Source organism: Paroedura picta, chromosome 6, assembly GCF_049243985.1.
Source record: "Paroedura picta isolate Pp20150507F chromosome 6, Ppicta_v3.0, whole genome shotgun sequence".
NCBI classification, from domain to species: domain Eukaryota; kingdom Metazoa; phylum Chordata; class Lepidosauria; order Squamata; family Gekkonidae; genus Paroedura; species Paroedura picta.
In genome coordinates, this window is record NC_135374.1 from 95677770 (window position 1) to 95821948 (window position 144179).

Consider the following 144179-nt stretch of genomic DNA (forward strand, 5'->3'; position numbering starts at 1 on the left):
TCTCACATGAAGAAATTTGATGGCTACCAAAGCCCCAATGAACTACTCTTTTTAAAGTCTACATTCTAGATCAGTGGTAGTCAAACTGCAGCTCTCCAGATGCCCATGAACTACAATTCCCATGAGTCCCTGCCAACATCCACTGGCAGGGTCTCATGGGAATTGTAGTCCATGGACATCTGGAGGGCCGCGGTTTGTCTACCCCTGTTCTAGATCTTATGAGGGAAGGAGGGAAGCATCACAAATGCCAGCACTATGACATAACCGCATTCACAACATTTTAGGAATTCTCTCAATATCTACCTTAAAGGTTACAGAGATTGGTGTAATTCCTAGAACTTCATGATAACTTGGAAATGACATCATGGCATTTGCAACATTCCCTTCCCCATTTTCTCCCACTGCTTGATAGATTGAGCATGGGAGCGGAAGGGTTGTTTTCTGCAGGCAGAAGACTGGCATGCATATTTCACCTATCCAACCACCCCTATTCAGACTCAGGCTATATAACAGAATGGATCCAAGGTGGGTTTTTACACACAGCCTTTTCATTGAGGACATTTAGCCCTCTCCTTTCAAACCCAGCAGGAGACAATCATTTTCTCTTCCTAAGAGGAGACAGTCTGGAGGAAAAGCTTCACACAGGTATGTGGCTCACAATGAAATTTTGATGCAGCAGTTTCTCTTAGTGCGAGAGAAGAAACAGTGTCCTTCAAGCTTTTCACTAGGTCTGAGAAAATGAAGAAGGATAGTGATTCTATCATTAACTCAGCGGTTGAAGAGTAAGTTGGAACTCCCCTACTCAAAATAAAGATCTTTGTTCAAAGAAAACCAACCCTTCTTCTGTCACCTTCCGAGGATTGAATTCTATTGAATGCAGGACTTAATTCTAATTAAACATACATAGGATCATACTATTAAGAGGCTCAACACATACTCTCATTTTGTCACTGGAACTTCTGGAAAATGTTAATTTTTGAAAGCTTATCAGGAAGCCTTACTCAGATTTGGGTTGGCTACATGTAGGAAACATTTCTTTGTTTGCTTGTTTATTTGTGTATTATTAAAGGCAAAGGTATCCCCTGTGCAAGCACCGGGTCATGTCTGACCCTTGGGATGACACCCTCTAGTGTTTTCTTGGCAGACTCAATACGGGGTGGTTTGCCAGTGCCTTCCCCAGTCATTATTATTTGGATTTATTATCTGCCACCATTGAAAACCTTCTTGCGCCGGGTTACGACAATAAAACCTCACATAAAAAATAAAAACAATATTAATACCCAAAATAACCTGGTGGCAACCCCACCCCACAGCCTTGTTCCAAACCATCCACCCAGTGCCTCAGAGGTCTGGGGTGTCTGCTGTTCTAGTTGAGAATAAAATAGACATGACTAAATGTGAGAGGCCCCTAGATCTTCCTTGCTCTGCCATCATGTAGCCAAAAGCCTCTTTGATAGGTATTGCTTCACAACATAGAAAAGGAGTTATTCCGCTGGGGTTTGGTAAGTTCTAGGTCAACTGGAGACATGACAGTGTCATAGCCTTCTTCATCGGAAGCATCTCGCTCTTCTTCTAATTGGTGCACTTAGTAGGAGGTCTTCGGAAAGGGAGTCCACGTGGCAGCACTTATCTCCTGCATTGGGTATTCCTGCTTTTGTTGCAAACCTAGTAGCCCAAGGACAATATGCATTAGGTGTGGGAGAGTGATCCAATCAGTGTTAAGAAACTGTCTCCAAGTGCTTAAATGTTTTCTAGTATCATTGGACATAGCTAGAACTAGATGCTTCTGCCTACCGTTGACCATCCTGCTTTCTACCCCACCAGCCTCAATGAGTACAAGCTCGCAGTAAAGCAGTGGTTCTCAACCTGGGGGTCGGGACCCCTTGGGGGTCAAACAACTCTTTCACAGGGGTTGCAGCACGGCAAGCACCTTGGCATTTTGGGGGGGGGGTACCATCCACACAACAGCCTTGCGGGGTAGATCGAGATAGAGCATTTGTCTGTCTGGAGTAGCGGAAAAGAGTGAGATCGGCATGGTGGGACAAGAGGCAGAACTGAACTGAGAACCCCCAGAAAAAAAAAAACAATTCATATACAATCATGATCTTCACGCCATTGGTCAGTTTCAATTTCATTTCTGTGAAAGAACCATTGCATAATTTTATTGTTGGGAGTCACCACAACATGAGGTGTTGTGACAGCATTAGGAAGGTTGAGAACCACTGCAGTAGAGAATATCACAGGGCCATTCTACTGAAGATAAGGTAGAGTTCTCTGTGTTTGTCACTGTTGTTGTCCAGCATAGTGATGGAAGCTGCTCTACAAGTCATAGTGCCATCCTATTATATCCTTGTAATCCCATGGAAGTCCATGGGCTAGGACCTTTTAAACTCTGCTTAGGATGGCAATGCAAGTAACTTTGGTTGTGATGTTTCCCGAGCATGTACTTATTTAAAACATTTCTAACCCACTAGGAAAATAGCATTTGGATGTCTGCTATTTAGTTCTGGCTGTGTGTCCCAAGCCTGACCTGTTGGGACTCTGCTTTAAAGGTCACAAGGTAATTCATTTTCCTCGCCTATTCCATACTTTGAGGTCAACGCTGAGATTGACAGTTGGTAGCTTGACATGGCCAACTACACCAAGAGGGCTTCAGTGGAGACCTCTTATTCATTTCACATGGTGACTCTGTTGACATAAAATAGCAAAATAATTAGTTTATGCTAGTAATAGTAATATGTTTTGGTTACAACTGACCTTGGCCAAATCTGACATGGTGACCTAGAGCTGCGCAGCTCCTGTATCCCATTACTAGTGCCGTGAGCCATTCAGGACCCCACGACAATAATATCATTGATAAGCCTCAAAATTTGCCGGAGCGTGAGCTTCCTTTCCGCAGCCTTTATTTATTCCCTCTAATCAAATTAGGTCTTCATGGTGTAAATTCGAAAAACATTTTCAAATCCCCGCAACGTCTTTCTCGTTGTTTGCTCCCTGCACCTGATGCTGAACCAAAAGGTAATTCGTTGCTCGGCTGTTTTTGCTTAACTTTATAGTTTTCTTTTCTTTCTTTACTGATGCTGAGGTTGCAATTTGTCCTAGGAATCATCTACCAAACATTTTTCCTGATTTCTTTCAATGGTTGTGGGCGTAAGATTTTAATATTTTGTTTTTGTTTGTTATTGTTTTGTATGTTCGATAGACGCTGAGTTTGGAATGGCGCCATTTTTGCACTTTGGTTAATTTAACAGTAATTTTATCTTTTTTCTGAGGAAAATAATGTCTTGCTCTTTCTCCAAGGAGGCCAAAAGAGTGCAGATAATTTTTCCTTCCTTCATTTTATTCTTACCACAACACTGTGAGGTAGGTTACATTGAGAGAGAGTCTTATCTCTTATCCAGTATCCAGAGTCTTATCCAGTAAGTTCCATGGCTGAGTGTAACCCAGTTGTGTTCTGACTTGCTAACGCCACTCTTAAGCCAAAAGTAAATGAAATAAAAGTTCCTTCCATGTGATTTATTAGATAATGTCTCATTGGTGCCCATTTTATTGGAGGACGTTCTCGGCAAATCTTCAAGATAAAACAAACAAAAGTCTTTATAATATGGCCTCAAAGATTATGAAATAATCTGCAAAACCAGAGACCATGATAGGACACACAGATGAACTGTGGCTGGCAATGGAATGACTTCATTTTATCACCTTTAAATTTTTACACTGTTGTATATTCATGCCATATAAATGTTAGCTATATACTTTCCCCTTATGACAGATGGAATGAAACCACATTTTACAGTTCTGAGCACCACTGGATGTGTATTTATTTATTTCTCCAGTGAGCATTTGGACCAAGCATTTGGACCAAGGAGATGCTGCAAGGAACCTGCAGCCAAGAGCATCCTCGTGGCTCGGTCCTTGTGGACATTTGGGCTATCTTGAGTTGGAGCAATCAGAAAACATTTTAACAGCCCATCATTACCACTATATTAATTTAATGATCTTCCAAATTAAAAAAAATGGCTATCCACTGAGAGCTGGCATATATTTGAACACATTTCCTGGCATAAATACCTTGAAAATGTGTTGATTGTGACTTTGCTTTTCACTGCTCTCCCACACACTTCTAAAACAACAGAAGGAACATACTTGTGTTATCTTTGCCACGGAACTTCAGCAGATGTACGTGTCCTCAGTGGAATGTAGGTGTGCTTGCTTGCTTGGATGGTTCCCAACTGAGAAATGGCCTTTTCTGGGGGGGGGGGGAGGTTTGCCTGGTAGTTGCCAAACTCAGATTAGAATGAGCATCCGTAATCCTGATTTCTTAAAAAAAACAAACCAACATTTATGCACAAACACTTTGCCAAAACTTTGAAAGCTTTTTGTTGTTTCTCTTGTTTCTTCTTCCCCCAATTCCAGCTGTGCAATCGACTACCTTTGCCAATAACTATGGGAATTACTTGAATTCTCCCCCCCCCAGGGAAAAACTTTGGGCTGCATCCATATTCATCTAGCTGGCTTGATATTTATGAACCAATACGAGCAACACTGTAGTACTATCCAACGACCTCAATTTCTTTTTTTACTGTATCAGCCTCTGGAAACATTCTTCTTCGTGAAGAAGAAAAAAAAGAAAAAGAGTTGATTCTTATATGCTTTTCTCTACCCAAAGGAGGCTCAAAGTGGCTTATATTTGCCTTCCCTTTCCTCTCCCCACAACAGACACCCTGTGAGGTGGGTGATGCTGAGAGAGCCCTGATATTCCTGCTCGATCAGAACAGTTTTATCAGTGCTGTGGTGAGCCCAAGGTCACCCAGCTGGCTGCATGTGGGGGAGCATGGGATCGAACCTGGTGTGCCAAATTAGAAGTCCACACTCCTAACCGCTACACCAAGCTGGCTCTTTAGCAGATTGCTGGACCTGCTTCATGTACCTATTAATGTCTATTTCCTTTACTGAGACTATTTGGATTGGTTGTCCAGAATTTTCTGACCCTAGGCATGTAGCTGTCCATTACAGCAGGGGTCATCAACCCCCGGCCCGTGGCCCGATAGGAGGCCGCGAAAGCCTTGGCACCAGGCCGCCAGTGGTTGCGCATGCACAGCGCCAGGGCCGCCCTCTCCCTCCACCCCCGCAGGCAGTCCCCAGCCTTAAAAAGGTTGGGGGCTGCTGAATTACAGTATCTAGGAGTGCTTGTGAAGGCCGGAAGAGAAGGAAGAAGGTTCCTAGTGATGGCCAGGCCCCCCCCAAAATCCCATTGACTATGAGCCAAATTTAAATCTATTGAAGTCTGGAACAAACTCTTAATGAGCTTTCCCTCCAGCAGGCCACAACCCTTTATACACAATCAAAAATAACAATTAACAAATTACTAACACCCAGTATTGTTTTGCAAACAAGACCAAGCTATATGAAACTCAAAACACTGGAAAGAATTGTATCCATATAGCTACTTGTACATACTTCCTCTGTTTATTGTTCAGCAGGCTTTCTAAAATTCTCCAGTAGAGCTTCTGTTTATTTACACATGACAAAACCTTTGTATTGTTGAACCACCACACAAAGACTTAGAAGCAAATCTTTGTTTGGAGTTTCGTGCTTCCTGGACTGTGCCTTTTTCTCTTTGAGACCCAAGAAACTGCATGGCTTAAGGTGGCATAAACATTGCAGAGGGGAAGGATGCAGCCGCTTTTGCCCACATGTCTCAGTTGTGAGTAGAAAAGAGCACATTTGTGTCTGGCAGTCACAAAATTTCCAATGAAGTCTGCTTCATGGTACTTGTGAGGTCGCTATGCAAACACAATGGCAACAAATGCAAGGACTTAACAAAGTGAGAAGTGTGAGAAGGCCCAGGTATGTTTCTCCATTGATTTTTATATGAGCCGCCAGATGTATGGTTGAGGCCGCAGTGAGCAATAAAATCAGTGGGTCTCCCCATTCCCCCCAGAACATACCCACCCCCCGGACACACCAGCTCAACTCCCCAATGACATTGGTTGGATAAAAGGTTTAATGAGGAGATATCAAAGCATGAGAAGGACAGTGTTAAATGTTCAAAACTTTTACTGTATTTGATTTTACTGCATTGATTTATGTCTATTTTAACATGTTGTTCACTGCCCTGAGCCTTGCTGGGAGGGGCAGTTTATAAATCACATATATTATATTATATTATATTATATTATATTATATTATATTATATTATATTATATTATATTATATTATATTATATTATATATGTGGAATCAGGGCATTGATGGAACTCACCAAGTTCCACAGGACCCGCAAGACAGAGCTCTTCCACCAAACTGATGGCTAGGGTCAGCAGAAAACATCGTAGACCACTCTCAGGCAGGCATCCGTCATACTGCCCTCACCCCCTTTTCGTTCTTTCTCTGTTGAAACCATCTGAAATAATTGGGACTATTCTCTAACAGAGCAGTCTCAAAGAATCTGGTTGCTGATTAGAGCTGTTGTATAAATGATTTTAATATATATCTCTTAGACAGATTATGCATGGTGGCAGCCACACCGGGCTGTTACTGTTTTTTTGCGGCATGGAAGCCTGCCCCGCCACTTCCCTTCTATGCATGGGAAATTAAATCCCCCAGTGCACACAGTCTGCCCCGGAGCTGTGCTTGCACACGCACAATTCCCGAGCTGGAAGCTTCTGCCATGCCTTGCGGAGGCAGGGGGAATGAGGGGTGGGAGGGTACCACTGCAGGATGGTGGGATAGTGACATGCTATTATCCCACCATCATGATGAGGGGTGTAGAAATACCCTGTTTGGCTCTGCAGTAGTGCAAAGCCAAATGGAATGTACTGTGTCCCTGCGTAAGCATGGGCATGGCCCAACCAGGCTTCCGATGGCTCCCTTGGCAAGAAAGGAAACGCGGAAAATCAGCATTCTCTTTACACAGGCCATCAGAGGCCCTAAAGTGGGCCAGGGCTGGGAGGGAGCCTGGATGGCACCAGTGTCATGAATAAACAGGGATTAGCCTTGCTGCCATGCAAGTGCCGGTCCAGCCTTCCCTGCCTATGCATAATTGGTCTAACTAATTATATTGCTACGATGTGTTTTAGGTTTAGGACTGGTTCAAGAGGGGTGGTATAGAAATTTAAATAAATCATCATCATCATTATCATCATTATTATTATATCCATTTCTAGCTGTACCTTAGCCTCACTTCATTACTCCTCATCTCATTCACTGTTACCTTTCATATGGCCTTAAGAATAAGTGGCAGTAGGATTTCTGTACTTTGGACATTGGCAAGACTTGACAGTTAGCAACTGAGTGATATATGCCAATAGAAGACCAGAGAAATACGACCAAAGAGTCTCTCTTGTCATCCCTTTTTCAATATGACACTCATCAGATCATTACCAGATGGATAGTTTTGTTGCCTGAAGCGTAAAATCGAAATGTTGCCCCTCCTTTTGATTAAACAGTAATGAATTAAATAGCTCTAAATTGGCTTTCTGAAATATTAAATACAGTCTAAGTATGGTAGATTTTGCAGGTTATTTGATTTAGTCAAGAATGTTGTTTAATTTTCATTCTTACATTCATACTCACCGGCTCTTATACTACTATTCATATTACTGCTGTTAGGGGATTTGGAGGATATCTAAATGAAATATAATCCCATAAAATCTTTGGAAAATGTGATATAATCAAATGGATTTCACATTATAATATGTGTTAATCTCAGAGCACCTTGTTAGCAGAATTACTTTACTCCTGCATTGATGTTCCTGTGTTCATTTGGCAATAAAGATATTAACAGCTATGACAGCTTAATTATTCCTAAGGAACCTTTTTTTATACCTTCTTCAAATCTTATTTTATCATTCCAGAACATAGTGCTCAATTACTGGAAAGACTTTTTGAAGTCGTCTTGCAACTTTTTAAAAATTAGCGCAAAGCGTTACATCTCTCAATGCCCGGTTGAACCACCCCTCATAACAAAATCACTTGATGACAATCATCTTGCATATGGAATGTTTTAATTGGGAAAGTGCTCTTTGAAAACAACAAAATTAATGTATTAGTTGAAATGTAGCATATGTATTTTCATTTTATCCCCATGTGTTTCCCCCACAGTCATTCAAGACTGTCCATTGAAAGTTGCAATACTGTATTATTTCTGGTAGGGTTCTCTTAATAACAGGCATTGTTGTTGTTTTTAGTTTGGAGTAATTATAAAATAACATACATGTATTTTTAAAGTAAGACCCTCCTCCCTCAGAAATTAAATAAATGTAATCCTACTGGTGGTTCTATTTCAATAAAGTCTGTGTAAACATTCCAATAATTAACTAGAGTATACTCCCTAATCTTATATAGACTGTGTTAGTAAATTTGTCCATTTCTTCAGTGTTTGGTGTTTCACAAAGCCATTCTTGGATTGTAAAAGCTGCCAAATGCTTCCAGTTTCTGACCTATACTACTCTAATTGTTTCTAAATGATTTCTGGTCAAGTATTTTTTAAAGATGATTGACAGTCACTATGAAAGTAATTCAATAAGATTAGTAATGAGTTTAACGATGTTTTAGAATGTATCAATAATACCTTTTCTTTTAGCCACTTGAACTAGCTTTTCCATTCAATGTTATATTGATATCAAATTAATAATAAGGTAGGAAGACTACTATTTTTTTAAACCATTCAATAATTATTTTCAAATAGTTATTGGCAGTCTGATTCAAAAATCGTAGTCCAAGAAACTCCATCTCAAGTCCAGCCTGACAAAATAATCAGTGAGTTATTGGACCTTCAAATGAACTGTTTGGCAACCATGAGAAGCAGGATGATGGACTATCAAGGGTAGTCAAACTGCGGCCCTCCAGATGTCCATGGACTACAATTCCCATGAGCCCCTGCCAGCATTTGCTGACAGGGGCTCATGGGAATTGTAGTCCATGGACATCTGGAGGGCCGCAGTTTGACTTCCCCTGGATTAGATGGACCACTGGTCTGATCTAGCAGGGCTGTTCTCATGAGTTCTGCTCCACCCATATGAAACCTTTCTATTGATGGAGCCAGAGCCACCATGAGGCACTACAGATTTCTACACAAATATTTTCTCTGAATCCTCCAACATACACCCTAGACCAGCCTTCCTTGACTTTTCTTACCATTGAGAAACCCCTGAAAACATTCTTAAGGCTACAAGAAACCCCAGAAGTAGTGTGATTATACAGAATATGCTTGGGAAGTACAGCTGTGTTCAAGCTCACTCAGGGCCCCTCCCCCTTTCACCCCTTCCCGGCCCATCATTGGCCATTTTGGAAGGGGTGAGTAGGTCAACAAGATCATATATGGTCATATCACCTGTTAAATGTTTAACACATTTTTAAAAATTAATTTCCACCTATTTGGAAAACCCTTCCAGGCTGTCAAGAAATCCCAAGGTTTCATGAAACCCTGGTAAGAAAGCATGACCTAGATCAATCAAATATCATTTGAAAACAAATTGTCCTTTGGGCCCAGAATCTTGTCCTCACAAGTGGCCTTCTCTTGGCAGCTCTGGTTGGGACAGGAACGGAAAATGTCGTTTTGCTCCAGATCCATTTTGAGTCATTCCGAAATCTCTCTGGAGGAGAGCTTCCCCCCCCACACACACACACACTATTTAACTTTATCTGGTCACATGTAGAGATACAGAAATTTGCCCTTTTTCATTTCTTTTATGGGATACTGTCAGAATTTTTGAATTGCATTTCTGTTGTTTGTCTTGATTTGCAGGAGGGCAAATCCCCTTGCCTACCGGAGTCTAGCACCAAGAGAAGTGACTTGTGTGGGGAAGCCAATTGGGTCCAAACCTCAGTTGGTTGTCCTTCAGGCCACCTGGTAATGAGCCCCTGGCTGCCCACCGGGTCAGCCATGCTCATTTACATGCCCCCTCATACGGAGGCCCCAAACCCCAGAGAGTCCAATCGCACACCAGACTCCCTGCCGACTCCATCCCATGCAACACTATGGCTGTGATGAATCATTAACCAGGAAAACATCCACCTCAGACACTGTAACAAGGATGTTTGTCCATTAACACAGGGTGGGTGGGATGCTGCTCTCCATGGCATCTGGGCAAGAGGCTGAGATCTCCGCCCACGGTGCCAGATGACACATGCGCACTGCCTTAGAAGAAGAAGAGTTGGTTCTTACATGCCGCTTTTGGCTACCCGAAGGAGGCTCAAAGCGGCTTACAGTTGCCTTCCCATTCCTCTCCCCACAACAGACACCCTGTGGGGTGGGTGAGGCTGAGAGAGCCCTGATATCACTGCTCGGTCAGAACAGTTTTATCAGTGCCGTGGCGAGCCCAAAGTCACCTAGCTGGATGCATGTGGGGGAGTGCAGAATCGAACCTGGCATCCCAGATTAGAAGTCCGCGCTCCTAACCACTACACCAAACTGGCTCTCTTAATGCAGCATGTGCCACAGACAGGCCACTGGGTGGTCGCGTCTGCTTCTAGCTGCCCTCTGTTGCATCAACAGTTGGCCATGGTGAGTCTCAGCTGTATTTTAATAATAAGTTGTTTTCTTCTGTACTACATGCCTCCCTTTTAATACCTTTTGTATTCAATTGATAGAAAAACAGACAATAATTGGACAGACTGCAATGGTTTCATCCAATGTGGAAAGAACCAATGTCAAAAACAAAACAAAAATCCCACCAAAATTGTGGTTTCGTTAATGTTTATGACATCCCTAGTCACACAAGGAGCAGTATACGCTTTCGAAAAGCTAATGTGACCTATTGCTCAGTACTGTATTTGGTGTAAAACATTTATTTCTTAATCGCAATCTGGCTAGTCATGTATGTATGAATGTAAAAAAAAATTCTCATGTAATATATTGAATAATCAGTAGTATCACAAAAGGTTCATTGTACTCCGATGTTTTTGTACCCCATTATAGCCTTCCTTATTTAAGAAGCTTTATATAAATAACTTGGATATGATCGCTACCACGTATAAAAGCATGCCTTGAAAAGGATCTTAAAGTAGGCTGCCCTGTCAGGTTAACTGGAAATTTGAAATAATGGTCCTATATTGTAAGCAGAAAATGCCCCCATTAACACATATCATAGCTCTTTAAAAGGATTAGACAATCAATGCTCCTCAGATAAATCTTCTGTAGCTGGCTCAATTGAATATGTCAGAAATCTGTGAGTCAGCCTGTAAGGATTACTCGTGAAATGTGCAAAGAATACGAACATATTCCAGTAACTACTGCTCATCTCAAACATGAGGGCCGGATTTAGCAGCTGAGTGCCAATCATTATCTAGGAATGGCTATGGGGAAACCTTAACAACATCTGGAGTTGTTATGAAATTCATAGCGAAAGCTGCCATTTGATTGCTTTCCCCCCAAACACAGATTAGACGCCCCTGCAGAAGACACCTGCAGCGTGAGATACGGAGCATTTCAGGCCATCCTCCTTTTTAAATGTTGGATTACTGAATATTAAAAAGGGAGAAAGCTAAATTCAAAACTTTTCAGAACGAGTTCTCTGATAAAAATGAAGCACAACTGTGGTAACAAACATGGAGCTTCAATGGAAACAACCATATGCACAATTTAGATAATGTTTGGACTCTATATTAACTTTGTGAAATGTTATGGATTGCTAAGAGCTTTCTTGTGAACATACACGGGTTCAGACAGAGTCAATCCCAGCTCCTTTTTGAGAAGTCCTAATTTCAACTGGATGTAGAAGCATCTCATTTTGCTGGATTGTGCCTAGGCAGGCCAAAATATGGAACAAATTGCCATCATCAATGCAGAGCCCCTGCTGCCATTATGTATCTTCCTTGTGCTTAATAAAGCATTCCTTTTAAGTTAAGGTACGCATGGGTTCTGTTTCCTTTGAACACATTTAAAATTATTTAAATAATCATTGCGCCCTTTGAGGTGCATTCTTTGTTTGGTGTTGTGGAGTTCCTTTGCCAGGGAAGGTTACACATCAAAAGAACCAGATGTGGTGACACAGCCATTTCTTTTAAATCCAGCCATAGCTTTTCAGGATAAAAAGGTAAAGGTATCCCCTGTGCAAGCACCGAGTCATGTCTGACCCTTGGGGTGACGCCCTCCAGCGTTTTCATGGCAGACTCAATACGGGGTGGTTTGCCAGTGCCTTCCCCAGTCATGACCGTTTACCCCCCAGCAAGCTGGGTACTCATTTTACCGACCTCGGAAGGATGGAAGGCTGAGTCAACCTTGAGCCGGCTGCTGGGATTGAACTCCCAGCCTTATGGGCAAAGTTTTCAGACAGCTGCCTTACCACTCTGCGCCACAAGAGGCTCAGCTTTTCAGGATGCACACAGTCAAAAGCTTTGCTGTTATCAATGAAACAAGATGATGTTCTTCTGAAATTCTCTCAAATGCTTCAGTAACCATCATAAACTTGCAACATTATAGTTGCTGCAGTCTTTGACGACTCCTTTTTCAGAACTGGAATGTCAAATGAGTGTTTCCAGTCTATGGGCTATTGTTCTGTTTTACATCATTGTTTTCGCATTCTTGCTAAGATTGTGATGGACTCCATTTCTGTAGCTTGTAATAGTTCTATTGATACCCCATCTACTTCTGGTGATTTGTTCTCCCAGTTGTTCTCAGTGCTGCTTTCACTTCAGTTTCCAAAACTGTAGAGTTTCCCCCCCTAAAAAGTTTCTTCTTGGAAGGAATTTGTCATCCTTTCATTTCTTTTGTATAGTTTTTCGGTCTATTGTTCACATCTTTTCTTTATTTTTGTCCTGTTCGGTTAGTGTACTTCCATGTTGATCTTTAACAGGATATTTTTATACCCTGTAGTTCTCTTGACAGAGTCAGTACTGAAGACGGGTAACAGCAACAAATGTAAGATAAAAATAATCATGCATTACAATATTTAAAAACACAGTACGAACCAGAATTGACTTCTGTAATTCGCTCTACATGGGCCTGCCCTTGTCCCTGACCTGGAAATTGCAACTGGTGCAGAATGCAACTCAAAGGGCCCTCACTGGAACATTTTTGAGGGCCTATATTCAGCCAGTGCTGAGACAGCTGCATTGACTGCCTGTTGTGGCCCAGATCCAGTTCAAGGTTTTGGTTTTAATATTTAAGGCACTTCACGGTCTGGGACTCACATATCTCAGGGACCACCTATCGCCCCATGCCCCCGCAGGGCTTTGCGCTCTGCAGGTTAGTGATTCCAGGCCCCAGGGAAGTTTGATTGGCCTTGATTAGGGCCAGGACTTTTTCGGTTCAGCCCCTGACCTGGTGGAATGAGCTCCCGGACGAGTGAGGGCCTTGCAGGAGCTTTCCGTGTTCCACAGGGCCTGTAAGATCGAGCACTTCCGCCGGGTCTATGGTTTAGTTTAGTTTATTTGATTTTTAGCTCGCCACTCCCAAGAAGGCTTGTGGTGGGTTACAACAGATAAAAACTCCAGATAAAAATACCCCTAAAAACATACAATTCAATTGAAATATTCTATTCAATATCCAAGATACCATGCAGCGACATAAAAACAACTACACCCCCCCCCCAAAAAAAAATTTCACCTCTGGGGGTGGACATGGGAGAGCAGATCTCAAGCCACCAGCAATATAGTCCTAGTTGAGGCTAGCCCAGGAAGATCTGATAACACCCTGGCAGGGAAGAAGAAGGAAGATCTGAATTGGATGTCCCCACTAGCCAACCATCCCTGTGGGTGATGGGGCAGCACCTGGGATTGCCCTGCAACCGGATTTTAGCTAGCTCTATGGGATTTGAATTGTCACTGCAATATGTTTTTTTTTAATGGGTGTTTTAATGGGGACAAATGAATATTTTATTGGGGGTTTTAGTGTGACCCGTCATGAGCCAGCTTGCTGAGAGTGGCAGGCTATAAATTGAAACAAATAAATAAATAATTTGGGGTTCACATATATATCCTTCAAGCTGCCCCATAAGCTTTCTTAAAGAGTTCAAATGTGACACTGTGGTGGTAGACTGTGGTGCTAGGAGGAGGTAGAATATCAATATGATATTTATTATATTGTTTTCTGAGCAAAAATAGTCCCTCAGATTTAAGCTGAGTCATGGGGGGAGGGGAAATGAGAAAGGTCCCCATGTTGGGTCTTTTCCCAATCTGGTGGGCCATTTCTGTTTAGGAAAACAGCACAAGACTGAATTAAATTCAGCATGTCCCTGGTTTCAATCCATATTAAGACTCCCATACGTGCTATTTAGGATCAAACTACATATCTGGAGTAAGTAAAATTCCAGTTTCACACTTACACTGTCATTTTGAAGCCATTTTAAATGTTATGAAACAAAGATAGTTTTCTTCAAAATTATGTTAAATTCCTTCCAAAACCTCAGACTGTAGGTGACTATTAAGAAGAGAGAATTCTTTTTTCTTCCCTGCCTTGAATAGCCCAGGCTAGCCAGATGAAGCTAGGGATTCCTTAGACCACCAAGGAAGTACAAGGTTGTGATGCTAGTCAGGCAATAGCAAATAATCTCTGAACATCTCTTGACTTGAAAGCCCCATGGGGTTGCCATAAGTTGGCTGCAACATGATAGAACTTTTCACAACCATATTCCTTTTCAAATATGTCAGATTTTTGCCTGCAAGAAATTTTGCGGTATGGATCCTCTACCTGAAAGGGATTGAGGAATATGTTTTGCTGAGTATGTAGCCACACCCTAAATGTCTGGAAGAGGCAATGTAATAATTATCACTGAGTTTTCCAAAAGTAAAATGCAAATGGTTATGCTAATCTACTAGGAGAATTCCAATATCTCTGAACATTATTTTGGTGAAATGAATATTTTTCAAAATCTGTATATTTCTAGGGCACAACAACAACTCGACCATTTCCACATGAGGAATTTGCCCCTGCCTATCCTCTCATTGTTCATGGGTTTTAATGCTGCCTCCTCATGATGTCAGCAACAACCCGTGGTTGTGCAGGGGTTGGCGTGATTTTTCACCCATTTTGTTGCACAATGAGGGAAAGTGGTAGAATCTACTTCCCCTTTCTTGTCGTGGCGTACAATGAGGTGCAAACTAGGGCAAGCCTGTCTGAAAGAAGAAATGTGCAACAGTCTCATTAGCGTTTACACCTGCCCTCGCTTCTCCATTTTTGGATCGCAATAAAAAATGGCATGGTCTGTTTTGTAATGGGAACACAAATCAACGTACCTGTGTATCTGTGGAAATAAAATGTACTGTCATGATCTCTTCAAAGTGCAGTTTTATATTGGGAGCAGCCAGCAACCCTATCTAAAACACATTCATATTTTTGTTTTCTGGTGGGAGATCATGAACGGGGAAAGAAGGCATGCCATGAAGCAGACCTCTCCCCATTAGCATGGTGTCTGTTAATTTTGGGATCCAGAGGGCGGGGGGATGTTTGAGTTCCCAAAACCACCGCTGAGAGGGAATTGGTGGCTTGTGTTGATTGACAGCCTGAGGCTCAGGAAGGGTCTCCAGTCAGGAAGTGGCCAAACGAGCGGTTTACTATCGCGCCTTTACCAGCAGGAGGCAGTGTGCATTCTCTGCCTCCATGCTGAAACAGTCCTTATCAGCTAGGGAAGAATGTTTCCTATTGCATGTGTAAAGTTTGTTTACGAAAAGGTGTCAGATTTTTTGTTACTTTAATGCAACCTTTCTCAACTTTTTTACCATTGAGAAACCCTTGAAATATTCTTCCGGCTTCAAAAAACACCAGAAGAGGTGCAGATATGCAGGATATTATTGGGAAACATCACTGTGTACACATTCACTTGGGGCATCTCCCCTTACCACTCCCTCCTGGCCCGTTATCGACCATTTTGAGAGGGGGCAGGTTGACGACCATATTAACCGGAAAATGTTTAACAAATTTTTTAAAAAATAAAAATTAATTAATTCCCATCTATTTGAGTAACCCTTCCAGGACTGTGAAGAAACCCCAGGATTTCACAAAAGCCCAATATAGAAAGCCATTTTAGTAGCTTCATTTGTAACATGTACATATTTCATATCCACAATTCCAATAGTAGTTGGACCATACATATAATATATACATATCATCCTTTATAAATCTATTTTTTCCGAATGGCCCCCATCTGCAGATACTGAAATCTATGGATCAGGGCAACACTGACATTAAACAGATTTTCTTGCAAAGAAAACACTTTGAATCTGGAGAGCTGATTGTGCCAGATGTGAGGAGTCACTCCACGATGGCAAACACTGAAGCATCATACCGCAAACTATTATGGGCCTAGCCCCAGTGGCTGTGAACACCAGGAACCACTCTGAGCCAGGAATCACTGCAGATGCCAAGAGACCCTCCAGGAGGAAAATAGGATTCTTCTCCCCATGAGTCTCACAAGGTGCCATTTGTATATTCTAAAAGCAAAGTTGGCCATTTCCAAGGATTCTTAAGAGGAGACATGTCATGAAAGTGAGTGGTTAGAAGATTGTGGTGCGTAGTTGTGGTGGTGGTAGCAGGGTGCAGAGAGAGAGGGGAGGCTGTGGTAGTCTGACAGCAACTGCTGTAGTATATTGATGGGGGGAGTGGCTGCAAGGTGCAGTATACTCCAACATGCTGACATCAGCACATCAAAGGATACCATAACTTGCACCCACTCTTGGCAGCTGCTCCTTTAAGTGGTCACCAATATGGTGGAGGATATGTAATCTCTAATTACTGAAACAGAAAAACTGAAAAATGCACATATATTATGGGAAACATCCAATGCAAGGAAGCAGAAAATGTCTTGGAAATAAAGGGAAATGTGAAATGGATATTCTGAAGTTGAAATAGCAAGGATGAATAATTTGAAATCATCTCAAACATCAACACTGTAGATAGTGAGATTGGCTTTAAGGACCGGCAGTATTACTCTGGAACTGCAGACAAGGCTATTAGGGGAAAAGTTAAGGGAGAGAAGATTTCACTGTTCTTTCAAAATTCAGTCATTACTATCTGTTTGTAGATGTTAGCAGCAAGATCCATTTGCTGTATTCTCTCTTTAATCATCAGGTTATTAGAGCTTTAAGGCTGAGAGCTCCTTTCAAAATTCACAGAGAAAATGGTTTCCTTTGAATAAAGTGGATTAGATTTTTAGTAGCTAGATATGGCTATTATCTATGAAGAAGATTTTTATTTGCTAGATATGGCTACGTCCTGTGAAGAACAGATTTCATAGTCCTTTGCAATGTCCTTCGGACACAGTCTATTTGTGAAAGCGAACAAATTCCCAGTTATTTAAGACAGGTGGCCCTTTCAGAAACCCAAGCCTGGATTCCCTGGGTGATTCTCCTGCATGGAACCCCAAAACATCTTTCCAGACTATGAGTCTTTGAGGCTCGATGCATGTTTGTTTGTTTATTATTAGACTTATTGGCTGCTGTTCTCAGGCCAGCTGGCTTGTGATCGGTCACAACAAGATAATAATAAAACCAGAAACAAATCAGTAAAAAACCTGAACTCCCCAGTAAACCTCCCCCCCCCAGTAATCCCATTGGGCTCCACCAATTAACCTGGCTCCAAGCCTCAAGGCAGGTGTAGATGTTTAAATTTTTTAATGTTTAAACCATTTGGAGGAGGGGTCATGTAGATCTTCCTTGCCCTGGCCTCAACCCAATGGCTGGTCAAAGAGCTCCATCTTGCAGACCCTGTGGAACTGTGGTAGCTCTGGTATGTACTGTGTATGATAAACAAGAAAACAAAGACACTAACTTTTCTATCTAATACATTATCCATTATATGACAAACCTTCTTGCAGCACAAAATCCAAGCAGCAGCATAAAACTGTTTTATATATTGCAGTCCATGAAATATACCTTATCAAAGCATACTAGCATAGTGTTAGCATGACCCTCTCTGGCCTATAACCTTGTTAAAATGTTCTACCTGGTAGCATCAGGTGGTCTCTCTGATCCAATCAGGGATCTTCCGAGGAACCTCCCAGCAGATGTTGGCAACTGCTTCTAATTCCCCTCTCCCATCTGGTTATACCACTGAGCATATGTTCTCATGATTAACCAGTTGCCACAGTCTTGAGTTGGCCTTGAAAGAGATAAAGATGGAAACTGCAGGGCCTTCTCATATTCATGTTAACCCGTGAGGGGAAATCGAGGTGCTTCACCTCAAATGACCTATGATACATATGAATTTCTACCTGTGATACCGTATGCAGCTTTGTCAGGTTCTGAATGATGAATACATCCAGATATTCATTTTTAATTGAGGAATCTTTGCATGTTACTCAATCATATCATATTGGTTGCTTTTTTAAAGGTATGACCATGGCAGCATGATATTCCACATGGCAAACTTGGACATTAAAGAGCTCTAAATTCTTTTTTGTTATCTAATCCTTTTATGAAGCATACAACTCATTGCAGGATGAGAGTCAAAATAGTGAAAGGCTTAACTCCACAGCTCATAAAATTGAGCCTTGGGAGCCCAGAAGTGGCTATAATGCCAGACCTGATGCCTTCATGCCTGGACTGAATTCTGAACTGTTGGTCCTCACAGTCGGTAACTGTCTCTCTTCATGACCAAAGCAAGAGCAGCAAAGAGTTTGTAAATTAGTCAGCCACTGATGTGTAACTAATATATTTTAAAGGTTGGCAGATGGCACAGGTTTTCAAAAACCAGACATCAAGCAGATCCTTCGGATGGCCAGGCTGTTCCCTTGTGGACCAAAAAGTTAAAAATTCATAAGTACAAGTCCATCCATTAACATGCATAGCAGGGGGATCTATTTTTAAACAAAACCGGCGCATGCAGGCAAGGGAAACTAACCTTGTTCCCTTCTCCAGCTCATCATACTTAGCTATACTTCTCTGAAGCATATTTTCTCTTGGCCAGGCACCAGTACAGGAAGTCAACTTGTGTGAGAGAAGAAGGCTGGAAACACTTGATGGCAGTGAGGCAAGATGTGAAAGACAGGAGACTGGGAAGGACAGGGGAAACCGTCACTCAGCTGAGTTTATGGGAATGCTGCTCCAGCAACCAAACACCTTTCAGGAGGAAGATAGGATGTTGAAGAAGATGAAGACGACGATGCCGAAAACGAAGAAGAAGAGTTGGTTCTTATATGCCGCTTTTCTCTACTTGAAGGAGGCTCAAAGCGGCTTACAGTCGCCTTCTCTTTCCTCTTTCCACAACAGACACCCTGTGGGGTGGGTGAGGCTGAGAGAGCCCTGATATCACTGCCCGATCAGAACCGATTTATCAGTGAGCCCAAGGTCACCCAGCTGGCTGGGGGAGCGTGGAATCAAACTCGACTTTCCAGATTAGAAGTCCTCACTCCTCACCACTATACCAAACTGGGAGACACATAGCAAGCCTGCCTCAGGGAGAAGGCAGTGATAGTCTGAGTCTGCCTCACAATGACCAATTATGCATGGGCTGGATAGTTGGGGTGGCAGAGGCAGGGCAGCAGGGCTAATCCCTGATTGTGCATGACACTGCTGCCATCTTGGCCCCGGCCTGGAGCAGGGCCCTGGATAGCCCGCAGTAAGAGAATGCGGATTATTCTGCATTCCCTGTGACACTGCGGTCACCATCCGTAGGCCTTGCAGGGACACCCCCATCCCACAACTGATGGTGGCCTGCAGGGATACCAAATATTCCTGTCAGCGCCATGGAGCTGACTGGGGTGGTCTCCCATCCCCAGAATGCCACTCTCCCACCAGCATGAGGTGAGGCTCCTTTGCCCCCCAGCCCCCCCCCCCAATTCTCCTCCATGTGGCACAGCGGGCCCTCCCAGCCCCAGCGGTGTGCATGCGTACGTACGCACAATGTCGGGGCACTCTGCATGTGCCAGGGGATTCCTTTCCCCGTGCTTCCTCCGGATGTAGTGAGGCATGCTACCCCACTGCTAGCAACCGACAGCGGCATGGCATGGCTGCTGCCGTGCATAATAGGTCTAAAAGAGCCGACTGTTTGAAGAGTAGTTCTGCCTGGCAGTGTGACAGTGGTTGAGCTCTCCCTCTGTGAGAGTACAGAATATCCGATTATTAGGCTTCTGTCTGGTGATCTGTATGGTTTAATCTGTCCCTTGGGAAAGGGCAGGCCGGAGTGGGTGGAATTCGGTGTGTGAGAGAAGATCCGCCCTAGTGGCTAAAAGCCTGTTTGTTCCTGAAAGCATTAAAGAGAATTCAAACCATGAAGCCAGAATTGGTTTAAATTAATGTGCCTCAGACAGGTTTCTCTTCTGACCCTTTGGAGACCTGTACTCCTGATCTATTCTTTGAAAACAACTTGTAAATAAATAAATCTTCTGCATTGTTTATGTACAGTTCTTACCTCAGTGTTCTTCATATTCTATTTGCTCACTGCAAATATTACCGATTCGAGTTCAGTCCCTAGGAATATGAGACAACCTTTGAGATAGAAGGAGAGGGAAATTACACCTTGAAAATGTGTCCCCAATTGAAACCAACAGAAGTGACCGTTGGATTGACATAATAGGACTAATGTTGATTTTGATATTAAGGAATTGGACTCAGATTTTCAAATGACAATATTATTATTTATTTATTTTATTTATAATTTGATTTCTAGACCACCGCTCCCAGCGAACTGGCTCGTGGCAGTTTACAGCATATATATTTAAAAAATGATAACATAAAAATATTACAATAATAAAATCCCCAAATCTTACCCCAATAAAATACACACAATAATGAAATACAAGAAGACAATAAAACAAGATGGCAGTACAACTGAGGTATCTCCCCAGCTTCCAGTACAGTCAATTCAGTGGGCTGGAGTGGCTAGGGGTATGATTACAGGGTAGTTCTGTATGGTCTAATACCAAGAACTGGGGGGGGGGGTTGAAATTCCCTGGTACTCATTGTGCCCAGCCTCAACTAAAAGTCTGGTGGAAGAAGCTGCATTTTGCAGCCCATACAGAACCTTGAGAGCTCCCATAGGGCCCACAGCTCTTCAGGGAGCTCATTCCACCAGGTAGGGGCCAGGACTGAGAAGGCCCTAGCTCTGGTTGAGGCTAGGCGCACTTCCCAGGGCCCCGGGACCATCAGCATATTCATATTCATACCCACAGAGCAAAGTGCCCTGCAGGGGTCATAAGGAGATAAGCAGTCCCACAGGTAGGTAGGACCCAAGCCGCATATAGCCTTAAAGGTCAAAGCCAAAACCTTAAACTTGATCTGAAATGGGTAACCAAAGCAGTTGCCTCAGCAGAGGCTGGACATGGGTCTTCCAGGATGACCAAGTAAGGACCCTAGAGCGAGTTACAGAAATCTAGCCTGGAAGTGACCATTGCATGGATCACTGTAGCCAGGTGTTCCAAGGACAAGTAGGGTGCTAATAGCCATGCGTGGTGCAGATGGAAAAACTATAGGCTACCTTTGTGATCTGAGCCTCCATGGTAAGTGAGGCATCAAAGATCATCCCCAAATTCCTGGCCAGCAGTGCAGATGCCTGTTGCACACCATCCAGGCAGGGTAATTCCGCTTCCAACTCCTGCCCTCTTCTCCCCAGCCACAGGACCTCCATTTTGGAAGGGTTGCATTTTTTGTCATTTTAAAAAATTGTCACCATGGATTTGTCAACATTATCAGCCAAAAAATAATGGAAGACACACCCAACTTGAAGCTGGACTGGAGCCACAGGGGAGGTAACTGAATCTTTTCTTATGTAGCGAGTTTTACCTTGGGTTATTTAGCTAGTTTCATAGGAACAGGCTGGATCAGATCAAAGGGCCATCTAATTCAGCATTCTGTACATACAGTGTCCAAGCAGCTACCTCTAGGAAGGCCACAAAAGCAAAATCCTGGCTGTGCTCCCCAGAAACTGATTTAAAGATGTTTACAACCTCTAGTTCAGGAAGGCCTGAAGGCCTGGAGGATCATTGTCCATGGGGTTGCGATGGGTCGGACACGACTTCGCACATAACGACAACACCACAACCTCTAGTACTGGAGAAAGTAGATATTCCTCTTGTTAAGTTTCAACAGCCTTGCTATTAGAGTCTGGATCAAATTTCCTATCTTGCCAATGCAAATGAGTGATGCTTCCAAATTTCTTGCCAATAGGAACTCCCAGAAAATATACTGTTCTAATCTAAATTGCCCTGTTTAAAATGAAACGACCTACATATCATTTTCACTGATTTACCCAGGATTGTGATATGTCTTATTATCTCAGAAGTCCTTTAGATGTGTGGACCACAGGGTGTTGTCTAACACATAGAAAGCAAATACAAAACATGTGTTACACTGTATACTAGTTAAACAGGAACCTTCAGGAGGAACTGGACAACTGAACCAACAAAACAAGCACCAGATGGAACAAGTAACATTTATCTCGTTTTATCCTTGTTTTTCTAAATTTGTTTGTGACTTTTAATAATTCATCAGCATTATGATAACAAAATATAGGTGTCATTGTTTGGCTCCCAATTTTCCATTCAGTAAAGCTAAGTTATGATCTTAATATAATCAATTCATGTGAATGGCATATGTTACTGGGTAATTCCTCATTCCCCCTCCCCCTCTCCAAGTGTGTCCCTGCTATGGACTTTTGATCTGATTTATATTGATCATTTAAAAAAATATAATTTGATTTAGGTTTCAGAAAAGACCCTTCACATCAATGGGATTTATGGTCCTGGAGTATTAATCCCCCTACCCCTACGCTGCGGAATAACTTGATAAAATGAGAAGATTCTGTGTGACAAGGGGCATCATCTGTGACACATATTCTGTGAAAGACTCAAGAGCAGCATGTCTCATGTATATAAATATAAGAGATTTCTCTCTAATTCCAGCTGAGTTATCCATCAAAAGGCTGAGTTTCAGGTGCTTTGTACTCTCCATGCAGCACTTATTCGATTGTGTATCTCACAGGAATGGTTCTTGGATGTAAGTTGAGTAAGAATAAATGGTACTGGAAATACAGTTGTTTTGCACTGCCATGAAATGGAATGCATTCGAAGACTGTACTGGCCTGAATTACCTTGTTCAGGGTGACCTTCCCTAAGCAAACTGTCAACATGGTCTTACAGATGCTCCACTGCACAGCTTCAGCACCATGTTTCTCGGTTCCCTCCTCCCTTAGATACTGACATTGGCACCTGAAAGGATTCTCTTTATTTTTTGCTGGAAAAACCTGTGATATCAGGGCTCTCTCAGCCTCACCCACCTCACAGGGTGTCTGTTGTGGGGAGAGGAAAGGGAAGGTGAATGTAAGCCACTGACTCCTTCAGGTAGAGAAAAGCGGCATATGAGAACCAACTTCTTCTTCTTCTTCTCCTTCTCCTTCTTCTCCGTCTTCTCCGTCTTTTAATTTAGTTAAACAAAATGGGCATTTAGCATTCTGTTCTGTCATGGAAGGAAGGAAGGAAGGAAGGAAGGAAGGAAGGAAGGAAGGAAGGAAGGAAGGAAGGAAGGAAGGAAGGAAGGAAGGACAACTCATCCAATTAACTTTTATCAGCCTCTCTGAGCCTTTGAGGAAGGGTGGCATATAAATACAAAAATAAATAAATGAAATATATTTCAACTCCTATCAAGAAAAAAAAAGGAAAAGGGCAAGAAGGAATTGAAATAGGATGAGTGATAAAATGATTCTTTAGGGAGGCAGGAAACATAAGAATGTAAAAGAAAAGATACAGTAATTATAACAATGATAATAATATGCAATAAGAGAGTGGGTCAGGAAATATCAAGGAGGTCAAAACCAGCATCATGTAATGGTGTGTGTGTGTGTGGGGGGGGATGTGTGGGAGGGTCAAATGACAGCTGGGCTGAAGGGTGCTGAATGCTTAGGAGAAGCAGGAAAGTGAAGGAGGGGGCCAAGAGGCTATTATTGGACAAACCAGCTCTATGCTAGGAGGAAGGCATGGCATGGAGATGAAGGTGGGCAAAGGAGAACAAATGTGGCAGTCAGGAACATTCCAAAGGGTACTTACTTAGCCTTCTCCATGTTTCTGACTGATACTTCATCATTATCACATTCATATTTCTGTAACTTCCTTACTGCTGTCAGGAACTCTGATAATCAAGTGAAATCATTTCATTAAAGCCAAAAGAGAATAATTTCACTGTAGTCCTCCCCCCCCCCCAAAAAAAAGCAGTCCTCCTCTCTTATTTACTATTTTCCATGTGTTTTTTTTTCTATATTGATTGTTTTTTTAGTAGTAGAGAAAGTTTCATTGCATGCTTCCTGAGTGGTATTCATACCAATTCTGTCCTGATTGTTCTTCAGCCCCTTTGTTATCAAACATGTCAATTGGTTTCAGGTCTGTCTGCTGTGTATGTCAAACAACAACAACAAAAAAAACCCCATGGTTTATTATGATTTCCTAGCCAAAAAAAGGACACTTTGTAGAATAGAAGAAAGCATAACATTTTGTTAGATAGCTAACTCTTTTATATTATTATTCCTCCTGTCGATTAAATGATATTATATATAATGATGATTGGGATATTTTAATTTTTTACAAAAATAATTTGTGATGACTTGGGAAAGTAGAATTTTAGTGAAACTCTAAAATTATTCCTTTTGGTCTACAATAGATTCAGTGGTCATAATGCATTAATAAAAGATTTTTGATTAGTCATTTTCAGAGCTAAAGAAGTCACATCTAATCCTAGCATTATTTCATGAATTTTTTTTTTTTAAATCAGGGATCTGATCCAAAACTCTGAATTTTCCAGGTGGTATCTGAGGCTTAAATATGCCAGATCTTTCTCTGGATACCTAAATGATCTAACAAATGTCCATCTTAGAAAAGCCTTTACTTATGTAAGGTTTCAGGCCTCCCCTTCTGCATACTTGCCCGGCAGATTTAATTAGATCCCACCAGATTCCTGGTTGTACCCTTGTGGGCTTAACCAAGTAGAAGCACTTATCCACTATAAACTGCATTGCCCTCTATACCAGGGGTAGTCAACCTGTGGTCCTCCAGATGTCCATGGACTACAATTCCCATGAGCCCCTGCCAGCAAATGCTGGCAGGGACTCATGGGAATTGTAGTCCCTGGACATCTGGAGGTCCACAGGTTGACTACCCCTGCTCTATACAATGACTTTCGAATCACACTGAACACAGTACTGTCCACTCTCTCCGAATCTAATGATGATAAAATAATATTTCTTTTGGCAGATGTTTCCCCTCCTGTCACTTTAATGGTTGCTAATTTCATTTCCTCATCCATTATTATTAGAAAAAGGTTTGTTTTGAGTATGGCTGAGGATTCTGTATTTTAGTTGATGGATAATTCTATTATTTCGCTTCAGTTATTTTATTCTGCACTTGCAATTTTCTTATTGTGATCACTGGTTTATACACACAGACACACACACATTCATATATTCATTTTACTGTTTCAGTGCTTTGTTTGCATGATTGTTATGGCTTAGGCTTCAACCATGCATTTCAGTTCATTCAATTCATTCATTAATATTTTGGCTCATGCAATGTTTTCATTAAGCAAACATTCTAGCATTGTTTTAGCATGTTTGCAGTGTTGGTCTCATACAATGTTTACAAACTTTTTGGAAAGGATGAACTTCAGAAAAAGAATTTTAAGCTATTTCAAAAACTGGAGGGAAATGAAGGGGAATGTTGATGTTACCAATTGTTTTCTCCAACAGCAGCTTAATCACCCGCTGTTCCAAAGCTGCAATTAAAGGTGTTGAGAGCTCTATGTCAAATGTATTTGATAGTTGACCTCGACTTGTTCAGTAGTCATAAACATACCTGTGAGCCAAACATTGGATTGACTTGCATGCCCATCAACCACCTCAAATATTTTTGCAACTGTGCTGTGATGGTGAAATATTCTTTTCTTGACTTGTAGGGGCTTTAATACCTGTGCAGTAGGTGAAATTATGCCCACAGTCCTGGATGCTTGGGTCAAATCTTTAAATGAGATGAGAGGGAACCAGACCTCCCAAAAGGCTGAGTGTAAAATGTGCATGTGCAAAATCACTATGTTAACATGGGTTTATATGAACAACACTGGTAAGACTTTTGAAAAAATGGAGTGAACTCATAAGTAACTCAGAATCACTTAATGGCATGGGGTTCTCACTCTTCTTAAATTTCATCTTCCAGTTATGCTCTTCAGACAACCTTCCCATGGAGATACCCTTTCCTCGGACTGTCCATTGGCAAACCATCTCGGAGGCAGACCCAGTCTACTGGAATGGATTGCCAGAGTGAGTGCAAATGGACCCTTTATTTGTTCCATTTTGGTAGGTCTATAAGAAATTTTAATTTAATTTACAATTGGTGAATGATATATTGTTTTAACAAATACGGCCATGTACTGTATCTTGTTGATGGATCATTATGCTGTTTCGGTGGCCTTGCAGCTTGCTGTAGTTTTTCTAGCTGCCTTAAGCCTACGTAAATAAACTGGGATAGAAATATTTTACATAAATTAATTATGCTTTGGCCAATTTGTATAGACTATCTTAAGTGGGTGGGAGGGGAAGTACTGGGTATCCTTGGATACATATGATCATTATGAAAAATATAGATTGCAACAAAGATCAAATACATATATAATGCATATAAATTTGTACTGTATGCACATCCATGCAAGTGAACTTAGCAAACTTAGCAAAAATTCACAGGGAATCATAAGAAAGATCCAGAACTTAATGTAAGCAACTACTGGGCAAGGGTAGAATGATTTGACTTGCAGGAGTGCACCTGTGGCTGGAAGGAGATGTGACACCAAGTTTTTTTGGGTTGAAACATGGCCACAATTTTATTTATCCCCTACACAAGAGGGTTGGCACAGCCTGAGAGGGAGCCTGACCTAAGCAGTCAGCAGACTGCCTACTCCCCAGACTCTAAAGGCGCCTTGGGGACCCACACCATTTCCCAGCAGGGAGTACAGATCTCCTTGCCTACTGGAATCATATCGTTAATGGGAAGTGACCTTAGTGGGGGAGCCAAAGGGCACTGACCTCAGTTGGCTACCCCCAGATCACCTGGCACACAAGCCTACCACACCTTCCCAGCTGGGATGGCTTTGCTTGCTACATGCCATGTCTTAAGAGGCCCCAAATCCCCAGCGAGTTCAACACGTTGGCCAGACTCCCTGCCAACAGGCTCTATCTCAGGCCCAAACCTCACAGCTGTGACAAAACATTAATTATCAACTAGCAAAACAATAATTATCAACTAGCAACATTAACCAGCAACAGGGTGGGAGAGCAGGAAGCTGTCTGCTCTGTGATCCGGGGCAAGAGACCAGGTCCCACTGCATGTGTTGCCTTTATATGCACCGTAAGACCCACCTAGCCCTGACGGCAGGACATTCTGCCATTATGCACCACCTGCAACATGGGGGCAGCTGGGGCAGTTGCATCCCCCTACAGTCAGCTCTCTGCTGCTTCACCTCAGGTGAGTCCTGGCTGCACTTTACTTCTGTACAAGTTAAGACTTATGCAGGAAATCACTTTATATCTTTATCAAAAGAGAATATTTCAAATAAGTAAACAATAAGCTTTAAAATGGATTCATAAGAGGCGACATAATTAACAAGAAATGATAGATATCTACCAACCATCATCCTAGCTCACGCACAGCCCTCATGTGTAAGGGTTAGGTTGGATCCAGCAGCTGTTTTGTTTCATTTCAGGATTTCATGTCCATGCAGTTCCCATGATCCAAAATATAACCTTTTGGTGATCCAAGAGAATCACTTCCTTGTTTTTTTCATAGGAAAAACTATCTGGATCCAGTGTTTTACATGAGCTGAATTCTGGGGGTAAGTCACAAATGAAATTTCATTGTGAATAGGAACCTGCACATGAAAAACTATGCATTGGTTAGCCAGTTAGCCAGTTTTATGCAAGCCATCTGGGCTGATTACAAAGGCTTCTGAAGATTCTACATGCACATGGGGCAGTGGGCATGCTATGATGATGTCATCAGTTGTGTCTGACCCTTGGCGATTCTATAGAAAAGTTTCCGCAACGTGTCTCTGTCAATGGCCACTTCTTTTAGTTGGTTCATGGTCATCCCTGTGTCAGCTTTGATCGTGTTGAGCCAGCGGATCCTTTGGCGACCACGTTTTCTTTTGCCGCTAAAACACACAGAAGTTTGGACTATACATTCTAAGAGAGTTACCCAACCAATAATCCATTTCCCAGCTTATAAATGCAACCAGCCTCTTTCGGATAAGTCTTAACAGTTATGATGGACAAAATAGGGATGTTTCCCCATTAGACTAGTATGTAGTTTACCCTGAAAGAGAATCCTACACCTTAATGCAATAGCTCATGTGGCTAAAGGTTTGTAAATAAATCTTTTTTTCCTTTAAAAAAAAGAAAGAAAAACTAGAAAGGGGTTATCTAGATATACTAGCCTTGGCTTTATTGAAAACTGATGAGAAATTTTTCAACCGAAACATTTGCGTCTGTGTTTATTTCTTTGAGCAAAATGGCTTGTGCTATCTCTTTGGTGGTATATATATGTCTCCCTGCAGGAGGGCCAGGAGAGAGTGGAATAATACACTGGCTTGATAAAATAAGACAAATAGTTGTGTAAATCTCATTAGAAATAATGCATCCATTAATGAGATAATCCTAATCTTTTTCCATTCCTGGGCTGTCTTTGTTTAATTAAGCTCATTATGGAATATATCTTGGGAAAAAAGGTAATAACAGCTCAAGATTAAACAATTCCAATTCGCCTGCTTAAGGTATTCAAGCAAAAAGCAAGCATAAGCAGAGTCGGGCTAAACATGAACCAAACTACTTATTTAGACTTAATCTTTTATTTAATAATTGATATGTATCTGTCTTTTTTAACTTCAGGAGGTAAACCGGAAAATGCAAACAGAATATTAACAAAAGCTTCCTATTCCAATAACAACAATACAACCCTGAACCTTCTTTCAAAAAATAAGCAGAAAAGGCATTGTGAATGTTTATACTTGCCCTGTTGGTAGATAGATGGGTGGTGCTAGAGCTCAATACAGATTTTTGTAATAGTAGGGAGGGGGAATGATGGGGGCATCTTTTAACAGGCAGCACTTCAAATTAAATGTAGTTGTTGTGAGGCATGGGATAAGACTTCCTTCGCCCTGCTCCTTTTCTCATCCATGAAAAACTGCACAGTGAAAAAATGGGTATGACCAGGGAATTTTCTTCTCTGAAAGTCAGCTCGGTGTGGCGGTTAGGAGCGCCGACTTCCAATCTGGCAAGCTGGGATTGATTCCCCGCTCCTCCTCCGCATGTAGCCATCCGGGTGATCTTGGGCTCGCCACAGCACTGATGGAGCTGTAATAGAAGAAGAAGAAGAAGAGATGGTTCTTATATGCCGCTTTTCTCTACCCGAAAGAGTCTCAAAACGGCTTACGGTCGCCTTTCCTTTCCTCTCCCCACAACAGAAACCCTGTGAGGTAGGTGAGCTTTATCAAAGGGCCCTCTCAGCCTCACCTACATTACACGGTGTCTGTTGTGAGGAGAGGAAAGGGAAGGCGATCGTAAGCCACTTTGAGAGTCCTTCTGGTAGAAAAAAGTAGCATATAAAAAACAACCCCTCCTCCTCCTCCTCCTCCTCCTCCTCCTCCTCCTCCTCCTCCTCCTCCTCCTCTTGTTCTTGCTTCAAAACCGACTCAAGATTTATAACAAGAGGGAAAGAAGCAAATCATTGGGTTTCAGGGAGACACTATATGGAAGCGAATTAAGAGAATTTGTCTTATTTGTCTTCACAACACTAGGAAAACAACTACATAAGCATGATTCAGCCAAAGGTCAGCATTTTAAATTGACATTGATTTAACAGGGAGAGAGAAGAATATTCTCTCCCCTAATCTGTGAACTGTTGTACTTAATATTGGGTGGAGGGAACCCAGAGAATTATTGAACTACCTAAAGATACGAATGGAATCTCCATAATCCAAGCCAGCCAGTAAATTCTGAGCATGAGCCAGCCAATATGCCGGAAGCTGTTACTGTGCAGACACTAAACTATTCAAAGTGCTGCTCATTTTGAACTGCAAGCCAATCGTTGAAATGCTCTGGCAAAATGCTTGATTTGATAGTGAAGTGGACCTTGCTAGCAAAGTGAGTTCAGCTTTCAAACGCCTGCTTTGAGAACCGATGGGTCAGATCCAATCAGCTTTTCTGAAATGAAAATCGCTGGAGGAGTCTCTGATCTGGCGATCAGCACTGGGTCCTCCTGAGAGGCCCGAAAGAAAAGAGGGTACGTAAATATTTCAAATGAGCCGATCATGAAACCTGTAAGGACGAAAGCCAAGTGGGATGGGGGCTCCCCTATGGAGGAGAATCATATACTTCCCAGTTGGATGGTCATCCCGTGGTTTATGGGCCCAGCATTCAACCTGCATAAAACCACTTGCGTCTCATATGGGAATAAGGGTCCCTCCTGCTTCTGTCCCTTTTGCTCAGACATTATTGTTTTGTTCTTTGTTCTGTCAACTATCTAGTTGGAATTTGTTCTCGTGCATCAACGAATGGCATCTAGAGTGTTTACTCTCCTACAGTGCTCATAGTCTCATAATACAGTACTTTGCTTCTGATCTTGGCATCTCCTTTGGCTTCCAACCGTCATTAAAATTGCACAGTAGTCCCTTCTCAGTGGTGATAAGATGAACCAGGATAGTATTCCTTACAAGACAATTTGCAAAGTGCCCTGGGAAGCATGTTAATGAAAAACTATATACATATTTAAAAAAAAAAACCTGTAAGAGATTATTATCCCGGCTCTTCATGACACTGTATGTTTATTTGTGCTGGTTCGAACTGTTGCTGCTCACTCCGATTGACTGAATGACTTGTTTATATCGAGTGTCGCCGATCCAGTGTAATTTACAGCCACACACAAACACACAAAAGATCATACTTTCAAATTGTGGGTGTCAGTGGGAGGTGTGTTCAATAAGGGAAGCAGGCAAACGCTGAGAGATTGGTTTGTCACAAATCAGAGATAATAGAAGAGATGCTGGTGAAACACACAATGTTTTTGTAGTTTCCTGGGGCACAATTTTATTAGCTTTAGAGGTTGGCCACCGAGCTTAGCGAAATGTTTCACTTTTAATTAAATTTCCCTCCTCCCTATAATATAATTTTTTTTTCATGCCCTCTGAGTATGCAAATGGCGGGAACCTTTCAACTTTAGTTTGTAAATTGATCCCAATTAGGTCGCTTTTGATACAGTGTATAGTTTTCTTGTTTCTTTTATAAATTAAACCACACTATGCAATGGTGAACTGCTGAGTTAATTGCCATAATATAAAGTGTAAGGTTCTGCCATAATATAAGGTATATTATGTTCTTTCTCCCCATCCAACAAGAATAAGATAACAAAATTCTCCCCATGGTAATTTTAAACAAGAATTTCTGTGGCTTATTCTTTTAACAATGGCAGAGCACTTCTTAGGCCTTTTTGGTTAATTTAAACAGAGAACTTGGAGAATCTTTATGCATTGCAAACTAAAAATATAAAACACTGGAGACTAATAAACCATGTAGAAATCATCTGAACACCTTTGACATTTCTAACAGAATAAATAAGTATTCCCTCACTATTCTGCTTTCTTTTCCATGAAAGCTGCTAGACCTGGCCTCAATTAGTCTTCCTCAAAGGCCAGAACAGACCTGGAATAGGCTCTGCCCCCACCTTTTGCTAACAGGAACCATGGCTTAAAGGCTGGCTATAGTGTTGTAGTTGCCTGGCAACCTGCACAATGACCTCTGAAGAAAGTATTTGCTTCTTAATGGTACAAGTGTCGCTTCTATTAAATTCAAAAATTTTAACCCTTGATTAAAAAGAATCCCTATGTTTATAAAAAATGGGGGGGGGGTTGCTCAGGTTTGTAGAAAGATATCTCTTTTCTGTTCATGCTATAGTCTCCAGATTTAAGTATCTCCAGACGTGGCCATTTTGAGAATTAGATATTTAGATTATTAGGAGTTTGAATGTAGCCACTTTCACCAATTGTTACTACTTCATGATCAATTATTTACTATATTGGCCAGTATCCTATCATACAAAGGTAAAAGTGCAAAAGCTCAACCCAAAGTATACCCATAATGTTGCAAGGGTCAAACTACCTTAAATATAATATTATCAAAATATATTTTTATATGGTTTACACAATGGCAAAGCTTAAGAACATAAGGACTTGATATCAGATTACATAGAATATCAAATGATTTTAGATATACTTTAGTCATTTCACATGTAAGAAAAGATTTCACATATATAATTGGTGAATAAATCCAATGACCAACAAGATCATACATGTGTTGGACCAAAAAATCATAGAGCTGGAAGGGAATTCCAGGGTCATCTAGTCCACCCTCCTGCACAATGCAGGAACTCACAACTACCTACCACCCATAGTGACTCCAATTTCATGCCCAAATAATCCCCGCCCACCAAAAATCTCCAGAATCCAGCCTTGCCAGTAGGAATTCACCTACGATCCCACAGTGGCGATCAGCAATTCCATGGGGATGCAAGGAAGGGTGACAAGAGACAAATACTGGCACATCCCTTCCTGCCCATCCACTCAATCTGCCTAAGTCCATAAAATCAGCATTTCTGTAAGATGACTATCCCCTGCTTAAAGGGCTTCATCAATGGTCAATAATATATACTTAAAACACACACACACATTCAGAGGCTAATGTATAAATCCAGAGCACGAGTTGCTTTCTGAAAATTCAGGGAAAAGCCAAATTGTCATAATAAATATAAGTGTTATGGATACTAACTAAATTTTAAAGAAACTTTCACTAGAAATAAATATTATTTATAGATCATCACTGTTTCCGCACAGAGGAAGAAAACACAGGATGGTAAACCTGCTTGCAAATGCAGGATGGTAAACCTTGTGTTTGCTGCAGTCCTTATGGGAGGCCCCTCCCGCATTTTCCAGAAAACGAACTTCTCCCCCATTCCTTGGTTTGTCAATCACAGCAAGCCATCAATCACAGCATAGCAGTTCTCTTGTGGACTGAAAATTTCTTCCCCTTCGAGTCTTGAAATTATTTTTTAAAGGCACTTCTGCATTGCTATGTGGTAATGCCACAACACATACATTTTTAATTTTAAAAATTAACACTTCCAGAATGATGCAGTGTCCTCCCTCCATTTTTGGGGATTCATGGTGTTTTGGGACTCTATTTATGTCTGGGTGGATTTGTGAGATGCTAAAAATAGTAACTGGACCCCGAAGAGTAATTGTGTGTGAACGGTGGGCTTAAAAACAAAGCACACAGATGCCTGGATGATCTGGAGAAGGCTGCTTGATCACACGACTCCCTTTTCCCATTAATTCCCCAACTCCAGAAAACACAAAAGGGGCTGTGTTTTGCCTGCCTGATTTGTGAGAGGTTGGACATGGTAACTGGAGCCCAAAGAGTAATTTTGTATCAAGAGTAGGTTTTAAAACAAGAAGCATGCATGCCTGGATGATCGGGAGAAGGCTGCTTGATCACTGCTTGTTCCCCCCCCCCATTTCCCCATTCATTCCCCACCACCAGAAAACACAAACAGGAATGTGTTTTGCCTGCCTGATCCCAAAAAGACCATGGACACTTTAAAGAAGATTTTATTTTACGTTTGACAATGTATCTTTGTGGACCCACAGCAATGCAGATCGTACCATTTTTTAAAAAAATTCTCAGAGCAGGAAATGGAGAGGGGAGGGTGGGTGCAAGGGCAGGACAGCACTACAGAGACTATCATGCCTTTCCCCCTCCATACGGGCTTGCCTAAGGTTACTCACTGATGGGATGCAAGATAAATGTCACTTATGCGATTTCCCTTATCCTGAGGCCAATCTGGGAAAAACGTGAGCCAGTCCCTGGACAGCCTTGGGATGCAGGCAACATCCCATGGTGGGGGTGGGGGAGCTCTAAAACCCGCCAGCAACCAGAGGCTGCCTAGGGGCAAATTCGTCATGTGGAAATGGTCCATATGTTATGTGGTTGTTGAAAGTGTATAAAGCAGGGCATGGTCCTCTTCACATGGTAACTGCATACACAACACAAAGTAGATCTAACAGTCTAGGAAAGCCCCTCAAAAAAGTATGTAAAATATATATAAGTAAAAAAATAATAATTAGATTTGCCAACCAATCTAGTATAAAATTTCCAATGTCTCTGGATGTGTGCATCATCAATCATAAGATGCAATAAAATGGCACATTTGTCATACTGCAGTCAGTTCTATGCTGGGGCTAAAAGACGATGCAATATTCCCTTTAGTGTGGTATAACTCAGCTCCCAGGGGAGGGAGGGAGATCTAAGAGGGAGGGGGTGTTTTCTCATTCAAGAACAGCAGGTCCAGTCCTTCATTCAGTCCTGTAAGTGTTAACGTGTGAAGGTGATGCACCCAGAATACTTCTCTCTTCTGCAGCAGTGTAAACAGGCTTGAAGGCGTCATCTGGACAATTTCCACCATCCAGAAATGCAACTGCTTCTCAGTATGGCTACAAGCAAGGCAATGGTTGACAAGTGGAGCGTTGAATTTTTAAAAAATCTAATACAGAGTTGTATTAGATCAAAAACCCTGAGTGTTCCACTTGTCAATCACTCCCTTACTTCCCGCAGAAAAGAGAAATATTCTCTATGGGACAAAACAAAGAGGTGGGCTGGACCTGCTGCTTTTGAATGAGAACGAATGTATGCCTGCAGTTTTAAGTGCTGATCCCCGGGCCTGTTGCCTTCTCTTCCCTGCTCCCCTATTAATCCCCTCCCTCCTCTGAATGTGTGTTGTCCATATTTAATCTATTTGGATCCACTGAGGAAGGTTGTAGAAGCCAAACCACATCTGGTTTCATGTGGATATATTCATCCACCAGGAATGTTTGTCAACTGTACACTCTGACATTCAGACCCCTATTGTTTTTAATTAACTATGTGCATTCTATATAATAATTTTTGTATTATTATTCATTGTAGCTTGACCCTTAGGACCCGAATAGGAAGGTTGGGGGTTGAGTTTGTTTCCCTTCTTTCACTGTTTGCTTAGGTTTCTCAGTCCTCTGAAGCTGCCATTCCATTCAGGCAAATCGACCTTGGTGGTCTGGATATCACATGAAATCCCGGAACGTAACCCTAGTTAATGGGAGCATATCTAGTTATCCACTGTTTTATCCTCTGTGAGTTGGGTTAGATTAAGACAAAGGGGCACCTTAAACTATTCAGCTTGGTGTAGTGGTTAGGAGTGCGGACTTCTAATCTGGCGAGCCGTGTTCGATTCTGCGCTCCCCCACATGCAACCAGTTGGGTGACTTTGGGCTCACCACAGCACTGAGAAAGCTGTTCTGACTGAGCAGTGATATCAGGGCTCTCTCAACCTCATCTACCTCACAGGGTGTCTGTTGTGGAGAGAGGAAAGGGAAGGTGATTGTAAGCTGCTTTGAGACTCCTTAGAGTGGAGAAAAGTGGCATATAAGAACTATTTCTTCTTCTTCAGAAATGTATGACTTAGACTCATTATGCACGGGGGTTTTAGCGTGCGTTCGGGGTGGAATAGCGGCGACTAAAATCACCGATAACGCACGGAGTCGGCTGCAACCAGCCGCAGATTCGGTGCACGCTGCCGAAAAAGCCGCATTAGCGGAACGTGGAAGAAAGCGCAGCTTCCCGGGTGACCAGGGCGCAAGCGGAGGCGGTGCCGAATTGACCGCGTGCATAATTGGGGAGGCCGGAGGGTCGGAGGTGGCACGGCTGCTCAAGCGGCTGCCGGAATGAACGGCGGCGCAGGCCAGGGGGAACCCAAGGGAACACGGACGGAAAGGCGGCCGGAGGGCTCACAGTGGAGGGGGCGAGGGGATCGCTGCAGCTAAGGATGGCAGAGAAGCCGGCCACCCACCTCCCACCCATTCCCAAACACACACCCCAACCACAAACGAGAACGGAGGCTAGGTCTCTAAGAAAATACAAAAACTTTATAAAACAGTGTGAATGAACAAAGCACAAATATACAATACAAAGCTTAAAGTAGGGAAAACAATTTAAAGGGGAAACCTATGGGGCAGAGGAACTGGGGCAGCAAAGAAGGGGAGAGGCGAACTGGGAGTAAACTAAGGGGAAGGGAAAACATGCTCCCTCCCCCTCCGTGCCTGACAAACCCGGCAGGGCTGCACCTGCACAGGCTGCTTCCGCCCTTCCTGGCCTCCACCTCTGACGCTCGGCAACGCAGCGGCGCGCTCACCTCGCTTCCCCTTGGCTCCACATCGATGCCTTGTCACCCGCCGCTCCGGGTTTTGCTGCCATCGTGTCCCGTCCCGTGCATAACTGGTTTGCTTTGCGTCTTCCCCCTCCGCGTATTCCATGTGACCCAAAATCGCCATTGTGGCGGCCGTGCATAATGGGCCCAAGTCATAAATGTCTGCAGTCATTCATGGAAGAATGAAATGTTGAACCAAGGTATTGATGGTCCTAGTCTGTCACTTGAACCACAACATCACAGCATTATTCCAAATTCCTCCTCAAGAAATATGTATCAACAATTCTTGTTTGAGGGCATCACCACATCTCTCCTTCAACTCAAACAATGCAGTGCCTCCTCTGCTTATCTTATTTCCTTTGAAATGATCTCCTGTTTCCCTGTTTGGAACCCTGCATTGCTGCAGACGAAGAAGGTAGACGAAGGGCAGTTTTTAATCTTTGCGCTTTGTGACATGAACCTCTGTGCCAATAAGTTTGCCAATACGAAGCGGATTAATGAAATTTTAGTGGCACAAAGAGCAGTGGACCATAGATCATTTCTCCAGAGAGGATTGTAAAAAGTAGCTACACACAAGGCACCTGTTTGGTAAATTTAGAAATAATTCAGTTATCTGAACAGTAAAAGCAAGCACAATTTATTACTACTGTTTAGTTCACTTATCAAAGATTGCTAAAAATCCAATACCGCTTCTTTTTCAGAGAAAAGGATTTCATAGATTTTTAAAAGAAGAATTGGGTTATATACCCTGCTTTTCACTACTTGAGTCTCACAGCAGCATACAATCACATTCCCTTTCTCTCCCCAGGACAGACACCCTGTGAGATAGGTGGGGCTGAGAGAGCTCTAGAAGAACTGATTTGCAAGAACAGCTCTAACAGGACTGTGACTAACTCAAGGTCACCCAGCAGGCTGCATGTGGAGGAGTGGAGAATCAAATCTTGCACTTCAGATTAGAGGCCGCTGCTCTTAACCACTACACCAAGCTGGCTCTCCCTTTTTCTTTTCCTGACATGTGTTACTTGGTTTTTTAATTGGGGAAGGGTGTGTTCTGAAGCTATAGGGAAGAATCAACTTGTTAATGGATCTTGTTTAAGTAAGGACCAGCTTGGTGTAGTGGTTAGGACTTCTAGAGTGTGGACTTCTAATCTGGCGAGCCGGGTTTGATTCCGCGATCCCCCACATGCAGCCAGCTGGGTGACCCTGGACTCAACACAGCTGTTCTGACCAAGCAGTAATATCAGGCCTCTCTCAGCCTCACCCACCTCACAGGGTGTCTGTTGTGGGGAGAGGAAAGGGAAGGCGACTGTAAGTTGCTTTGAGACTCCTTTGGGGAGAGAAAAGCGGCATAAAAAAACCAACTCCTTCCTTCCTTCCTTCCTTCCTTCCTTCCTTCCTTCCTTCCTTCCTTCCTTCCTTCCTTCCTTGGAGGAGGCCTTCTACCATTTGTGATCCCTCCCAACCTAAGGCATCTCCCCCAAAATGTGTTTTGTCAGACACTTGAGAAACTTCCTGTCTTTTCAGACTGAGTCAGGAAGTGAATCTTAAGAGAGGCGAGGGGTGCATTTTTAAAAACTACTTCAACTATTACTACTTATATAGCTAATACAAACATTATAGGAGACAGGAGTAAAAGTTCTAATGGGCAAGTCGCAGGATTTTACCACACCCAGTCATTCTCATGAGGAAAGGGAAGACCTAATATGAGACTGCCAATAAGGCTGTGATCCCCCCCCCTCTAATTTAAATCCAAGCCTAATTTGTTGTCACAACATCTTCAGAGTGGTTGGACAAATAAAGGTAATGAATTCAGGGTGTTGAAAAGCCAAAGGCTAAACCAGGATTTATTGCTGTGTGATTGAGCTCCTGAACCTGATCCGGCCCTTTCCCCTCTGCTTCCCAACCCCAGCCAAGGTTTCTCTTCTTTCCAACAAGCTAACAAGGAAAAGAAAGGATCAAACCTCGACTCAAAGTGAGGATTTGTGTGCATTTGGTCATTCCAAAGCAAAGCTATCAGCAGCTGTACCTTGTTCCGTGGACTTTAATATTTCTTTTTTTGTTGTTTGAGCAGAAAGCAAGCATGCCCTCCCCCCCTCCCCATGCCGATTTCAACGTAATCTGGAATAACCTCTTTTTATTATTAATATTGTACTAAACCTCAGGAAATGATGCCATAGGGCACATATTAGTGCCAAATACATATGAAGTCAGTTGGTTCTATTTATTAAGACCATACAAGGTCTTTGACCTCCTCCTCACAGTGCGCAAACACCCTGACAGCTGTCTTACAGATTCTACCAAACTCAAACTTCTTCCCCCTGTATGTCAGTGACTTTTCATTTTATCGGAACAAAAACGGAGCGGTAAGGCCACCGCTGTTCTATTCCAGTGGGTGAGAATCAAGCACAGAAGGTAACCATGTAGGAACTATCCATTGTACACCTCATTCCAGTGACTCACCAACCCAAAATTCTTCACCTTTTCCCTCAGTTTTCCTCACTGTTATGACTAGGGATGGGCACAAACCAGAAAATGAATAGCTTGAATGTTCGTGGAGAGTTCATGCCATTTGACCTTTTACAAACTTCATCACGAATTTTAGGCCCATCTCAACTCTCCAAGATCTCAGTCTGACGTATTCTGTATTAGTTTCACAACTTGATGTTTAACTAAAGTTGCCAGGGGTTGAACCTGGGACCTTCTGCATGCCAAGTATATTTTCTACCACTGAGCTGCAGCCCCTCCCTTCCTATCTCCTTGGTTGTCCAGTATTAGTGGTGATGGACTTTCATTACTCAGACCCACCTTTCCATAGTATCACCTTGAAATTCTGGCAAACCATCTCTGCCTCGACAAAACAGAAGAATTGGTTATAGCTTACAACTACAGTGATATTTTGTTTGGTAATTTTGCTCTGTAAACTGGAGCAATGCAGTTTTCTTTTGCTATTTCCTCAGAGATTATCGGGGAAATATGTGAAGACCTGTGATATGCAAATTTCTACTGAAATCCATGAGCGATAAACAGTAAACATTCCTATAATTGCTATTCCTAGGAGAACACAAATTTGGACCAAGCTTGTTTCCTGTATCTTGAAGAGTTTTATACTTGACACAAACACTTATGTGTTGCCAGGCGAAATTATTAAAAAGCTCTGAATAATGCATAAATGTTTGTGAACAAATTACAAGCTCAGGAGGTTGTATTATGTGAAGAGATGCATTTCAAACCTTTCCAGCTCAAAAACTCTTTGATTACCAGATTGCTCGACTGATACAATATGCATGCACTTAGGATGAGTAATCGGTTTCTGCACATGAAATAATGACCATTCTGTTTACTCCTATCAAGCTCCTTCCATCTGGACTTTAGTGTGCATTACAGATGCTAGTCACCCAGTCATCACAACCCTTCTGTGATTCAGATGGCTTAATGTAATATTTTTTCATCACTGGCATGAAGGCGGATCAAAACACATACACAGTGGGAGGCTTGTAACTTTTCCCCCCTGTAGGAACTAGCATACTGAGGGCCAGTTCCAGGAGATAACAGAAAACAGTTGCTTTGGGCAACACTTTCAAGAGCAGGTATCACTTTCCTGCCTCTCCATCTGTCATTCCCCCCCCAAAATGGGGGGGCCTCCAGTTGTTCTTCAGTTTAGGTGTGAAAATAGTTACTGACCCTAGACAATACTGTCAGAAACTGAATTCCACAGTTTATTTTATTCCAAACACTGATTTAACTTATTGTGTCATTACACTGCAAGACAATTTCATTCCTTCTCGTGAATGTCACCTTCATCCTTAAAGTTCATAAAATCTTAATGACCACCCCCTTTACTAAACTTTTAAATATGAGTTTTGCCTACTACTATCGTATTACTCAGATAATTCTAGGCTACTAAATCTTTGTTTGACAGAGAACCTCTCCAATGGAAAATTCTTCTGGTGGAGAAAGACTTTCTTTAATGGAGAAAAGTATTTCTTTGTCGAAGGAAGTCCTCTGCTGGAGGGAAACTTGGTGGGAGAAAGTCATAGGATCCATAGTATAATTTCTAATTGCCATGGGTGGTTTCATCCTCCAGCTATTGAGAAAGGCACTTTTCTAATAAGGTTGTTACAAGAAAAGACAAACTAAAATGAAATTGATTCCAATCTGTGATGCCTTATTATTTATTTATTTATTTGTTTATCCTTACCATAAGTGGCTTTTATATAGTTGAAAGAGCCATGCAGGCGGCCCTGCCCGGGTCCTGGAGGTCCACCCTGTCCGTGTTGTGTCAGGGTCAATGGGCCAATCCGGATGCACCCAGCGAAGCTGGGCACATCCGGATTGGGCTGGCCCCTGGAGCGCCCGCCTCCAGGAGTCGATCGAGCGAGTCAATCCGTATGGCATGGATTGGCATGGCCTCGGAGCAGGCTCCTGCAGTGCCACCTGCTCTGGGGCCCGCTCAGCCTCGCAGACCCACGTACCCAGTGGCCAGGGGCCTCTCGTGCCCCTTACCCTTTCAAAGCCCCTTTTTAAAAATGGGCTTTGAAGCTAGTTTATTTGTAATTGGATTTGTGTGACCGCCACTCCCAAGGCTGGTTTGCGGAGTTTTACAATTTCAATATACAATCCATACAATAGCAATAAAACCCCCATTAAAATAACATTCTAAAACTCGACAATTCATTGCAGTACACAATTTAGATTTATATCCCACAAGAGCCCAGTGGGTGGACTAATGACTGCCGATGGAAAATTGGGATGATGTCACTGGGGACCTGTGGAGTCAGGCCAGTCTATTACTGGCCTCAACCCTAAGGGGAGAGGGGAGCCCAATCTTAATCCCTGGGACCACCTCCTGACCTCAGACAAATGCCTGGTGGAAGAGCTCCATTTGGCAGGCCCTGTGGAACTCTGAGAGTTCCGACACTGCCCGCAACTTTTCAGGGAGCTCATTCCACCAAGCAGGGGCCAGGACTGAAAAGGCCCTGGCACTTGTCGAGGCTAGGCATGCTTCCCAGGGTCCTGGGATCATCAGCAGGTTCATACCCACAGAGTGGAGAGCTCTGCAGGGGGCCATAAGGAGGTAAGTGGCCTCTCAAGTACGAAGGGCATCCTTTGATTTATGCTGCATCTGATATGACTGACTGAATATGTAGACTTAAATGAACTCACTTGGGCCTGCTTCTGAAATCAATATATTGAGGATCAGCTTGATGATTTTTGCAGTAGTTCCCGAGCGAGCACATCTGCAAACATACTTCTGATAAGAAACCGGTCTGTAGAGACAAGGCCGGAAATGAGACCTAATCTGAATTGAATACATTGAAAAGTCTAATATTGCTCAAGAAGTTATATGTGATTACTCAGTTAAATGGCAAAAGAGGATGGAAAGGATTTTTATTTTCATGGATAAACTGCAGTTCTTGACAGAGGTAATATAAACAAGATTAGGTGTATTGAAGAAAGACTGATTTTAAATAGATTGCAGAGTTGATCTCTTAATGCATTAATCAAACAAAAGGGCAGCATCCTGGTGAGTGGCAAGAAGAAAATGAATTTCATAACAGCTATGGAAATATACCTATCTCATATGCAACAGGGCAACCGGCTTAACTCTGAAAATGTTCCTCGTGAACCTGTGACCTGTCAAAAGGTTAGGTTTCCCACACTGTCCTTTTGTATCGTGAAAACATTCTTGTCCATTGTGTAGCATTCACTTGTAAATGCCTCCCTGCCAGCAGACTTGATGGCCCGATAAATGTTCCAAGAAACAGTAATTGTCATGCAGCCCAGTCCTGTGCATGTGGGGTATGCTAGATGTTACCGTGTATCCTGAGGAGGGTCCCCCCGTTGTTCCTGGCTCTGACCTCAACCAAAGACCTGGCGGAAGAGCTCTGTTTTGCAGGCCCTGTGGGGCTCTGATAGCTCTGTTAGGGTCCACAGCTCTCCCAGGAGCTCATTCCAGGTCAGTGCCAGTACTGAAAAGGCCCTGGTCTGGCTTGAGGGCAGGCATGCTTCTTTGGGGCCAGGGACCTTGCATAAGGAGACAAATCACGAAAGGCCTTAAAGGTCAACACCAAAACCTTGAATCTGACCTGGGCCAGGACTGGCAACCAATGCAGCTGCCTCAGCACAGGATGGATATGGGCTCTCCAAAGTGTACCAGTGAGGACTCTAGCAGCTGCATTCTGCAACAGCTGGAGATTCCGGGTCAAGGACAAGGGTAGGCTTGCATAGAGCAAGTGACCGTTGCATGGATCACTGTGGCTAGACAGTCTGGGGGAAGATAGAGCACTAGTAGCGTCACCTGTTGAAGGTAGTAAAATGACATTTGGGCCACCCTTGTGAGCTGGGATGATCTTGACAGGCTGGGAAACTGAGCTAAAATGAATAAAATGAATTTCAATAGTGAAAAATGTTTTTTCTGCATTTAGGTAGGAAAAATCAAATGCATCATTATAGAATGGGAGAGACCTGTTTTGGCAGTAGTATGTGGAAAAAAGGATTTGGGGTCTTAGTAGACCATATACTGAACATGAGTCATTAGCGTGACTCAGTGGCTAAAAAGGAAAATGGGATTTGAGGCTATATAGTATAGGAGTATAATGTCCAGATCATGCAAGAGTACCACTTTACTCTGGTTAGACCTCACTTAAAGTACTGTGTTCAGTTTTGGGCACTACAATTGAAGAAGGATGTAGACAAACTGGAGCATGTCCAGCAGAGGGCAACAAAAATGGTGAAAGGTTTGGAGACCAAGACGTAGGAGGAAAGGTTGAGGGAGCTTGGTCTGTTTAGCTTGAAGAAAAGATGACTCAGAGGAGATATGATAGCCATCTTCAAGTACCTGAAGAGCTGTCACATAGAGAATGGAGCAGAGTTGTTTTCTATTTCCCCAGAAGGTCAGACCAGAACCAATGCATTGAAATTAATTCAAAAGAATTTTCAGCTAAACATCTGGAAGAAGTTCCAGACAGAGCACTTAATCAGTGGAACAGACTTCCTTGGAAGGTAGTAGATTCTCCTCCTTTGGAAGTTTTTAAGCAGAGGCTAGACAACCATCTGACAGAAATGCTAATTCTGTGAACTTAGGCAGATTGTAAGTGGGTGGGCAGAAGGGACAGTGTAGGTGCTTGGCTCTTGCAGTCATTTCCTGCATTCTGCAGGGGGTTGGACTTGATGACACTGGAGGCCCCTTCCAATGCTATGATTCTTAGTAGGAATGGCTGTAATTGTTCAGGTTGGTCAACACAGCTGGTGTCAATTGGTGAGCACCCCGAGGCACTAAGCAATGAAGGGCTATATTTATTTGGGCTAACCAGTGATGCAAAACATGATGCGAGCTTCTGAGCTCGCCATGACTCCTCATCAGGCTAGATGCTCCCCCCAAAAAAGGTGGGGAGGAGACTTTTCAGGTTACCGTCTTTAGATCACGGTTCTTGCAGGCCTTATTTGCGATCATCCTTTTGAAGCTTGTCCTTTTGAATTGCTGGTGGTGTTAGATTACAGCAATTGCATCCTAGGAAGAGGAAGTAAATAATGGAGATTCATTTCATGGGGAAAATACAGGGCAGCAAAGTCCAAGTGTCTCTCAAAACCCAGGAAAGAAGCACATTTCTCTTTGAAGGCTGAGAGCAAAAGGAAATACTGAGTAGACTTTACAGTGTTGACATAAATTTAAGATGATGCTTGAGGTATAGTCAATTGAAGCCAAAGTAGTTTGTTTTACCTTGTGTAAGCACAGTGTTACCCTGGGATTGTTCCCATACTGTGAACAAATTCTGTTCTGGCTGAAATCAGAGGGGAAAAGTTTTAACCAGCCATATACTTCTAAAAGTACATCCATGTAGAAATCCACATCTGTCTGTCTGTCCATCTTTCACCTATCACCTATCAATCACCTATCAATCTTCATCAATAGTCTTCCTATCTCACTCAAGGCGAATTACACTATTAAAATCAATGCAATCAGAGCTCTGAACATCTAATTGTCCATTAACAATTGAAACCCAGTCTAATCCAAATATGACTGTCTTGTGTTTTCATTTAAGGGTAGGGATGCCACTTAGCTGTTTCCAGAAGGGCTCCCACTACTCCTCCTTGTCCCTGTAGCTGCTCAAATGAGCAGTAGGGGAAAATAGGGAAGGGAAGACAATATTGTGCAATGCCTCAGTATCATTTCCAGCTGAAAAACTGGAAGGGATATCAAAGTGTTGTGGTGATACTCTAGGAATGCCCCAGATCTCTGTGGTCAAATCATAGAGATGGCTGGGTTTCCTAGAACATCATCATGTCACAGCAATGCCAACTCTTCTTTCAGCTAGAAACAATGCTGTAACATTGCAGTGAGGCCATTTCTACCCATGCCTACCACTGGAGCCTCAAGTTATCACAATCCTACTTAACGACAGAGGGTAGCACTAGGAGAGAGATCTTCAAGCCACCACCAACTCACATGTGGAATCCCGCAAGGAGTGGTCCTTTCTCCAATCCTATTTAACATATTCATGCACCCTCTTGCCCAACTGATACGGAAGTTTGGGCTGGGCTGTCACCAATATGACACCCAGCTCTTCCTCCAGATGGATGACCGCCTTGATTCTCCCCCATAAGTATTAGCCAGCCGCCTGGAAACCATGATGAGGTGGCTCAAGCAGAGTCGTCTAGTACCCTACTTGGCCCCGGAACTCTTGGCCACAGTGATCCATGTGATGGTCACCTTCAGACCAGACTTCTGCAACCTGCTCTACACAGGTCTACCCTTAACTTTGATCTGGAAACTCTAACTGGTCCAGAATGAATTAGCCACGGTCCTCACAGCAACCCCATAGAGGTCCCACATCCGGCCCGTCCTCCAACAACTGTGCTCGTTACCAGTTGAATTATGGATCAGGATTAAGATATTGGAAATTACTTTCAAGTCCATATGCAGCCTGGGCCCAGTGTACTTGAAGGATCACCTCTCTGCCTACGCCCTTCAAAGAGCTCTGCGCTGTGCCAGGGATACAGTGATACAGTGATCCCTGGCCCCAAGGAAGTCCGCTTGACCTCAACCAGGGCTAGAGCCTTCTTTGTCTTGGCCACCACGTGGTCGAACAAGCTCCCAGAGGAGATCAGGGCCCTAACAGAACTAAAACAGTTCCTCAGGGACTGAAAAATGCAGCTCCTTCACCAGGCAATTGGTTGAGGTCAACCGAAACTTAATAACATCTACTGGGCCCCAAACTTCCCTCCCTTGAACCCATGTCACAGATCAGACCAACCATGGGCCTGTTACATTATTCACTATGTTGAATGTAATTTACCTTTCATTTATTATAATCAGTGAGTTTGATGTATTGTTCTGTTACATTCAATGTGAACCCCGAGTCTTAGGGGAGGGCGGTATACAAATGTAATTAATAAATAAAATAAATAAGGGATACTGGTACAACTGAATTCTGCTGAATTAAGGGAGACTTGTTCTGAAATAAGTTATATAGATAACTCCTTATGCCAATAAAGGGACTCTCTCCGACTCTGACAAAGAATTACGTCCATAATCAGCCCTTCCTTAGTCCTAGCCGTAGTACTCAGAAACCATGAAACAGTCTTGGGAGAAGGAGGCAGCTTTTCTGTGATTAAAAAATTTAATTTGCATGTTTAGCTTATTTACATAAGGAAAACATTTGGCCAGTGTTTTGTGATTGTTCATGCAAAAGATATCTGCACGGTATAAAGTGGGAAAGGGGGCCTAGGCTCTGGCGAACCCTGAAGAAAGGATAGAATGAGTCCTTTTAAAGACATTTTGAAATATTAATTTCCAGATAAACATTTTCCTTTGACATGCTTTTAAGCCTGTAAAGGGAGTGGGGGAATGGTGGCACACTTCCCCAGAAGAACAGATAGAAGTCAACAGTAAAATTGTACTGTGCTGTGGAATTGGATTCCCTAACCACAGTAACAAAGCTCTGACCAAAGACAGACAGTGACCATATGAGGAACAGGGCCAGGGGGAAAGCTCTTGCTGCTGCCTCCTTCCTTCTGTTTGCTTCTCTGTGAATGGATACATGATTGCCACGCCCAGTGCTGCCTATAAAACTTCCTGTTTCCGGAAGCACGTTTTCTTGGTTGCTGTCTATTTACCCAAGGGCTGACTGGGCAAAGATCAGTCACACAGACCAATGTACCACAAGGCTGAGATGGCGTGGTGAGAGCAGCACAGACCAATGGAGATTTCTGTGTTACACAAAGAGTGAAATAATTATCAGCCAGCTCTTTTAATCCTTGCCGTTTGGAGGCGCCAAGTTTTGTGTCTGTTGAATACATTCCCTTACAGAAGTCTGGGGTTCCTCCCCAACCACCATCCGTCCCATAGCTCCAAAGGCTAACTGGGAAACTTGTTTTACATTTGACCAAGGCCACCTTTGATCAGCTCATGAGTTCAGCGGTGGAGTTCTCCCACTGAGAGCTCAATTTGGCCCCTCTTTCACAACACACATTTATTCTGTTGCAACCTTATCAAAGGCAAGAGGCTGGCCCTTGAGCAAGCACCGTTGTGTGTGAAGTGGCGTTTCCAGAGAAAGGTGGGGAGGGAACTGAGAAGTCTCCGCATACACGGGGCTGTGTTCCATGTTAATGGGAAGCATATTTTAAAAATAAAGATCAAATGCAAGAAAAACAATGGAAGTCAACAGGGGTAAATGCGAACAGCTTTAAATATGATATTAATAAAATTGATTTTTAAAGTGTGACTAACTACCATGAATAGTCTTTCTGGAAGGAATATGTCACACACACGGAGAAATGTTCTTTGTGTGAGATATGTATTTTTTTAAAAACGTATATAAAAACCAGACTTCTGTTTTGGCCCGTGATATCCTGAAAGAATAACCGCACAAAAGAATGGGAGGAAAATATGCAGGAACTTGTCTTAGAATTTTAAACAGTGTTTGATCTCCTCTTGTTCTGAGCTCTCCCTTTCTCTCCGTTTCCCTTTCAAACCCCGCAACCTCTTTGATTGTGTTCACCTTTTCCTCAAACATTTGTGCAGCTGGCTTTGATTGTCTCGAGCTACAAGAGAAGGATCCAGAAAAGTGGGTGTCTGCGCTCCGAGGTACTCATTAGATGTGTGAACAAATACAAGGAGGCCATCCTGCCCAGCTACCTTATCAAACCAGCTGAAAAATTGCTCCACAAAGCTGCATATCTGAGCACTCTGAGGCCCCCCTTTGGTATTCTCTCTGCAACACCAATGAAGCTGCCTCAACACCAGTCAACATGCTTCTGCCTTTGTGAGAGGCCTGGTAAGTTGCCCTTTCAGACAGTGCATCCATGTCCACCACTGAGAGTTCATGCTACTCGTAACGAGGGTTTCAATATGCGCTATTACCATTTCACGTGACTGTGGCAATGCATGGAATGTTTCTATATGGACGGAGATTTGATTGTAGGTACACAGAATATCCGCACAAGAAATGTCAAAATATCAGGGACCTTGTGGTGCTGCATGCTCCTGTTGCTGGGCTCCTGGTACAGAGGGCTGTAACATTTGGGTATAACTAATGTTTAAGGCAGCCTGTCTCGACTTTTTTTACTGTTCAGAAACCCCTGAAATATTCTTCAGGATTCAAGGAACCCCAGAAGAGGCATGATGGGGCAGAATATGGTTGGGAAACATAGTTGTGTACATGCCTACCTATGGCTCCTCCCCTTCTTATACCCTCTTGGCCATTTTGGGAGGAGTGGGTAGGTAGATCTGACCATATATGGTCATATTACCTGATTAATGTTTAACAAAAATTTTAAAATATTAAAAAAATTAACTCTCACCCATTCGGGAAACCCTTACAGGGCCATCAAGGAACCCCAGGGTTTCACAAAACCATGGTCTAAAGGGATTTTAAAAAATCTCTCATGTCTGTGTGTCTGTAATTGCGATTTTGATCACCTGTTCATGCACATCTCACATATGGCTGATGTGCATAAACGGGTGATCAAAATTGCAATAGGTATCTCATTACCCACACCTCCTGGTGGAAAACATCTGCTTCCAATTTGATGGGCACAAAAGTTCCTTGCGTGGTGTCAGCACAACATCACTTGTGTGGGTGAGAGGCAAATTGTGGAGATAAGAAGTAGGGAAAGGCTGTGGCTCAGAGCTTTTGCTTGGTGTGCAGAAACTCCCAAGTTCTATCCCCAACATCTCCAGTTAAAAGGACCAGTCCAGTAAGACAATGGTCCCTAACCTTTTTATCACTGGGGACCGGTCAACGCTTGACAGTTTTACTGAGGCCCGGGGGGGTAGTCTTTTGCCGAGGGACGTCGCCGCCACCTGAGCCCCTGCTCCACTTGCTTTCCTGCCAGTGCCCCTGACTTCCTGCCGCCTGCTGAGGGGCGCTGCCAGCAGCAGCTGCGCAGTGTCATGCCGAGGGGGAGCCCCAGCCATGGCGGCGAGCTGGTGGCAGAGTGGCAGGGCAGCCCACAAGGCAGCAGACAGGGAGGAGGACGAGGAGGAGCCGCGGCCTGGTACCAACTGATCCATGGCCCGGTACCGGTCGCCGGACCAGGGGTTGGGGGCCACTGCAGTAGGTGATGTGGAAGGCTTCTGAGACCTCAGAGAGCCACTACCTGTCTCAGTAGGCAAAACTGACTTTGATGGAGTGTAAGGCAGCTTCATATGTGCTACTGTCATCGGTGTGCCCTAGGGAGAGTTGTCGATGCTATTCCTATCATATTAGCAGGTGATTGTTCTTATTTTCATGAGCACATTTCTGCTTGTTAGATTACAGCTAAAACGTGCAAGAGAAGGCTTGGCAGGGTTTCCATGTTTTTAGTCAGCTGGACATGTGAATCCTCAGGCAAGGAACCAGCAGTGGGTCATTTTGGCTGCTCAGGAGGACTAGAAAGGGCAGAATGGACGAAATGGGGAATGGGCACCAAATTAGCTCCTTGTGGCACCTGTTCTCCCTTTATCCCACTCACTCCTCTCCTTGTGTGTAGCCCTGCATTCATCTGAGCCTCCTTGTCTTGTCCCAGAAGTTTAAAAAACCCTAATTTCAATCTCTTTCAGATGTTCTGTGAAAATTCCCCATATTGGCAGTTCTTCCATCTGGCATGCAAAGAGGCTTTAGCAGGTGGGGACAGTTTTGTTGATGTTACACCGATGTGTGAGGTCACTTTTGACAAAAAAATTGATAAACAGATGTGTCATTATGCCAGAGTGTTCTCTATGATTCTATGCTCTATGGTATGGAGGGGGGGGGATTTAGACAGAAGTGAAAAGCAATGAGACCGCAAGGACCTACCCCACTTGCCTGTTAAGTGGCAATGGGAACCATCTGGAGAGGCACGGCATATAAATCAAAGTATAAACAAATAAACAAACAAGCAAGCAAACAAATAAATAAAGGTTGGGGGAGGGGGGCCCTCTTACGGGTCGGGGGAGGGGGGCCCTCCTGTTGCCGCCGCTGCGCGTTCTGCCTTGCGGGGCCAGATTTTTGGTCACCTTAGCGTAGCAAGGGCAGGTGCCTCCTACCCACTTCTCTATGAAGGGCAGAGAGGAGGAGGCAGAGAGAGCCAGCATGCTCTCTCTCCTCCAATCAGCCGCCACCAGCTATACCCGCCCCAAACTACTATGGGACATGTAGTCCCAAGTACTCCAGCATGTCCTGCTGTGATGGGAGCTTCCTCGCTGCAGCAATCATGCCATGGGGTAAGTCCCATTCACTTTTACCAGCATTGAATTCAACAGTGTGGATTCACCATACAGTAAGATGCACTTAGCTCCATGCAGAAACAGAACTTCTACAGAGATGGGGGGGGGGAGTAAAAAACACATACTTTTACCAGCAATAATAATAATAAAAGCACAGTTTTATAAACAACATCCTTTCTCTCTCTCATTCAAAAAAGATGAGAGATGGAGACTACGAACAGTCATTTACTAGGGACAGATGCCAAAAAATGGGGAAATGGTGCAAGAAAATGGAAACTGTCTCTCATAAACAGAGACAGCAGGAACATATGCCTGTGTATATTCAATTCAGTGGTCCAGCGGAAGGAAGGAGCTACACTGTAGGACATAGTCACCCTCTTTCTCACCTGGACACTTGATCTTATTTCCTCTTCACACGGCTCACCAGGAGCTAAGAAGGAATTTTAAGCCAGTTAAGCTCCGCTTTTGAGTTCTGATTGACAGTAGACCTAACATAAATAAACCTTTGTTTAAGAAAGAAAACAACTCTGTCCCTCTCCTGAAATCTGTTTTCATTCAGAACCTGAGCAGTGTGTTTGTTTATGCCATGGCTGGCCATACACATCTCACAAGCTACAATTACAGAATTTTTGTTGCAAATCTGTACATCAGAAAACTCGACGGCACTGTGATTCCCAAACAAAATGAAATTTGACTGAGCAACCTAGAAGCATTGTGTGCAGAAATCTGTTTTCATTCCAAGGAAAGAATATCACTTAATGCACAAGCAATATTGCCTTTGAAATTTGTTTTCCTTTGTTTCTTTCTTTTTTAAATAAGGAGAACCCCCCCCCAAAAAAATCTAGGGGGGGATGGTGAGCCTGTGTGCTGGCCTCCCCTATCTGGAGGCTTCTATAAGAGCTTCTAATCTGACAAACCAGGTTTGATTCTCCACTCCCCCACATGCAGCCAACTGGGTGATCTTGGGTTCACCACTGTCCTGGTAGAGCTGTTCTCACAGGGCAGCTCTCTCAGCCTCACCTACCTCTCAGGGTGTCTGAAGTCTCCTTCAGGTAGAGAAAAGCGGCATATAAGAGCCAACTCTTCTTCTTCTTGGGGGTTGGGAGCAAAATGGTGGCATGCCCAGGAGAGTGCAGGTGGCTGCCTCGTACCACCAGGTGGCGGTGAGATTATTTAAAGGAAAATTGATAGATTATATAGAGTAATATTTTGTTCCGATTTGCATTTTTTTTAAACTTGCTTCTGTTGAAGTCAGTTGCAAACCCCCCTACGTAAGCAGAATAGTCTAGAATTCCAGAACTAGCTTTGCCAAATTTCCATTGTTTCAAACATACTCCAGTGCGAAACTTCACAGTTCACTGTGATTCAACTTTACTCCCCAAAATGTAAATTTGAAAAGGTTCTCCCCCTTGCAAAAAAAAAGAAGAAGAAGATATATTGCATTCTAACTTACACTCTGTCGTAAATAAGGAATATTTAACTAATTTGCTCAGGTAGAGTCTCCCCCCTCCATTTTAAAAAGCATGCTCTATAATTCTTTGAATTCAAACCCATAAAATCTGTTGATGAGGTTCAGCTTCAGAAGAGCATTTTCTGACTCATAATATTTCAAAAAGCACATTTCTGGAAACATTGCAATATTAAATCTTATTACTATAAGGGTCTGGAGCAATCATTATTGAGTTGTCATCATGGTCTACAGGACGTAAATCTCAAGTAATGCCTCCAGTATAAAGAGAATTCTTTATTGAAACCACCTTCCCTCAAGGTTCTATTAGCTCAATGTGTGCTTTTTGTACATTACAGCTGGGGCGTCTTCTTGTGCCACCGTGGCTGGTCAACCGCTCGCTTGCTTTGCATCAAAACCAGACCCGTCCTGAAAGCCCGGGAAAGGCTGCCTCTTTTAAAGAAAAGCTTGTTGAATCGGTGATCCATGGGAGACCTTATTTAAAGTCAATGGACCTTTTGTCAGTTCTGTTAAGCAGCAAACGTTCCAGCCCCTAAAACAGCTAAGCTGAAGTGGTTGGATTGAAAATCTTCTGGGGACCATTTACATCAGCGGAACAAATGCAGCTGAAATCCCACTATTTCATTTGAACTGATCTTGCATCAGACAGAGAGAATGAAAAATAAGGCCTGCAACTCCTCTTTGGGTTTATCTGCCTTCCCTCTTTCTCTTGGCTTTTCTCCATTTGCTTTCCACTGCTGATGTGTAGTCTCAAACTCTCATGTTCATCTTAGAATCTGGGTATCTTCCCTGTCACAAATTAGCCTCTTGTGGCGCAGAGTGGTAAGGCAGCAGCCTGAAAGCTTTGCCCATGAGGCTGGGAGTTCAATCCCAGCAGCCGGCTCAAGGTTGACTCAGCCTTCCATCCTTCCGAGGTCAGTAAAATGAGTACCCAGCTTGCTGGGGGGGGGGGGTAAATGGTAATGGCTGGGGAAGGAACTGGCAAACTACCCCATATTGAGTCTGCCATGAAAATGCTGGAGGGCGTCACCCCAAGGGTCAGACATGACCCGGTGCTTGCACAGGGGATACCTTTACCTTTACCTTTAGACATGGGGACTTTTCCATAGAGGTACATGAAAAATGAAACAACACACCTGCTCTCTTCTATGCAATCTGTAAGATTATCTTTGAGCTGCCTTTAAAAAAAAAAAAAAAAAAACAAGCCAGAGCTTCTGTCCTAAGTATGCATGTTATCTCTTAGCGATACAGGAGCACAGGCAGGTTTTTAAAGCGATGCATGCAGGTTGCATAGACCTGCTTCTTCTAAATAATAAGTTCATAATCCATAATGTTTCATTTTCCATAGAATTTGAAACAGATCAAAATCCAGCTGTCTGCTATTGTAATTTACTCATTGCAACCATTTGGAATCTGAGAAGAGAGGCCTCTAAATGGTTTTGAGAAAGTTTCCAAAAGTACATGGTCCAGAGTCTTGTCAGGTTAACAGATGAGTTGTGGAGGTGAACAGATGGGTGATAATCAGCAGTAAATGTCTGAAAGGATGTTAATTGATGATCATTTATAACAATGTCTCTATATGTACTCTTGATTGTACAGATTTGGTGATAACTTTTATTCATATGTAGCAGTTTTAAGACTACGGGTTATTCAAGCATTAGATCCTACCGTGTTATTGCACTTGCAGTGGTGCATTCCTTTGATGTACCAAGCCCTCTGTGGACACAAGACCCTCTAGTTGCTAGTACAAGAGTGTTTTGTGTCAGCAGGGGGCTTCTTGCACAGGAGGAACTCACTAATACAATCAGAACAAAATGGCATGGTAAAAACCTTTATAAAACCAAATTGAGACGAGCAGTGATTGGGGTGGAACCAACTATCCTTCCAGTAGCTTTCTTTAAGCCTTTCTACAAATGGAAGCAGCTCTTCTACCAACAGAAGAGTCACTTAAGTGGTAGGAAGTCTCATTAGATTGGAGGAAGGCTTCAGATTTGAGCCAGGGGAAAGGTGGAATATAAATACTTCCAGTAAATAATTAAATGAACTTTAATCAGTGGAGTTATAGGATAGGATCTACCCCAGTACCGTTACAAACAAGGGAGTAGCAGCAAGGAGTGATACTAATGTTTGGGAAGTGTCTTCTTCAGAATAGTTCACTGTTTTCTAATGATGGACTTGATGTGCATTTTTTTTAAGATTTATTTTGTCTGATTGGTGAATATGTTTACATATTTATTTTATTTTATTAAGTGTTTGTATTTAAAGTGTTGATAATTGTATTTGAAGTGGGAAATGGGAAGGAGAGGACGCAGTAGCTTTAGAGAATACCAGAATAAGGGCTATATTATAGAGTGGAAGAGAAATAACTTCTCACTGTGATTAATTATAAAAAGCTCATGATTGACAATGTCATAACAGGAGTGTGTGAAAGCTACTTTATGCTCCACTGGTGGACTAGTGGCAAATCTCTGGTAGAAAACCTAGTCATCGCTAGTATTCTTGCAAACAATGGTCATCGCTAGTCATCGCTAGTATTCTTGCAAACAATGGTGGACGAAGTGGATCTTGGACAGATCCAGCATGCTTTGTCTTATGTTCTTAAGAAAAAGCTTTTTGATGTTTAGTTGCTTAAATATTTGAAGGTAGCCAATTAGGGCAGTCTTGGCTAATGACAGAGTTGGCTCCCTAGTAGAACGTCTAAAGGAAGACTTTTCCAGAATTGTCTGTCCTCCATCACAGCCTAATTTCGGCTTTTTTTTTTTTTGTCTAGTGTGATTAGGGTGTGCTTGCTTTTAAAATATTCTTTCCCTGGTGGTGGGGTGCTTCTACATGTGCTAAACAGAGGAGTAAAAACTTTTAAAAAAAAGAGTAGTTCTCTTTTTAAATGTTTTCACTTCTTTTTTAAGATCTAGAAGTGTGAGGAGAAACTTCAACTCGTAAGACGCTTTGGAAAACTGCATAGGTGTAAAAGAACAAACAGAAACAATCCTTCTGATCCAAATAATTTGGCAGCCATTGTCATGACCTTACGTTTGGTCGAAATATGTAAACAGCACGGGTTCGCCGGCCGTTTCTCTGCTTGACAGTTGGTTTAACTCTGTGTTTTGGCTGAGAAAAGTGACCCACAACTATCAACTCTATCCGGCAGCATTACAGTGCCCTAACTTGTAGATTGTGCTGTCCTGTCCTGTGCCACACTGGAAAAAAAGTACAGCAGTCCCTCCACCAGATACAGTTAAATCATCATTGGCAAATCAGCTGCCCGATTGTGACCTGATCAGGATATGATCCAACCGTACTCAGGATTACTTTATCAAGTTAATCTGTGATCCTTAACTCGAGAAGGGTCAGCTAGAGAAGAAAGCCTTGCATGACTAACTGATAAGAGATTCCACGTTGCTTTCGAAATATAACTTGTATTGGTAGATCACAATAGATGACAGAAGCCCGGTGCACACCCTCATCCCAAGCTCTATTAAGCTGAAGTAAGCGAGGGGAAACCCGATACATTGGATTAAAAATTATAATGAAAAAGGATTGATTCCCAGTTACTTACAGTACTATTCTAAGTTGCACACTTCTAAGCCCATTGACTTCAGCTGAATGAGAAGTGTGCAACATCTCAGGATGATGACATATCCTGTGTATGGCAATTAACTGGATGACGATCGGTTTTACAGAGGTACTGCAAAATATAGTTGAGGTGCACCTCTCGGGGGGGAGGAGTAAAACATACAAAATAGAATAGAAGAGTTGGTTCTCATATGCCACTTTTCTCTGCCCGAAGGAGTCTCAAAGCGGCTTCCATTTGCCTTCCCTTTCCTCTCCCCACAACAGACACCCTGTGAGGTGGGTGGGGCTGAGAGAGCCCTGATATTACTGCTTGGTCAGAGCAGTTTTCTCAGTGCCGTGGCGAGCCCAAGGTCACCCAGCTGGCTGCATGTGGGGGAATGCAGAATCAAACCCGGTTTGCCAGATTAGAAGTCCGCACTCCTAACCACTACACCACTACACCAAAATTGTGTGCACAAAGCTCAGTGACTCTAGTATCACTTGTGTGCTCAATAATAGTTAAGCCAGGCATCGTATCACCCCTGTGCGACTGTGCCACTACCTAAAGTGATATCATTTTAATGTTGTAATAATATTGGAAGATGCTCACAAGAAACTCATTAAAGCTGATTGGGGGCACTTAACTAACTGTTTTTGAATTAAAAGGAAGAACTGCCATTATTGCCCGTTTACTGTTTTTAACTAACAACCCAATTTTAGCAGTGTTTTTTTAGTGGCGGGGGAAGAGAAAGAGGATTTCTTGAAAGCTCATGGCAGCAAAGGGAACTGAAACTAATAAAGAAGAAGTTAGCACCTGATTGCAAAGCCATGAGATGGAAGAAACCCGTAGTTCTCATAATCTGCTGATGTAATAGTATTGAGCGGAAGTTAGCAATTAATTCTTCGAAGGCAGGTTCTTTCCTTCTTTCTCATATACATCCCCGGATGAATTAATTTCCCAGACAAATCCAATAAAGGCATCAGATGTAAACTGTCTTTTTGTGTACGTGGGTTTAAGTGGATGAATACAACTCAATTAAATGCTGTTGGGTTTTTGGTTTAACTTGAAGGAAACAACCTGAACATAGCAAAGGATCCATGTAAAAATCTCAAAGCAAGCCATCTGTACAAACAGCCTCTAAAAGCCTGGAGAGGATCCACATATAAACTGTAGTATATAAAAAAATCTTGAGAATACTTGACCACTAAGATGCCATACACAAAGGGGTACCAGTCTCCAAGTGATGGGTGGAGATTTCCTGGTTTTACAATTGATCTCGAGGAGACAAAGATCAGTTCAGCTGGAGAAAATGGACACTTTAGAAAATGGACTCTGAACCCCATTGAAGTCCCTCCCCTTCCCAAGTGCCAGCGTCATCAGACTTCATTCCCCAAATCGCCAGGTATTTCCTGACCCAGTGCTGGCAACCCTACATACACATGACTCCAGAGTCTTCTAATTGGAAAAATCCAAGATACTATAGGCAAAGATGAGATATTTTCCAGTATGAACTTGTGCTAAAGTAACAGTTGAGTTATTTAAGCCTAAATTAGTTGAAACCAATTACCTAGAAGTGGAGTCACTGATTAGGATGGGGCTGCAAGGCGGAAATCTTAACATTTCTGGCCTCGTTCACACGTCTTTGGATACTGTGCTGCTGATGCACAAGAGAAACTCCTAGGCTAAGGATCACTCTGACGTTTTCTTTATAAAATACCGTTTGCCTCATTGGATGCAATAAGAATGATGATTATATAAAGATGACGCTAATATAGCCAATCACATATTCTAACACAGAATGCTTTTACATTTCGCCGCGTGCCAAGGAGAACTATGCAGCCACATGGACTATAGCACTTCCATTCCGAAATTAGAATGATCAACAACACATGGGCAGACATGCAGCTCTCTTTATGAAACTGACAAAGTTCATGAAATTCACAATCTCTGGTTAGCTACAGCACCTGGGTTATGAAAATACCATGCCCCTTGATTATGCATCTTTTGCACCTGCTTATAGTTTAGGAATTAAAGAAAACTCCTTCCTATGAAAACACAAAATGCCCTCATAAGAACACTTCCTTGAGAGAATGCCCCAATGAATAGACTTGGGTCAGATCCTGAACCGACCTTCAAAGGCCATGTGCTCTTTTCATGGCAGGGCTATCTGAAAATCTGCCCAAAGCCTTTCAAAACTCAAACTTGAACAATGCTAGGACCAGAATAATTTCTTTCCTGAACATATTGAATAAGAAGAACAAGAAAGTTGGTTCTTATATGCTACTTTTCTCTACCTGAAGGAATCTCAAATTGGCTTGCAGTCACCTTCCCTTTTCTCTCCCCACAACACACACTCTGTGAAGTGGGTGAGGCCGAGAGAGCCCTGATATTACTGCTCAGTCAGAACAGCTTTAGTAGTGCTGTGGTGAGCCCAAGGTCACTCAGTTGGCTGCATGTGGAGGAGTGGGGAATCAAACTCGTCTCTCCGGATTAGAAGCCACCGCTCTTAACCACTACACGAAGCTGGCTCATTGCTTGATGGGAGTGTAATAGCTCAGCATAGGTATTCACATGGTGTGACTTTTTGCCTTTTACAATATTCCTCTCCAAGTACAATATCCTTGCAAAAACAGAGCATAACCTGGAGCCTGTATGCGCTAAGATAATAGGGACTGAAGCCAATGACTTAAGCTCCTTTCTGAACTCTTCATGATCCACTTTGGCACTAAAATAGCTATTGAGCTCTTATGCCCATTTATTTGTTAGCTTAGACTACTTACAACAACCATCTGGCAAATGTTTTTGTAGAAGCCTTGGTGATAGGGAGGTAAAAATTTTAATAGTATCTCAAGAGATCCAGAAGAGGTAGAAAGAATGTGAATGAAAGTCAAGGTGTAGTTCACTTGATGGCTGGCCACAGGGTATTCCAAAGACTCAGGATAGGCAGCAAGATGAAGCAAAATGAAACTGAATCCAACCATTGGTCCAGTTTATTTTGACTGGCAATGGCTCTCCAGGGTAAATTTCATATCAGTTTAGTTCAGTTTATTTTGATACATGATCAGCTTAGAAAAGATTTATAAATACAACAAAAGCTGCCATGTAATGCCAAGACCCATCCCCCCCCCCAAAAGAAGAATTAAGTGTGCTGTTATAGTCACACATTTCACAAATTCTTGCACACATTTCACAGTCAAGGGCGATCAGTCACTTGAAGACTCGACCATCTGCTTTTGTATTGCACATGCCATTATACAAAATCTTGCTATGTTACAAGTGATTTCTTTGAGGAGCCTGATCTTCTGGGAGAATTTATTTAAATCATTGCAATATATCAGAAACATATAATTATAGTAGGGATAGTGTCATAATATGTGATCAACTGTCTCGAGAGCAAGCTTGGTGTAGTGGTTAAGAGAGATGTCTTCTAATCTGGCGAGCTGGGTTTGATTCCTGGGTCCTCCACCTGCAGCCAGATGGGTGACCTTGGACTCATCACAGTCCTGTTGGAGCTCTTCTCACTGAACAGTCCTCTCAGAGGTCTCTCAGCTCCACCTACCTGATAGGGTGCCTGTTGTGGGGAGAGGAAGGGAAGGTGATTATGTCACTTTGAGACTCCTTCTGTTAGAGAAAAGTAGAGTGTAAAAACCAACTCTTCTAATATCACCATTTGACAAGGTCAACCCCATTTATTTCATATCACCTGCTATGTATGTCTTCCTTTTGGATGAAGAAGAAATTGATGAAGAAGAAATTGAAAGCTTTTATTCAAGTATATAGGAAGAAATTTATCACACCCCTAAACAAGATGTGCTGATAATCATAGGTCACTGGCATGCAAAAGTAGAAAACAAAACAGAATCAAAAATTGTTGGAAGATTTGTGATAGGAGAATGACTCATTGGAGTGACACACAGAATTCTGTGAAGACAACAATTTGTTCATTGCAAAGACATTTTTCAGGCAACCAAACAGGATATTACTGGTTTGCCAATATAAAAATCAAACAGACTACATAATCAGAAGCAGAAGATGGAGAAGCTGTATTTTGTCTGCTAAAACAAGACCAGGGACCAGTTGTGGCACAGACCATGAATTTTCCTTTTGGTGGGCAACCTGTACTCCAAACAAGAAGCCACTCTCAAGACAACATATAGTGAAAGAGAATGGTTTCCAATTGGCAAAGATGTCAGACAGGGATGTATTTTATCTCCCTATCTCTTCAATCTATATGCAAAACATATCATAAAGAAACCTGGATTAAAGTTAGACAAAGGTGGAATTAAAATTGGTGGGAGGAGCATTAACAATTTGAGACCTGCAGTACTAGCAGAAAACAGTGAAGACTTGAAACAACTCCTGATGAAGGTTAAAGCAGAAATTGCCAGAGTAGGATTACAACTGAACAAGAAAACAAAAGTAATGACTGTTGGGGAATTACACAACTTCAGGTTGATGATGAAGAAAATGAAATTGTTCAAGGTTTTCTATGCCTCAGCTCCATCATCAAGCAAAAGGGAGACTGTGCCCATGAAATCAAAAGGAGATTGAAATGGGGAGGGCAGTCATGAGGCCAGCTGGAAAAGATTCTTAAGTACAGGGATGTGTTGCTGGAAACCAAGATTGAGTTAATTTATGCCATGATGATGATGATGTTATCCTTTCAGTCATGTTCAACCCTCGACAATTCCATAGAAACGTTTTTGCCATACTGTCAATGATTGCTTCTTTTAGTTGGTTCATGGTCATCCCTGTATTGGCTTTGATAGTGTCAAAACAGCGGATCCTTTGGCGACTACGTTTCCTTTGGCCGCTGACCATGCCGAGCATTAATGATTTTTCGAACAAGTTTGATCGTATGATGTGTTAAAAGTAAGTGAGATTTACCTGTAATATCTTGCCTTCTAATGACATAGTTGGTTTGCTCCTGTCAGAAACAATCTTGTTGGTAACTCTGGCTGCCCATGGTATTCTCAGCATTCATCTCCAACACCATAATTCGAAAGCATCTATTTTCCTCCTGTCTTCTTTCTTCAGGGTCCAGCTTTTACATCCATAACTTGTTACGGGGAAGACAATGACGTTGACTAGCCAGCACTTTGTATTAAGGCTGATATCTTTATCTTTCCATATTTGGTTCATGCTTAACATTGCAATGCATCCCAGTGTTATTCGCCATTTGATTTCATGGCTGCACCCACTGCTTTGAGTGATCATAGAGCCAAGAAAGATGAAATCATCAATACATGTAATGTTCTCATTGTCAATCATGACTTTGGTGCTACTGCCAGTGGTTGTCATGATCTTGATCTTTTTGATATTTAGGTATAGTCCCATCTTTTCACTTTCTTCTTTTCGTCTCTTTATCAGGGTCTTCAGAACATGCGTCGATTCCACAAGGAGTATTGTATCATCTGCATAGCGGAGATTATTGATGTTACGACCTCCAATTTTGACTCTGATCATAGATTCTTCCAGATTAAGCTTCTGCATAATTACCTCTGCATAAAGGTTAAAAAGAAAGGGTGATAAGATGCACTCTTCTCTCACTCCTTGGCTGACCTTGAACCATATATTGTTCATACTGTGGCCTCCTGGTTGGTGTACAATGAACTGACAAGGTAGGTTAAGTGGGACGACACTCCCAGTTCATTTAAGGCATCCCATAACTTCTTGTGATCAACACAGTCAAATGCTTTAGAATAATCAATAAATCACAAATAAATGGCCTTTTGATATTCATGGTTTTTTCAAGAATCCAGTGCAAATTTGCAATGTGTTCTCAGGTGCCATGACCATGTCAAAAACCAACCTGGACATCCAGTAGCTGAGCATCAATGGTTGATTTGAGACCATTCTGAATGATCTTCAATTTTACTCGCATGGGAGATCAGGGCTATAGTTCAATAGTTTGAGCAGATGCGAGCATCACTTTTCTTTAGTAATGGGATAAAAACGGACCTTTTCCAGTCTATTGGCCATCTGCCAGTTTCCCAGACTTTTTGACATAATACTGTGATTGCTGGTGGTGGAACAGATCTGAATCATTCTACTGGAATGGTATCTATGCCAGGAACCTTATTATTTGGGAGCTGTTTCAGAGCCCTTTATCTAGTATAAGTGGTTCCAATTTGTGTCGGGCATTTTTGGCTGGTGACTGAGGCACCTTGGTGTTTGCATATAATTCTTCTGCACTTATGCCATGGTATTCCCCATTAGTATGTCTGGATGAAAACTGGAATGAAGAAAACTGATAGGAAGAAAGTTGATAGAAATGTGTTGTTGGAGAACAGTCTTATGGATACTGTAAAGACATAGAAGTGGGTTCTGGACCAAAACAAGCTTGGACGCTCCCTGGAACTGGAATGACTAAACTGAGGCTCTTGTAGTTTAGTAACATAACAAAATGGCAAAAGACACTGCAAACGAGAACAACAACAACAACAACAACAACAACAACAAGCCCTTAATAGCATATAAAAGTACAATATAAGAAGGGAAAGTGCAAAAGGATTCACTGCTAAAGAAAACAAAGGCAAAGATCATGCTTTAGAGTATAGAATCATAGAATCATAGAGTTGGAAGGGGCCATACAGGCCATCTAGTCCAACCCCCTACTCAATGCAGGATTAGCCCTAAGCATCCTAAAGCATCCAAGAAAAGTGTGTATCCAACCTTTGCTTGAAGACTGCCAGTGAGGGGGAGCTCACCACCTCCTTAGGCAGCCTATTCCACTGCTGAACTACTCTGACTGTGAAAAACTTTTTCCTGATATCTAGCCTATATCGTTGTACTTGAAGTTTAAACCCATTACTGCGTGTCCTCTCCTCTGCAGCCAGCAGAAACAGCATCCTGCCCTCCTCCAAGTGACAACCTTTCAAATACTTAAAGAGGGCTATCATGTCCCCTCTCAACCTCCTTTTCTCCAGGCTGAACATTCCCAAGTCCCTCAATCTATCTTCATAGGGCTTGGTCCCTTGGCCTCAGATCATCTTCGTCGCTCTCCTCTGTACCCTTTCAATTTTATCTACGTCCTTCTTGAAGTGAGGCCTCCAGAACTGCACACAGTACTCCAGGTGTGGTCTGACCAGTGCCGTATACAATGGGACTATGACATCTAAGACATAATACATTCATGATTTCTCATGGCAAGTTATAAAAACTTTGCAACTGGTTCAATTATATCAGGGTTCTGGGATGTCAAAAGAAACTGAATCTTATGTTCATCCAATCTTATGTTCTCTTTTACACAGCAGTGAGCTTGATTGAGGAATAAAATGGACAATGGAAGAAAATACAATAATGCTAGGAAAAGTTGAAGGCAGCAAGAAAAGAAAAAGACTCAACAGGAGAAGGACAGTTTCAATCGAAGAAGTCAAGGCAGTTGGCAAGATCTGAGCAAGGCTGTTAACAACAGAACATTCTGGAGAACATGAATTCATAGGTCACCATAAGTTGAACTGAGCCTCTTGTGGTGCAGAGTGGTAAGGCAACAGACATGCAGTCTGAAAGCTCTGCCCATGAGGCTGGGAGTTCAATCTCAGCAGCTGGCTCAAGGTTGACTCAGCCTTCCATCCTTCCGAGGTCGGTAAAATGAGTACCCAGTTTGCTGGGGGGTAAACAGTAATGACTGGGGAAGGCACTGGCAAACCATCCCGTATTGAATCTGCCATGAAAACGCTAGAGGGCATCACCTCAAGGGTCAGACATGACTCAGTGCTTGCACAGGGGATACCTTTACCTTTACCTTTTAACACACCCAACGTATTGTTACAAATGAAAGCAAGGGGCTTTCAAGGGAAATGAGAAGCACAGGCGTTTTGCAGTTGCCTTCCACTGTAGTCACCCATGTTATTGCTTCCCCCTTTAAAGCACCATGTCATTAATTTGTGTACAGATTAATGGATTTTACCTATTCTGTTTCTTGATTCATCTGTGGGATTGCTCAGACCTGGATATTCCATTCCTATAAATTATAGTTTACATTGGAGAATATCTAAAATTAAATTTTGAACTGGAATATTTGTGTTGCCATTCACAATGGTAACCCTGGGTAGTCTCTCTCTCTCTCTCTCTCTCTCTCTCTTTCTCTCTCTCTTTTCTCATTGTCTTTACCTCCATGGATATTTAGACATTAAGTTCAGTTTTGCTTATTTTAGTCTTTAAAGTAGCATGCAAGTAATGTCAATGATATTAATAATATGGAGTTAGCACAGGAGAACTTACACTGTATTGTGCCCCATTTCCTTTTACTTGTGTAAGAACCACAGGGTTCCTATAAATCCTAGCACATTTTTACTACTTAAAGTTAAAAGGCACACAAGGGAGCTAAAGTCATTGTTATGGCTTCTAAATGTGTAAAACATGTTTACAGTGGAGTCTTATTTTTCATTTTTGTATTTTTCTCCTAATTACAGATGTTTGGTCTTTATCATTGCTTGGTGTCAGAAGGATCCCTTGTTGTTACGTGACATTTATTTGAATGAACTGCTGCCAGGATTACATAATGCCCACTGATTTTTTTTTTGTCCTTTTAGAAGGCTACATCACATTAAACTAGAACATCTGCAGTCTCTGTTGAAAGCCTTCCCTACTACCCTGGCTTTTCCCCATTGAACCTTGAAGTTTGAAGCTATAAAGTCATCTCCATGTAAATAATATAAATTATACAGTCATGCTCTCTTGGGAAAATACAGTATTTCGCATCCGATGAATAAAGCATACATTTCACTTCCAGACCTATGCTGAAGACCTATGCTTTATGTATTACAAACTGTTTAGACAAGTATATTTGAGCACACTTCTAGACAAACAGGTTTTACCTGATGTCAGAGAATGACTAGTGATAAATGGCTTTTTAGGTGTTTCAGGTTGACATTAATCACATGGCGGAAAGTGCAGCATTTTTAGTCCACGGTATAGTTGCACGGTCAAGCCGAATATAAATTACAAAGAATAATGTTTACAAGCTGTTTAGTCTAGGCTTGTAAAGTTGATGTTCATGGGAAATAATGTGGCATTTGATCACAATAATCGTAACATTCCCTAGGATCAATGAATATGTCCAAACCGTCCACCAGTTAAAAACATTTGTCCTTAAGCTTTGTCCCTTGCTCTGTTTATAAAAAGCAAAGAATCTAAAGCCCTCAAATGTCTAAAGAAATTCTGTACATCAGTATTTGTTCCTTGTTTAAGAAATGATGAGCTGTATTTATAGCACCATCCTAAGAGAAGCTACACCCTCAGAAGGATCTAAGCTTGTGTAGTGTAGGACCACTTGAATTGCACCATTAATAATTGCTTCAAGCATAACCAGCATTTTGTTTAGGATTTTTACCGGTGGTAAATTTGATGTCTGGCTGTGCCTGGCTTGCTGTAAATTATAGAATTAGGAGTCATTGAACTATGGTAAGTTTCATATCAACCTAGCTTGACTTTCCCTCTGCTGTCTAGACCTGCCCAGAAGCCTCCAGGCTTGAGTATATCCCTAGATTCTGTGATGCATGCCAAGGCATAGAGGTTTCCAATCTCTTCATAATCTGCATGCCTTAATTGGATCTTCCTGCAGATGGCTGTCAATGTGAAAGCATTTAAAGCATGACCCACTGGTCTCTGGGAAGTGCTCCATTTCGGAATCTTCCACAGCCCGACTTCAGTAGAATTATTGTTTGTGAGTTTCATCTACTTCTCAGTTTGTTTCCCCCCCCTGTTTATTTATTTATTTATGATTTTGACAGCCAAGCTAATGTTCTTAATAGTTTATGGTAAGTCCTGATGTATGCAAATTTGGGTGCAAAAGTTATTCTGCTGGCACAACATCAAATATATGTTAGGATGTGAACCCTGGGCAAAGTACATGGGGGCTTTCTCACAAAACTCTTTCTCATCATTCTTTGTATTCTTCTAGGGTTTGCCAGCCAGGAGAATGATGGAGTTGATTTTTATATGATTTTCTCTACCAGAAGAAGTCTCAAAGTGACTTACATTGCCTTCCCTTCCTCTCCCCACAACAGACACCCTGTGAGGTAAGTGAGGCTGAGAGAGCCCTGATATTACTGAAGAAGAAGAATTGGTTCAAAGATGCCACTTTTCTCTTAAACACTACACCAAACTGGAGACTAATTGAGGGGCAGGATTGGGGGAAACGTGATATTTCCCACATCTAAAAAGCTGATGCTGTTATTGTTTAAAGCAGATAAATGTAGATTGATGTTTTATTCCTGTAGTTTTCTTGGAATTGTGAGATACCATGAGCCAGCTTGGGGAAATTCCTAGAGTGTTGGACAATGCTGTCCAGTCCCAATATTTGGGCTCCCACTGTTCTGCTTACTAAAAGTAGGAACCAGAGCACAGAGTTAGGAGATTATCTACCACAATGTACAACGTAAATCTAATTCTTACCTTAGTCACTAATTACTAAACATGATAAAGGTCAAGTTGCATGCAGACAACTCACTTGATTGATTCTTCCTGGGGGTGTGCCGCAAATAGGGAGAGAGCACTTTCCCAATGAGGGCCAATCAGTTCAAATTGTGTGCAGACAAATCACTCCCTACCTGATTGACCCTCCCTGGGGGGCGTGCCTCCAATAGGGAGAGAGCAGTCTCCTAATGAGGGTCAATTGTGTGTCTTATCTGTCCTCCTCTTCCTACTGTTTGCCAGTCAGTCCAAGGGCATTAGCAGAAGAAGTTCCACAACCCAGGCCTCCCAGCAAGTTAATATAGCCACACTCTGTGAAAACTCACAGTTTTCTGCAGTCAACAGCTGTCTTGCTAATGTGGTGTTGTGCCTTTTAGACTAGAGCTCTCTTCCAGCACATAGCTGGCATTGCTTAATTGGCTCAGGTGACCCAGGTGGGCTGACAAGGCAGGGATCTGCAGCTGGGCAGAGGAATGAGGAGATCCTGCAACAACTTTGGAATCTAAGCACTGATTTGTCTGCAGCTCCATTCCCTTCTGCTGGTCAGAGCTCTTTGCCTATTGAACATCTGGCTTGGCTAAGTTACAGCTGAGGCTAAGGAGAAGCTGGGAGCTCCTGGCAAGGGTTTTCCTCCAAGGAGTCCTCACTAACAGGACCTGGGCTCACAACCTCCTCATGGTCCTGGAACTTGGCAGAGTGCTCTTTGCTTTCTTTCACCCTCCCTCTTCTCAGAGGATTTGGGGGGATCTGGCAACCTTCCCCACTGAGCCTAGCCCTTGAGAGATGTGGAGGAAAGTGCAGGAAGGAGACACACACCCCCTGCACCCTTCCCTGCCTGGCCCCATCCTTTAAGAAACGTGAGGGGGCAGAAAGGTGGCAGCTCATCTCTCCATGGCCTGCCTGAATGGTAAGGTGGGGCTGTGATGACCGTGTAGACCCCATTGTATGGGGGTAGGAGAATCAGTGTCCCTCCAAAGCAGCTGTTTTTTCCAGGAGAACTGATGCCTTCTTTCCCACCTCCCTTCCTTCCCCCTCTTTCTTTCTCTCTTTTTCTTTCTCTGTCTCTTTCTTCCTCTCTCTGTTTTATCCTGTCTTTCTCTCTTTCATCTTCTTGAAAGTTTCCAGCCCCCCACCTGGAAGTTGGCAACTCAGCTGGCTGCATGTGGAGGAGGAGTCAGGAATCAAACCCAGCCCTTCATATTCTTTAACCGCTTCACCACACTGGATGTCAAGATCAACCGGGGAGCTAGGGGGAGGAGGTCCAGAACCCAGGAAGGTCACAGTGCAGGTGCAACGGGCTTTGCCTCTAGTATATTATACTGTGCCAGGAATACTTTCATCACACTGTTGACAAAGAGTTGAGGAAATGACAGTGGAAGCTTGTACTTTTTGTAGCTTAAGTACATTTGACAGGTCATTTAGCCAAGATTTTCAACAAAATATAGACCTAGAATGATAAGAGTAGAAGGACAGTGGCCACGTGCTAAGTACTAGATTTCAGAAACAAAACAACCTCAGATTACTTTCAGATCATTTTTGCCCATGAGCTTTGCTTGAGTGAAAAAAATGATGCCCTGATTATTAGGGCTGTGTTTTGTTCTTATTTGAAAAGCCTCTTACAAGCACATTTTGGTGAATAGTCTTCTCACATGAGCTATTTGATAGCAAATGTTATTTCTCATTTATCAGAGCTTTTCAGGGTTTCATTCAGTTCTTCCAAATGTCTACCAGTTTCCTTTCTCCCCTTACTAAACTAACCCACATATTAGGAACTTTTTCTTTTTCTACCAAAGTGGAAAATCAGTAGGATTGGGGAGTGAAGTCTGGGTTGGTCATTGTTTGGGAAAGGAAGGGACCTCAGTACGGTGTAATTCTGAAAAACTGAACCTCCAAATTCGTCATTTTTTCCAGGGGAACTAGCCTGGACTCTGGAGACTAGTTGTCATTTCATAAGATCTCCAAGTTCTATCTGGAAGTTGGCAACTTATAAATCAGTTATAAACCTATAAATCAGTAAACCCTCCCCCCACCCCTCCAATATATATATATATATTTAAAATATATATATATTTTAAAACGTGCCTGCTTGGATGGCAACTCTGTGCAGTGATGTATTTGGAGGATCACACTCTTAATTTCTGTGAGATCTCAAAAGAAGAGGGCAATAGGCACCCTCACCAGTAGGAGGTTCCTGGTGCTAGCCAGACACATTGTGAATTGTGCCCATTCTTGTCGGCAACACCTTAAAACCTGCCTCTAACACTACAAAGAGCCCTCTGGCTTATTATACAACACATCTATGGTGTGATCTCCTTCCTTGCATGTACATATGCACTTGTACACATGAATATGTTGCCATAAGAAGTTAGCATGAGTAGACATTTGATTACCAAGGTAGTTTAAAAGCTTTCTCCCTTTTAACATGAGACCAGTTTTGCTGAAAAACTCAATTTTGTCAAGCAATAGAAAACAATACTGATGTGGAATTGACACTGGAATACTTTGAATGAGTCCATAGATGCGAGTTTTTACAGTGAAGTCAGGAAAGACCTATACTGTACTTTAAATTGTCTGGAAGTATTGTTGTCAGAGTTGAAATATGCAAAAGAGCAGAATACCAGCTGCTTAAAGAATGAATAACTTTATTGAGAACTGAATGTTTGTTTGTTTGTTTTGTAAAGATACAGAGGAAAGAGAGAGAGAGTCCTACCAGTCTAACTGACTGTGTTCTTATGGAGGCAATCAAGGAGGAAGTGTACTCAAAGGAGCAGGAAGTCTCCAGTTGAGCCAATCAGGATACAGGAGGATATGGCTTGAAAAGTCCCAGGAAGTTCCTGATCTAAATATGCTTAACATGCATCTTCTCCAATGTCCTCTGTAGGATATTCTGCATAGTATATATGCTGTTGAATCATGCACACTACAGACCTTGCATATGCCAAGCATTATAAGAATCACTGCTAATTATAATAGAACAGGCCAACTATCTCATTCCAATGAGAACAGAACAATGCTGAAAGACAAGCTGCAGGGAATGCAACGGAGGGACGAGCTCCCATCAATGGAGGAATGAAACAGAGAAAATGCTTATGCCATTAGGCAGAAGAAGTCACCGCTTCCCGCTTTACTCATAAGTAAGTCCTGCTGACTTCAATCAGCCTTAGTCTTGAGTAAATGCGCCTAGGACGGCCGTTATAGCAAGACTGGCAACGTTGACCTTTTATCTTTGTCAGATATATTCTTCTGATGTCAACCTTATTATATTAGGCCATTTGCTTCTCATGCAAAATGTTGACTAGATTATCTGCTCCCCCGCCCCTCAGGACACAAATTGATGTTTCATCTTCTCCATTTGTAGCTCTTGCCGTTGCAGAGCAAACACATCTGACATTTTGCAAAAACACGGTTCTAATCCACTAGTTCCCTAACTAATATCGGTTGTTGAACTGAGTTGATTAGCAGCTTGGCAGGCAAACCTTTCTTTTCTTTTCTTTTTTCTTTGCTGTTTGCAGAGCTTGGCAGCGGATGCCCACCCGTGTGTAAAACGCAAGGAAGTGAAAGTCAACAATTCTGCCACTTGGAGGCAATAAAATATTCTCTGGATGTTGTGAACAACATTTAATCGTGTGTGTGTGTGAGAGAGAGAGAATGTAGAGATCAAGAATTGTGAAAGGACTGCTTTCTGTCACACTGGGTTTCTTTTCTCTGACAACAGGAAGGGCCAAAAATAAAAATTGACACTTACGTTTTTTGTTTTTGTGGCACAGGAAACAAAATCCTGAGATAAGGCCCGTCAGCTCTTTGGGCCAAGTTGAGTCGATGTTTTAAATCACATATAATGATGTTCCAGCCAAGCTCTGCTTAATGATGTCGCGCAAGGCCATTATTTAAAGCCTATCAGATATACTTATGAGTTTGTCTTCATTAGGTTTTAAGTTTGGCCCAGGATTTGCCGTCCCATTTTAATAAAGAATTATGTGTGCTGTTTGATTTACTGCCACGGGTTCAAAACTCCCTTTCATTCTCTTCCTAACGGATAGCTCAGATATATGGGCACCCATACACACACATACCTTCTGATAACAGGATAATTTAGAACCAGGTGTGCCACTTGTGGAGGAAAAATGAATCTCAGCTCCATGCTTACAAGAAAAAAGGAACATCTGTTTGGAAACTACAAAATATCACTGATTTACAGTTCCGGCTTCATTCTGTGATGTGTTGCATCACTTTATAGTCTGAAATATACTACATAAATTGTCTTAAAGTGAGGTAATGTGCCATAAAATGTAGGGAGAGGCATAACAATTGTTTAAAAAATGTATTTCCTGTATAAAAACATAGGTTTGTCTATTCTTGCGGGGTGAATATAACCGAATAGCTGAATCCACATGAAAGTAGTTTTCGGGAATAGAAAGACAAATTTGATTCATAAAGTGGACTGAAATATCAGTGTACCACAATTGGTTGTGCTATGGATTTACTAGAAGTCAGGTTGCTACAATTATCCATGTCATTCCTCATTTTTAGGCCACTTTGCATTTTGAGAACTTCCTTAAGGAAAACACCGCATCAGCCTCTGGCCTGGTTCCCATTCTACTTCTTTTATAAAATGGAAGGACTTTTCTTTGATGCAAGGATCTTGTCCATAAGAGGAAGGGCATCACTCCAGGAAAAGGTTTCATGCCTCAAATGAATATGCCACCATTAGCAGAACTGACCTGAAGGACCTCCAACCCCCAACTCCGCCAAGGAGCCATGGAAGCTTATGGTATGAATGCCTCAATTACACAGTCATTTGGAGCTCCAAAATTCATTATGACATTCAGAACAGGGCCATTCTGGATGACTCTAATCTTGGGTACAGGAAAATTTGGTCATAACAGAAATAAAGTGCCCTATAAGTTCTGTGGTTCAGCCGCAGAGAACTAGAACTCGGGGCAACATAGTGTTAAGTGCGTCTGTTTCACATTTTAATCTCCCTTGGCCTTATTTTATAGATGAGTATAACTCTTTCTTGAATTCTCCCCGTTCATGCTCTTGCCACTCCTCTGATTGTTCCCAAGTAACTGCTGTGTTTGGGATGTTAATATTCATGTGCACATCTGTGTCGCTATTACGAACGGCCAAATGCACGTCCCAGTTCACTTCAGCGCCACTCCAGGGGTTACGTGAACACAAATTGTGGCTGTTCCTGAGTTTGAACAAGTCATTGGAGCTGTTTGCCATGCAAGGAAAGACTGTCTCTCCTGGTCTCCTACTGTTGATGGAAAACAGTTTTGGAGACGGACGAAAAGTGAGGAGGGAAGAACACTTTGAAAGTTGCTAGCAGTTAAAATCCCCGAACTGCAGCGAGAGCCAACTCGCCTCAGCATGACGTTCTTCCCAAAATAGGGTTCTCTAGAGGACAACCACATACTCTGGAGCTTAACCATGCCTCCCGTCTCAGGCAAGCAAAACGCAACAGCTTGCTTTCAACACTACGAAAGGAAAATGGCAACAATAAAGATTTTACATTTGCTTTGGGCAATTCTCAACAACTGGGGGGGGGGGATTTTAGCTGTTCATTTGGAGGAAACACTGAGAAATGGGCAATCTGCAGCCCATATTGAAGGAGTGTGCCCCAGTCCAAGAAAAACATGCCGCATTCATTTATTTCTCCCCCTAGAGAGTAATCATTATGGGTAACATCCAGCCGAAATGGCCTCAAGCCTTTTTATTGCCACTATCATCTGGTTCCAAGAGTATTAATTATTGAGCAGTATGACAGGATATTTCACGACATTCTCTTTTCCTTCTAGTGCTGCCAACAATGGTTGCTTCTCAACGTGTTTTTCTTAAAAGCAGCACCCTAGCTAATGGGCCTAATGCTACCTGTAACAAAAAATTAAATTTCCATCTTACATCCCCATTTTGGAAATATTTCTGGCTTATATCACTTCAGCTGTTGAGATACTGTATTCTTTCATGCGAGGGGACTAATACTTTAGTAATATTCAACGGCAAATGTTTAATTCCAATGGCAACTCTAACTTTCTGAGCTAATTTCTATACAAAGAGTATTTTCCTTATATTTGTGGCAACACAATGAACGGACGTTTTTAATTTCAACTTTACCTCATGAACACATGAAAACTGCCCTGTACTGAATCTGACCCTTGGTTCCTCAAAGTCAGGATTGTCTACCCAAATTGGCCACAGTCTTCAGGGTCTCAGGTAGGAGATTCTTCTCTAGCACCAACAATCTTATCCTTACTCAAGATGCTGGGTACTGAACGGGCAATTTATTGCATGCCACAGAAATGTCTACCACTGAGCCACAGGCCCTTCCCTTGCCCAAGTATAGATACGCTACCTGCTTATATTATCAGTTAAAAACAGTGTGGGCATGGTTTAGAATCATAGGGTTTCCAGCTGATTAGAAATCTAAATTTCTTCATGTGTATATGGCAAGGTAATTAGGTTCTTCAGCTTGAGGAATTTGTTCTAACTAAACTAAATCGAAACCAAATAAATGCAGCCAGTTTGTTGTGTGAAAGAGAGTACCAACGTACCAGAAAACACACTTTTGTTTGCTGATATCTGAAAAAGTTTCCTCCCTCCCCCCAGATAATGATTGCTGTAGCACATAGATGTGTGGATATTACCACATTTTGTGATAAGCTTGGTTCAATGAGAAACAAAGCTGTTAATTGTATCCTGTAGGCCATGAGCCGGCCAGGGAGTAGCGGGAAATAAATTGAAAATAATAATAATAACAACAACAACTAGTGGAAGGGCTGTGTGATTTTTGCAAATGCCCCATTTCTCTGAGGACCTCTAACTCCCCCTCTCATGTTATTTGTGGGGGTCCCCCTTACAAAATGAATTGGAGAAATTATTTTAGATTGCAATGAGAGGAAGGCAGAAAGTACAATCCTGCCCAAATGATAGAAATCCCTTTAATCATCCATGCTTTACCTCACAATACACCTTTTTCCTAACCATATTCATGAAATGTATAGAAATATCACTTGCCACCTGTTTTTACATCAGTGGCTTAAAACTATTATGTATCCCTAGTTAGGATATTGACCAATTCTTTGATAACAGCAGGAGCCAAAAATCTTAAACTACTACATTTATGTATTTCAGATCATTTAGACAGCACTTTCTTCCCACAGTTAACTGGACAGCTGGTGTGAAATCTTGACATTGTGGAGCAGAGAACTATCATATTTATCTGCTACTTGAGATGAAAAAGTAGGTATTTCATGGAAACCCCCCCCCCATGCCATCTGTCCCAGAGGTTCTTGTTACATCTATTATTGAATCATTAAAGTAAATGAGGTGAATAACACAATTAAACTTGTTTACTTGTCATGTAACAGCCAGTTAACAATGAAATGTAACTTCTACTTTCTGTGTAATGAAAATATCTTGGCGGTACTAAAAGTGATCCCTAACATTAACGCTGGATAAAATATATTAAAATTATAATCTACTCCAAAAGGACATTAATTCTTTTTTTTTTTGCTGAATTCTACTTATTATTGCCTCACCAGCCGTACGAAGATTGTTCCTTATAATTAAAACTATAAAATACAAATAAATAGTCATGAGGAAGCAGGCTTATGAGCATAATTTTATCCTACTTGGACTTTTATAGAGACCTTAAGTGAACTACTTTTCTTTATGCAAAAGAGTGTCAGGGAGGAAAGTCGAAATAATGATGAGATCCATCAGCAGAATCATGACAGGGTGGACTGGGATCTATGGGATCATGAACAAATAGATGTCCCTCATAGCTATTTTACTTCATGACAGTCTGTATTATTTTAGGTTGATCTATGATCATAATAAGAGCCTCTTGTGGCGCAGAGTGGTAAGGCAGCGATATGCTGTCTGAAGCTTTCTGCCCATGAGGCTGGGAGTTCGATCCCAGCAGCCGGCTCAAGGTTGACTCAGCCTTCCATCCTTCCGAGGTCAGTAAAATGAGTACCCAGCTTGCTTGCTGGGGGGTAAACGGTGATGACTGGGGAAGGCACTGGCAAACCACCCCGTATTGAGTCTGCCATGAAAACGCTGGAGGGCGTCACCCCAAGGGTCAGACATGACCCGGTGCTTGCACAGGGGATACCTTTACCTTTACCTTTATGATCATAATAATAGTAATAAAGATGATGATGATTCCCCTAATAACTAGTCAGCAACAGAAAATGCAGCCAGGACTAGGAAGGAGAGAATAGAATCACCTCCAGGGGTCGGATGGAACAGAAAGTAATTTTGAGGGGAGGACAAAAAAACTGAGATGCAGTGTCCCATGGAGAACCACATACACTCCTTGAAAAAAGGAGAAAATAAAGAGCCCCCCCCCCACACCACAAACTGGCAGTGATCCCTGTGCTTCTATCCTGTCTCTACCTATCCTTCCTGGTTGCCTCGACAGCCTCTAAGATTACTTGGGTGAGTTTAGAAAAATATTTACTCATTTGGAGATCTCTGCCAGCTATTGAGCTAGTCTAGCGTGCATAAGTTTGCATCCTAAAGTCAGGAGAGTACGGGGTATTCCACGCCCAGCATGTCTAGGAGACTGAGGATGTACAGAGATATAACAGAAATGAAAAGATAGCAAATTCTTCATCTCCAGTTTCATCACAGCTGAAATGAGAGACGTGCTCACCAAGGAAATGAATCATTGCTCTGACATTACTCACCCCTCCACCATGTTTCAGGCTAGTTGTTTCATACACACACACACACACACACACACACACACAGCTATGAATGAATGAATCCATTCATTTGCTGTTTTATTAATGAAAAATGTCACTTTTTAAAGGGCTCTGGGGACTTAGAAAAAGGAGGTGGTTTGATGATCTCATAGAAATCTGTGCACACTGGAATTTTGCTTCAAACTTACAGATTTTTTTCCAGGCTAAAATTGTTCCATTTCACCCCCACCCCCCACCAGAATAGGTATATTCTGTGCATATGGGTTTTTCATTCCCTTGAATCTCTGTGTATGGTTTGGAAGATCACTTTTGTCTCACCTATTTATTTTTTTTAAAAAAACTGGATTTTCAAATATTTCGGACCAAAAGAGAGCCATTCCAAAATAAGGTGCTTTCATAATGCGCACACCTCTTAGACAGTGCACAGAAATGCAGATTTACTCCATCCCAATCCTGCTGAAATCAACGTGTTTTTCCAAATAGGATTGCACTGTAAATATACTAAATTTCTCCAACTAGCTGAAGAAGATTGTGCAGATTAGAAGAAAAGTAGACATAAAACAAAGATTAAGGTATTCAAATAACATGCCAAGAACATTTTACATCTACATGTTAAACATTTTACATCAATATTTTGGTTACATTATTCTAGCTTTCTTTTTACCCATGTATGATTTTTCCCTACATCACATTATAATTGTGGTTCACATTTTACAGCTTTCTAGCATAACTGTATAACTATAAGGTGTGTATATGTATGAGGCAGGTTCTCTGGGAAGTGAAATGCTTCTGTGCAAAATGGGACTTAAATAGTGAGTGATTGGATGGAGACATGCAACATTTACTATGAAACCTGCCATCTCCCACCACATCTTAGGGCAGCATGCTTGTTCTACTCATTACATTTCTTCCTCGCACCTTGGATTAACTCTCCAGAGATAGGGATATAGATTTATTTTATGGAAGTTGCTTTATTGATTAATTGAACAATGGAAGTTTCCATTTCTCAGATAAGAACAGCATAAGAATAGCAATTCAATTCAACAGTGACTTAGATAAAAAGCAAAGGGTGACTTTGGTATGTATTACTGGCAGAATGCTTTCTTTGTACTGATGTATTGCTTTTGCTTAATAACACTCACAATGCCTCCTTAAAATTTCTCCTTGATAAATGCACATAAATGCACATAGGATTTTTTTTTCCTTATGTGCGAACGTGAATCAGTTTGCAAAAGTTGAAATTTTCTGACTTTTTATAGTTTAGATAACCCATTTTGCATAGGGGGAGCAGATACAGGGAACCATTTTTAACAGGAAGGACTAAACAAAGGCCACATGACACTGGATTCTGAAATTGGTGCTGGTAATAATGAACCCATGCAAAGACCACCCTGGTCCTTGCTGTACTGTCTAAACAAACATGCTTAGCCCTTCTTTATTTGTCTAGAAGAAACAAAAGGGATCAAGACGATAGTATCATGGCCATATTTTTAGTCTCTTGGTGAACAGAAGAATTAGAAATAAACATGTCCCCCAAATGAAATAGCTTGGAGCAACTGATGCCACACAAATCCCACAGTTCTGCAGTTTCCTCCCGTTAGCTACAACACAGGATGAAACATGACCATGGGGCACTTAGGACCTCAGATAATCATGATTTCCAAGGAGACAACAAAGAATCTCCAAGGAGACATCTCTGAAGATAGCAGGACTATGGCAGAATACATGGGTTGAGTATAGCAGGCTACACAGTTATATCACTGGCTGAAGTCAGTTCTTCAAGTGGAAAAGAAATGTGAATTGGAACCGATCTATAGTTTTAAAATTATAAAATATGTTTGAACTACAATGCACAAACTTGCAAGCCTAGATTAGAGAGAAGAGTGTAGAATGTTTGGCTACTTTTCTGCAACAGGGCCCTCCCTTCCACCCCCCCTCCCTGCAGAGAAGTACCTGGATCTTTACCTCTGTGCCCCAAGATCCAACTGTTCCATGGGGCTGCTGCCCAGAGAACTAGTCCCTCCCTCCGAACCCTTGCTGGCCAGAGGTGGAGGGCTCCATGGCTGCCTCCATGGCCCCTCCCGTCTCTGTGAAGCCCAAGGCCTGACTGCCGCTGCCTGCTGCTGGCTGCCGAGGCAGAGTGCCAATCTGGAGCTCCGGACCCACTCCAAGTTCTGCCATGCTCCTGCCCCTGACTCGCTGTGCCACCACCTGCCCCACATGTCCATGGACCTAGCACAGCTGCAGCCAAGCCACGCAGGCTCTCAAGGCACTGGCCTGCCTCTCACCCCGCTCCTCCAACTCAGCCTCTTCCAGGGGCAAGACTCCCTCTGCCAACATTGTCCTTCGGGCACCTCCTCCCTTGGCCATGAAGTGAAAGTGAGGAAGGAAGCAAAGCCCCATGGGCCCCAAGACCAGGAAGATGCTCGGCTGCAAGAAGTTCTCTCCAACACGATTCCTTGGCCCTTCTGACCTACCTCGAACCACCCTGACAGCATAGCTGTCCCGGTGGTGGTTGGCGGCAGAAAGGCCTGGCCCAACCACATGGCACTTTAAATAGGCACCTCCAGGCCCACTTCCTGAGTTGCTGACATGTGCACCCAACTGGTTGCAGCTGCTCCCAGCAAGCATCGTCATGCCTTGCCTCCCTGCTCCCCACGTCATCAACTGGTGGCCATGATTATTCGTGGCCTTGCTTTTAGCTTCTATGGCTTTTCTCCCTGTGCACCAACCTTCTGATAAGTGCAGCACTGTTAAAAGAGGAATGAAACATCTTTGGAATCTATGAAACACGTGTTCAAGTAATGCTGTGGTCCATCTGTGTTGTCCTCCTAGATCAGTCACATGGACAGCATAAAGCAACCCAGTTAATTGGTACCAGTGGCAATCATATGGCAGGCCTTTCAAACTAATTAAAAGATTCAGAACACCAGTGTAAAACACCTAAAAACTCACAGAGCCTTGTATAGTCCCTTTGAAGCTTTCTCTCAAGTGCTCCTCAGTTAAGTAAAAGATTTCTTATTTACACAGCACTATAGTCCACTCCCCATAATCCATACCCTACACACCCATGCAGTTGACACTTGAGCAAGGTATCATACTTTGTATATATTTTGACACGCACAGAGGATGTACTCTTGCTCATGTGAAGACTGGCCCAGCATGTTCATGCTGACATTGATTCAACATACGGAAGCATTGTGTTTATAGCGTTTCTTCCTGCTGTCATTCCTGCTGTGATCTTTTTCCAGAGCAATCTGAAGATGGTTCAGTGGCAGAGCACTTGCTTGGCATACAGAAATCCCAGGTTCAATCCCCCAGCATCTCCAGTTTTCCAGCATCTCCAGATTCTGCTGGACTCCCTGGAGAAATGTTCCTTTTACCTTTCCTTTTACCTTTTAAACTCTTTTGATCCCATGAGCTTGAGCAGTGGAATAAGAGTCTTTATTTCTTTAATGAAAATATGGTGGGAGTGATACTTTTCCACTGTCAGCGTAATCCTTGGATCTCTATCCACCAATAGATAGGGGGCTTTATTGCTTTTTAATACAGTAGAGGGTAGTTTAGTTAAAATAGGGGCAATCCATAATTCATGATAAGACTTGTAATAAGTGCATTCCAATAGCGGGGAGTCAACCTTTTCCAAATCGCGCTGGCAAAGCCTATCTGAATATGGTCCATTACAACACTTCCCATGTAGGATTGCTGAGGGTGGTGAAGCAGTGATAACAGATAATCATCCAATTTTTAATTAATTAATCAATAGTTATCCATTGATTTTAGCTTTACGTTGATGGCATGTTGGCTTAGGTCTATAGCTCTGTATGGAGAAATGCTTCTGCCTGCTTCTAACCTTTCATCCATGGAAGGAAAGTGAGAACAGCTTGTGCAAGGAAATGTTTTTTAGATCAGTTAAATAATTAGGTGGAAGCATTTTATAAAGGTAAAGGTATCCCCTGTGCAAGCACGGGGTCATGTCTGACCCTTGGGGTGACGCCCTCTAGCGTTTTCATGGCAGACTCAATACGGGGTGGTTTGCCAGTGCCTTCCCCAGTCATTACCGTTTACCCCCCAGCAAGCTGGGTACTCATTTTACCGATCTCGGAAGGATGGAAGGCTGAGTCAACCTTGAGCCAGCTGCACAAGTTTTCCTGAATACTTAGTCTCCTTGGTCTGCTTTTTGATGAATGGCCCTCAAGTTTTCAAGCCTTTGGCTGCCCTTTAGAGATTTTAGGTGCATAGATAAATTTTGGAGTTATTTGAGATTGTACTCTCTGAAGAGCTCTGTTTTTGTATTTGGAAATAATCACTGCTGAAGAAGAGCATCTCGAAACCAGTGGCTTGTCCAGTACTGAATGTTCAAATACAGAGGTTTTTTTGTTATGCAGACACAAGTGTTGTTTGTAACATTGTGTGAGAAAATGTTTGCACAGTAGCTGCAATTTGCCTGTATCCCCTTATCTATTACTGCTGTGGCTGTGTTGCTTGGATTGAAAAAACTGGGTAGAGCATACTCTCCAATCTCTTATGACTGAGCTGAAATAATCTTGATCCTTTATGAGATTCTTGTGAATTGGTAAGGATTTGCCTTGCCCAATTCTCAGTATATCATCCATCGCTAAGCCAGGTGATTCAGTGCATGCTACTGTCAAATCACAATTTGGGCCCCTTCTGCCACAATTTCCTCTCATATTCTGTACAATTCAAAAACAGATAGGGCACAACCTGGAACTTCAATTTCTGCTGAAAACTTTCTATCATTGAGGAGGCAAGCTGCCTGAATGAAGCAATCTAGAGGGAGGTTTGTCTCTTTGGTGGTGGGAAGGTTTTCAGAGCAGATAATGGGGTGGGGGGAATCTCTGGCTGAGCATGCAGGTTTCCTCTGCATGTACATAAAACACCTTTTGATTTAAGTTTAAGGAAGTTTAAGGAGCCTTCCTCCAATTTAAGGTCTTCTGTTGGAAGAAGGCTTCAGTTTCCTTTGTGGGGTAGCAGGCCAGCTTGTGGTAGGCTTTTGTTTACCAGAGTGTCCATTAATGTCTAACGACAGCTAAATCACTGTAGAACTTCATCATGCCAAGAACTGGAATGACCTGATAGCTCCTACTACATGTTGTAACTATGATGGAGGGATAAAGTGATTGCACAGTGGCTGTTTCTAGCACTCTGAGAGAGACTGATGCAACATATGCATCCATTTCTGTAAAAAAAGAAATCAGCTAGGTTTTTCCCACAAGTTACTGTTGCCACCCTCCATGGGAGGCCTGAAGATTGGCCAGAATTACAACTGATCTCCAGATTATAGAGATTAGTTCCCCTGCAGGAGGAGGAGGAGAAGGAGGATTGACTTTTTATACCCCACTTTTTATTACCCAAAGGAGTCCCAAAGTGATTTACAAACACCTGTCCCTTCTTTTCCCCACAAACCCACCACTAATGCCTTTTATGGAAACACATTATCAATTTTAACAGAAGGGTTCTAAAATCCTTCAGTAATCAGTAACACAGATCATTATGAGCATAGTGAAATTTCTCTTTTCTTGTCAATCCCAAATTTCCAATATATATATATATTGTAACAAACATTTTGGCGATTGTGCATCACAAAAATGCTATGCACCCAACCTTGATTTTGCAAAATATTCAGACTAATAACTATTAAATCCATTTACTGATTTATCAATCAATTTTATATGACAGCACAGATGTGAAAAAGCTTCCGTGCACTTGGTTTGCAATAGGCTGTTTTGAAAGCCGACCCAATTTAATTTATACTCAAAAGAAGCCAGGATGTGCTGGGTCCGTTCATGCTGAAGCGGCAGCCTGTAATTCAAAAGAAAACAGCAGACCCCAGAATGTATATCTTTTGATTAAATATATATATACACACTTCTCCTCGGGTTTCAGAGAAATAAAAATAACCCCACATCGACATTTAATATTTCTTAGGTAAGGTTATCAGTGTTTTAGCTCCAAATGACCTTTCTCAGGAGTGGAATTGATCTTCACAGAAGCCATCCAAGATTGCAATAGTGATAGCCTGTCCGTATAGATCTAGGGAAGAAAATATTAAACATTTCTGAGGGACTGAAGTCTATAGCAGCATGGTCTATGAAACTGATTCCAACATTATACATAAGAAATAAAAAGTCAATATAATAAAAGGGCAGAAAATATTTACCTATTGCAACGTTGTCCCAACACATTCTCAAGTGCCTGGGAAGAGTAAAAATCAGAGAAGTACTTTGAACCAGGGATGGAGCTCAGAGTCATCTGAAGACCCAGTACTATCAACAGGAGCCATAACCATAACCTTTTCGCTATAGTGATTGAAGGGAGCCTCCACATTCAAAGGCACTAAACCACTGAATCCCAGAGCTAGGATGCAACATCAGGGGAAGGTCTCGGCCTCTAAGCCTTTTTGTTGGCCTTCCAAAGGAAGGAATCTGTCACTGGGTGAGACATGATGTAGGGCTAGATGGCCCACTGGCCCGATCCAGCATGGTTCTTCTGATGTTCTTATTGGAATATACAAGATCTGTAGTGTGCATGAATCCAAAACATATGAAGAATATCCTATAGGGCAGGGGTAGTCAACCTGTGGTCCTCCAGATGTTCATGGACTACAATTCCCATGAGCCCCTGCCAGCGTTTGAACATCTGGAGGACCACAGGTTGACTACCCCTGCTATAGGGTGCATAAGAGTAGATGTGAATTTAGCATAGTTAGATTAAAAACTTGTTGATATTATTCAAATAATTTCCTGGCTCTGTTGGAGACTTCCTGCTCCTTTATGCATACTTCCTAGCTGCTTGCCTCCAGAACAGAATGAATACAAAACTGTCAAGAACCCCCAAGGTTTCACAGAACCCTGCTTGAAAAAGCCTGCCCTAGGGCATCCTTATACAACTGAGTAAAATGTGAGCAAAAGCAGCTAGTCATTATAAGTAAACAAAGTTCTACTTTGCAGACTAATAATCAGTGTAATCATGGAGTTCTAGATTCAAGAGAAAATGGCTTCATAAACCACGGTCAGTTGATTTTTCCAGTGCCTTTTTTGTAAATAAATAATTCTGAAAAAAAAATATTTTGCAACCCCATCAAATAAACTTCAAAATCTTGTTTCTCTCCTACGCAAATGGAACTTGTGTATCTTCCCACCAATATTTTTGCTCCGTTAAATCCGTGCGGCATTGACATTATTTCGAGTCAATGGCATACAAATGTTTATGATGCAGAAATGACACTAAAATGGCCTTAAAAACACCCAAATGAATCAGGAACAAGAACAACGAAAATGGGCAACATGAGACGCTCACGACGAACGACAAGCTATGAAAGCAAATACAAAACTGGGAAACATACATAATTATCCATCCCCAGGAGGGCAAGCCATATAAATCTTATTTGGGTTATTAGTTAAACTAGCAAGCTTACATTTAAGTTCATTGACAGTGCCATCTTAAGTTGATTTACAGCTTTCTGCATCCACTGAAGTCTGCTTAGGATGGCATTGTTATAGCCCAATCCTGATTGATTGCAGTAGTAAATAGACCCTCAGGATGGAATGAATTAAGATGCACCAGTGTACTTATCCAGTGACATCATGATGCAGGCAGAGCTGGCAAGCAGGCAGAGACAAAGATAAAGAACTGAAATGTCAGTCAGATGAGTACCCACTACGCTCTTCACAGGGAGTATGAGATAGGACGTTTGTCCCCGCTTACAATAGAGGGCAACCATGGGCTTATTTATTTCTATAGTTCACAGATTCAGGTGGTCTGAAGCAGCAGAATAAAGTTTGAGTCCAGATATAGAATCATAGAGTTGGAAGAGGGCATACAGGCCATCTAACCCAGGGGTAGTCAACGTGTGGTCCTCCAGATGTCCATGGACTGCAATTCCCATGAGCCTCTGCCAGCGTTTGCTGGCAGGGGCTCATGGGAATTGAAGTCCATGGACATCTGGAGGACCACACGTTGACTTCCCCTGGTCTAACCCACCCCATGAGCCTAAAGCAGGCTTTCTCAGCCAGGGCTTTATGAAACCGTGGCAATTTTTGATGGCTCTGGAAAGGTTTTCCATATGGGTGGGAGTTAATTCATTTTTATAATTCTTTAAAAATTGTTAAGCATTTATCGGGTGATTGTGTTGACCCACCCACTCCTCCCAAAACGGCCAATGGGCCTGGAGGGGGTGGGAAGGGGAGGGGAGGGGCTCCAGGTGGGCGTGTACACAGCTATGCTTCTCAACCATATTCCATAGGATCACAAAAATTCTGGGGCTTCTTGAAGCCTGAAGAATGTTTCATGGGTTTCTTAATAGTAAAAAAAGTTGAAAAAGGCTGGCCTAAAGAATCCATGATAAATTATCATCCCAGCCTCTGCTTAAAGATTGCCAGTCAGCTCACCACCTCCTTAAGCAGCCAATCCCACGGTTGAACTATGTGGATTTCCCCCCTGATATCTAGCTGGTACTGTTCTACATGTAGTTTGAAGCGATGACTGCTGTCCTCTGCTGTCAATAGGAGCCACTCCCTGCCCTCCTTGAAGTGGGCATACACCCAAAAGCTTATCTTAACCACTTTGCTCCCTCTAATATTTCAGCAACTGTCTCCTGGGCGGAGACTGTCCAGGGCCAGCCCAGCCTGTCCGGACTCTGCTTCCACTCCCAGGGGGCCAATGAGGAGGTGAACAGGATCTATGCCAGTGCTCCCATCGGGTGCCGCCCATCCATTCCCTCAGCCCCCGTGAGTCCCTACCTGGAAGTGGCACCGGACTGCTGGCACGGGGCTGGGGGGCATGCCCTGCTGTCCCTCCTGCCTTGGCCCTGCCTGCTGTGGGACTCGCCGCAGGCTGAGGCTCTGGACCACCATTGTTCCTAGTTGGGGGGGTACATGGGGTTTTGTTCTGGTTCCTGTGTGTTTACTGTTTGTGTTCTGTTGACTACCTGTTCCTGTTATGTTTTAGTAAAGTTTGCATATTCGTATCACCTTGGTATCTACCCTCTTTCTGTGCTCCAGGGGGTGTTGCAGTGGGGCCTGCAGGGGTCCAGGGGGGTACCCCTGAGCTGTCCCTTGCCACCGTGCCCTGCCCCTGCATCACCTGTGTGCCAGCCTGTGCAGCCCTGGTCACAGCTCGCACTGGATATGTGCATGCCCCCAGTGCCTTTGGCCACCCGTTCCCATGTGTCCCCCTCCCATGCAGGGCAGACCCTCTGGACTGGGTCCGGGTCCTCTTAGGTGCAGGTGGCAGGGCCACCGTTCCCTCCCTGTTCCCTGCATTCTGTGGCCTGGCTGCAGGAGGCCTGAATGCTATTGCCAGTGCTGGCTGGAAATGACGTTCCGTGGGCAGCCTGTTGGACTGTGCTGCCTTGCCACCACTCGAATTCTCTGATTATTCACACTCCTTCCCCGGCGTTGCATCCATTTGCGCCCTGGGTGCCAGCTGGCCTTCCCATTGTTCCGTGTTTCCTTGATGTGGGTTATCCAGGGGCCTGTGTCGCCCCTGCACTTGGCCGCTGCTAGTGTTGTGCATAACTGGGGATTTCCACAGGCACCATCCAGCCCTTGAGGCAGGCCTTTCTCCCCACGCATAATCGGTCTACTTGGCACACTAGAATGTCATGGCCCAATCTGCTTGGGAGGAACCATGACTAAAGTCTAGAACTTATTCCAATTTGGAGGCTACCCAGCTGTTACTTCCTAGACCTAAGAGTGCTTAGCATGTGTATTACACAGTTAGCGCTTGCAGCAAAAAAAACAGTGTCCTGTCATCTACTTGTATGAGATAAAAAATATATCGGCTATTGCGAGTAAGTTGCTATGATTAAAGTAAGTGCTCTTCCGTTCCACTCTGTTGTACAATATGCTGAGAGTCATGTGCTGCACTTTAACACCTCTGTTCTATAGCCCTCATTCTCAAAGGATAAAGAGCCAGAAAGTTACGAGGGGAATGGTCTAGGGAAAAGTACAAACCCTTCTACAGGTCCCCATTTCCCTCATGTTTCCTATTAGGCTTAATGAAGTCTTGTTATAGGTCAAAATTGGATGTTGTCTTGGAAGTCAAGGCCCTGTACTTTATCTTCTAATCTTCTTCAAAATATTGACTCAAGAGCCATTAATATTCATCATTGCAGAGGAATAAACCAGCAGGGCTGCCTTAATGGAGTGTGATCAGCGAATGCTGATGGATATGTCCAAACAGCCTCTCCTAATATCAAAGTCAATATGTCTGGACACACGACTGGTGGGTATTCAGCACTCTCATTAGACAAGGAAAAAATCTAAGTCTCTTTACAGTTTCGTCTCGATGCTTCTCGGGAGTTTGCGTCCCGCCAATTATCTTGCAGAGATGCAATGCATTTTTGAACTTCTTTGAACTCGCAACTGTTTGCCTTCCAAGTCAACAGGGCTTTTGTTTCCATTGAATGTTTTAGTGGGAACATACAGATGGCAGAATGTCTGTATCAGAAGCGAAACGATATAGATTTTTAGGCTAAATCAACCCTTTTCCAGTTCAGTGCCATTCTAGTTTAGCTCTGCATAGCAGTTTTTTTTAAAAAGCAAAGATAACAAAAGTGATAACTTCCAGGCATAAGAAAAAGGAGAATCCATCTGCTTTGGACCCTGTGGTGATCACTGCACATGAAAGCAGCAATTTAGGATCACCAACCTCCAGATGGGGCCTGGAGTTCTCTCAGAAATGCAACCGATCTCTAGACTACAGGGAACTTTTCCCTTGAGGGAAATGGTTACTTTGGAGGAGGAACCTTATGGCATTATACCCGACTGAGTTCTTTCCCCAGACTCCATGCACAAACCTCCAGAAGTTTCAAAGCCTGGAACTGGCACCCTTGCACTGTACCCACACTAGTGTGCAAGATTGAGCTGAATAAATGAGTAAATCAATGGAAAAGAAGGGTGGACATGGGACAGTTTCCCCATATGTGGGATAATACATGTTCAATGAGCTAAAGTGATTGTTTGCAAGTGAGTTTTTCACAGGAACATCCAGTTGCAAATGATTGCTAAAGTGGCTTGAAAGTGCATTATCCAACTGTGTGAAAGCAACCAGGGAGGGGGAAAGCTATCTGCTTACAAAATAGACCTCAGTGGAATTTCAGCATCCTCCACAGCAAAAGATTGTTTTAAAGATGAAAACCATATTGGTCTGTACACAACCACATTTTGAAGTGTGTTTTCTTAAAAAGGTCCTTTGATTTCTGCTGATTCTCCCCTCCCTCTGCAGGCACCCTCTAGTTTGTTCCGAATGACTGATTGGTTACATTTTATACTGCCCATTCCTCATGGGCTCAGGGCAATTCATCACATCTGTAAATAAAATTATAGTCACAATAATAAAAAAGTTTGTTCCAGTTATATATATATATATATATATATATATATATATATATATATATATATAATTGTTGTTATATTATTATTATATTGTTGTTATAGTTTATTCTGATTCCACCAGTTGGCCATCAGGAATAAAGTCAAAATGTAAGAGCACTTAAATTTTCTTAACTGCACAGCTTTATAGCAGCCATTGGCTCAATTTCAGTTATTTAAACCAGTGGTCCCCAACCCCCGGTCCAGGGACCGGGACCGGTCCGGATATCAGTCGGTACCGGGCTGCGGCTCCTCCTCGTCCTCCTCCCCAGATGCTGCCTCAGGGGCTGCCCTGCTGCTCTGCTGCCAGCTCACGTTTGGTGCTTTCCAGTGGCCGCCATGGCTGGGGCTCCCCCTTGGTGTGGCACTGCGCAGCTGCTGCTGGCAGTGCCCCCCAGTGGGTGGCAGGAAGTTAGGGATGCTGGTAGGAAAACAAGTGGAGCAGGGGCTCAGGCGGCAGTGGCAATGTCCCTCAGCAAAAGACTACCCCCCCCCCGGGCTTCAGTAAAATTGTCAAGCGTTGACCGGTCCCCGGTGATAAAAAGGTTGGGGACCACTGATTTAAACTACAATCCCAAGTAGTTACTAGAGAGTAAATACTATTGAAATCAATGGAAAGCCCCAACCAACTAGTTCTGCTGAATTTAGTAGTTTGTCTTTAGTTGGATCTAAGCCATTGTCTTCTTTATTTATAGGTTTTAAGAAAAATATCCATGTGAGAAACTGGCCAAAGGAATATGATTGTTTTAATTGTAGTTTTAATTTCAACAGAAAGTATTTTCGCTTCATTTTCTTAATAAATGAAAAACATCCTTCCATGCTTATATCAAAAGATATCTATAGTTAGCTACATTACTCTTCCCATTAACCTAGCAGAATCCTTATCAGATCAGGGATATAACATAATACCTGAAGTTCACTTTTCAGTTCTTCCTCCCAATCAGTGAATTTAACAATTCCTTCCCTCCTCCCCTTTTGAATATAAAATAATGTTTGCAACCCTCGGGTTGACTGGTAAGTAATTTCTAAGCTTTACACTCATTAGATCAATAAAAGTTAATCCATGAAAGGACATAAATGAGACTTCATAATTATACACTTAATTTAGGAAGAAGTAATTCTATTCACAATAAGCGGGATTATGAGACTTGTTCCTTTTTCTCTCTTTAGTTCATTTGATCTTCTGAAGAACTAGCAAGCAGCAAATGGAAAATGCATAGCTATAAGGTTGTATGATTAGACGTTTAAAGCTATTTACAATACATACTGGAAAAGGATCAGGGAAAGATCTCGCGAAACCAAGGACACTGAATGTCCTTTTATGCTGTTATCACAAATGTTAGCTAATACACTTACAGCACACTTTAGCAATCATTTGCTACTAGGTGTTCCTGCGTGACTGAAAAAATCCACTGAAAATACATGATTCAACATGTATGAAAGCAGCCATTATATGGTATACTAAAATGTATATATTAATTTTTGTTTAATTCATTTATACTCCTTGTGATGGACTACACTTTTAAAAGCTTAAAGTGCCACATAAACCAATATCTGGCTGTGTATGAAGGGTTAATTCTTTACAGAAACAGAAAGCCTTGAGTGACAGGTTGCTTCAAGAAATCTGATTTGTTAGCATCACTGAGCACAAAAAGGCTTGAGAGCTGAATGCTAAGGAGAAATTCAATCCGATTTCAGCCCTAGCTGAAAAGTGTCAAGTACTGACAGAGTCTTAATTCAGCCCTGAGAGCAGTGTAACGGAGACAGAACACTGGGGACACTGGCAAGGAAGAGTGGATAGTTAGGTGAAGACTCCCATTCAGACCAAGGAAAGGGAGGGGGGGAGAAGAAAACTCCCTATCTAGTCTAAACAGAGAATGGAGAGATTCCAGGTCTGGTATGGTTAGAAACTGATTTGTTGAAACTTAAGAGACAGTTAAAACTCAAGAAGAGTACTGGTGCATTTGGAGAAGGGATTTTGATAGGGTCTCCCAGATTTTTGAAAACCAAAAGAGTCAGTGAATGCTCAAATAAAGTGTACTGGAGTGTTTGGGAAACACTGGAACAAAAACCTCTTGTTTGTCTATATTTGGATTTATATAATTGTCCTTCCAAATGCCAGCTTGGGGCGGTTTACGACATAATAAATACATGAAAACATACATCATAAAATAATAAAACAATACAATTAAAACAATGAGATAACTAGAATTCCAATTCAGCACAGCCTACTTGCTGATATTAGGTCCCTCGTATCTTATTTGTTCCAGGGGAAGTTCTTCTGAGATTTTATGGGACAAGGCCAATAAGATGTTATATCGTATAAGGATTTTGAGTCACTGTGGATAGCTTAAAAAACTCTCATTAGCTTGAAATGTATGAAGGTCTGTGGGCCTTTTACTGGTTTTACTTTAGAGTCATTTGAAATGTTTCACAAATTTTCCCCCTAATTTCACCTCTAGATTTTGTTATTTTTTAACAAGTGCCATTTCAATTTTTTTAGTTAAAGGGGACTCTCAAGCTTTCCCTCCAGTTCCTAGGTTGAGCCAGCAGTAAAATATCAGGGCGGGACAGCCAGAGTTCTTCAAGAAAGAAGAAAACAGATCACGAGGGCAGTTCAGTCACAAAGGGTACAAAAAGGAGAGGGAAAATTTTGCATCTGAGAAAGGGAGGCGGATGGTTTCTGATGGAGACGCAAAGGGGCTTACATCTTTTCTCTTCCATTTTATCCTCACAGCCCTGTGAGTTAGGTTAGGATGAGAGATGGCATGACTGGTCCCATGTCATCCAGAATAGCATAGTGCAATTTCAACCTACATATTTCAGAGCATAGTCAGACGTTATATTTGTGTGTGTGTGTGGTGCTCCATAAAATTGCTTCCAACTTATCTGGACCCTATGAATTAATGACCTCCAGAATTTATGATTGTTAACAGCCTGGCTTAGGCTGAGCTTCTACCATTTAAAAGGAGAGAAGGCAGCAAGGTGGCCTAGTAGAACACTAGGGTGCATATGGCTGGACATTAGGCATTTGGGAATGGGTAGAGGCAGGAATAATATTTCATAGCAACTTTTACAGGTATCCTATTAAACTTCAGGAACATAAATGTATGTATCGTTTAAAATTTATTTTAAATTTGAGCTCTGAAATGTATAAATAAATAATAGTCCACATAAATAAACATGACAAACCAAATAACAACAGAGAATAATCCGGGGAATTAAAAGAAATCCAAATAGCTGACATTTCACAATGACCAGCAGGATCTGGATTGAAGTCAGAACTGTAGATGCACCAGGGCATTGGAACCACATTTGCCAGCACTGCACTTGTGCCAACATGAGCCAACCCAGATGTTCTGTTGGCTAAGCAGCATGGGTCAGTGCCACTGTGCCAGTATTGTTAGAGGCAGCTGTTAGGCGGTACTGAACTGAGGAGAGTAAGCACAAATCAGATGTCAGATGGGATTTTGCACAACCAGCAAGAACCAATAACTCATACAACTCACACATTATAAAATGTCCTGCTGGTGTTTCATCAGTGGGACACCAGCTACTCAGCTGCATTTGCTGCTGGCTGGGGTGTAAATAACCTGGTCTTCTAAAGCCTACCAACCATGTATTGTGACCTTTAAGGTGATTCTCAAGGGCACTAATTTTTTGAATGCTAAAAGTAAAGGTAAAGATATCCCCTGTGCAAGCACTGAGTCATGTCTGACCCTTGGGGTGATGCCCTCCAGCGTTTTCATGGCAGACTCAATACGGGGTGGTTTGCCAGTGCCTTCCCCAGTCATTACCCTTTACCCCCCCCCCAGCAAGCTGGGTACTCATTTTACCGACCTCGGAAGGATGGAAGGCTGAGTCAGCCTTGAGCCGGCTGCTGGGATCGAACTCATGGTCAGAGCTTCAGACTGCATGTTGCTGCCTTACCACTCTGTGCCACAAGAGGCTCTAGGAAAGCAATAAAATGTTGAGTTCTGTCAAGCTCCTAGACCAGGCTTTCTCAACCAGAGTTTTGTGAAATCCTGAAGTTTCTTGATGGCCCTAGGAGGTTTCCCCAAATGGGTTGGAGTTAAAGCCTCCTCCAGGTGGTTTCCCCCTTCAGGGCTCTCCCAGTGCCAGTGGAGTGTGTTGGCAATGTATTGGAGTCGGTCAAGGGCTTGGCCATCTGGTGTCCTGCCCGCCCAATGCCCCACCAGATGCCCCATTGAGCCTGCTGGTGGCAGTGGCCACCTGGACGCTGCAGTTCCCCAGGCTCTTAGTCTTGGGGGACCTCAATATCCATGTGGACGTGCTATTTCCAGGTCATAGCTCAGACTTGGTGTCAACCATGGTGACATTCGGGCTCTCACAGTTTGTTACCAGTCGTACCCATCAGGCCAGTCACATTCTCAATTTGATGTTTGGCACTGGGATAGAGGGCAAGTTGGTAGTGGCATCTGCCATCCCATGGTCAGGCTACTATGCCCTGCAAGCTCGGCTCAAGATTCCACCCTTCCCCTACTTGGGCGAAGGACTATTTTAGTCCACCTGCGGAGAATTGTAGATCTGATTGGATTTTGGAATGCTCAGCGGGACCTGATGATTCCTGGTGACTCATTGATGGCGCTGGTGGAGGACTAGCAGTCCCGCCTTATGACAGCCATAGATGAGATCACCCCTAGACATCCTCTCCGCCCTCACCTCCTTGGTATACCTGGAAGCTATGGGAGAGGAAGAGGGAGGTGAGACAATTAGAGCAACTCAAAGCGGCAAGAACATCGTATCACATGTTTAAGAGCAGTGAAAATGGCAAAACGTGACTTTTTTGCCATGGAAATCTCACCCGGCACAATTAAAATAATAGAATCATAGAATAATAGAGTTGGAAGGTACCTCATGGGTCATCTAGTCCAACCCCCTGCACTATGCAGGACATTGTTTAAGGCAGGGGTCCCCAACCTTTTTTCGGCTGGGGACCGGCAGGGCGACGGCCATGCCCGCACAGCGCGCAAGCCTACAGCCCGGGAAGCTTCTTACTGCGGGAGGGGGGGAGAGGGAATCAGGTCCGTGCTGCGCATCGCGCATGCGCGGCCAGGCCACACATGTGCACATGCGCACTGCACAGCCGAAATCGCGCATGCGCAGCACTTTGGCGCATGCGTGCACGCGCGCAAGTGCCACGCATGCGCGATTTCGGCCACGCAGCGGCCCGGGAAGTTTTTTACTGCGGGGGGGCGGGGAGAGGGAACCGCGGCCCGGCGCCCTGGCCTTTGCGGCCCGGCACCGGGCCGTGGACCGCAGGTTGGGGACCACTGGTTTAAGGAACTTTGGTTTCTAACTTCCCTTAAGGGGTGTGTGTGGCAAAATGTTAGTAAATTGGATCTTAACTGTGAGTCATTAGTGAGCTATTTTGTGGATAAAATCTTGTCGGTCTGCAGGGGCCTTCTTGCCATGGTTGATACAGATAGGGAACTGGAGGCCCACTGGCCACCCTTGGAAGTGATGTTTGATGGTTTTAGACAGCTCTCATTAGCCAAAGTGGACAAGTTGCTGGGGTTGGTGAGGGCAACCACTTGCCTCCAAGATTCCTTTCCATCTTGGCTGCTCAAGGAGGCTGGCCAGCGAATAGGAGGCAAACTCTCAACAAATACTTTAAAGGGGACACTAACAATTCCTTTTATGAATTTGAAAATCATTACATACATGTTATATTGAAGATGGATCTCTTTGCACAACTTAATCTCAGTGAAAGAGCATTAGCCCTGAAACATCCTATTGTCCCTTAGAAGATTGTCATGGGAGAGGGATCTCAACAAAAAAATTGGAGATGACATGCAAGTTAAGCTTGACCATCACTATTTACCTTCCAGATCAAAAGGTCATCTTGGATGGATTGTGTTGTACCCTCCCAGTTTATTGTGCACAATAATGATGCTTAGTTAGTGATATGTCTGTTCTCCTCTGTTTAATTCAGAACTAGAGCAGACATTGTGATCATCCTTGTCAAATGCTTGGATGAAAAATGCATGGCCTCCCTCCATCCCCCAAGATGCAAAATCCCCCATAATGCAAAATGAGATTCTGCACGTACTGAGGGCCAGGTCAAGTATCAACATACCCTGAGGTGAGGCAGCTGCCAAGACCCAAGGGTTCTGGTGGGGGTCCATTGCTGCTGCTCCCCCCCATATGTAATTTCTCCAACTCACTCATATAAGAACCAACTCTTCTTCTTCTTCTTCTTCTTCTTCTTCTTCTTCTTCTTCTTCTTCTTCTTCTTCACCATCATTATCATCCTCATCATCATCATGAGTGTTTAACCACCCTTGTATCCAGCTGAACACACTATCTGATGACATCAGAGAAAGGACTATAGGCAGTGCAGATGGCTGTGAACACAAATACCCGTAAGACCTGTGAGCTGGGTAGTGAGGGACAAATAGGCAGGTAGTTAGACATATGGGTGAATAGGTGGGAAGGGGCCTTTGGAAACTCTTTGCCCAGGGCCCTGCAAAATCTCGAACTGGCCCTGCTGAGGCCCAAAACAGATAAGCAAAAGAGCATAGATCTCTTTCAGTCTATCTTCTACTTGGTAACAGAAGCTAGACATCCCATTTTCTTAGAATTTCTTAGAATTTTTAAAGGGGGAAATATGGTTTTGAGATTTGTCTTTTCCCTGTGCCTGGTAATAACACGAGGAGCCCAAATTCATCAATTACAGAAATAAACTCGGCTTGAAGGATAAAGTTCCATCTTCTTTTCGTGCACAGCTCTGATCTAAATTGCAGCTGTGGACATGTGAACTTTACATTTCACAGACTAGGAGAGTTCTGTGATTTCATCACATTTCTTTTGGCCCTCAGAATGGGTTGGATCTTGCTAGAAAAGATGGGGATCAGGGGACCTCCCTGGACAAAAGCCATATGGGGGAGGGGCTTTAATAAGCAGGAAAATATTTCGTAAGCATAGCCTGAATCCTGGACCTCGTTCCCACCTTTCATCCATTGCAGAGGCACATTGCTGCAGGCATTAGGCACTTCTGTTCATGCATCTTTCAATAAACAGCAAACTGCCTAATGCAAGAGCAACCACAGGCTCCACAGCAGAGGACAGCTTCTGCAATGGAAGCAGTGCAGAACCCAAGCCAGTATAGGACCTATGGTGGTAAGTCTGATGAACACAATTATAAGGCCCAAATAGCTACTATATTACTGGAACTCAGACTGCAAGATTCAGGATTGTCGGCCATTGGCCGGCAACCAGCAAGAGAGAGAGAGAGAAAGAGGGTGGGGACAGGAGTAATTTCTCTTTCAGCGAATATTGAGAAGTGACATTGTGCTGCTGGTATGTCAGGGTTATGCTCTAAAAATTTGGACAAAACTCTACAGAAAATTATAGGATTTTGTTCAGTTCCTACAAATGGAAACTGGGAAGTATTCCAAGAGGGAAACTAGGTCTCCCTAGTAAGATCCTAAGGAAGACAGCACCCTATTTCCTTGGAGCATTGATGGTTTATGCCAGCCTTTCTCAACTTGTTTAACCATTGAGAACCCCCTGAAACATTCATCAGGCTTCAAGAAACCCCAGAAGATGGTTGGAAGGCATAACACAGGGTAGGTAAACACCTCTAGGCCCATCATTCACCATTTTGCAGGAGGTATTGGTCAACATGAACATATATGGTCATATCACCCAACAAATGTTTAACAAATTTTAAAAACATAAATAAATTAATTAACTTCCACCCATTTGGGAAACCCTTCAAGGGCCATCAAGATACCGCAGGGCTTTGTGAAACCCTGGTTTATGTCAACAACTGTAAAGAGTCAGCTTGGTGTAGTGGTTAGGAGCGCGCACTTCTAGTCTGGTGAGCTGGGTTTGATTCCCCGTTCCCCCATATGCAACCAGCTGGGTGACCTTGGGCTCACCATGGCACTGATAAAGCTGTTCTGACTGAGCAGTAATACCAGGACTCTCTCAGCCTCACCTACCTCACAGGGTTGTTGTGGGGAGAGGAAAGGGAAGGAGACTGTAAGCCCCTTTGAGACTCCTTCGGGTAGAGAAAAGCGGCATATAAGAACCAACTCTTCTTCTTCCCATAAACTGAAAAAGCTGTGATATTAAACAATGCAGCATATTAATTAACATTTATGTTAGGAACATATTATATAAAAATAGTTTTAATTGGCCATGTTTGATTGAAGGGTGGAGTAGATTGCATCCTAATAGTTTATCCAGCGATGGAGTTTTGGAATGGCTTGAATTTATGGAGGCATTTTATATCCAGTTTGGGGGGAGAAATTACAAACAGTTAACTTCTGCTGAAATCTTGCAATGTTAATATATTTTTATATTATGGTTGTTTGCCATGAGATTTATTTCTTCTGCCTGTATTCAGCTGTGCTATTTCCTTTTTTACAACTTCGTTGTAATATAAATACATGGTGAGTGGTTTTGAAACAATTCCCGATCTACTTCAGCTGTGCTGGCCCGAAAGATCATTTGTTTTGCCTAATCTACATTTGAGAATAAACTTTTTTTAAAAAAATAACCACTAAACACTCTGCATATTCTTCCTTGTGCTCTGTTCCTACTGACAGGTAAATCAAAGACAGAAAATACTATCGGTTTAAATCAAGGCCAGACAACAAAATAATCACTGCAATATATGATCGCTCTCAGATTATAATAAGGGCTGCCATTAAAATTAATCCCATTATAGACTTTCGCTTTTACAATCAGCAGGTGATAATCATACATTTCGAAACCTGACATGATATAGTTATCATCCTGAGACACTTCTAATCATTATGTGAATGAACACTCGGAACATTTAATCAGGTAGCTGCATCTAATTGCCATCTGACTAGACACACAATTAAACTCAACATTTCCAAGAGAAACTTTCTGAAAAGTTCTTAAATGAAATAAACAACATTATTAGAGGGCTAGTGAATGCCAGTGCAATTCTATCTCCCTGTATCCTGCTGACTATGCTCCACCATTCTTCTTCAGTTTACCACTGTTAGGATCTCTGCTTCTTCCAAAACTTCTTCATTAAGCGCTTTGCATTTGTTCACTAGTGTGACCCACATTTTAGTTCCTTTCAAGGACTGCTTTATCCAAATTTCCTTCACTCCTCTCTCATTGCCTTTGACGACCCCTTGAGAAGATGTCTCCCTTTGTCACTTCCACTTCCTTCCTTTGGGCCCTACTTCTTAATCCCCTTCCCAGGACCACTTATTTCTTCCTCTGCTTATTGATTCTCTTGATGGCCCTCTTTACTGATTCCCTTAGACCCGTTCCATTCCCCTTTTTTGTTAAATTAAATTTTGTTAAATTCTACTGAGTTGTATCCCATTTCTGTGGCCACCAAGTTCCAGGGTGTCAGATTCTCTTACCCTATTTTCCCTGTCCCTCCTGTATCTGTCCCAAGTCATTGTTCTGAGACGGAGGGCCCTCCCACACACAAAAAGCCACACACACTATGAGGCTGCAACGGGGAGGGTAATCAGGCAATCTCCCCTACTTCCTCTTCCGTCAACAGGGCATCTGTAGGATCCAGGTCAGAGTTACCAAGATTGGGAATGGCATTGGCTTCTGTTTGGCCTGTACCAATTGTGATCCATTAAATTAAAAAAAAAACATTATCACATTACAATTGGCCACTTGACATCCTCCATAACTGGCCACTCTACTCACTGCTGAGAAAGAAACGGGCCCCCAGGTCATGTCCGTTAATGGTTGTGGGTGATTTTCTCCATGGAATATCTGGATCAGTTATATGAAATACGTTACATGATCTATGACAAAGGCTATCCTGAGACTTCCCATTTTCTGCCTTTTGTACAACCCTGCTGATTATAGGCTGTATTCTGTCAAGACTAATCTGTCAGAAGCAATTGGGTGCAGAACAGTCTATCTCAGCGCACTGGTGCACTAAATGACTTTCAGCCTTATGATTCTGAGCCGTATCAGAAGATAGTTCCCTTTCATCACTATAAGATCTATCAGCAATGGGAGGCCGGACTAACAGTCAGAACCCGTGATGTTTCCTGCGGTGGAAATCTTCTGTTTCCCCTTAAAACTGAGGATAAGATTTTAAACAATACAGAGGAAATAGAGCATAAGAACTTAAAACTGGACTATCCAGTATTAGAGACAGGAGATCTAAGAGGAGGGGGGAGAGCCAAAACAGTATAATAACCAATACTAATTCCAGAACTTAATGGAAAACTGGCCTGAGGAAAGAAATGCCCAGCTGTCAAGTGAAACCAATTTGATTGCCATTAGCATAAAATGACTATAGAAATGTCCACTATGAGAAACTCTTACGATTCAACTCTATAAAACTGTCAATTGTCTGAGGGGGGAAAAAGTTTAAAAACAAACCTCATAGCAGCTTGATAAACTATAAGTTCTGCGGGAAATAATTTTTTAAACCTGTTACACAGCTAAATAAAGAATTCTAATATAACGTTAAGGTCCGTTGCCATAAATCTCTGGGCAATAATGTTAACAATCGTAATAGAATAGGCTTGTCCTGGAGGGTTTGCTGCTGAAGTACTGGACTTGTCTCTCTATTCCCAATTCCTAGATGAAGCCTTTAGAACGACCAGCCAATGAAGCCCAAAGGCTCCAGGACCCAAAGGACGTTTTTTATGCAGACAAAAGGGGAGCAAAGGAAATAACAGCAACGATATAATAGGTATAAAGATATTCCAGCCATAGATTTCCCCCCCTCCCCCCATTTGACTGTCAATGCCTTGTGTCAACAATAAAAATACACTTGTCTTTGGGGTGTTTACTTAATCACGGAATCGATAGCTCGGGCATGGTTCATATTGCCTCTACCAGGCCTGATCAGATTTGATGAATAAAACTGTATCTACTTGAGGCTTAGAATCAATTACAGGACCTGCACACAGAACCCCCAGCACAACTAGGCAATATTTAGGAAGGAAAGTGAGCTACATTTATTTAAAACCTTTCTGTGCTGCCTTTCCCCCCAAGCAGAGCCCCAGGGCAGCAAATATGCCAAGGAGCGTGGAGACAGTAAGTTGGCTCTCTAGGCCAGGGGTAGTCAAGCTGTAGTCCTCCAGATGTTCATGGACTACAATTCCCATGAGGTTAATATGGCCTCTAGTAGATTAGTAGTGGAAGTGCCATCAAGTCACAGCTGACTCGTGCCTATCCTGTAGGGCAGGGGTAGTCAACCTGTGGTCCTGGACTACAATTCCCATGAATTGTAAATGCTGGCAGGGGCTCATGGGAATTGTAGTCCATGAACATCTGGAGGACCATAGCTTGACTAACCCTGCCCTAAGCCACATCAGGGGAGAAATGTCAAAATGGGAGAAAGCTGTGCCACCAAAATCCACAGCTGATGGGCATCCATAGTCACCTTAGACTGTAACCCCGCACTCCAGCCAGGAGTCCGATGCACAGACCTAATTCCCTCCAAACAGGCTCCATCCCATGCCAAAATTGCCAGCTGTGATGAAATGCAATTTTAAACATTTTACAGTGGCCATTCTGACATAACACATCAGCCAACGAAACAGGGAGTGTGGGACGGAAGCTGCTCAGGCGGCAGGTCTGGCACAAGAGGCTGGGCCCCTTTTTAAGCACCCCAAGCCCACACCTGCTTGCTTCCGCTGGGGTACAACGCACAAACATGGCACACACCCTACTCACTGCCAGGGCTCCTCTCCCGGCACATCTTCCTGCCACCAGCTCCTTCGCCACGTCAGTGGCGGCTGCAGTTCAGTCTTCACCACTTTTAGCCATCACTACTTTGGGAGAGAGAATTGTGGTATAAATATTTAGTGAAAAATATAAATTTCTATGTAAACATAGACAAACCACAAAAGATCGAGACGTTTTCATAAACTATTTGGAGCATCGGTCTATTGTTTTAATGAAAACGGGAATGTGAGCTCACTAGCAAGTCATAGATAAAACTGGAACAGAAAAGGAAACCCTAGAGCAGGGGTAGTCAAACTGCGGCCCTCCAGATGTCCATGGACTACAATTCCCAGGAGCCCCCTGCCAGCATTCGCTGGCAGGGGGCTCCTGGGAATTGTAGTCCATGGACATCTGGAGGGCCGCAGTTTGACTACCCCTGGCCTAGATGGGGCCATTCAGTTACAGTCTAACCTGAAGAATACCCACCTGGAAGTCAGCCCCACTGAGTAGAATTCAGCGGGAATCTTTAAAACCTGGGGTCTGACTCAGTTGCACACTACAGAACACTCAGGTTGAAGAGAACATACATTTCCTTTACTGGTCCTGCCTTCAGTCATATGTGGAATACCTTTTGATTCTATTGAATGGGGGAAGGAGAAAGAAGTGCTACCAGCACTTCCTGTTCTTTCGTTTTTCAGTGAGAAAAGAAAAGAAATAATTCTCCACCCAGCATGCTGAAGATTGAGAAGAGCCCGGTACACCTCACAGAAGCACTGAACCATGAATATTTGACTTTTATGGAAATATAATTCTGATTTAAACCTGCCTTTGTTTAAAGTGATTGTCAGTAGTTTTAATGATTTCGATTACAAGGTGAACTCCTCCCCCCTGCTCAGCATTCGAAAAGGTGTTTGTCTTCGTCTTCAGTTTACTAAATTCAAATTCGTTCTGCTCCGCTGCCTTTTAGTACTAAAATTATTTGCAAGAAAAAGCACGGAAATATTCTAAACATTTTATTTGGTGTGAAATAGCGGCATACGTGATTTTAAAAATAATTTAATGTCTCCATTCATTTTCATTTTAAAAACCCTGGGCTACTACTGAAATGGCCATTTCACTAAAGTGCCGAAGTCTGTGGATGACTGGAAATCTTTTAGGATAACGCAAACGGAAATAAATGTGGAGACTAAATATAATTTAGGTGTGTGTTGGAAGTCACCCATCACTAACAAAAATCAAAGCATGCAGAAGATGTCCTTTTTTCAGTAGGAAGTCCAGTTCACTGCCTATGAAGAAGCTAGCTGTGGAATATCACTTGCCAAAGCATATAAACTCAACAATGGTTCCATTTTCCCACTACATGTGGGGTAAATTTATTAAAGATTCTCAATCTTGGATCACTTTCAAACCAAGTGTCCATTCATCCACCGAACTACTTACTCTATGCTACGCTATGAAGAATAATAAAAAATAGCTTTATCGATCACTAGGCGATTTTTCACTCTTGTCAACATGTATGCAAATTGAAACTTTGAACCACAACGGCCTTTGATGTCTCTGCCAGCTTCCAAGGATGGACTGCTTTACAATAACCTCTGCAGAAATCAATATCAGAAAGTCAGATTGCAGAAAATGAGGCACAATAGCTGTCATGAATGAATGCCACATATAGATAGCACTTCAGTTTCTTACTGCAGATGACGTATCTTAGTCCAATTACTTTGCACTTGTCCCTTCAGTATTGCAATAAAGTATACAAGGGTAGGCCAACTTGTAAGCCCAATTCAGGCATTTAATGGGTCAGTTAAGAGGCTTTACATGATGGGAGAGTGGGATCATCTGCCAAAGCAATAACGTAATGTACAATAAAGATACCATACACAGACTTGTCCAAAACAAGCATTTACTAACTCACACGTCTCCTGATGAGAAAGGAAAGAGATGTGAACGTTTCAGACAAAACCAAGATCAGGGTCTTTATGAAGCACTTCTACTTGTTGCCAGCATCCCCTTCAGAGTTGTAGCAATGCCAGCATTTCCAGAGTTCTGAGGGTGCACTGCTAATCAGGAATGGTGTTCTGCATAACTATGGTGAGGTCTGATTCAGATATCTGTACCATAAATAAAGCCGGACACGGCTGGTGGGAGGAGTTGGAACTCATCAGGCCAATCAGGTAGGCTATTCTGCCCCTGGCCACATCCCTCTCCTCTGCCAACCCACTCCACTCCACTGCCTGCGAGAGGTAAATCAGCCAGCAAGCATGAGCTGGGAGGAAGGGGGAAGGCCTGGGACCACAGCCAGGACTGGAGTCTTGGAGGGAAGGCTGTGACCACCGCCAGCACTCCTCCTGCCCCTCAAAAGGCTCACTGCAGCCTCTCTAGGCCTCGGTGGGCCTGCCCAGGATGGGGGGGAGTAAAGGCCAATGCACACGGTATTTTACATTACAATGGGCTATTTCGCTAGTACATATATAAAACAATGTTTTAGGTTTATCATGAATCTAAAACAAATGATATAATCAGAGAAGCTTTGCTTCCATTTTTTTTTATTACAGCATAACTATTCTGCGTCTTTAACATTGCCTAACTCGATAGACCATGAAAGGGAATGATTACATGAGTCCATAAAAGTATCTTACCCAGTGATAAGCAGGTCCCAGGCAAGAAGTCCCTTCTAAGAAGCAGCTCCCAATCAATTCAGCTTCTCATATTTATAGGTTTGTAAAATCATCTCCTAACAATAGAGAGTTATACCACTCGATAAGAGTGCATGCTTTTGGCTGACTAATTCTCTTATAACTTCAAACACCAGACAGCATTATCTGTACTTGTATCTCTTCTTCATATAAAATATATAAAAACTGTTCATTCTTTCTACTTTTTATCATAACAAAGTCTCTTTAAAAATAGGGGTTATAAATTTCTCCTAACTCTGAATATCTGTTGGTGCTTAAGAAACAGACTCCATCTTTTAGCTATATCTTTGCATCTGTGAAGCTGGATATTCTTGCTATTCTCAGATGCTGTTGCACCTGGGCCTCAACCCAGAGGTTATGTATTAGAGGTCATTTTCTTGTCCCTTTCCAAGGATGTTCTGTTCTGGTCTCCAGACTTGCTTTTGGACATGTTTAGCTGAGAGACTAATCCAGCTCTGTTTCTCGAGTGCAGAAACATTCTCAATGATCTATTTGGTAAAGACCAGCCACCATTCCCCTTTATTTTTGGTTATGAGGAGGAGAGGAAGAAGAAGAGTTGGTTCTTATATGCCGCTTTTCCCTACCTGAAGGAGGCTCAAAGCGGCTTACAGTCGCCTTCCCATTCCTCTCCCCACAACAGACACCCTGTAGGGTGGGTGAGGCTGAGAGAGCCCTGATATCACTGCTCGGTAAGAACAGTTTTATCAGTGCCGTGGCGAGCCCAAGGTCACCCAGCTGGTTGCATGTGGGGGAGTGCAGAATCGAACCCGGCATGCCAGATTAGAAGTCCGCACTCCTAACCACTACACCAAACTGGCTCTCTTGTTATATCCATGACAAGAACTTGGCCCTCAGAGTGGGACATTTCCAGTTGAACTGCTGCACTGAAGGTCCACTTCTGGTCAAGAGAAATGGAGCTGACTGGCCAGGCAAGGATACACCCATGGCCATCATCAGCACCACCATGACATTCCATAAGGACTAACAAGTACTTGTTACTAGGTTGTTTTAACATTCCAAACTGCTCCAGTTGATGAATAGTATATTTGATAGGAAAGGCTACAGGTTACTACCAGAAGACAAATACATACCTGCACACTAGGCACAGCCTCTGAGGGCTTTTTCCTAGTGCTACCTCTAGTCTGAGGGATAGCCATATGGGACAAGGCTTTTCCAGCTCAAGATTATGTGTACACTAGAGCAGTTGGGCTCCTAACTTAAATGGTACACGGTGACCAATCATGCACGGGCTGGGAAAGGCGGGCTAATCCCCACTTACATGTGACACTCGTGCCATCCAGGTCCTGCCTTCTGTTAGGCCTTCTGATGGCCTGCGGCAAGTGAACACGGAAGAATCTTGCCATGGGGGCCATCAAAGGCCCAGATGGGGCAGGTCCATGCAGTTCCCCCCCCCACCTATGGTGTCCCTGCAGGGACCTATTGGCTTCACAGTGCTGTGTAGCTGAACAGGGCATTTGTTTATACCCCCCCCCCGATGGTGGGATAGCAATATGCTGGTTTCCCACCATCATGCGGTGGGATCCCCATGCTCCCCGCTCCACTGCTGCTGCTGCTGCTGCCACAAGGTACGATGGACCCTTCCTGCCTTGAAGTCCAGAGTGGACTGTGTGCACTGGGGGATTTCTTCCCTCAGTGGTGGCCCGGCACACCCAGCTGCATGCATAATCGGTCAGTATGATTTTGGACTTGACCTACTGCTGTTATGTCTATGGAAGTGCTTGCAATTGTTTCCAGACTCAGCGGTTCTGTTTAGGTCATTTTATATTGTATTGATTTGTACTGCATTTGCTTTAAAATTATCTTATCTTCATTAACAGTCTTGAAGGCTTATATTGACTCTAGACATTGGCATAAATGTTTTTAAATAAAACGGAAAAGACCCTATAAACCCGTGAAAATTACTCAGATGAACGAGATCAAACAGAAGTTCAGATGGTGACACTACCTTTTATTGTTGGCCATTTCTCTAGCTTGACTCTCCAAAAGAAAGACTTTGAGAATTTGACATCAAGTGCCAGGCATAAGGTGTGTCATGCCCTCAATCATGTCCATGTTGATCGTTCAGCAAGATTCAGGCACCCACTAGCCAGACAGGAAAACGCCCCCACGAAAACAATTATACTATGAAACATTGCAGGTCTCTATTGATCATTTCGGGAGAAAATTGCTATTCTGTCAAAAAGGAACCACAACATTTTCTTGTTTGTTTTTCCTCTCATTGTCACATAGAAGGTATTCTGCTCTAACAATGGCCATTGAAAACAAAAGAGAAATTGCTGGTGACCTGGAAAAAAAAGACGGCCAATATAATTCATGGACTTATAAATGTCCCAACCTTTAAGTTGAGGCCTGGGGTTCTCCAGAGTTCTTGGCTGGAGTTGGCAACCATATGAAAGCGTTTTTTGAAACTTTGGCATGGGCACATTTATTTAAAAGTGCCCAATTCTTGATGAAAGGATAAAATTAGGAAGTGTTCCATAACTAGACATAGGAACCTACTTTCCATGGAATACCATTTGTTGAAAATATGAAGTTTGAACTTGACTGGTCACTGCAGTTTGAAGCTAACTGCTGTTAAAATCTGGTGGGAAGATTACTAGGGAAATACCTGACATTCCAAAGCAGAGTGATTGTTGGATGGTTTTAACATATTGACCAAGAACTGGGATTAAATAATAGATTTAAGTGTCCTCCTGATGGCTCATCTTGGGTGCATTGGATGTCAGACTGCCTTTATCAATGGCTGGATTGGATTAGCAATACTTAAGGTTTGCCTAATTCTCTATATCTGGAAATGGTTTGCAATACTTTGATGAAGTACAGTATCTCGCATAAAGGTTTTTTGTTTTTGAGAACAAAAATGACACTTGAGCTGCTCTTCCTCTTTCCTGGGATATTCCAATGTTGCAGCTGAACCCATGTGCCTTTATGAGACTCCCTAAGTTTCAATTCCCCTGGCACTTAGGTTCTAAAGGGGGGTGCCTGTTAAAACAACCAAGTCCAAACTAAAAGTGGGCCCACATTAATCAAAGGGGTCTCACCTGGAGGAGGGAGTGGAATCCTTCCACGTTAGTGCCTGGAAATCTCCCAGAACAACAACAAAGATCTGTTTTCCTGGAGCAAATAGCTTCTTTGGAGGTTAAATTCAATGGAATTAAATCCTACAAACCCTATCCTCCTCAGGATTCACCCCGAATCTCCAAGAATGTTGGGGGGTGGGGAGACATTTCATTTTCTAGAGACTCTGCAATGCTCTATATGTAACACACAGCACTATGAAAGTTTGCTTGCATGTGATACTATTATTGTCATTCAACAGCTAACAATGGCTGCCCCCATGGAGGAGGATATCATGAAAACAGCTTCAGCAATGTCATCAGCAACATAGCTGGTGATTGTCAGCTGAACAGAGACATCTGATATTTCAGTGACTCAGTTTCCAAACCAGTTATGAGAGCCAAATTATGTAGCACTTGAAACATACAGATCATACCAACACATATTATTTATTTGCACTTCCAGCTGCATGGTGTTGAAGCAGATATGTGGTGTGATACCAGGTGCCACGGCTGGGTTGGGAAATTCCAGGAGAAGAAGAAGAGTTGGTTCTTATATGCCACTTTTCTCTACCCGAAGGAGTCTCAAAGCGGCTTACAGTTGCTGTCCTTTCCTCTCCCCACAACAGACACCCTGTGAGGGGGGTGATGCTGAGAGAGCCCTGATATCACTGCTCAGTCAGAACAGCTTTATCAGTGCTGTGGTGAGCCCAAGGTCACCCAGCTGGCTGCAGGTGGGGGAGTGCAGAATCGAACAGGGCTCGCCAGATTAGAAGTCCACACTCCTTTGGGAGTGTTAGGGGAAGGTGAGGTTTGGGGCAGGGAAGAACCTGAGTGGAATGTAATGCTACTTTTTTTCCCCAGGAGAACTAATCTCTATAGCCTGGAGAGAGACCAATTATAATTCTGGGAGACCTCCAGTCCCCACATGGAGACTGCAGGCCCTGGGTGTGAAGCCAATGTATCCAGAGCTTCTTACTCATGCATCATGACATTGGCAGCCCTTGCAGAGGAGCAAAAAAGACACTGAGCATGTTGATATTCCATCATGCAATTACATCAGCTTGTTTTGGGGAGGCACAGAAAAGCCATATGGATAGGCACTGGCCATATAAGTTTTCAGGAAACACCGAGCTAGGTCTACACTTATTTTAGCACAGTGCTATCTTTAAAAGGTAGGCCGTGATTTCTGAACTGCCAATATGCTTCATCGGTTCTTAAAATGTTTGCGGTGATTATTCATTAGATTGTTAGGAGGGTAAATAGGCACATTTCTGTACCTTTGGGCTACTCGCTTTCCAATTAAGAATAAGCATTTAATCTCTAGCTGTTTAATGTAAAAATAAAAGTACGATCGTGAGAGAATTACAGCATCCCCGCCCCCAAAGGGACAAGAGCTCATGTGAAGCAAAGTGTTTCTCGCTCATCTTTATGGTCTACAAACCTCTTTCTTATGGTTGACCAACAATGTAGGCTTTACCAAAATGGTTCCAGTAAAAACATACCCAGCAATGTGCTCGGTTGGTATTGAAACCCAGAAAATAGATTCACAATTCCATCATAAAATGGGAAAAGCACATTAGACACCTTTTGCTTTAGTAGCGAAATGATTGACGGGAATTGAATCTAGACTAAAGCTTTATGGCTTGGCGTGCTTGAAGATGGGGGGGGGGGGATACTAGAGCAGATGTTAAAAAAAGAAAGAAAAGCCATGCCTGATTTAGTACACTGAAATAAAAATCAGAACAGACAGAAAAACGGAGCAATTTCCCCCCCTCTTGCGACAGCAGGTATTGTGTAGGGAAATAATCTGCTTAACTCAATGTGGAATTAAGGAGTTTCTGTTTATTCTGAGATAGTCAGCATATCTTTAAAAAAATTTTTTTAAAACTCCTGTGCATCCAAGAACTGTAATGAAATAGGGCAGCTTTTCCCAGCAGGAACAAAAGTAGAAATGAGGGATTGGTTACTATTTAGAGGGAGGGTATTTCAGGTGAATTTGCAAATATCTTTGAAGTCAGCAATTTTTCATGTCTCGTGCCCAGGACTGCAAGGCTGCAACTCACAGGATGCCCAGCGGCTTTAAAAATCCCCAGAGGAAGATGTGGCTTCTCCCATTAATGTCTCCTTGGTCCTACCATCTGTCTGCTGTGGCAAGCAGAATCCTAGATATCCCATGCAGCAAATGGAGGAGAGGAGAAGAGGGCTGATATGGGCAGGAGAATCTGTCTCCTAGTGTTGTTGGGGATTTTAAAAGAGATGCATTTCTGTGAGATTTAATGCAATGTAACAGCTGTAATAGGGTCTCCTATTCTATAAAAAGCCAGCATGGTGTAGTAGTTAAGATTAGAGCAGCAGTCTGTAATCTGGAGAGCAGGGTTTGATTCCCCTTCTTTCCATATGCATCCAGCTGGGTGACCTTGGGCTAGTCACAGTCCTGTTAAAGCTGTTTTCACAGAGCGGTTCTGTCAGAGCTTTCTCAGCCCCACCTACCTCACAATTTTCTGTTGTGGAGAGAGGAAAGGAAGGCAATTGTAAGCCACTTTAAGACTCCTTCTGGTTGTGAAAAATTGGGTATTAAAACTGATTCATCTTCTTGAATGATACACAAACAAAACTAAGCGATTTTATTCCAATATAATCTTTCAGCTGATTTTTTGGATGCAGTGAAGGCCTCTTCACAATGCATTTTTAGAAGGGCCATGAAAAAAAGAACAAAAACAGCAGGGTCAAGAGACCATGAAATGCAAGAAATATTGTGTGGAACATAATCCTGCAAAATTAAACTCCAGTAAAAAGACAGAAACTATCAATAGTCATGCTAAGCTAGTTAGCAGCAGTAAGGAGCCTGGAGTCCCAGATTTTACTCTAATAATATTTACAATGACTAAGAAATACCCAATTACTTGATTCAGTCAGGAGTGGGTGAGATAATGGTCCAACTCCTTAATAGGGATGGGCATACACCAAACCACAAAGCAACATTTGATCCCAAGATAGTGCTCTTCTGAAACTACAATTCATATTAGCTATGAGCCATGCATGTATGAACCCACACCATAAACCCCAAGACATAGGATTTGCCAAACTTGAAGTTATTATGGGTGAAGGTACAGTGGCAAAGCATCATGAGAAACTGCCTTTAAGTGATAAGCTTGGTACAGAAAATTATCCTGTTAACTAAGCATATGAATTAGTGCTGCCACCTCTCTGGGTTGGGTGGGGGCTGGGAATGGCAGGGTTTAGGGAGGGTGGGGACCTAAGTAGAGTATAATGTTCCACAGGGCCTGCAAAATGGAGTTCTTCCACCACGTCTACGGTTGAGGCTGGGGGCAGTTAGGAAGATCCTTGCCCCCCTCCCCGGTGTCAAGGTACAATCTGTGTTATCTTGATCCTCCTTCCTCCCCCTCCTAGAGGTAAGGGGAGTGGAGGGTGGTATTTTGCCATGTTGCTTGTTCTTGTTTTGTATGTTTTTTTTGTGTGTCCATTTTAATGGGGGTTTTAATGGAATTTTTACTGGACGTTTGTAACCCACTACGAGCTGGCTTTGGGATTGGTGAGGAATAAATTTAATCATAATCACAATCTGTAACTGTTCTCCAGGAGTGGTATAAATAAAAGGCTAGGGGGGTAGAGGTGGGCCCTGTCCATGATGGGCAAGGGGGCACATTAGCCCCTTGCCCACAGACTGACAAGCGGAGGGGCCAATCGCCAGCCCCTTGTCAGTCAGGGGGCATGGCGCCAATCGCGGCTGGTGATTGGCTCCTTGCCCTCAGACTGACGACCCCTCCCACTCACCTTCGCCCAGCAACCAACATTATGCGGCTGCTGCCTACAAGGTAGGTCCCAGCCCCCTGCCCTGGAGGAACCCTCCCAACCCCATCCCCCTCTCCCGCCCCGACAATACCCCGCCCTCCCCCAACCATGGTGTACCCGTCTATCTCCCGCACAAACCCCGCACATGCCTTCCGTCACTGCTCCCCCCCAAACACCCACCCAACCACCCATCTCTACCCTGACCTATTCCCCTGCTGCCCCCTCCAACTCACCCCCCTCGTCATCCCTTCCCCCACCTTCTCCCCCATCCCTTTACAGTGCTTCCTTCCTTCCTTCCTTCCTTCCTTCCTTCCTTCCTTCCTTCCTTCCTTCCTTCCTTCCTTCCTTCCTTCCTTCCTTCCTTCCTTCCTTCCTTCCTTCCTTTCTCTCTCCCCTTTCTGCCTCTCTCCCCCTCTCACTTCCTCTTTTCCTGCCTTTCTTCCTTTTTCCTTTCCTTCTCTCCATTCATCCATTCATCCCTTACTCTCCTTTCTCACTCCCATCCATCCTTTTCTCTTATGCCTCTCTCCCATTCTATCTCACATTGCTTACTCTCCTTTCTCCCTCTCACTTTCTCTCTCTCTCTCCTTCTACCTTTCTCTGTGCCTGCCTGCTTTCCTTTCTCCCCTCCTTTCGGAGGGGGGCCGCCACAGGGGGCCCTCCCGTACCCACCCACTGCCCGCTAGCGCCTGCTGTATCTCTTATACAGTGGGCTTGATTTCTAGTCATAATCATAGAGTGTATCCTCCCAAACAATCATGTTTTCTGGGCCTACTGAGCTTTATGGGTCCAGAGACGAATTATAATTCCAGGAGATCTCCATGCTCTGCTTGGAATTCAGCAGCCCTAATGTGAATGGTGAATAAATATGGATCCCAACACACCAAAGGCATATGGAAATCTATCCTTAGTGACTTTAACACTATCCTCAGTGACTTTAACACTAGAGAGGGAGGGAAGAAGTGAGAAAGTCATGTTCTCCACCCACAGAAAAGCTCCCCTGGATCAAAGCACTACTATAGAACAAAGATTCCTGATTACTCTGAGCACACAACTTTCTGAATTATAGAAAGTGTCCTGATAGCTCTCTTCCCCGGAATGCCTTCTCCATCCGTGCTCTTTAATAAGATGTTGCCATTTTAATCAATGGGGAAACATAGCTCTCTGCATCAAGATGATGCTTCATTTAGAAGAAAAACTTGAGATGGCATTTTACTATTAGCTAGAGGTGAGTCAACGCAATCCACTTAGTTTGCTATGCTTTTTCTGTTATCAAAACAATATCCCCTCCAGTATATATATATTTAAAAACCTTTCAATTTTTGATGCATTGTCAAGAATGCACTCAGCATATCCTCTATGTGCTATTCAAGTCCTGGGTGAAAGATTCCCTCTCAAAAAGATTATTTTCTGCATTTATACTCCTCCATGGGGACCCAAAGGGGCTTGCCTTGTCACGTCTCCTGCATTTTAGCTTCACAACAATGTCAAGTAGGTGAAGATGGCTGTATGTGAGTCACCCAGGGTAAACCAGCATGTTTCCACCGCAGAGTAGGGATTAAAATCAGCGTCCCCCCGCCTCCCGGTCCAACACTCTAACCTGGTCTAAAGATTATTGTCTTTTAAATGATGCAGATCTTAACAGGAAAGCTGAACCTCCCCAACATTCAATACAGCAGTCATTTCCACACAGAGGGGTAAAATGTGAGTGGCTTCCTGCTTACAAATGCGGAATGGTAAATCTTGCACTTGTAGCCTTCCTCATGGGAAGACCCCTCCTGCGTTTTCCCTCTGCCCCGTCATGGCTTTTTGCCTCCTGACAAGGCTGCAAGGGAAAGCAAAACTAATTTCTCCCTCTGCTTCTTGGCTTGTAAATCACAGCAAGCCACGAATCACAGCCCAGCAGTACTCTTGAGGACTAAAACGTTCTCCCCCACCCCCCGGTCCTGAAATATTTTTAAGGCACTTCTGCATTGCTATGCAGTAATGCCACCACACAGATGCATTTTGATAGAAATGAGCACTGCCCCCATTGCTATGGAGAAATGACAGAATGATACAGCATCCCCCCTTTTGGGGGGGGATTCACATTCTCTTGAACTTTATTTCTGTCTTGGTGGATTTCTGAGATACTGAACATGGTCCCTGGCCCATAAAGACATTTTATACTAATGGATGGCTTTAAAACAAGATGCTCAGACCCCTGTATGATCGGAAGGCAGACAGATCACCTGCCTCCCCTCTTTCCCAGCTCATTCACCACCTCCAGAAAACTGGTAAAGGGTTGTGTTTTGCCTGCCTGAGCCCCAAAAGACCGTGGACACTTTAAAGGAGATTTTATTTCACCTCTGACAATGTAAGTCATATGGACCAAATCATATGGACCACATGATTTGAAAAAAAAATCACTCAGAGCAGGAAATAGAGAGGGGAGGGCAGGACAAAGCCGCTGAGACTATCGCACCTATTTCCCCCTCCATATGGTCTTACCTCTGGTTGCTCTTTGGTGGCTCGCTGGTGGTTCATGAAATCTAAGGTGGTAAATCCATTTTTCTGGATTCCCAAAATCACGACTTAAAAATAGCCAAATCATGACCCGGCTGCTGGACAGCTTCAGGATGTTGGCGACATCATGTGGAGGGGGTTCTATATACCGCCAACATGCGAAGGCTATCCAGGAACATTTTCCTTGTGTGGAAATGGCTAAACTGTATCTCTTATTGCACTTCCCCCAAACACATGTCCCCTTAAGATATGAAGCTTTTGTTACCCAAACTTCAAACATCTCCCATGCTCTTTGATGGCAAGTACAGTCAAGTGATAGCCAACATTTGGCAATCGCATACAGTTTTGAAGGAACGAGGCAAAGAGAAGCATTTTGCCACTGTCCATAGAAAACCTAGTATTCGATGGTGGTCTCCCATCCAATTACTAACCAGGGCTGACCCTGCTTAGTTTCTGAGATCAGACAAAACTGGTCTAGCCTGGCCCATACAGGTCAGGGCCATATTCCTCTATCACCGACAGCAGCATTTTGCTAGCATCAGTGGTGTGCTTAAGTGCTGGTCTCCAGAACACGTGCTGTGCCTTCTTTAGGGAATTTTGATAGACAGCGACATAAAGGAACAGGGCAACAAGGGAAACAGACCTGATACAATTTATTGCAACAAGTGACACTAACGTTTTTTTTTCCTCCAATGAGCTTTTTAACCGGGCTCAGGGGAGAGCAATTTTTTACGGTAGCTGGCAGCATTCATGACTCTGCTTCGGTTCTTGCTTAAATAACTGCTGCCACTTGTCACTGATCTCCCCTGAATGCTATCTGGTTCCTATAGGTCAGCTAATTACCCTAATCATTAACCTTTAAGAGTGCACAGGCTATGGTGATCAATGCCACCCTTGCTGTGTTCTCCTCCTCTAATGAGTCTGTGTCAGAAAAAGAAACTCTTTGACCTCCCTCTGGTGACTCTCTCTCACTTTTTTTTTACCATTAACCTTCTTTATCATTCTGCTTCTTGTAAGAGGACAGAATATCGCAACTGCCATGAATCAGCTTATTAAAAGTAATATAGGAACAAAAGAACTGATTTTCGAACAATGGAGCGCAGAACGCAATAATTCACATAATGTTCCATGAATCATGTCAGGTTTCTTTAAAGAGATGGCAGGGGGGAGTTTTGTTGAATTTCTATTCTGCCTTTTTACCAAAGAAGCTCTAAATAGCACATATGAAATCCCTACGGCATTTGTGTTGAAAGCAAAGACTGTGAAGTGGGTTCTAGTTCCATGGAAGACCCTTATGAGACCTTGCCCCGGCCTCAGGCAGTCATTTCAAGAGCCTCCTTTATCTCTAATTTATATATTGACTAGAGACAAAGCCTGTTGCACCCAGGAATACAATTGGTGCTAGCACAGTGACCTTCCTGGGTTGAGGCTCTCCTCCCCCACCCCACCCCGGCTCCCCACTCAATCTTAAGATCAAGTGTGGTGAAGTGGTTAAAGCAGTGGTCCCCAACCCGCGGGTCGCGGCCTGGTGCCGGGCCGCGAAGGCCGTGGCGCTGGGCCGCGGCTACCTCTCCCCGCCCCCCCCCGCAGTAAAAAACTTCCCAGGCCGCAAGCTTGCGGCCCGGGAAGCTTCTTACTGCGGAAGGGCGGGGAGAGGGAATCAGGGCCGGCCGCGCCCGTGCGGGCGGCTGCGTGGGCGCGGCCTGCGGGTGCGGCCCGCAGGCGCGACCCGATGCGTAGGCGCGGCCCGCAGGTGCGGCCGATGCGCGGGCATGGCCCGCGCGGGCCGCTGGCCACGCCCGGATGCCCTGCCGGTCCCCAACCTCAGAAAGGTTGGGGACCACTGGGTTAAAGAATAGGAGACTCTAATCTCAAGAGATGGATTTGATTCCTGACTCCTCCTCCATAAACAGCCAGCTTGGTTGAATGACAGAAAGACAGGATGAACGAGAGAGAAAGAGCAAGAAAAAGAGAAACAAAGAGAAGGGAAGGAATCTCCTGGAGAAACAATTATGAACAATTAAAGTAAGTAAAAAAAATCATAGAGCCAGTATAGAACAGTAGTCAGAAGAGGATCCAGGAGGCTGTAGTTTGAGTCTCCAGTTTACCATGGAAGCTTGGTGGGTGACTTTGGAACAATCACACACTCTCTGCCTAACCTGCCTCACAGGATTGCTTTGAGGATAAAATGGAAGAGGGGAGAGGAGGGAAAAAGCATGCAATACACATTGGTTCCCTTTTGGGGATACAGGATGGATATAAATAAAGTAAATAAATTCATTAGCCTTGAGCTAAAAAGGCTCTCACCAGATTGATCCAGGTTAGCTTGGCCATATCATGGGGAACTCTAGATGGCAAACCACCAAGGAAGCCCAGGTGGCTATTCTGTGGCAGACACTAACAAACTAATGCTGAATGTTTCCTGCCTTGAAAACCCTACAGGATCACCATGTCAGACTGAATATGATTCAGTCAGGTAAACTTACTGAGGGAAATAATTAGCACACTCAAAGTGTCATGATTAGCACATTCAAATATAGCAAATGTAATGACTGTGTTAAGATGTAAATATCTCAAATGTCCCCTGTGGTACCCTCCAAGGGAAAGGGGATATTACACCTAGGGTCCATGGGACTTGAAACACCAACCCTGTTACTGCTCCCTTGCTCAGGTGGTCTTTATTTCCAGGTACCTGGAGGTCGTTCTCCGACCTCAACGTTACAATATATTACAAGGGAGAAGAATGTTTGCCTAGGAATCTTTATAAGACAACTTTTCTCCCTTTTTGGCTTCTTTCTCTTGGCTGGCTTGGCTTCCCTTTCTCTTCCTGCCCCTTCTCTACAGCACACCTGGAACATTAAACAGCTGCAACTTGGTTTTATAATGAACTAAGAAACTGTTGTTGTAGACATTGCACCCATATGACTACACTATACCGATTCTCAAAACTGGAAGGGCTGTTCAACAGGAATGACAAAATGTCCTCTACGCAGGATCATTACCTAATACTGGATTAACTGTGACTATGCTGTGTTTATGTACAGGAACCCAACTGCAAACTTATAGCTGGGAGAAAGGGGAATCATCAAGCTCCGAGCACTGAGCACACCAGCTTTTAGTTATCTTAATAGTGCTGGCCAAAGATGGACAATGACTGCTAATTCACACCCTGCTACCATAGTATACCCAAAGGTACGCTAAAAATCAACACAAATGCTTCCTTTTGAGACAAGAAGATCCAAAAAAACTACCAGGTTAGACAGACTCCTCCAAAGTAGCTTTTAAATTCCCACGACACAAGGAAGGAGCATTTTGAGAAGTATTTTGGAGGAACACACGCTATGATGGACTGAGCTTTCACCCAGAGGCTCCATCTTGTCCATGATGCAGAGAACAATGGGAAGGAGTCCCATCCTAGAACCCTGCAGTAATGGTAAGCTCTAACATTGCACTACAAATAGAGCCAGACAGCCCTACCCAGTTGTAAAGGATCCAACCTACAAGCCGTCCCCTGTTCTTTCTAATTGTCTAAAGTCCAACCAGAACCAATGGATTGAAATTAAATCAAAAGAATTTACAATTAAACATTAGGAAGAAAATGTGAATGTCAGTGGAACAGGCTTCATTGAGATGTGGTGGGCTTTGTTTCTTTGGAGGTTTTAAAGCAGAGACTAGATGACCATATGACAATTCTGCTGATTTTGTGACTTTAAGCAGATCATGAAAGGGAGGGCAGGAAGGGATGAACCAATGCTTGGCTCTCATGCCTGTTCTTACATGCCCAGAGTAATACCTTGGAGTCAGGAAGGAATTTTCTGTAGATTAGATTAGCCAGGGATCCAGGAGATGTTTTGCATTCCTCTGGGCAGAGAGCAGGGGTAGGAGAGGTAGTTGTGAATTCCCTGCAGTTTGCAGTGGATTGGACTAGATGTCCCATGAGATCCCTTTCAGTGATTATGTGTTTCTAATCCTATGTAGAACCAAATATGGCCCACAGACCTCATGATTAATGGTCTTGTAGGCACAACTAAGTTGGGACCTGAACCCAACTTTGGACCATACAGATTTATTTATTTATTCTTGGGTTTCCCATAAGGATGCTAACTGCAGTGATGAATCATCATGCATGGAACTGTCCTTGAAAAGGCAACTGATCAAAATGTTTCATTATCTGAACACAAATCAGTAACATCAGTATAATGCAATACTTGTGGACTCTAAATGGATGTGCTTGGCTTAGTACAAATAGCAGGGCTCCATATCTCATGATGGAATTGATCTTAAGACCACATTTTAAACTTGCAAAATCATGTTATAATCGTACAAATTGTGCAACGACTTGTGGAAACCTTTGCCCTGTTAGTCTCTATTGGCAACTATTTTTAAAAGATCATATTGTAGCACACGGAACAAATAAAACCAAGCTGTGAAATGCATACTTTTGCGCTGGGAAAAAAATGGAATGGGATTTGGATAAAATCCAAATATTGCTGCTAAGTAACCACATTTCTCATATACTGGAGATATTGTGGAGATTAGCATGATAAAAGAGAGGGGTAACTTGGCACATGAAAAGGCACAATGTGTTACCATAGTAACCAATTCATAAAAATGACACGTCTCCACATCCAAATTCTGGCAAATTTCTACAGTTCCCATAGTTTTGAGAGCTTTTCCTCAAGAGCTTAAGCCCAAGTTTCGGTAGAAGTAAAACTATAAATGGATGCATAACTTCTGGGGCAACAGGATGAGAATTTTATTGTTGTTATCTTTGGATTCTGAAGTGTAAAACTCTCCCCAAACTTCTGTAGGGAACTCTTGGAAATGTCAATTCTCAAGTTCGTATCTAGCAACCATAGCCTGTACATTTCTACTTAGCCTTCAAACCAACTTCAGGAATGGAAGAAAATAGAAAGGAAATTTCTGGATTGGCCTTGCTAGTATCCAGATTTAGGAATCTGGACTCAATATTTTTGATTGGCCAACAAAGCACTGCATTTTGCATACTCAAATTTGGGAAACCAGTGCTAGAAACAGTCCAGATCTAGATTCGGACGTATTTCCCACAACCTTGTCATATGTTGCGGCAAGTCATTGATGGTTGAACAAAAAGTTAGTACAGAGTTGCCAGTTCTGGGTGGGAAAATACTTGGAGACTTTGTAGGTGGAGCCAGGGACAGGCATGATTTGGGGTGGGGAAGAACTTCAGTTGAGTATAAGGCTAAGGAGTCCACTCTCTAAAGCAGTCAACTTCTCTCAGGAAACTTGTCTGTAAGGTTTGAGGTGCACCCCCTGGGGTTCAGCCCTTTCAGTTGAGATAGTGAAGGAGTCAGGTGATGGTTGTGGGAGGTGTGCCCCCTTAGGGTCACCGAGCTTTATTTCAGAAGTTGCTGCTGGTACAGAAGGCAATAAGGAAAGGAGGTCCTATTTCTCAAACACACTGTCCGCTGAGCTGCCAGACAACTCTTCTAAACTGCTCCTATCTTCTTCCTCCTCAGTCTCAGCAGTCTCCGGAATTCTCCTGTACTCCTTACTCCCTGCTCCTAGCCCTGTTCCGTCCACAGTTGAGTGGTTCTCTCACACTTCCACTGTTCTGCTTCTTTCTCTCATGCTCTGCTTTGTCTCCACATGACTTGAGGTTTGAAAAAATTTATTGGAATATCCAAATCATATGTTGCCAGAACAAGTCCTGGAAGAAATCTCATTTTTGAAGAATAATATGTCTTCCTCAGTGGCTTGATTATGTAGTGTGTGAAACTTTCTTGTTCAATTTTTGCTTAACCTAGAAATGTCACTTTGCCCATTGGGTTAAATCATTCAGCATGAAGAAAGGGGAATCATGGATACAGCCTACATTCTTTTCTTGACTGAGTATGAGATTCCTGCAGATTGCTCAATAAACGAACCGAGGGCATATCAACCCCACCCTTTCCCCTGGCATCTGACATGCCTGTTGCCACCCTCCAGTCTACCCAAGTGGCCCTCAATGAGTGGTGTGCCTTCTGCCATGCTGTTCCTGAGCTCTCTGGGCTTCTCAGCCATCTTGCCTCCTGGCAGTCCTCCTCAGCCCCTCTGGATCTGTGTATGCTGAGGATGAGTGGATTGGGTGTCGGCTGGCTGAGTTATTTCCCACCAAGCCACCCTGTAGCATCAGGCTCATCCAGCAAGGCATCCTCCATCTGGGCAGCAGTTGAGGTGGCTGGGGTCTTCTCCTTCCTGCTGTGAGGTGCTGTGGTTTTGACGAGGGGGAGTAACAGCCAGCCTCCTGGTCTGGAGACCTGTGAGGGTTGCCAGGGCCAGGATGTCTGGACATGATCTCTCTCACCTGGAGAGGAGCCATAACATTAGGGGACTCCCAGGTCCCACCTGGGGACTGGCATCCCTAAGTTGGCAACTACCTTGCAAGGAGAATCTGATTGCCTGACTAATCTTTCAATAAGGTTGAAAATAAAAATGAGAACTGAACAGCGTATTATGTATAGTTACATAATGCAAGAACAAGAAGCTATTAAAGAGATAATCCTGGTTTCAGAATCTATTAAATTGGAACAGCAAAGAAGATAATAGGAGAGATCAGAAGGAAGGTGATCAATGTAATGAGCAAGACACAAGAGACCATTAAGTATAACAGGCAGAAGAATTATAAATGTGACTACACACTATACAGCCAAGCTATATTTTCATATTTACTCCCCCTTTATTTGGCAATAAAATCATTTTGATTAGATCAATAAGTCAACGTTTGCCATGGAAATGGATATTTGAAGCAATAAATGGATTATAATTATTTGGGGAGGGCAGATACATGAAATGAGCCCTCTATTGATAATTCAGATTCCTCTGGCCCAAAATATCTGGGGAGGGAACCCCTCTTAGAATAAGCATGTACCCGTCATTCTATAGGGGAATACTTGTATAATTCAGTTGCTTGCAACTTTAAATTAGATTTCATGAATTCTTTCCTATATTTCCCCCCTGCCGGTACACTTTTCATTTAAAACATTTTTAGCATGCCTATTTTACGTTTCAGTAAGCCTTGAAGCATGCTTAAAAGTGGGAAAGCACACGCACACTAAAACAATAAGTTTCCATCAATCTAACAATGGTAGCAAACCCATTTCCGAACACAGAGTATCATCGGCACTGCCTTGGTATCAATATTTTAAAAATAAAAGGTTTTATCATACAGAAAATAAGGATTTTGTTTTGGTCTTCTGAGAAATCTAACATTCTGTAGAAAGCTGTGTGGGGGGGCGGGGGGGGGGGAGGAAGCCTGGAAATAAGTAGTTGCCACAGCAATATGAATTAATTTTAAATCTTGAAAACAGGAGTGATTCATACAAAATATCAATAGGCTGGAGATGCTAGAGCAAGGCGGCTGGATTATGCTTTCCCCCCATTATACATGCATCTTTAAAAGACGCTCAATATGGTATCATTGACACCTTTATTTAGTGGTTTATTGTACATGTTCATTTGCTGCTCACAAACTAAAATTAGCCAACGTTAGAACAAATTACTATAAGCATTAAAGACTGGCAACAAAGTATGCATACATAAACCCATTGGAAGCTGCCTTATACTGAGTCAGATCACTGGTCTGTTAAGGTCAGCATCGTCAACTTTGCCAGGAGAAGTCTCTCCAGGGTCTCCGGCAGAGGTCTTTCACATCACCGAATCTCTCTTTTCTCAGAGATGCTGGAGACTGAGCCTGGGCTCTTCTGCATGCGAAGCAGACACTCTCCCACTGAGTCACTCCCTTTCACAAATAATACTACATAGGAGTAGGCAAATCAAAACAAAAAACGGAAACAGCAGACAACAGTGAATGAATCAATAGCACAGCTCAACAATTAAGGACGCTGATGAAAAAAAGAGTGACTTGACATCAGCATGCCGGGATTTCTCTGAGAAGGGTGTTCCCCTCAGTCAAAACTCTCTTGATCTCTCAAGGGCTGTCTGAAGCATATCTTGCAGAATGGGCGTGTCCATATGGGAAAAAATCCCCACAGTCAACTGTACTGAGAAATAAATGTAGAGGTTTCTACACGGGCAAGACAAATTCATATAAGGACTGCTCCAGCATCCATCGGTTCTTCAACTTTTAATATTTTTGTGCAAACTCTAAGGTAAATTTTCCCTCCCAAATAAAAATGGCTCCCTCACAGACTGACCTAGGCCCATTATGCACGGCCGCCGAAACGGCAATTTTGGGTCACATGGAAAACGCGGAGGGGGAAGGCGCGAAGCATACCGGTTATGCATGGGACGGGGCGTGATGGCAGCAAAACCCAGAGTAACCGATTATGCATGTGGTGATCCCGGCGTTGCCTCTGGTTGCGCCCCAGTCAACCGGAAGCTGCGCTTTCTTCCGCGTTTCACTAACGCGGCTTTTTCGGCGGTATGCACCAAAGCTGCGGCCGGTTGCAGCCGGCACTGTGTGTTATTGGTGATTTTAGTCGCCGCCATTCCACCCCGAATGTGCGTTATTCCCCCCGTGTATAATGGGTCATAGTGTTGTAGCATGGTTCCTTAACTATAAAAACAATCCTCATTGTCCCACCCTGTCACTGTAAGATCTTTTTGGCTTTGGTCAGCCTTGGAAATCTTTTGGGAAGTTGTAGAGCTCTTTTTTCTTAAAATCCTTTATCAGAAAAGCACCGAGGTATTTTTAACAACAAACAAAAATTTTTATTTTACAAAAAGGCATAGGGAAGTTGGAATGAGGAGATTAAGCTTTTTCTATTAAAAAAAATCAGATACTTTACATTTACAGAGTTTTAGATGTTCATAGGCTTTTCTTTCAGATGTTTATTTTAAACTAAGAGATTTTGTTAACATGTTTATCCAAAAACATGTCTGTTTTTCTTTAAAAATCTTTTTGATTGCCACTGAACCTCCCTTTCTCCTAGAAAGTGAGCACTTTTAGCTAGTACAAACAAAAAACAAAAAGGGGAAGAAAACCCCAATCTGAAATAGAGTTGAGAACCTGAGAAGGTTGAGAAAACTGCTACTTAATATAATAAAAACATATTTCAGTTTAATTTTATTTATGAAGCTCAAATATATAAAATTATAAAATACAATAAAGCAGCAAGGACTGACACAAGTCACACATATAAGTTATGTCCTAACATCCAAAAACCTAACACATTTCACCGTATACAGTTCTTCCTCAGAGGTCGATGTTAAGTACATGGAATTGTTTTAGAAAAACACACAGATATACATAGAATATGTTTTATATCATTTTGCAATCACCAGGGTGGCAAACCAACTTCTATACTCAAGTGAAGGTCCCTTGCATATCAACTGGATGTCAAATGCTCATATACAGATAAGGGTATTTCAAGGGGCTATCTTCAACAACCTTCCCTGGTTTGAACAAGACCTGCAGTATGTTCTTGTGTGCCTGTCCATAGAATTCTCCTTCCAATTTGACCTAATTACACCTCACTTCCCAAATTCTCACTACCAAATATCTGCCCTAGTTGTCCAGACACTGTGTAGATTAGCTGTCAGTAGAAAACTCAGTTCTCTAACTAGAGTTTCTCCCCAGAGTGGATGGTCAGCTAAGGATCTGTCAGACTGCCCTCTAAACCAGCATCCAAATCAGAATCAAATCAAATTGAACCTCTCTTCAGCATACAGCTAGAATACCGGTTACTTCTCAGATGTTGCTGGCCAGTCAGAGTCACTCTAGCTCTCTCTGCCAAGGGAAGATTCTTTTAACTTCAGTACCTAGAACCTGTCTTTCATATGTGTGTGTGTGTGTGTGTTTCTGTCTATCTACAGAGAGTGAGTAAGTGTGCAATGGTCAGAGGAAAAAGAGAGGATGAGCCATTTCTGTTCATCATGCTGATAAATGAATTAAACCCATCTCACTAAAAAGATATGGTGTATAGGACAAAGCCAATTAAGTTCACACTGCTATTTATTAAATTACTTATGTTGGTGTAGTTGGTATGAGTATTTTGATAGAAAGAGTGAAATAGTATGTCTAGAGAACGGCCAGTGTATTGCAAGAGAACGCAGTCCCTTCTAAATTTCTGCAAAATTCAATAGATCTCTATATTGCCAAATCAAACTACTAGATACTAAATATTTCAGGGTCTGGGCTGTCTGTCAAGTTGCAGTCTTGCTGGGCAGATGACAACAAAGATGTCAAGATTCAAAACCAACCATGTATTTTCAGCGGCAAATTTATTTCCTTTTAGTGTGTTGGGTCTTGGTGTCACTTTGATGCTCACATCAGAGCACAGCCTCAAGGCCTTACTTCTCCTTCCTTTGAACTAAACCCAAAGGGATCCAACAGCATTATCTTCACCTATTCAACAGCTTTCCCCCATTCAAAATTATTAATGGAAGAAATAAGGCAGATGGCACTATATGCCACAGTATAAGACCTGTTTGTTCCAATGAAAATAATATGCACCCATGGAACCTTAAAAGTCATATTAAATTATTAAAATCCTGTGGACAAGTCACAGCTTTTAACATCTAGTAGACTGAATACAGCCCTCTTTATTATGTGTTTGTATGCCGCCAATTCTATTTTGCTCCTGTATGGAACTGGTCATTTCTGTCCTGTTTCTTGAGAGCCACCAGGCTAAAATGTTTCTGTCTTCCCAAGCTTTTAATTAACAGCATTTTTTAGTGTCTTTAAAATTCAGTTTGAGCTGATTCATGTTTTATACCGCTCTGCGCATTGCTTTGTTGTGGATGGTGGCTCTTAAGCACAACTTATATGATGTTTTATCTTACCAAGTTTTATTTTGTAAGTATCCTCGGGCACATTGGAAAGGCAGCATAGACATTTCCCGACTATCTTTTTTGTCAGGCTCTGCTCACCATACCACAGTGCCATATATGTGTCATGTCAAAAAGGGGTTAGACAGATTCATAGAGGAAGGGACCACCAATGGCTACCAGTAGAGTTACCAACCTCCAGGTGGTAGCTGGAGGCCTCCTAGGATTACAACTGACCTTCAAGTGATAGAGATCAGTTCACCTGGACAAATCGACTGATTTAGAAGGCAAAACTTGTGCCATCGAAGTCCCTCTGTCCCTCAAACTCCATTGTCCTTCGGCTCCACCCCCAAAATATCCAGGTATTTCCCAACCCGGAGCTGGCAACCCTAGGGCAGAGAGACTTTATATTTTTCAGTGATGAAGTTAAATAAGCATGAAGGGCGGGATTTCCCAACCATGGTACCATGGTATCACATGGTGCCACAAAAGCCCCTCAATGGTATTGTAGCATGGGTTTTTTTCAAAATGGTGACTGGGGTAAGCCCTTCCACCCATTTCTGGCTCTGAGCAAAGAGGAAAGAAGAAGGTTTTAATTAAAAAAAACAATTATATTCTTATTCGGGCAGATTGATCTGCCCCCACCGAAAGTGGCCAGTGATGGGCTGGAGGGGGTGGGAAGGGGTGGGACCCTGGCCGTTTGCCAGCCCAGTTCCTCTCACTCTCATTTCCGGGTGCATAGCAGGGGGCTTAGCCAGCTGACATCACTTCCTGGTACCTGATGTAGAGAGAAAAAGTGGGGAATCCTTACAGCTAAAAACTCAATATATGCAAAACTCACATGTCTAAATTTGCTGCAGGTGATATGACAGAATCCTGCAGAGTTCAGAAGCTTTCAGGAATAGCTGGACTTAACTTGGAGGAACTCGACAAATTGAGAAGGGCTCCAGAAAATGTAAAAGGCCACTGGCAGGGATTAGCAAATCAGTCCTTAACAGGGCCAACTACTGACTAAATCCTTGGGGCGAATATATAATTGCAAAATATATTATATATAATTGCAAAAGACAATAGAAATTTCAAGCGAGTGTATTCTTTTACCACAGAGAAATTAAGCAGCTAGGTGATAAGCAGGGCAGAAATGAAACAGCAGATGAGGTCACCTTGGGAGCTAAAGGCAAAAGCCATAAATTATGGAAGAATGTGAATTAATCATAACAAAATTAGAAACATGGACAGAAGGCACTTGCAAAGCTGAAGCACAAAAGACGGAGAAAAGGAGCAATAAATTGGACTATTATTCTGTTATTAATGCATAACTGACATTTCAGAACTTATGCCAACACAGCAAACAAAATATACCTGACATTTCAGGTTCAGATTCATTCCCTAAGAAATTGTTTCTTCAGTTTCTCACAAATGTTTAAAGTTTCCTGATGAGCCTGTGACTAGTTAAAGCATGCATATGTGTCTCACTAAAACCCATGGGGTTCTCAAGCCTGGAGTCACGGAAACAATCCAACGTAGCTGATAGAACTCCAGGGTATTATGCAAACAGCAGTTCTGTGCTGTGTAGAGAACATTTCCTCCATGGAGACTAGAGACTTTCCAAGAAGAGTTTGCAATACAAAATGACAGAGCCTGGCATGCAAAGAGGGACTGTGGATGAGCGAAAGGGTTGTGAGTGTCCTGCATGGTGCATGGGGTTGGACTAGATGACCCAGGAGGTCCCTTCCAACTCTATGATTCTATGAAAGCTCCAAGTCTGCCTTAAGCCTAAGAAATGGCACATGCAAGTCATCAAGAAAACAGAATTGTCATGTTCATACTCTGCATGAAATTAAAAATCTTTTATATAGAAGTCACAAAACGTTTTGCCTCTGTGTGTGTGTAAGGTTCTATTCTGGGGTGTCAGCTGCTAAAATAATGACTATGCATTAACCCCCTTCCTCCCCCCCCCAAAAAAAAATTGTCCAGAAATTACTTTAATTGCAAAATAATATGTAATAAGAGTCAATTCCTTTAAGAGACTGCTCCCTCATATGAGAATGAAAGAAGGAATGGAAACATTTTTTAAAACTATGTGTGAAAAACTCTAATAGTGAAGTCATCTCTTTTCAAGGCCACCTTCTCCTCCTATGAATGATCCATCATCTGAAGTAACATTGTCACTGGAAGGAACACCCTGGGAGGAAGGGAAGATCTTGGAAGATAAGCAGAGTTGCTACTTGGAACATGGACCTCCAAGGAAGACATTATAGGGGAAACTGCCTCTGCTTCTCACTTGCCTGGAAAGCCTCATTTTGAGTTATCCATTGGTTATCCATTGAATCTTGTACATAATAATGACTGCATGGTAGGGGAACAGGATCCGGGCATACAAAGGACACTGAAACCAGATTTTTTGGTGAAGGTTATGCTACAGCTTTATTGTTATGCAAAAATTAGACCAGGTGAAACATGGGCGGATACACAGGATTCCACCCATGCTAGCCTGCCCTTTCCCCAAGAGTCAGACTGGGGCCCATTATGCACGGCCGCCAAAATGGCGATTTCGGGTCACATGGAAAATACGGAGGGGGAAGAAGCGAAGGAAACTGCTTACGCATTGGATGGGACGCAATGCGGACCACCCCGAATGCGGACCTTCCCCTCCGTGCATAATGGGCCTAAATGGTACAACATTTGCTCATCACCAGAGAAAGGCCTAACAATGAGATCCTCCATTCTTTCCCGGAGGTAGAATTCAGTCACTCTGCCACACTGAAGCAACCTTTCAAACTGTCTGCTCTTTTCTAAGGTATACCCAAAACCATCACTGCACTGTCCCTTATGCAGATCTGCACTAATTTCCTGCTGTACTCCCCTCCAGTATTCCCAACCCACTCTTAAAAGTGATTGGATACTGAAACAGCAGTCTCATATGCACAGCTAAGTGACCGTTTTTCCCTTTGAGGGCAGGATAGCCTCCTGTCCATCACAGTTTGCCACTCTAAGGCTGATCCCGCATGGCGGTAGCTGAGCCAGGCTGCTGCCAGTGTGTTGCTGCAAAGCTGCATGCTCTATGGCAGTCTGTGTCCATATAGGGGACACATTTCAATGGGACACATAGTGTCCCACTGAAATTAGTCTCTCTGGGAAACAAATCATCAGCAAATTAGTTTTGCTGCACATTGGCGGGGTGGTTCCTGAAAATTATAAATAAATGTCCCAGTCCACCCTGTAGCATGGCAAAGTGCCACGAAAGCCGACCAGGGCATTTTTGCCCCCTCTGGGCCACAGTAGGATAGGGAGGAGCCAGCCCCCACAGTGGGCTAAGGGAACTCGGAAAATTCAGGAATGTACTGGGCAAAAGTGTAGAAACTGCAGGGAAGGATTTATAGGGAGTGGGTGCAGAGAACTGCTGCCCAGCTCCCTAGCCCCAGTGCTGCCTCCACGAGGTGCAGAGTGGCTTGACTCTGCACCTTGTGGGGTTTGGATTTCTCCTGGCATACTAAACATTCGGATGGCTCCTGGTGAGTGGGGCTCTCTCTGGAGCCTTTAAAATATTCAGCCATTGTCAGTAGTAGGAATCAGTCTTTATGGATATGCTTAAGGTGACCAGATTTTAACATTGGTAAAGCGGGACACCATTGACCGGGGGGGGGGGGGGGGTTCTTGATTAAAAATTTGGTCTATATGGAGCAACAAAAAGTTTCATAGAACACATAGACCGCAAAAATAGTATTGTAATATATATTTTTTAAAATTTCTACACAAGTACAATTTGCCAGGTACCTCCAGATGTTCCTCCAAAAGTGGGACAATCTGGTCACCTTAGATATGCTAGTAGTAAAGCCTGTTGTGTGCTGTAATGCAACGGGCAATAGTTTATAGTTTGGTGTGGGTTTAGTGCTTCACTTGGAAGCTGGCAACCCTAACAGGAGGTCTCTCTGCACAGCAGTCTTGACCCTAATCAGTTTTATGCACTCCTAAGTAGTGTGGAATTCCAGAACATGAACCTACACCAATCTGGCAACCTTACCTCCTCTCTGCAATGTTTTCTTCACCTGAAATAGGTTAGATGGATGCAGAGGCATTACACATTTTTGAGGCCCCACTTCCAAACCTCAAGGAATATTTCCAGATCTGGGACAGCCAACCTCTGGGTGGGGCCTGAAGATCTCCTGGAATTGCTGCTTATCTCCAGACTATACATTTCAGCTCCCCAGGTAAAAATGGCTGCATTGGAGGGGTGATTCTGTAGCATTGTACCGCACTGAGGTTTAGAGATGCCAGCCTCCAGGTGGGGTCTGAGAATCCCCTGGAAGTACAGCTCATCTGCAGGCAGTTAGACAGAAGGGAAAGCTCTCTCCCCTCGCATGCATCCCTTCAAAAGGAATACATGTGGACACAGACACCACTTGGCTAGCACAGTCTGTTGCTTTGCTGGTGATGTCTGCCCTTCTGAAGCCTGAGGCCTACTGCTGGCAACTGCAGTCCCTGTTGTTGTCCGCAAGGCCAAGTTGTTGCCTAATAAAAGTGGATCACCGAGTTCCCCCCGAAGTCTCACTGTCTACTTGCCTGTAAAGCTAACTCCACTTGAAATTCTGGGCCACTTATGCCTTTGATTTTGTAGGACCTTCCTGGCAAATACAGATTTTTATTTACCAGGCCAAGCTTGAGAGAAGACACTTCCTATGTCTGTCCAGTCATTTACTTGTTCAGCATTTACAGTTTCAGGCTGTAAATCTTTTTTATTTAGATCCTCCTGCACTTTCCAGACTTGCAGGACCCACTCTGGTCTATCTGTTTGTGCCCCAAAATACAAACAGTTGCTGGTAAGGGCTGGCCAAAGCCCATAGCTCAGGTGGGACACACCTGCGCCACTTCATCCCAACCTCAGCCTGCAAGCCTCTATCATCATCTCTACTATCGCTGCTCATCTCTAGATTATAATGATCAGCTTGGCAGGCAAAATGGCTACTTTGGAGAGTGGTCTCTGAGGTATTGTAGTATTTTAAGGCCCTCTTCCAGACATCCAGGAATATTTCCAATCCAGGGTTAACCAACCTCCAGGTGGGGCATGGACAGCTCCTGGAATTACAGCTCAATTTCAGATTATAAAGATCAGTATCCCAGGTGAAAATCATTGCTTTGGAGTGTGGACTCTGAGGCATTTTGAAGTCCTACCTCCAAACCTCAAGGAATATTTCCAACCTAGGGGTAGCGAACCTCAAGGTGGGGAAATGATAAGTCTCACATCCACTCTTGTTTGGCGTATAAATCATATAATTTCTGGGCAATCAGAACGGGCTCCTAGGTACATTTTCCCCGTTTTCAAATACTTCTTCAATGATTGCCACTGCAGAGTCTGTAATCCATTTAACAGTTATATATCAATTAAGACTTATCTCTCGGCTTTAAGTGCTCTATCTTGAGGCAATTTTACTCCTACGTGCCCCTTTGTGCCTTCCGATTGGGCCCTCACAAGACTGGCTAGAACTCTGGCCAGTCTGGGTGAGGGCCCAATAGGAAGGCGCAAAGCCCCATCTCCACCCACTTAGCCCTTAACCAATTATGTATACAAATCACCGAGCAGTTTAAAGATATGTGTCCAATAAGCTCAACTGTCTCCACCTCCCTTTCAGGGAATAAACCTTTTCTGTGAGAATACAACATAGTCTGTTATTCGCCTCACCTAATCCATGTTTTGATTCCACATTCCCCTTTCTTTGGCCCTTCTTCCTCAGACTCAATCCTCCCGTTACTGTTTTGACATGTTCAGCAGGTGAGGTTTCTCTGCCTCCCTCCAGCAGGTGCCTTTGGAAATCGAGAGCTACAAAAAATCAAAAGTCCCTTCTAACACTGCATTAAATCCTGTGCAGTTCAAGTGGTAAAGCACCAGATGTCTCCTGAAGCTTTGCTACTCAAGTATTGACCTTCAGCAAATGCCTCCCTAAGGACTTGGGAGAGACCCCTGTAATCAGGTACACTTCGTGCCTACATTAATGGAAGGCATTCGAATTTGTCTTCCTGAATGCTCGATGGGAAGCAAAGTGATTGCTTTCCTCATTAAACACTTCAACTTTGCTTTCCCATTAATGTTTCATTGCTTGTTTTCTGAATTCAGCAGCTTCAAAAGGATCGGAAGGAAAAAAGGAAGGGATGAGATCTTGGGTGGACCTTTGCACAGGACTCAAAGAGCTTGGTTTGCTGTGGGAATTCACTCCAAGAGGAATCCCTCCCTTTCTGAGAAAAAAAGTGGCAATTTCCATCAAAGCATAAGGAAAATCAGCCTAAAATCGCATATGGTATTTTAAGCAGAATAGCCGTCATGAATCACACAGAGATTTAAAATACTACAGCATGTATAATACACAGTAATGTGATTGGAATGAATTTCTGTGAGTTAAAATAGAGTAAATCAGTAAATCTTTTGAAATGCACAAACGTTTTAAAGAATAAATCACAATATATTCTGTTAGATGCTTGAATGGCAAACTTTATGCCCTTTATCCTATTTAAAGATGAGGAAGGAGCTAGATAAAGATGAGGAAGGAGCTACCAACCACAAGTCAGGGCCTAGAGCTCTCCCAGAATTACAGCTCACTTTCAATCCCCTGGAGGAGTTGGCAGCTTCAGAGGCCAGACTCTGTGGGATCACATCCTGGATCCTTCCCCTCTCCAGACTCTGCCCTCCGCAGGTTCCAGCCTCAGATATCCAGGAACCTTCCAGGTGGGATTTGGCAGACTTCATTAGCACATTATGCATAGGTACTACTAGTAAAAGTCAAGTCAAATTTTATTTACGGTCATTCAGGTCAATGTTTAGGTAGGTACCTACTACTGATCATGCCAACCTCTCCCAGGTCACTGGAGACATGACAGAGGCATTTCTGAACTCATTAAAAGATTACAATTGCCTGGAGGTTTTCTGAGTCTGAGCCTGGAGGATGAAATCTGATAGGAATCCCAACCTTAACATAGTTCCCTGGGGGTACCGTGATGCCCACCAAAAGCTCTGTGAGGGCCCAAACATTGTTAGAAAGTGATTGGGGCCAAGCATGGCTATTGCTCTGCAGGGCTTCTGATTTGCCAATGAAGATCTGATCATTTTAGTGGCAACTGGAATCAGTGTTTGCATTATTCTGTCTCATTGCTCTTTCCTAATAAAGGTAAAGGTAAAGGTATCCCCTGTGCAATCACCGAGTCATGTCTGGTCCTTGGGGTGACGCCCTCTAGCGTTTTCATGGCAGACTCAATACGGGGTGGTTTGCCATTCCCTTCCCCAGTCATTACCGTTTACCCCCCAGCAAGCTGGGTACTCATTTTACCGACCTCAGAAGGATGGAAGGCTGAGTCAACCTTGAGCCGGCTGCTGGGATTGAACTCCCAGCCTCATGGGCAGAGCTTTCAGACGGCTGCCTTATCACTCTGCGCCACAAGAGGCTCTTTCTTTCCTAATATCTTTCTATATATTTACCCTTCTTCTCGCCTCTACTTGAGCTTCCTCTCTGTGTGTGGCTCCGCCACATGTGGTAGCCATTTATTCTGCCTCAATCCTTTTCCCTAATATGTTTGTGCGTATGTGTGTGTGTGTGAAAAATTATCTCTTTTACCCTGCACTTGTGCTTTCTTTCTGTGTGGGGTTCTTTTGTGGCTGCACCCACCACCCTGGGTCAGAAGTTCAAATGCGTCTACAGGCTTAGTAAGGTTGGGGATTCCTGTGTCAGACATCACGCCTCATTGTACACAAGGATGGGCATGAACCGGAAAACCGCGGTTCGTGTCCAGTTTGTGGTCATGCCACTGAACCGTGAAGCAAATCAAACCAGGAGGTTCATTCACAAAGTGAACTGGTTCATGCTCCTGCAAACCCCATTGAAAGGAACTGCAGTCACTTCAAATGGGGTTCACAGAAAACCAAAAGAACAGCCCAAAACAGCAGAGTGTTATTTTTGAGGCATTCTTGTGCACTTCCTTTAAACTTTCTCCCTGCCACTCAGTTTTTGTAGCTTTGGCAGGGGAACAGAAAGCAGAGGTTTAAAGAGACACAGAGTCTCTTTAAACCCCTGCTTTCTGCTCTGTTCACAAACTGCCCTAAACTGCTTTAAAAGTTTATGGAAGTTTATGACAGCTGTACCATCACAAACTTTGGTTTGCAGACCACAGGTCCGGTTTGTGCCCATCCCTAATTGTGTGTTTGGTCTCAGATAAAGATATCATCCATATTCATGGAAGAAAAGGCGAGGTAGAGACCAGTGCTGCATTGGGGATGAGTCTGCAAGTTTTCATAGTCTATCACAGGGAATAAACACACTGAAGTTCAAATTTATATTAATTTGCTCTGTTATCAGATGCAGGTATATTAATGCCACTGATCGATGAGGAACCAGAGAAAGGTTGCGAAGCATAATTTCTTTCCGCTACAATATTGAACCAAGGCTGGCTAAGGGGGGGAGGCTGGAAGATGAATGATTTCTATATCACACCCAAATAAAGAAATGCGGAACGCCTTCAGATTTTCTGTAGCAGTTGCTTTATCACCTTCATAAAGTCGCTGTAAACATGAGATCTATTCCTCTAACTCACAGTGATTGGAACTGGAATGAAAGGGCAAAAAACATCATGAATTAAACCACCACGAGATAGGTTTGTGTCTTTCCTAGGGGAAAAGAAAAGCATGACAAGCTACAAAACCAGCTCTCATATAGCAAATAGAAACAAACCACTGACAGCATGAGAAACTTTTGACAATTCCGAGCATCTCCTCCCTCATTATTTACTGGGCTCAATTTGCTGCGTCATGGTGTAAAAAGCACCATACAGTTCGATGTTCTGCAAAACTGGAAATGGTGCATGTCTTTTTTTCTTTCTTTCTTTTTTGGCCACTTGAATATGAAACAGGATTCTCTTTCTGGCCCCAATCCAGAGAAATACACAGAAGTGTCAAGAAGTACATAGCTCCTGATCAATCTTGACAACACCAATAGTTTGCTTCAGAGCATATGAGGCCTCAGACAAAGTCCACCTTTGTGTTTTACGAAAGATGAAACACCCCACGGGAGGAAATTGAAAAGACTCCCCCCAGCTGGTATTTCTTACATTCCTTAAGGGGGGGGGGGAGAGATTGCTATTGTTCACCTATTCACAATGCGAAAATCTCACTGAAACCGCAGCTATTATGATTTTCTGACTTAACAAAAATATTTGCTTCACCTTCCATCAATACACCCAGGCAACGCAAAGCTTACAAAACATCCTTTATTGTTTCATTGGAATTACCAACCCACTTTGCTAGCCCAGGGTACACAAATGCTAAAATAAAGTTTCATTCCAAATGCTCAAACATCTATTTCAAGATACAGTCTTTATTTTATTTTTTTAATGCCTGCTAGACACTTAACCAAGTAAGAATGTTTCAGGGCTCATTTAGAGCAAGATATAAGCAAATTGCAAAGAGGCATTTTTTTCCTAGTATATTTCAACAGCCTCAGGAGCCTCCCATTCATGTGCATCTAGGATAAGAGCCAGGTCTGAATCTCCACTCTGCCACGAAAACTTGGTGAGTGACCTTGAACCAGTCACTCTCATTCCCATGGTCCAGTCATTTGCAGTCTGGGTTACCAGTAATCCCAAGGTTATTCCAGAGCCTCGGAGGGATTACTCCAGTTAACTGGGGGGATTCAGTTTTTTTTTTTAATGTGTACTAATTCAGGGAGGAATCAAGAGGACAGATTGGCTTTCTGCTCACCTGCCTGGTCTGCGTTGCCCTTGCTGAATTCAGACACAATGGAAAAGGAATGGAAAGGAAGAGTTGGATCTACTGCACTCCCCCTCCCCCCAACACACACACACTGGTTCCATTTCTTGCCTCTCAGAAGGGAGACATTTAAAGATTCTGGATCAGCTGTTTGGCAGGGTCTCCCCCCCCCCCAGCAGACTCTGCCTGATGATGTGCAGAGGTCATTCCTCACGGTTCAGAGGGGTCTGCTGAGGAGATATTTAATGTCGTTCAGGATCAGCTGCTTAGCAGGATCTTTCTCAATCCGTCAATTCGCAAATCATCTGAAGCAACCCAAATTGCTTCAGGCTTCTCTGATTTGGCTCATTTAAACTAATGGGCTCTGTGATAGGGCTCAGATAAGCCCCCCCCCAAATACCTGAATCAGCATTGAATCACACATCCCTAATGACTAACATTTGTTAAGTACCCTGACCTTCCTTCCAAGGGCTTCAGGGTGAGTTAAGTGGCTACATTTATTATTATTTGTAACTTGCCTTTCCACCCTCACAAGCGCTACCAAGATGGCTGACAGTTTAAAATAGACATGATGCAAATACATTTTAAAACCATTAAAATCAGCCTCCCTCCCAAACACATATCACTAAGATGATTTGAAAACAGAGTCAAAATGCATATAAAACATTTTTAAAAGGGGAGGGGCGAGGGATCATTGAGGGAATGATTGGGTTAGGGTTAGGATTAGTATAAACCAGTGGTCCCCAACCTGCGGTCCGCGATCCGGTGCCAGGCCGCAAAGGCCTTGGCGCCGGACTGCGGCTCCTTCTTCCCTCCCCCCCCAAGCAAGAAGCTCACCAGGCCGCGAGCAAATCGGCCGCCAAAGCGGCCGATTAGCTCGCGGTCTGGCAAGCTTCTTTTTTCGGGAGGGGAGGGAAGAGAAGCTTGCCGAGCCGCAAGCTAATCGGCCGCTTTAGTGGCCGCTTTAGCGGGCGATTTGCTGGCGGCCCGGAGGGGCCGGGAGGGAGAGCTGCGGCAGCCGGCATGGCGGCGGCGCAAACGCGCATGCGCGGACTGCCACGCACGCGTGTTTGCGCTGGGGCTGCCGGGCGTGCGCGGCCCCCCAAGCCAGCCTCTCCTCCCACTCCGGAGCGGCGGTCCGCAGCAGGCGAAAGCTTGCGAACCACTGGTATAAACAACAACAAAAAAAGGCTTTACCATCCGATGGAAGACAGCAACAGAAGGGGAAAGATTATTCTCCCTGGGGAAAAAGTTTCAACACTCTGGTGCTATAACTGAGAAAGACCACACCCAGGTTACTACCCTTCTAATCTCACAGGCATCTGAAACGATGCCTCCAAAAATGACCATAGTGGTTAGGGAAATTGTGAGGGACTAAGTATTAATTATTATTACTATTACTACTATATTTAGTTACTCGCCTCTCCCCAGAGGCTCGAGACGAGTTACAGCATAAAACCCCGAATAAAACCATACAATAAAATCCATAAAACCCCAATACACAATAATACACAGAATCTGTACACCGCCCGTGGCGCCGCGGGCGCCACGGACTAAATAAAACAGTAAGGGGTTCTGGGGCGGGATGTGTCCGGGATGAGGAAGGGTCCGGATTGGACCCTTCCTCATGACAGACAACCGGAGGGACCAAACGGCAGGCGCGAAGCGCCTGCCAATTGGTCCCTCCGATTCCCAGCCCCAGCAACTGCGAGCCGCGCTCAGCGCGGCTTGCAGTTGCTCCCGGCCTGACGTGGTGAGAGGCGCGAAGCGTCTCTCACCGCGTCAGGCCGGCCCCAAGGAAGCCCCCGCCGCAAACACAACACAAGACTCCAGCCGCCGAGAAGCTGCAGAAAAAAAAGAAACACCCCCGGAGGAGCCTTTCGCCGCTAGCGCGACGAGAGGCAGCAGAAAAAAAAACCCCTGTAGGAGCTCCAAGCCGCCGCGCCGACGAGAGCCAGCAGAAAAAAATTAACCCTGTAGGAGCCTTTCGCAGCTCCAAGCAGCAGAAAACAAAACCCTGAAGGAGCCTTTCCCAGCTCCAAGCAGCAGGAAAAAAAACCCCTGTAGGAGCTCCAAGCCGGCACGCCCACGAGAGCTAGCAGAAAAAAAAAACCCTGCAGGAGCCTTTCACAGCTCCAAGCAGCAGAAAAAAAAAACCCTGTAGGAGCCTTTCGCAGATCCAAGCAGCAGAAAACAAAACCCTGAAGGAGCCTTTCCCAGCTCCAAGCAGCAGGAAAAAAAACCCCTGTAGGAGCTCCAAGCCGGCACGCCCACGAGAGCTAGCAGAAAAAAAAAACCCTGCAGGAGCCTTTCACAGCTCCAAGCAGCAGAAAAAAAAACCCTGTAGGAGCCTTTCGCAGATCCAAGCAGCAGAAAACAAAACCCTGTAGGAGCCTTTCCCAGCTCCAAGCAGCAGAAAAAAAAAAAACCCTGTAGGAGCCTTTCACAGCTCCACGCAGCAGAAAAAAAAAAGCACCTCCTGGTGTCCCCTGGGTCCTAGCGCCCATTGCATTCCTGGTTGCAATGGGCTTTCTTGCTAGTAAAATAATAAAACAGATGCGGCAAAGACAATAATAGCAATATAAATTACCCCAGATAACCCATTCTAGAGGGGTGATGGGTGATGGGAAACAGAGGGTGCTGATTACGTTACGCTACTGCTGCCACGCTGTTTTAGGGGGGCCAGATCTTCCTTGCGGCCCAGCCTCATCCAGTGACCTGGATGAGTATGTTGGGGTATGTTGGTCCCCAATTGTATAGAGCTTTGAAGGACAAGACCAACCCCTTGAATGGTTCCCAGAAACTAATTGGGAGTCAGTGTAGATAGGCCAAGACTTGAATGAAATGGTCCCTACAACCCATTCCAGTCAACATCCTGGCCACAGCGTTCTGTACCAGCTTCTCAAGGGCAGTCCCACACAGAGGGCATTGCAGTAATCTAGAGGTAACCACTGCGTGCATCACAGCGGCCAGAATTTTGATCCTCATACCAACCCTGTAATGTCAATTAGTGTGAGACTGACCAGCCCATGGTTAGTCTGTGCCAATCATGGCCCCAGCAGAGATTTGAAGCCAGCCTTCCTAGTGCAACATTCTAACCACCATATCATCATGGCAGTCTATCTTAAACTACAATCCTTTGTAAGTTGCTTGGAAATGAGGCCCACTGAGGAAAATTATTTGAGAGTAGGATTGAACGGCCCATCATTCAAAAATAACAGTTGTGATCTCTATATTTTAAAAGGTCTGTTGAATAGTCCGTAGCACAAGTGGTTCTCAACCTTCCTAATGCCACAACCCTTTCATACAGCTCCTCGTGTTGTGGTGACCCCCAACCATAAAATGATGCAAGGGTTCTTTCACAGAAATTAAACCGAAACTGACCAATGGTGTGAAATCCATTGTTCATGATTGTATATAAACTGGTTATAAATTGGCAGGCGCCTTCAGGAGGAGTGGGAACAGTGGCAACACTCCCCCCCCCGCCGCCAAGCTGCTCGCCCTGCCACAACCTCTGTGAAAGGTTCGTTCAACCCCCAAAGGGATCCCGACCTCCAGGTTGAGAACCACTGCCTTAGCATCTAGACCAGGGGTTGTCAAACTGCGGCCCTCCAGATGTCAGTGGACTACAATTCCCAGGAGCCCCTGCCAGCGAATGCTGGCAGGGGCTCCTGGGAATTGTAGTCCACGGACATCTGGAGGGCCGCAGTTTGACTACCCCTGATCTAGACATTAACATGGATGCTTTATCTGCACATTGTCCTTGTTAGTGCCTTTGTCAGTGTATTAACCAGATCAAGGGAGTATAATGCAGCAGCTAAAATCAGTTCAGTGATTTAATGAAGTTTCTAAGAAATACTTAAGAAGATTGGATGCACTGGAAATGTATGCAAGTTCACAGATGTTGCACTTTCCACTGAATTCCACTTGCCTAAATCTTCCCTTAATACACTCTTATGATATTACTCAAAAATCTTCAAGTGTACCTCATTGATTGTCCTTCCCTGTCTGGTGTTCTTCTCTGTAATCATTTAGATATAGCAATAACACCCTGCCCTCCCCCCATTATTATTTTCTGATGCCAGAACGGATGTAGAGTAAAAAAGAGAGAGAGAGAGAGACGATGTGTATGAAGAAAAAAAAGACATTAAAATGTGATCTTACAAAATGGTAGCCAAGCATTCTTTCTTTTGCCTGTGGTTTCAGTCAGTGAATCCGTGAACTTCACAGAAATACCACTGATGTTTGAACTTAATCATGACTGAATGGCTCCTTTACATATGAGATGAGCTCCGAGGTGTGGTGGTTAAGAGTGCCAGCTTGGCATAGTGGTTAAAAAGGTGGCCTCTAATCTGACAAATGGGGTTTGATTCCGCCCTCTCCCACATGCATCCAGCTGGGTGACCTTGGGCTCGCCACAGCACTGATAAAGCTGTTCTGACCAAGCAGTGATATCAGGACTCTCTCAGCCTCACCCACCTCACAGGCTGTCTGTTGTGGGGAGAGGAAAGGGAAGACGAATGTAAGCCGCTTTGAGACACTTTCAGGTAGAGAAAAGCGGCATATAAGAACCAACTCTCCTTCTTCTTCTTCTAGTCCAATCTCGTCTGATTTTCCCTGGCTACTAATTGGATGGGAGACCTCTCAGTCATAAAGTGGAGGCAGGCAATGTCAAACCACTAGCAAACATCTCTTGCCTTGAAAACCCCCACAGGATTGTCATAAGTCAACTGGGACTTGCCAGCACTTTCTACCACCATCTCAAGTTGAACTTGGCTAGGAAAAGAACTCCCAAAGTATAAGGAGAACCCATAAATTTATTAGCCAGTGACTGTCTGTCTATCCTTTTGAGTAATATTCTTCCTTTCTTCTAAATCCTTATGGATTGTTTCTATGCTTTCTAAAATATATGTATAGTTAATAAATATAGTTAATAAACTTTGTTTAAACTGTGAATCTATGATTTTTTACGGACTGGACCCCTGGTGGGGGGAGAATCACTCAAGTAGCAATACAGTTTGGAGACATTTATCAGATAGTTGGTGTTGAAAGGACAGTTCCAACAAAAAGGGTGGGCAATGCAGGATTAAATCTTTCTTTCGCTCCCTTGCATGCGTATACCAAGATGGCCAAAATGGGGAAAGTGGAATGGATCAAAGTAAGTTCTAGCCACCCAAAATGCCCTAATGGTGGTAGCAGCTAAACAATATCCCTAGGCAATTTTTAAAAATTTTTCTCCTTTAAAACAGACCAGTTGGTGCTTGGCCAACTCAGCATGCTAAATTGAGACCAAGTATGGCAGCGGATGGGGTAGATACTGACCTGGAGCTAGACATACTGGAATGTGAAGTCAAATGGGCCTTAGGAAGTCTGAGCAACAATAAAGCTAGTGGGGGTGACAGCATTCAAGTTGAACTATTCAAAATCTTAAAAGGCGATGCAGTAAAAATGCTACACTCAATATGCCAGCAAATTTGGAAAACTCAACAATGGCCACAGGATTGGAAAAGGTCAGTTTACATTCCAATCCCAAAGAAGGGCAATGCCAAAGAATGTTCAAACTACCGCACCATTGCACTAATTTCTCATGCTAGTAAAGTTATACTCAAAATCCTACAAGCTAGGCTCCAGCAATATGTGGACCGAGAACTTCCAGAAATACAGGCAGGATTTTGAAGAGGCAGAGGAACTAGAGATCAAATTGCCAACATATGCTGGATCATGGAGAAAGCTAGGGAGTTCCAGAAGAACATCTACTTCTGCTTCATTGACTATGCTAAAGCCTTTGATTGTGTGGAGCACAACAAATTTTGGCAAGTTCTTAAATAGAAGAGAATACCAGAGGATCTTATTTGTCTCTTGAGAAACCTATATGGAGGTCAAGAAGCAACAGTGAGAACCAAGCATGGAATCACTGATTGATTCAAAATTGAGAAAGGAGTTCGGCAAGGCTGTATACTGTTGCCTTGCCTATTTAACCTGTATGCGGAGCACATCATGGGAAAGGCAGGGTTAGAGGAGTCACAAATTGGGATCAAGATTGCAGGAAGAAATATCAGCAACCTCAGATATGCAGATGATACCACTCTAATGGCAGAAAGTGAAGAGGAACTAAAGAGCGTGTTGATGCGGGTGAAGGAGGAGAGTGCAAAAGTTGGCTTGAAACTCAACATCAAGAAAATGAAGATCATGGCATCCGGCCCTTTCAATTCCTGGCAAATAGATGGGGAAGAAATGGAGATAGTGACAGATTTTATTTTCCTGGGCTCCAAGATCACTGCAGATGGGGACTGCAGCAAAGAAATTAAAAGACGCTTGCTCCTGGGGAGGAAAGCTATGGCAAATCTAGACAGCATCCTAAAAAGCAGAGACATCACCCTGCCAACAAAAGTGTGTTTAGTCAAGGCTATGGTATTCCCAGTTGCAATGTATGGCTGCGAAGTTGGACCATAAGGAAGGCCGAGCATCAAAGAATTGAGGCTTTTGAACTTTGGTGCTGGAGAAGACTCTTGCGAGTCCCTTGGACTGCCAGGCGAACAAACCGGTCAGTCCTAGAGGAGATCAGCCCGGACTGCTCCTTAGAAGGCCAGATCCTGAAGATGAAACTCAAATACTTTGACCACCTCATGAGAAGGAAGGACTCCCTGGAGAAGAGCCTAATGCTGGGAGCAATTGAGGGCAAAAGAAGAAGGGGACGACAGAGAATGAGGTGGCTGGATGGAGTCCCTGAAGCAGTAGGTGCAAACTTAAATGGACTCCGGGGAATGGTACAGGATAGGAAGGCCTGGAGGATAATTGTCCATGGGGTCGCGATGGGTCGGACACAACTTTGCACCTGACAACAACAACAACACAGCAGCGGAGGGGATCCAGAAGAGTGTCTGCGCCAGGTGCTATGGCACATTGTGACAAATGTCACAAACTGCAGTTTTGAGATTCCGCTTTAGAACTTTCCCCAGTTAAATGAGATGAAAAGAGAAGAATGCAAGAAAGAACAAACAGATCGAACTACGATGGGACGGGAAACCTACTCATCCCTGCTTGCGAGATTGGTGTCGTGTTCAGACTGGCTCCAAGGTCAGTAGAGAAGAACTCAGCCTGAATTGATGATACAGCCCCATTTGTTGTAGATAAAATCTTGAAATCATCATTATTTTGGCTGCCAAGGCACAGCCAACTTATGGCAAGCCTGTAGGGATTTCAAGGCAAGGGATGATCAGAGGTGATTCGCCATTGTCAGCCTCTGCATAGCAACCCTGGATTTTGTCACTCTATAGCAACCTTGGATTTCTCTGATGTCTCCCATCCAAATACTCACCAGAGTCAATCCTGCTTAGCTTCCAAGATCTGATGAGGTCAGGCTAGTCTGGCCTATCCAGGTCTGGACAACATCACCCTTGCACGTCTCATTGCAAAAGTTCCCAAGGTAGTTCACAATTTTCTCTTAAACATCAGAGGAATGAAAATGAAAATCACCGTTTGTGTTTCAGGACTGCTGAATTCTGCCCCATGAGCTCCAAAGCCCACTTCCCTGGCTGTGGCTGCTACTCTTGTTCTGTGGCTACAGCGGCAGTAAAGAGGAAACACCTGGCTCTCTTTTTCTCTCTTCACCATCTTACACCTGCCCCTTAATCCACTTTCGGTAGCATCAAAAGCACCAGGAGCCCTAGAAGGCTATTTCTCTGGGTGCCTGATAGCTTAACTACATTTTCCAGGGTTTGGAGAACCTGAGATATTGCCAGAGTAATATTCAAGGGAGAGGGGAACATGACAGAGACTCTCACACACAATGCCCTCCTTCTTCTGATCCAAAAGAAATTGCAAAGTTCGTGCGATTTTAACAATCCGAATTATTCATACAAGCTCTCTATTAGATTACAGTCCATGATAATTCCAATGTGATAAATTCCATTCACGAAAAATCTAACTGTAGTTCTGCCATACAGACAAGTTTCTGGGAGACAGCCGATTTCAATAAAATCCGTCTGAGACTTACCAACGGCTGGGCATTCATGTTGCGGAGGGCCAGCTAGTGGTGCTAGCTACAGGAAGCAGTATGCACAGCATCCAGAGCAAGGTGGGACCTGCAGGGCCTATTTATGTCACCATGTGTGTGGGGGTCCTGCCCTCTTTGCCTGAGACACCATGGGAGCAGTTTCCCTCCCACCCACCCCTATGTTGGTGTGTACACAGCACTGTTCAGAATTTGAGGTGGATGTTTCATGATCAATAATTTGTCACATCTGGGGGTTTGCATGGGATGGAGCCTGTTGACGGGGAGTCCAGTGTATGATCAGACTCCCTGGTGTTTGGGGCCTCCCTATGAGGCGGCGTGCATATGAGCGTGGCTTACCCAGCTGGGAGGCCAGGGGCTTGTTTGCCAGGTGGCCTGGGGGCAGTCAAATCAGGTTGGTGCCCATTGGCTTCCCTTCGTGGCGGACTTCAATAGGCAGGGGGATCTGCTCTCCCAGCTGGGAATGGTATGGGTCCCCAGGGAGCCTCTGGACACCATGGGGGTTGGTGCAGTCTGCTGGCTGTTAGGTCAGGCTCCCTCTTCTATGCTGTGCCAACCCTCCTGTGTGGGGGTAATAAAACCGTGGCCTTGTTTATAGCCAATATTGGCGTGTCACATCTTACTCCAGCACATAATGCCTTCCTGCAAGTCAAACCTTCATCAGCAACTTGACCCAATTAGTTAGCATGCTAGGATGAGCTCCAAAAGGCAACTAGCTACATAGGATTCTGTCTCTAATCTGATAATATAATCCTAAAAGGTACCTCTATGAAATTATCGCTGCATCCTCCAGAAAAATCAATCTCTAGCCAATACTTGCAGATCTCTACAGTTGTCACTTACCATATATACTCGCATATAAGCCGAGTTTTTCAGCCCTTTTTTTAAGCTGAAAAAGTCCCCCTCAGCTTATATGCAAGTATTTTTTTTAAAAGCTGCCAGAAAGGAGGGTGGGGGTGGGAGACAACCATATTTGCCTGAAGAACAGAAGCAGGAACAAAGCAGCAAGCCCAGGAGGGACAGTGGGAGGGGACGGAAGAGGAGTCTCTGCCTCCCCCCTCACTGCCTTAACGAGGCTAGCAGGAGGCTAGCACGTGTTGCAAGAAACTCTGAAGATTCTGTCTCAGAAGGAGAGCAGAAAGCAGGAGGAAAGGAATGAAAAGTGGAGGGAAAAGAAGGAGCACAGGATTGGATATAAAAAGGCAAGAGGGGTCAGAGGGAAAGACAGAGGAGGAAGGGAAAGACGGAGGAGGAGGGTGGGAAGAAAACGGAAGGGAAGGGAAAGGGAAAGGGGAAAAGCCACTATCCAAACACCACCCTTGGCTTATAGGCGAGTCAATAAGGTTTTCCAGCATTATGTGTTGAAATTAGGTGCCTCGGCTTATATGTGGGTCGGCTTATATGCGAGTATATACGGTAATACAGGTAAAATCATTTGTGTTAAAAATCTTTTCTTTTCCTTTCTTCAACTGGATTGGGTATTTAGGGAAGCAGAAAAAAGATGTTTTGACTTTTACTCACTTGAATCTAACAATTGGGTTAATAACACAGCCTACCTACATTTGAAAAAGAAAATTGAAGTCTTTCGTCCATTTGGTTTAGATGCCACATAAAGAAGTTATTATATGCCAAATAATGAAGAGGATTCCATTGTTGGCATGAACAAACCTCTCCCTGACTCTCCTTATTTCTAACGTACAATTTCAGCTTGTCCCTAAGTAAGGCCTAAAGATGTGTTAAGTAACTACTGTTAGAAGCCAGCAATTACAATGGCCAGGGTGAACCAAAGCTATTGCTGTTTTCTTTAGTAAGCGAGAGGAAAAGATATTGATGGAACTTTCACAGATCAAAAGAAGCTGGGCTGGTAATTTCCTCCTTTAGTGAAACAACACTTGCAAAACATGAAGTGCTAAGAGAAGAAACTTCTTCATTTTCTAAAAATGGTAAAAACATCTGCAACTAGTTTTAGAAAAAGAAAATGTTAGTCTGCTTCCTAGTAATGTCTGGTCTGAATGTCAAGGAAACTCCCTTCTTCAATAATACTTTTTCAAAATGTATTTTGGAATAAGAAAAAAAAAACACCGCAAAATTTTAAAATCATGATGATGTCATCAAATGTAATAGATAATAACTAGATAGATATCAGATTAGAGGAAGAACCCTATGAAGCTAGTTACCTTTTGGAGCTCATCCTAGCATCCTAAATATTGGCCCAAGTTGATGATGAAGGTTTGACTTGCAGGAGGGCATTATGTGCTAGAATAAGACGCGACACACCAACGTTGGGTATGATTTGGAAGACCAAATTAGAAGACAGATCCTCAAATAATATATAAAATAATTTTTATTATTTATTATTATTATTAATTATATTTATATTGTTTATTTTTAAAACAATTTAAAGTGTCTCCAAGTTTTCCAGAATTCATGAGCTCCAAGATGGTAAAAAATCAAAACAAAAAAATGTTAATTATGAAGGTAAAAGGTAAAGGTATCCCCTGTGCAAGCACTGGGTCATGTCTGACCCTTGGGGTGACGCCCTCCAGCGTTTTCATGGCAGACTCAATACGGGGTGGTTTGCCAGTGCCTTCCCCAGTCATTACCCTTTACCCCCCAGCAAGCTGGGTACTCATTTTACCGACCTCGGAAGGATGGAAGGCTGAGTCAACCTTGAGACGGCTGCTGGGATTGAACTCCCGGCCTCATGGGCAGACAGCTTCAGACAGCATTTCTTCCAGTTACCACTCTGCGCCACAAGAGGCGCTGTTAATTATATATATAGTTAAAATAAATAATATTTAAATAATATAATATATATAAATATATAAAATATTTAAAACCATTACATAAAATACATAACCACAGAGACATACAAACCGACAAATAGAGAGAAGGAGCAATGGGTGTTAGCAAGGGAGTCCCAGAACAAAATTCTTCACTTGCTGGTGGAAGAAAATGATCAGAAGACTAAGACACATCTCCTTGGGGAGTTTAGGTACCATGAGAAAGATAGTGGGAGCTCCAGAAATTCCTAGAGTGATCAAGTATATGGGAGTAGGTGGTCCTTAATGTATTTTTAAAGAACATTCTTAATAAATATTCCAGGGCCCATTCTACACATTAATGCACTTTAGAAGTAGATTTTTTTTGTTCTGCACAGGAAAATCCAGCTGCAAAAACCCACTGAAAGATTATTATCCCAGTGTATTATCCCAGGTTTGTTATTCCATAATCAAAATGCGCCACTTGCCTTTAGATTGTTATGCAACACATACTGGTACGTTCCAGTGGGTAACCGTGTTGGTTTGAAGCAGTAGAACAAAGCCTGAGTCCAATGGAACATACTGATACGTGTGTATGGATAACTCGCTTGCTATCTGTCTGTCTGCCGGCCTGGCCACCCATTCATACATTTTAAAAATCATGCAAGAAGATGATCAGAGATAGGGCAGTAAAATAACAGCAAGGACACCATTGACATCGCATCAATAAATAGATACATCTATAAATTCTAGGAAAGAACAGCTATGTAACATGGAATTTTGTCTTTTGGGAGGTAGTGGTTGCTTCAGGTCATGGAATATTGCCCACTGACACGGCAACTTGAATCTTTAGTTAAACATACACAGCTGGATTCACTCTTCCTTTTCCTATTATATCAAACAGGAGCATGAGAAACATCCACTGTTCTCGAATCGACATGCAAATTTTAGTCTGTGTGTGGCCTGGTTGTTTATTCTGCCCCTGTTTGAAATACGGGCCATTTTTAAACTGCCTTTGTATTCTGTTTTAGTAACTGGCTGTTAATGGTTTTTTTCCCTGTCAGTTCAGACAGACTCATTTTGATAATGGGTTCTCTAGCAGAATTTATCTGCCTGTTCATACAAACCCGCTTGTGTTGGGTTAGTAAAGTGTGGTTGATCCGCTTTTGAGGGAAATGGCTTCCTTCCATTTTTTCCCACTCTGTTGCACTTCTGAATCTTTGTGGTATGCTGTTTAAAATATCCTTAGTGCTTCCTACAATGCTGCTTTTTTTCCTGCCTGCCCTTGTTCACCACACAATCTTAAATAAATGTTTTAAGTTGAGCGCTATAACACTGAAACAAGAGAGCGCTTCAGCACTATAGCAGCACCATTTGATATGACTTAACGCCATAGATTCCATTGAGATAGAATGAGATTGGAGCTGTTGTTGGAAACAAGAGAAATAGCTCAATGGCAGTGGATGCTCAGGGCATCAGTGATTGGTATGACAGACATTGCTAATCTAAAATGGTGACCACAGAAAACATCCTGATGTTCACTCACACATCCTCAGACATGATTGGCTGGTGACTTGATACTAAGTGGATGGCAATCTTAGGGAGGTAAACATCTTCTCTTTGGCCCATTCTGCATGGTGGTGGCCGCACTGAGCCACTGCTGGTGTAGTGCTGTGGAATGTAAAGCTCTGCAGTTTATTGTGTCCCTACAGGGGGCACATTTCAGTGCCAGATCTACTCTAGGTGTCCCACTGAAATGTGTCTCTCCAGGAAATGCAGCAGCAGCAGAACAGTTTTGCCACACAGAGGGGGGGGCAGGGTTTTTTTTTTTTTTTTTGCAGGAGGGATTGTGTTCCACACCGAATAAAAATGAATGCCCCAGTCTGCCCTGCAGCGCAGCAAAGCTCCGTGAAACTGACTGTGGCATCATTTGCCCCCTAGGGCAGGGACAAGCTGGGCTTGGGAGACCTAGGTCTTCCCTGTCCACACAGGCCTGCTGCAGGACAGACCCTGTTGGCCCCTACAGCAGCTAAGGAGACGTGGATTCTCCCTGGGGCAATTGAGGGCCTGATCTGTGACAGGCCCGGGGAGGGGGCTGCCCAGTGGCTGTGTCACAGGAAAGCGGGGATTTGCCCCATTTCCATATGACCACCCTGCCAGCCTTCTTTGCCCATGCAGAATTGGCCTTTGTGGGTTGTGTACTTATCAGTCATGGTCTCTTATCTCTACTGTGCTTCAACTTCTCTTGGAGGTGCTGGTGCTGCTGCTGCTGCTGCTGATCAGTGACACAGTTACCACTTATGGAGTCTTTAGCACATACTCTGTCAGTCTGTGCAGAGATCTAGGGTGCATTCAGCGAGTGGTGTGTCCTCCAAGTAATGGCAGAGGGCATCTTTGAGAGCACAGGCAGCACTTATCGCAGCCTATACAGCCCCTTGCTGCTGGTGTGTCAAACCACAACAAGGCCTGGTGGAACAACTCTGTAATGGCTAGATGGAGTGATGAAGATTGGCTGGAAAATTTCTGAAATTGCTGACACCCTGAAGCATCACTTGGAGCAGTGGTAGTCAACCTGTGGTCCTCCAGATGTTCATGGACTACAATTCCCATGAGCCCCTGCCAGCAAACGCTGGCAGGGGCTTATGGGAACTGTAGTCCATGAACACCTGGAGGAACACAGGTTGACTACCCTTAGAGCACCGAAACATCCACTTGCACCCTTCTATTCCTGTGTGCAATTGTTTGGCAGTTACCTCACCCATCAGGATGAACTCTGAGAGCAGTTTGGTTGTCAAAGACTTCTCTGATAGTGAAAGACAAGGGCCTGGCAATTGATGAGATCTTTGAAAAGAAAGTGTGCTTGGACAATGAAATCAGAATGGTAAGTAATGTTTCTGAATTTTCAGGTGGAGTTTATTGCCCATGCTGCTATTTCGTTTTGGACACCGGATATTAAACTAACTGTCGTTCAACTTTAAAATGATTCATTTCAAATTTTACAATTGATTTTTAACAAAATGTGATTGTGGGGAACATGATGTACATTACCCTGAGCCAGCTCATTGGGTAGGACGGTGTATAAACTAAATAAATATCCATCTACAGACACTTACCAAATTTCTGTTTCCTTAACAGTGGCTGCCTAAAGCCACAGAAGACAATATGGTGAGCAGGGAAAAGACAGTCAACCAACACAGTGAAATACTGGTGAGAATGGCCCAGCCTCGATAGCCCAAGCAAGCCTGATGCCATCAGAATTTTGACCTGGGGGTCCCAGGGTTATAATTAAGATCAGGAATAACATAAGTTCTTGGTTGGAATCAGTAGAGTTGAGTTGCGTTGGGGAGATTTTGCTACCGGCATCTTTTAATTGTTGGATATTATGATCAGTGCTATTGTTGTTTGAATAGGATTTTACGGTATTTATATTGTTTTATGGCTTTATTCTGTAAGCTGCCTCAAGGTGACATTGTCGTGTGAGGCAGGGAACAAATTTAAAAATAAATAAATAAATAATGAAGGTCTTGGAAGCTAAGCAAGGTCAACCCTGGCTAGCACTTGAAGGGCAGCCTCCAAGGAATGCCAGGACAATGGAAACGGCCTCTGAATGTCTCTTGCCTGGCTGCCAGACAATCTTAGGATCTCTTAGCTATGTTATACACATGCCATACAATCAATCAATCAATCAATACTGGCAAGGATGGATGGGGTTGTTCAAAAGCAGTAA

At 43.2% G+C, this 144179-nt stretch overlaps 2 long non-coding RNA genes across 2 annotated transcripts; both read left to right on the top strand.

The window, feature by feature from the left end:
- Positions 1-5675: 5675 nt before the first annotated feature.
- Positions 5676-8278, top strand: LOC143840740 (uncharacterized). Its single transcript, XR_013232365.1, has 2 exons — positions 5676-5850; positions 7859-8278. It is a non-coding gene; the product is annotated as an uncharacterized LOC143840740 (long non-coding RNA).
- A 17813-nt stretch (positions 8279-26091) lies between these two features.
- LOC143840741 (uncharacterized) lies at positions 26092-62245 on the top strand. Its single transcript, XR_013232366.1, has 6 exons — positions 26092-26172; positions 27692-27737; positions 47208-47460; positions 49227-49290; positions 60263-60513; positions 62146-62245. It is a non-coding gene; the product is annotated as an uncharacterized LOC143840741 (long non-coding RNA).
- The last annotated feature ends 81934 nt before the right edge of the window (positions 62246-144179 follow it).